At 38.6% G+C, this 123165-nt stretch overlaps 3 protein-coding genes across 6 annotated transcripts; all 3 read left to right on the top strand.

Annotated features, from left to right (window-relative positions):
- Nucleotides 1–1523: 1523 nt before the first annotated feature.
- On the top strand, nucleotides 1524–30993 carry LOC111570708 (aggrecan core protein-like). 3 transcript variants are annotated; one of them, XM_023273611.3, is made up of 20 exons: nucleotides 1524–1672; nucleotides 8733–8827; nucleotides 8952–9043; nucleotides 10004–10295; nucleotides 10491–10665; nucleotides 11538–11665; nucleotides 11765–12058; nucleotides 12996–13574; nucleotides 13674–13848; nucleotides 13931–14058; nucleotides 14257–14550; nucleotides 14648–14746; nucleotides 14899–16497; nucleotides 17701–17775; nucleotides 19856–19969; nucleotides 24156–24314; nucleotides 24401–24483; nucleotides 26697–26841; nucleotides 28395–28577; nucleotides 28666–30993. In XM_023273611.3, exons 2-20 carry the CDS (start codon nucleotides 8740–8742, stop codon nucleotides 28713–28715), a joined length of 4752 nt encoding a protein of 1583 aa, XP_023129379.2. In that variant the 5' UTR covers nucleotides 1524–1672; nucleotides 8733–8739; the 3' UTR covers nucleotides 28716–30993. The 3 variants fall into 3 exon arrangements, with proteins under 3 accessions (XP_023129379.2, XP_035805550.2, XP_035805551.2); XM_035949657.2 differs by lacking the exon at nucleotides 19856–19969; XM_035949658.2 differs by lacking the exons at nucleotides 24401–24483; nucleotides 26697–26841; nucleotides 28395–28577; nucleotides 28666–30993 and adding an exon at nucleotides 19300–19459 and having other exon boundaries at nucleotides 24156–24296.
- A 4120-nt stretch (nucleotides 30994–35113) lies between these two features.
- Nucleotides 35114–73143, top strand: znf408 (zinc finger protein 408). 2 transcript variants are annotated; one of them, XM_023273609.3, is made up of 9 exons: nucleotides 35114–35249; nucleotides 38683–38968; nucleotides 41610–41668; nucleotides 42431–42636; nucleotides 50160–50857; nucleotides 54567–54776; nucleotides 55538–55661; nucleotides 62612–62845; nucleotides 68087–73143. In XM_023273609.3, coding segments are annotated over exons 1-9 (2439 nt in total). In that variant the 5' UTR covers nucleotides 35114–35247; the 3' UTR covers nucleotides 68707–73143. The 2 variants fall into 2 exon arrangements, with proteins under 2 accessions (XP_023129377.2, XP_023129378.1); XM_023273610.3 differs by lacking the exons at nucleotides 35114–35249; nucleotides 38683–38968 and adding an exon at nucleotides 40325–40475.
- Nucleotides 73144–87679: 14536 nt separating this feature from the next.
- On the top strand, nucleotides 87680–100307 carry LOC111570710 (alpha-2Db adrenergic receptor-like). Its single transcript, XM_023273614.3, has 2 exons — nucleotides 87680–90830; nucleotides 97349–100307. Exons 1-2 carry the CDS (start codon nucleotides 90504–90506, stop codon nucleotides 98486–98488), a joined length of 1467 nt encoding a protein of 488 aa, XP_023129382.1. The 5' UTR covers nucleotides 87680–90503; the 3' UTR covers nucleotides 98489–100307.
- Nucleotides 100308–123165: the final 22858 nt, after the last annotated feature.

The raw sequence follows: 123165 nt of genomic DNA, 5'->3' as shown, positions 1-123165 counted from the left end.
TTCACAATTCAAATGGTGTTGAACCAACAATTATCTCAGAACTTGGAGTGATCAGGCTACAAAAGGAGGCTGAGATATTTGCCAAATGAAGGACTGTTGTGGGGCTGCACAGTGGCGTAGTGGTTAGCACTTTCGCCTTGCAGCTAGAAGATCCCTGGTTCGCGTCCCGGCTTTCCCGGGATCTTTCTGCATGGAGTTTGCATGTTCTCCCTGTGCATACGTGGGTTTTCTCCAGGTACTCCGGTTCCTCCCACAGTCCAAAAATATGCTGAGGTTAATTGATCATTCTAAATTGCCCGTAGGTGTGAATGTGAGAGTGATTGTTTGTCTTTGTATGTAGCCCTGTGACAGACTGGCGACCTGTCTAGGGTGTCCCCTGCCTTCACCTGAGTCAGCTGGGATAGACTCCAGCCCCCCCCGCGACCCTAGTGAGGATTAAGCGGTGTATAGATAATGGATGGATGGATGAAGGACTGTTGTGGTGGTTTTGTTTGTTCGTCAACTCTATCTCTCGTCAACTCATAGATTGAAGATCCCTGGTTCACTTCCTGGCCTGGGACTGGGCTTAAAGTCTGCTGCAGACAACAGAACCAAAAATCAGTGAGACCTCTGTGACCCTTCAAACGATTTTCTGAAATGAGTTTTAGTGCAGACATGGAGTTCACAGCTGGAGCTGATATTGACAGTGCATCCAACACACAAACAAACAGAAAATAAAACCAGATGCTTTGACGCCATCCTGGAGGCACATATCCATCAGATCTGGGTGCTTGGTCACCACCATACCCCATCACAGGTTTGTTTTCATTAAGCTTTTTGGACATTTCTATTATTTTAACAGATGAATAAAAACTGTATGGCCATGAGTAACATTAACCCTAACATAACCTTAACAGTGCTAACCACTGTGCAGCCCCATCCACAACCATGCTCAGGTTAACTGATAATTCCTAATTGTCCGTAGGCGTGAATGTGAGTGTGATTGTTTGTCTCAATATGTAGCCCTGTGATAGACTGGTGAAATGTCCAGGTGTTCCCTGCCTTCACCCTAAATCAACTGGGATAGACTTTTTCTTCTTTTCTTTCTGGCTCTTCCCATCAGGGATCACCACAGCAAATCATCTGCTTCTGTCTAAGCCTGTCCTCTGCATCCTCTTCTCTTACACCAGCTGACTCCATGTCCTCTTTCACTATGTCCATAAACCTCCTCTTTGGTCTGCCTCTAGACCTCCTGTCAATTCAGCTGGGAAAGACTCCTTTATAGAAAAAGGAGTCTTTCCCAGATAAACTGTGTGTTTGGAGTTTCTCTAATGAGCTAAACACTCCTACAAGACATTTTCTTCTTCTTCTTCAGCATCCTGTGACCACATTGTTCCTGCTTCACTCCCTCTGCAGCCCTCCTGCCTCTCAGAGACCATTTAAAGAGACGTCTGCTTTTTATTTTGAAAGCAGTCACCTGAGCTCCTCGTGCTTCGCTGTCGGCAGCTTGACGTCGGTGTTTCCCTCTGAGGTCTGACAGTTTCACGGTTCTGGTCCAGGTTCTTTCCTCTGAACACAGCCGAGCATCCTGAGCTGCTGCTGCTGATCTCTGGGACTTTTAACCTACAGCCTGGAGACTCGAAGCTCAGCTGAACCGAAACAACACCAGAGAAGAAGAGACTCACATCCTCAGGTGAGAAATATAGTTTCTTTTATTGTTCAGGTTTGTTCTTGTATATTTTACAAAGAAATACAGAAACAATTACACGGCTAATATTCATTTTGGTCCATTTAAACCCTGCGTTTACTCGATATGAGCTTCCATAAAAGTCATATTTTCACAAGCTTCTCTGTACTTTAACATATTACAGTCACATCTGCACTAAAAACATCCCTGTAATATTATATTTAAGTATAACAGACATTCTAAACATGTATTTTATTATGAGAAAAGTGGATTTACCTCCACTTTACCCTCCTGACTCACATTCCAACTTGACTTCATTATATCTTTCATTTCTGCAAAAGGAAAATCCTTTTTTTAAAAAAATTAATTCAAGAATTTAAGAAATTTGATTTTTTTTCTTTTCTTTCTTTTGATTTTTTTAAGTTAAAACAAGACAGTTTTTTAATCTTCTGTACCTCCAATAACCTGAAAATCACCCCGACAAGTATTATAGTAAATAAAATTTCAATAAAATTCTTTTAAAAAGTTTATTAATTATTATTAAAGAGTAATAAATATAAATACAAAATAAAATTGTCAGAATTATTTAAGTTATAATTTAAAATAATTCTATGTTTCTAATTTAGAATACTAAAAACTAATTTAAAATGAAATTATCACAACTGTTTTAATTCTCATCCAAAATTATTGTATGACTTTAATCAGAAAATAATAAATAAGAATATAAAATGAAACATTCAAATACTTTAAAATCTAAAAAAAATGTAAATCAAATTGAAGAATATTAAGCACAAATATAAAACAAAATGTCAGAATTGTTTTAATTAGAATTTAAAATAATTATATATTTCTAATAAAACTATTAAATACAAATATAACACATAATGATCCAAATTATTTTAATACTAATTCAAAATAATTCTATAATTCTAAATAAAAAAATACTAAATAGAAATATAATATGAAATCATTATAATGGTGTTCATTCTAATAATGCAAATATAAAATGAAATGACCAGAATAGTTTCATAAATAATTCAAATTTAAAATTGATTAAATACAATGATATATATAAATAAAAAGGATTAGATAGTAATAGGCAACATGCTAAAATAATCTCATGAAAAGTGGATTATTTTTTATGTCTGTTGAGAAATTAAGAGGCACAAAGTATAATTAGACACTTTTATTTTAGTAGGTTATATATTAAATCAGATTTTAGTGCTGCGAATAGTGTGAAATCTATGAAATCAAAGAACATCAGGCTTCTGCTACATGCCTGAGGTTTTTAAATCCCGTCTCTTACATGAGAAATGTTCCTCGTGTGGAGAGGAATAAAAAAAAGGGCTGTCCAGGTGAGATCAAAGCCCTGCTGGCCTCCGTCCATCATGCCTCACAGTTTTCCGAGGCTGAATGTGAGCAGTGTTGGAGCGATGGACTCTGGAGCTGCTGTTTACTCAGGCCTGGGTGTCGTCAGAGCTCCATAATGCAGGCTTCAGGGGAACAGATCTGGTCTTATGGGCTCAGGTCTCTCTGGGAGTCGCCTCGCCACAGCGGCTGAATGAAGCAGTGTGGAACCGACCACCAGCTCGACTCCAACACAACTCAGCAGCTAATGAACTGTCACTCAGTCCAAACACAGCATGTCCGTCCTGCAGAGGCCCTCCCTGCTGCTTTCTAAGTGTTTAAAGAGATTTACAGCTCCTTCAATGACAGATTTTAACAGCAAAATAGCAGGAAGTGGTACGTTGTCAGCAGAAAATGCTGGAAAATTCCTACATCCAGTCAGAAATTCTGTAATTTAACCACTTCATTTACAAATGTGGTGCAAAAAAAGCAAAACACTAACAATATAAGCCATCAGCAAGCAAACTAGGAGTGGTGACAGCAGCAATATCACAGTACATTATCTGAAATATGAATGTAAAATACATGAAGTGGAGCAAAAAGTAGCATAAATGGGTAAAACTAGTGCATAATCGTACTTGAAAGATGAGGTTCAGTTCTTATTTTCAGCCTTGTTCACGGTAATTATGAATAAAATAAGTAAAAAAGTCAAACATGCGCAAATGTACATGTATAATCTACTTTTCTCAAGAAGTTTCTGTGAAAAAAATACAATAGAACATAAAATAATTTATATGAAAAGGAAAACCTGTCGTGTATAAATGAGTCCCAGTTACCCTTCAAGGTTAATTTTTTATCTGTAAGGAGACACTAAAAATACAATAAAACATGCAAAATTCAAAAATGAACCTCCATATTGTTACTGAGGCAGTACAGTGTTGGTCGTTTCACCATGTTGAATGCATCTTCCAACAGCTTGCTCCTCTGTAAACCATTTTTGAGCCATGCTGCATGTATTTATTGATCTGGTGTGTGTTATTGTTGCCTCCTCTCAGTATAAACACCCCGAGTGTTGGTCAGAGTTAAAACAATCATGGTTTCTTTGTTGAGAAGATCAGCTCAGAATCTTTTTTCTTTTCTTTCTTTTTTTTTTTTTTTAAACAGGATTTGGTACAAACTGTTAAGTTTTTTGCGATTTTTTTTTACATGAGACACATAGAATGAAGCAATTTTAATGAAATTTCATTATTTAAAACTTAGATTTGTTTTATTTTTCACAAGTAATCAAATGTCACACATGATTCGCTCAATTGGAAAATTGAAAATCTGATAATTTTTACAGTTTCTGGCTTTAATAAATGGGATCCAAATAAAAAAAATCTGCATTTTTTTAAAACAGTAATTCATTGTTTTGTAATGAATAACTGTAAAATGACACTGTTATACTGTATCAGCTAAAATAATGTATAATTTTACAGTATTTCAACATCATTTTTACAGTGTTTACAGTTTTTAAACATTACAGTATGGTATCATTTCTGATGTACACTACTGTTCAAAAGTTTAGGGTTTCTTAGAAATGTCCTTATTTTTAAAAGAAAAACAGTTTGTTTTCAATAAAAATAACATTAAATTAATCCAAAATACAGTGTAGACATTGTTAATGTGGTAAATGACTATTCTAGCTGGAAACAGCTGATTTTTAATGGAATATCTCCATAGGGGTACAGAGGAACATTTCCAGCAACCATCACTCCTGTGTTCTAATGCTACATTGTGTTAGCTAATGGTGTTGAAAGGCTCATTGATGATTAGAAAACCTTGTGCAGTTATGTTAGCACATGAATAAAAGTGTAGAGTTTTCATGGAGAACATGAAATTGCCTGGTTGACCCCAAACTTCTGAATGATAGTGTATATTTTCAGGCACACTTGGTGCCAGATTTTCACTTTTTAAATTGATTTATTTGTTTTATTTGTTTTGCACCATTATATTTGCACAATTACAAGGTGCTTAACAGAACAATACGAATTATAACGCTTTAGAAAGTGACAATAAAACATTAAAAATGACAATAAAATATCAGAAAAGCAAAAAAATGTTATAGAAAGTCTTGTCTCTAAAAGCTTTATGAACATTTCCTACATCAGTTTTGCTTCTTTCACATCACAGATTTCAGTTTTTTCTGTCTTTGCTTTTCTGACTGATTAAAGATGCTGTTTACTGATGTAACCCGGCAACCAGCAATCAAATGTGATCAAACTGCACTCACATAGCTCTGAAAATGATTACTTATTGATTGTTAAACTCTTGTGACTGATTAGTTCTGAACCTTCAGTGTCACTGAGATGCTCTTAAAGTAGAGTCTGTAATTAGAGCTGGCAGCCTTTTGGTTCCTGTGGTTTAAATCAGCTGACATTCTCCTAGACATTATTTTCTGCTGTTTCTGTGATCTAGTGCCAGTAAACAGTCACTTGTAGCTTTGTGTTTATTAACGTCACTTTAAACTCTGCATATAGTACAGTTAGTGGACACTCTGCTTCTTGGAAATTATATTTCTGTACAGATAAATTGTTTTCCCAACTTACAGTGTACTGCTGGCTGGTTTAAGTTTAGGGGAAACTTGTTTTTTGTTGTTCAATGAAGCTCCACATTTGTAATTTGTATCGGAGGCAGTGGGAGGTGGTTGGGGTGGATGGTGGACCCACAAAACACTCCATTTGCTGTGGCCGCGCTTTATTGTGTTCCTGTCACTGTAGGTTTGTTTTTCACTGCAATATAAAGTCCATCATCTCTATGGAAACAGCACAGCCATGACTGGAGGCAGATAGAACTTGTTTAGTGGAGTATACTAAAATTATATTGCCATAAATCATTAAAAAGAGAAAAACGTTAAGTTTGATTGGGTGCAACCGGTTTAGTTTTCAAAGTCATAAAGTGATTTTAATGAAATATCACAAGCTTAAGCCTCTTTTTGGGTCATTTTTCTTGACAGAAGTTAAAAATTGGATGGGTCTTTCTGGTTTTACAGCTTTTGGTTAATAAATGGTGTAATTTTGCCAGTTTTTTAAAGTAAATTCCATTTCAAACTCACCAACAGGCTTTGTGGTTAAACAAAATCTGGCTAATATAGAATGCGTGTTCTTGTATTTAGTTGTCTTAATTGTTGGTAATGTATTTGTGGAGCACTTGTTTGTAATTCTAATATCTTTACTGCTGCACTTGAATTTATATGATGGTTAAATTTCAGAAAGAACAGTAGGCTAAACTAACTAACTTACTAAGATGTAAACATGCCACTTTGAATAGTAGAAAAAACTGAAATACAGAATTCTCTCTCATCTGAAATAATAAAAACTATTCAGACAGTCATGTTTTTCTTGTTCAGGTTGGATCCTGTCAATATAATTGTACAAAAACTGATTGAGAAAATGTGTTTTCTAGACCTTTGACAGTTGAAACTTTGTTTTCTGTAAAAGTTATCACAAGGAAACAATACTGAATTGTCAATAAATGCCCTTTTACACCTATTAGCGGTAAAATACATGATGGTAATTTAAATATATTTACAACAAAGCTTGTTTTTTAAATAAAAGTGTAGCATTTTATAGTCCTCCTTCACTTGTTTAATGTATCTCATTTTGAGTAGTGGAGTGTTTGTGTTATTGCTGGGTAAATAACGGGGATATTTGATGTCTAAATGCATCCGTGTCCGTGTACATGGATGTGGTTATGAACAAATATGTAAAGTGAATTATGGAATTATTTCTCTGAGTGCAGGAGGAGGGAGGAGCAGGAACCGATGCTCTGATGTAATAACAGCAAGCATTTACCTTTGAATGAACTGGAAATACTTGTTTTCTTGTGAGCAGATAAGTCGCTTGTTTAGAAACTCTGTTGATTCTTGATCATGGAGCACCTGAATGTCACTGTGATGTGTTTCATTTAACATGAATGACTTTATTTGTTCCATGACCCTAATAAGGATTAAGCAGTGCATAGATCATGGATGGATGGAAGGATGGACTTGATTTGTGTTTGAATGTTGAAACTGAAACATGTTCCAACTCATTTTAAACGTCAGAGTTTGACGCTTCAGACAGAACAACCATTCAGAGTTCAAACAGCCTGAATCAGGATGTATTTTTAATTCTTAAACAGTTTCAAGTTTTTTCTGGCTCAGAATGAACTCTTAGGGTGAATACAACACTTTAAGCATGATCGACTGACATTAAAGTAAAGGTAATGAATCAGAAATGTATGCATTTTCCTCATATTTCTGTCATTTAAAAAAAACCTAAAATGCCTATTTTGCTGAAGTAAATTAAAGCCAAATCAATAAAACTGGTTAACAAATTGAACTGCTAATTTTAATCTCGATTCCTATCATTTTTGTGCTTTAGAATTTTCTTTGAGATGCACCAAGAATCCTCTATGCAGGGAAAGTTCAACCCACATAATATAGGGACCTATTACCACCATTTAATCAAACACAAGATAGAAATTAACATTTTCTGATTTAGATACATTTTTAAAGATGTGAACATTATTTTTAATTGATTGAGTTGACATTATAATGGTGGTAATTGCATCAACTTAATATGTTATGTAATTTAAACTCATATTTGTGTATTAGTTGATTTAAAATCAAATACAAGTTGAGGTAACATATCAAAGGTCTCCTCCTCAATCTACTTAACACTGGAGCAACTTCATTTTTCAAATTTGCTGAATAAAAACATATTAGTAATCCAGTACATAACATTTAAAGATTCCTTTTAATTAATGTGTTAATACTATAATATAATGTAGTGAGAAGCTACTTCTGCTAACTTGGTTTAGTTTGGCTGTCGATTACACATTACTTGCGTCAATACTGAAGTAGCTAAATCAATATATAATATATATTTAAATGAAGCCCAGTTCTGAACATCATGTTATGCCACACTGCTCTTAAAGGAGTCAAGGGTGTTTATTTGCAGTTGTTGTCATGATGATGACTTAAGAATATTCATTGTAAATAAAATATCAGTTGAGAATCCGACAATGACAGAATGATTGTTCATTTTAATGCCTGTAAGCTGACTGCATTTGTCTCTGGTTTAATTTGTAATTTATTTTACTAATCTTTAAGACTGTCTGAGTGCATCACATTATTTTTACACAACACAATAATAAAATCCATCAATCAAATTCAGACAACACCAATGAATAATGCAACCGCATTCATGCTGGGATTTACCATGAATCTGCAGAGAGAAAGGCACGGCTTCATGTGGGATTAGAGCATTGTTGGAAAAAGGAATGAAAAATCCATCTGGTGTTTCCACCGCTGTATATTTCATTGTTAAATTCAATATACAGAGGTGTATTTCACACTGTATTTCACACTGAAAAGGAGGTTGCTTTCAGCTGTGTTTGTCTGGAGATTTATTTTTATATTTGGCAGCAAGGTTTTATTTTCAGGGTCAGACAAGATGCATCTGGAACATTTCCATTCTTTTGTTAAGCACTCCAGCACTTACCTAAATAAAAAAAAGTGTCTTTTTTTTTTTTTTTTAAACATGTTTTACTGAATATTTAAACACATGAATGGGAAAACAGTGAATAACAGTTAAGAAATCCAACAGCCTTTGGGCATAAAGTTCAGACATCTTCATATCAGTTTGTGATGACGGGTTTGATTCATAATCTTGTTTGTGTTTTTCTAATTTTTCAGGTAAAATATGATCAGGCAGACTGTGCTGCTGTCCTTGTGTCTGAACATCATCTCAGCAACGTCTGATTACATTTATGAAGCTCATTCACTGATGGGTAAGAAAAGGCCTCCTCACTTCATCTCAGCAGCTTTGATCAAACCTTTTTTAAGTGTGTCTCTCACTCCAGAGCTCATGTGTTGCTGTGTTTCCTCCTACTTTTGTTTTTTTCTGCATCTTAGACCCAGAGGATGTTCTGAGCATCAGCATCCCTCTGGAGGAACCACAGCGCCCTCTGCTGGGAGGAACGATCGTACTACCGTGTTACTTTGAGGTGTGTAATTCTAAGCTTTAGCCTTCTTTAAACATGACCCATACTGCTGTGTGTCTGTGTAAAACTATGAAAATCTGGCAGCAAGGGTGCCAGAAAAAAACAGGCTGAACATGTAGGGAATACAGTCAAATTTCAAAGCTCTGCAAAAAAAATGGAGTCAAAAATGGTGAAAATAAGGATATATATAACTGTAAAATAAGGATATTTTAGGTGGATTTAATTGGATACAGTCAAACTATAATGTAGAAATTATTTACAGTATTGATTTGTTTTTCTTTACAGTCAACTTGAAAATTAATAGATTTTTTCTGTGATCTTACTAGATATTACCCGTAACTTACTACCTCCTAACTAATGAACATCTGTAAATCTACAATTTAAAAAAATGTACCTTTTTGTGATATACATAAATTTTCTTTCAAATAACCGCAAACTACCTGCAAAATAATGATTTTTTTTGCTCATTTAAATACAGCAAAAAGAGTGTCAAATGTTGTAATAGAGCGAATTACCATTTGTAAAATTACTTTTTTACTTTTTGATGAGAATATTATTTGCAGTTTGGGTTGTTTTTTTATAGTTTGCATGTTAATTAGTCAATTTCTTCTGTGATTTTACTGGATATTATCTGTAATTTAACAACAGAAAAACTGAAAAATTGGTAAACAATAAATGTATACTTTTAATCCAATAAAAATTGCTAATAAAAATCATCTAGTAAACATTAAATAAGTTCAACTTTGCAGCCTCCAGTAGCTATTAGGTGTAACATTTTAAAGATGGCATTGACTGCAAATAGTGCTAGTTTATTGACCCAGATCATATCGTCTTGAATTTATATTGTGAAAAGTAAAATCTGAGTTGCTTAGTAAGGTTTAGTGTCCGCATGAGTCATTATACTTTAATTTAGTAAAAACCATGAAACAAAGCTGGTATTAAATGAAGTTCTTTCCTCTGTAGGACCACACAGTTCCAGACCCTGGAGCTCCAACCATCGCTCCTCTTTCTCATCGCATCAAATGGAGCCACGTCACCAAGGAAAAGGTCACGACCGTCCTCGTGGCCTTGGAGGGGGAGGTGCTTATCGGCGACAGCTATGTGGACAGAGTTCACCTGCTGGGATACCCCAACACCCCGACCGACGCCAGCATCAAGATATCTGAGCTGAGATCCAGTGATAGCGGAGTTTATCGCTGTGAGGTTCAACACGGCATCGAAGACAACCATGACATCGTCCACATCCAGGTTCAAGGTGTGTAGATGAACCATACTGGATTCAATAGATCTGAGTATCCAGGAAACAACTTTTACATGGAAACTGATGCAAATCCAGATGAAAAGCTCTAATATTAAGAAGTTCAGAGTGCATTTTTATTTTATTTTTTTGTAATTTTATGATATGACCGTATGACTCTTGATTCACTGAAGTTCTTATTTATCTCGGTAGGCATTGTGTTCCACTACCGGGCCATTATGGGTCGCTACACTTTGACTTTTGAGAAGGCGAAGGCAGCTTGTGCTCAGAACAATGCGGTCGTGGCTTCACCTGAACAGCTCCAAGCAGCCTACGATGATGGTTTCCACCAGTGTGATGCCGGCTGGCTCTCTGACGAAACAGCCAGGTTGGTTCGTCACATCTTAACTTTTACCAACTAAATGCCAATTTACTTGGAAGAAATGCTAGCGCTAGTTAGTTTAAAAGCGCTAAACTTTGGCACATTCATTCTTCAAGGCAGGTACTTCTGAAGAAACTTCTGTGCAGGTTTTGGTGCTAACAATTAAACAGCATATACATGTGGACAAAATTGTTGGTACCCCTCGGTTGATGAAAGAAAAACCCACAATGGTCACAGAAATAACTTGAATCTGACAAAAGTAATAATAAATAAAAATTCTATGAATATTAAGCAATGAAAATCAGACATTGCTTTTGAACTGTGGTTTAACAGAATTATTTTTAAAAATAAACTCATGAAACGGGCCTGGACAAAAATGATGGTACCCCTAGAAAAGACTGAAAATAATGTGACCATAGGGACATGTTCAATCAAGGTGTGTCCTCTAATTAGCATCACAGGTGTCTACACACTTGTAATCAGTCAGTTGGCCTATTTATAGGGTTACAGTAGTCACTGCTGTTTGGTGACATGGTGTGTACCACACTAAACATGGACCAGAGGAAGACAAGGAGAGTACCAACAATTTTGTCCATGTGTGTAGCTGGTTGACTGAAAAGGAGCAACAGTTGGAAAGCACTGACAAAATGACAAGGATGTGGTGATTTGAAACATACTTGTGATACATTGCAAATAAAACCAAAACCAATAAACAAAACAAAACAAAACAAAACCAGCAGAAAATATGTTTCTGTCAAAACGTAGCTGAGGAGGCAGTTAAACTGTATGATGTTTGGGAGAGAGGGCCATCCAGTTTAGATATTGAAGACAGACAGTGTTTAATTTTAACAGTAAATCTGATTTTTATTTGACTAAAGGTATCCAATCCACGATCCTCGTATGAACTGCTACGGTGACAAAGAACAACTTCCTGGTGTCAGAACTTATGGCATCAGAGACGTCAATGAGACTTATGATGTTTACTGTTTCGCTGAGAAGATGACAGGTACACTGCTATAAACATTGCAATATTTTTATGTACTTTAAGCTCATTCTTTTGTTATTTTACTTGGTAACCATAATGAACTCATCTGATCTGAAACAGGCAAAGTTTTCCACACTACTACTGCTGAGAAGTTCACCTTCTCTGAAGCAGCGGCGGCTTGTTTAAATAAGGGAGCTCAGCTGGCCACCACCGGTCAGCTGTACCTGGCCTGGCAGGGAGGGATGGACGTCTGTAACCCCGGCTGGTTGGGAGACAGAAGCGTCCGATATCCCATCAACATTCGTCGGCCGCAGTGTGGAGGAGGCATGCTGGGGGTCCGAACGGTTTACCTCTACTCTAACCAGACAGGATTCCCTCTTCCTGAGTCCCGTTATGATGCCTTTTGCTACACCGGTAGGTCTCAAGTAGACAACAGATAGAGACACTGAAGGCAGATATAAGCCATTATTTTTACAGGTCAGAGAGTCTTACATCCATTAGTATTTGGATAGTGACACAATGTTTAGGATTTTGCCTCTGTGCACCACTACAATGGATTTTAAATGAAAAATCAAAGATGCGATTGAAGTATCAACTTTTTGTTTTATTTCAAGGGTTGCAACAAGAATAGTACATTAAATGTGAGAGTAAATTTGAGAGTCTCTCCATTTTTACAGACTCAAAAGCAATTTGACAGTTTCATGGTCAAGTTTCTTGTCAGTGGTGTTAAAAGTGTAATGCTGCACGACTGATAGGACAGCACTATAGACAGCGATCAATATTGATCTAAAACATCATGCAAAAATAACACAAAAGGAGGAGAAATGGTCGCTCACTTTACTTCAACACAACTCAACGGCTTTTCACCAACTGAAGATAAAACTGTGCCCTCACCCACAAAAGCGCAACAACTGGAAACTGCAGTGGCAGAACATTCAAAGGGATAAAAAACACAATATTTTAGAATTGCAGCTGTTTAAAAATTAAGATTATCTGATTTCTTTATTCATCTGTGACAGTAAACTATATATCTTTGGGTTGTGTATAAAACAAGACATTTGAGGACATCATATTGGGCTTTAGGAAACACTGACTGATTTTCACTATTTTATAGAACAAAAAACTAATAGTTCAATTGAAAAAATATTCCATTGATTAATCAAAGATGAAAGTAATCTTTAGTTGGATCTGTAGTCACAACATAGTTCTAAAACTGCTGCTTTTCAGGAAGAGACAGGGACTGGATTGTCCTGTGTTTTTGCTAATAACTGAGACTTGAAAAGTCTAACATACTGACTAGCATTCACGGGTATGTTTACATGTACAGTAAATAGCATCTCTTCTTCTGCAGGCTCTCCTGATGAGGAAGGTTCAGGCATCATCGAGGAGGGAAGCGGCGTGCTGAGTGTTACCACGGTGACACGAAGCCCTCAGGTGTTCTTTGTGAGGACGACCACAGAGAGCGAGGCGGTCGGGGAGGTGGAGACTCGACAGCCCACCAATGTGGACTTCATCTACACTCAGAGCCCCATCGAGAGCCCCACAGAGACCCCAACCAAGACCCCAACAGAGAGTCCCACCGAGACTCCAACAGAAAGCCCCACCGAGACCCCAACCAAGACTCCAACCGAGGGCCCCACCGAGACCCCAACCAAGACTCCAACTGAGGGCCCCACCGAGACCCCAACCAAGACTCCAACCAAGGGCCCCACCGAGACCCCAACCGAGGCCCCAACAGAGAACCCTACCGAGACCCCAACCGAGGCCCCAACAGAGAACCCTACCGAGACCCCAACCAAGACCCCAACTGAGAGCCCTGCTGAGCTACCACTGCCTCAGCCGCCCAGCATCACTGACCAGATAGAGGCTGTCACCGCCCAGCCAGACGTAGGCAGGGAGCCCAGCAAAGGCTTTGAGATGCCTCCAGCTGGTCAGTAACAGAAGAGAACACCACACAGAAATCCCAGAGAGAGTCCTTATCAGTAAAACGTTGTTCCACCTCACCTTAACTTCTTGATTCTCTGTCTAGGTGTGGTCTTCCATTATCGTTCAGGCGTCGGCCGCTACACCTTCACTTTCGTTGAGGCCCAGTTGGCCTGTCTGAGCATTGGAGGCTCTATTGCTACTCCACAGCAGCTTCAGGCAGCGTATGAGGCTGGATACCACCAGTGTGATGCAGGCTGGCTACTGGACCAGACTGTGAGGTAAAGCTGAAATTGTATTCTCAGAGCAAGGAAAAGAGATGAGAAACAGCATCTGCTAACTGATGAGTGTGTTGTTGTTCAGGTATCCTGTTGTCTTCCCAAGAGATGGATGTGCAGGAAACCTGGGATTTGAGCCTGGAGTTCGGTCCTACGGTCTGAGACCTGCAGATGAGAAATATGATGTGTACTGCTACACTGAGGGGCTCAAAGGTGATAGAAGTACACACTCAATACTCTACCAAAAAATACCACAGAACAAGCCTAACTAACAACAGCACTTGCAGAAGGTAGTGGCCAGATGTAGCCAAACATTGGGGTTTCACACAAAAACCAAATGCCATAACTGACCGTTATGACAAAGATTATTTCCTTATTTTCACTGACGTCTTGTCCTTGTCTGCGCCACAGGAGAGGTTTTCCATGTGAGGTCCGCTGAGGGTTTCACCTACGACGAAGCTGCTTCCAGCTGTCAGGAGCAGAACGCTGTGCTGGCCTCCACTGGAGATCTCTATGCAGCCTGGAAAATGGGTCTCGATAAGTGTCGTGCAGGCTGGCTGGTGGATCGTAGCGTCCGTTATCCCATCAATAACCCCCGTCCTCAGTGTGGAGCAGGAAAAGCAGGAGTACGCACAGTTTACGTTCACCCCAACCAGACTGGCTATCCCGAGCCTGATGCCAAATTTGATGCATACTGTTTCAAAGGTAAACGCTGCTTATATGTTTCTCTCTAACCAGCTTATTATGGATGTTATTAATCATGTGATTCATTCATCATTTTGTCTTCATCTAATCTTTGCAGCGAACATTCAACTTATTGCAAATGAAACTGGACTGAACATCACAGATATCCAGGAGGCTCTTGTAAACCTGACATCCATTACTGATTTGTTAAGGCCTGGTGAGTTCTAACCTGAGCACATCCTTATTTATTTCCCATGAGTAGTGTTGTGACGATACTAAATTGATGACTACAATGTAATTGTAATGCTTTTCTAGCATACAACACTACCCATGACTCTAAAACTTTTTACTTTGTCTCTTCTTTCGCAGATCCCTCCATCGCTCCTCCCATCCCTGTGGAGGCTTCAGGCTCTGGGTCTGGATCAGCAGACTTCGGCTCAGGGTCTGCAGTTGATGGTGCCTCTGGAGATCAGTCTGGTTCTGGAGATCAGTCTGGTTCTGGAGATCAGTCTGGTTCTGGAGATCTGTCTACCTCTGGAGATGGTGTTGCTTCTGGAGCTGGGTCTGGCTCTGGAGACCTATCTGGTTCAGGACAACTGTCTAGTTCTGGAGACGGGGTCATCTCAGGAGATCAGTCCAGTTCTGGAGATCAGTCTGGCTCTGGAGATGGAGTTGTCTCTGGAGTTGAGTCTGGCTCTGGAGACCTTTCTGGTTCTGGAGATCAGGTAACCTCTGGATTTGAGTCTGCTTCTGGAGGCTTGTCTGGTTCTGGAGACCTGGCTGGCAGTGGAGAATCAGGTCTCGGCAGTGCAGATGCTTCTGGATCAGGCCTCAGTGGAGAAGGATCCGGCATCTCTGTGGTTTTCTCAGGAACTGACAGCATTTTCTCGGCAGAGGGCTCAGCTTCAGGAGGAGTCCAAGAAGCCGGAGAGGGAAGCACTGAGATCCTCATCTTCCCTTCATCTGATTCAGGCTCTGGAGAGCTCAGTGGTAGCGGGGATCTGCCCTTGTCTGGTTCTGGTTCTGGTTTTGGGTCTGGGGAAAGTGGACAATCTTTCGGCATGTCGTCTGGTTTCACCACCAGCGAGGACTTTTCTGGGTTTAGCGGTTTCCCATCAGGGTTTGCCTCAGGAAGTGGTAGTGGACAGTCAGGAGACCTTTCAGGAAGTGGAGAGGCTCCGATTTTACTGATAGACTATGAACTGATCGAGGCGTCCACAGCTGTTACTCACAAGGAGTATGAGCTAGGTGGCGGTCGTCTGGCGTTCAGTGGTTCTGGAGATTTTTCAGAATCAGGGGTTGCCAGTGGCGACCTCAGTGGCTCTGGCTCTGGAAGTGGCACTGAATTACTCTCTGGTGTAACCTTAATGGGATCGGGCTTTACTGAACTCATAGGGTCGTCCTCCGGAGAGCAGGAGGCCTCCGGGTTTTTACTCTACAGCTCCGGAGAGGGTAGTGGTGAACATTTGTTTGGATTCGGAAGTTCAACATTTCTTTCAGGGTCTGGATCGGGAATGTCTGGCTCAGGAATGTCTGAATCCGAGTCCTCTGCAAGCAGAGACGAAAGCAGTGTTACATTCCTGACTGGACATATTATGACAAAGACAGTCGGAGACCCGACACGCTCTATGGAGCTTGGACAGGGGTTGGTAGAGTACCTTGGAGAAGGAAGTGGCAGCGGCAGCGGCAGCGGCAGTGGCAGTGGATTTTACTCTGGTAGTGGAGACTCCAGCACCATGTTTTCAGGAGCTACTTCTGGAGATCAAGTGGTGGTGCCCTCTCTGTCCAGCGAACCAACACCAGCAGAAAGCATTACAGAACCAGAAGAGGCCTTTAATCGAACTGAACTTCCAGAGACTCCTGATGACGTCTATGTGACCATCAGTCCTGCTCTTATCCCTGCAGGACTGGCAGCTCCTCCTGTTTCACCGACCCCAGCCTCCGTACAGTCACCAGGCAATACAGAAGGTAGGTAAACTCATTTTTACACAAGATAAAGGTGTACTTTATGTCACGGATCGTCAGACAATATGACATCTTTAATAATTTGTTGTCCTGTTGAGAAACAAGTAACTTTTAGGGACAAAAAACAAATTCCATAAGGTTTACACAAGTTGTAGATAAGGTCAAGGTTAAGGTCAGCGAATTAAATATATGTTACTTTGCAACTTTTGGCCAAAAGATGATATGATTAGCTGCATTAAACAATCAGCCAATCTGAAGACCATCTCAGTAGCCCAGTGACAGCTATGTAAATCATAAATGCAACATCCAAATTTAATCCCACCAGAAGAGATATGTTGCGTGTTTTGACCATGTTATGACGCAAACGTTCACTAATGGAAACATAAACAACAACAAATCTGATAATCTAATAAAGATTTAAGCCATTGTTTTGAGGTAAAATTACATAAAAACTTCAATGAATAAGGGCATGGATGTGAATATATCTCATTGCATATAAAACTAAACTGAAAATATTGGGATTGTGGTTGTTCATTAGACAAAAGAAACAAATTTGATTAATCAATTTATTGAGAAAATATTACAAAATTCACCAATAAATGAAAGTAAAAATGTAGCTGCTTTCCTATTTTAGCCCATTTCTTTCAAAGTAAACACATTACTTGCCAATTACCTGCACACTGGCTCCAGATTTTAAATAAATTTACATCAAATTTCACTGCAGCCACGTATAAATGGGGACACAAGTGATTTGAACTTATTATTTACCATATTGATCTTTATTTAAACACTGTGGAGCATTGAGAGGAAGTGCTCTTTTACAATTACACCCTGATCACAATGCATAAAAAAACAAATGCACATGTAAGTTAGCGTATACATCAACAAGCTGACAAAAGGCAGCAACATAATCTAGTGAGATGGAAAAATGCCTAATTTCAGTACACATAGTACAACTTTATTATATGTGCAAGAAGACTCACAACAAACACCAGCAAAACAGAATTAAAAAAATAAACATATTGTGACTTTAGGAAGAAAAGAGTAAAAATTACAGAGTCATCTTACACTACTGAAGGCACAACTTCAAGGTCAAAAAAGTAACAGTTGCTGCATAATCACTCCATTTCTTCAGGAAACTGTAAACCAACACATACTGGGAATGTCATTCCTCATGTGTGAATCCTTTACCTGTTTCTATGACAGGTGTGACCCTTTGTGAACCCAACCCTTGTGGAAACACTACATGCACAGTACAGGATGGAGTTGCTGTCTGTGATGGTGAGTCCAGCGAATGACGTGCTTTTGTTTTACTTTTCCCACTTTCTTCTCTGATTGCAATTTAATTCAGTATTATGTGACAATATCCTGGTTTACAGACTTTCCCTGTGATGCTTTTCTGTGTATGTTTGTTGTTGTTTGCACATTTTATATTGGAGTTTTGCAATCTGTAAATTAACCCACTGAACCCCAAAATCAACCAGTGGGGTTGAAATACATGTTTGAAAAAAAAAAACAAAAACAACAACAATATTACACTATTTATCAGTCAGAAAATGTAAAAATGGGAAGAATTGTTACTTTCGATGGTCTTTGAATGAATCACTTGTGATTCCATTAGGGGAAAAAAATTAAAATCAAAGCCTAAAATGATGCTGTTCCATCAAAATCTATTTATTCTACATGACCTGTTTAAAATTTTATCAAAATTAAAACATTTGCACCAGATCTTGAAAATAAACAGCAATTCTGCACACATCAGTGCCACAAAAAGTCATGATTTACTCAGCTATGACCACCGTTCATGTGACAAAAATTCAGTGAGTGAGAGACAAATTGAGACAAATTAGAGAGACAAAGAGCAAAAGAACATACTTGATGAACAAAATAAATGCAGCATGGCTCAAAAAAGATAAACATAGGAGTAAGTCGTCAGCCAATATCTTTGTCAGGATGATGTACAGAGTAGAGTGAAAAACACCTAATTCATAGAGGTTGTAAAAATGTACAGTATCAGTCAAAATTTTGGAGACACTTTCTCTTTCAGTGGTTTTTATTTAAATATTTTATACATTATTAATACTTAAGACATCAAAACTATAAAAGAATACATATGGAATTATGTTGTAAACAAAAAAGTGTTAACATTCAGTATTAATCTACAATGTAGAAAATAATACAAATTAATAAAAACTATTGAAAGAGAAGTTGTGTCCAAACTTTTGACTGGTAGTGTAAATAGTTAAATATCTCAGGAGTGTGGAGACAGTTTTTTTCAGTATTAGTAACACTTGTAGTCACTTGGGAAAATGTTGTACATATTGATAACACTTTTTTCTTTACAGTTTTTGTAAAAGAAATAATTAAAGAAATTCCACTTTTTTCTTTTTTTTTTAAATAACTGATGCCAATATAACTGTGTCAAACTGCACAGAAGACATTTCTGAGTTCTTTCTACTTCTAGTCATGTTTGTTCTGTTTCCATAGAGGTGCAGGACTTTATATTGCAGTAAAAAATGAGCCCATGATAAGGAAAAAATGTGACATGAGCAGAGAAACATCCAGAAACTGGTTTGGGTTCAGAGGGTTAATCAGCCTGTTACCTGATGTTACATTTTCAGATAAGAATTTAACTGATTATATTCACTGTCATTATGAATCAGATGTATTGCACTTACAAAAATCTCTTTTCTCTCTCTACTGTTCTATCCTGGTTTGTTTTGCATCGTGTTTTTGCTTTGTTTCGTGTTCGTTATTGTCATTGTGTCTGCGTCTGGTTCTCGGTCTTTTGTGTTTTTGTGGCAGATTTGAATGTTATGTTGTTTGTCGAATATGCACCGGCTCTGCTCCGAGCATCCATCGCCTCCGTGTTTATCTCCAAGTATCTTCAGCCTATGTGTTGTTTTTGGTGTGCTGTGCCGACACGCCGCCTCCGCTCTGCTGTGGCAACATATGTGCTTCATATGTGAGCTGTCATCCTGCTGGAGTCTGAATACTGACCTTCTGCTACAACTGAGCATGGATCCAAACATAAACTTACTGCTAATAGTACCTATAGTACCTATAGTACCTATAGTACCTAATAGTAATTATTGGTGTTTTCTGTGCAAAAATAATCAAATTTAGTGCGCATTGCAATACATCCTCATTTGACGACTTGGAAGATCTCAGATAAAAAGCATAGTTGAGGTGCAGTAAGTCTACGTTGGATCAGAAGTTGCAGCAGCTGCAGTATTGTTCACTAACAGTCCTGAGGTGTGATAGTTCTGCTATCACAGCTCATCCTCCCTCACCCTGCTGGCCTCCCTCCCTCCTTACCCCTCGCTCAAACAGTAGTGTCACCCGCCCCCCTTTTTTGCAGAGGTAGAAGTGTGCGATTCCAACCCTTGTGCCAATGGAGCCACCTGTGTGGAGAACGCAGACTCTTTCAAATGCTTATGCCTGCCGAGCTACGGAGGGAAACGCTGTGAGATCGGTACGAGATCAGCTTCAGCTCATAATTACTAACAACAGCCTCAAAAACAACTCGAGGGAGATGCTAAACTCCACCAGCAGACAGCATCGATGCTCGCTGTGGCTCTGTCAAAATACAAAGTCATGGAAGATGCATGAAATGCATCTGTGAACCTGCTTCCCTGTAGCTACAGGTATCTAAAGGGTCAGTTCACTCAAATTACAAAAACTTTTCCAAGCAATACAGGAATGGTTCAGTGTTTTACTGCGCAAAACACTGAACACTTGAATCTTTGTTAACCTTTTTTCTTGAACAGCATCTGAAGCTGAAGCGAGGTGAAAGGTGCAAGTTTCTAGGGTCCTGTGATTATCTTTCTTTGCAAAATCAAAAAAACAACAGGATAAGTATAAGGAAAAAAGCTCTGTGGTTGACTGCTTAAATAAAAGTTGGATTCATTAGGTTTCCATTAAAGTTCAATGGCCTACATATTAAAAAGTAAATGCATTATTTTGTGCAATTTCTGGTTATACTCCAAGTCTTTTAACGTTGTTAACAAAGTTATGATTATTTATAAAGCGCATCTAACTCAACAGATGTGGGAAAAAAACTTCTTTCAAGTAGAGAAATAAGATCAACATTTGAAATTTACCTATTAACTTTGAAACTCTCCTCTCAGTTTTTTAAAGTTGAACTAGAAAAGCATGCAGAGTGCAGTACTCCACCAAGGCTGCTCATTCCCCCATATGGTATTGTCAGAAATGCAGCATTTTTTTTTTTTTTTTTTTTAAAGAAATGCAGCATTTGTTAATTAGTTATTGATGGTCAGAAATCACAGCAGCATGTGGCCCTTTAAAATAGATGTACCCACAAACAAAATGACCTTGCGCTGATCACAGGCATGTGTTATGTATGTGTACGTTATGTATGGATACCAGATCTCATGACCTAAATATGTAGTGGGCGGCGGGAATTGATGGGACTCAGATACACCCCCACAATTTAATCAGCTGTTCCTTGTATGATTTCTGATGGATTTCTGATGGATAAGTCCTGCAGCAGTCGATTTGTAGTAGCATCACAATCATGTGATCGTCAGCAGGCAGCTGATGTAGTGTTCACTTGTTGTCATAGTTACAGGGACGCCGTGTTGCTATCTCACAACAATACAGAAATGTTTAACAAATCCGTGGATCCAGACTATAAGCTGCATCACTGCCAAAATCTAATATGTTGGTCCTTGTGTCATTTCTGACCTTCCCTGAAAATTTCATCCAAATCTATTAGTCCATATTTGAGTAATGTTATGCACAGACAGACAGACAAACGTACGCTGATCGTCACATAACTCCGCCGTGTTACTTGGTGGAGTAATAAGAGAAGCAGATCATCTTGACCTGCTCGATCTTTCTTCTAAGGTTGAAGAGAAGAGGTACACTATTGTACAAGATGTACAGGTCGAGAACTTCCTGATACAGATGAGTTGCTTGAATAATTACAGCAACATCTATAATGATGCATGAACAGTATTTCAGAATTAGATCATGTATTAGAATGTCGACTGCTCTTGAAGTTCTTTTCATTTCTCCTCTCCAGTCTTTTTCTTTTTCTGCAGCTTCATGAGGCAGATTCCTAAAGTCCACTCAGCGCAATCTAAAATTAGCTTTGCACAGGACAAAATAATCAAAAGTCAGTGTTCCATAACAAGATCAAGGCTTTCAGCTGCCTCCCACCATCTCACCTTCATCATCAAACTGATCTGCAGTAGGTTCAGCTTGTGACTTTAAGTACTGGAAGTCTCAGTTTAAAGATGACCTTTAGCACCAGATGTGAGAAACCTCCTCTGGTTGTTCTGCTTTGATGAGCTTTGGCTGCTTTCCAGTCGATGCTGGAAGCAGTTACAGAGAGAGGAAGTTGTCTTTTTGTAGTTTCTGGAGTTTTCTACTGTTGTTGCATCTCATATCATTACTACAGGTCTTCATGGGTGCAACATGTTGGCGTGTGGAAGATCTTACCAAACTCAACATGCATGAATTTATTTATTTTTTTAAAGAAGACATCATCCAAAAGAGAGTAGAGCGAGCAGAGTTGACTGGCACAGACCCATGAATTGTTAGGTCAGATTCTAAATGTAGAACAGAGGGAAAAGATCAACGTGAGGAGCTGTTCAACATGCTTTTTAAATGTACTAGTAATGTACTGGCAAAGAGTGCAAAGACATTAAAAATTATTGCAAAGTATTTTACAGGGGGTCCTCGGTTTATGATGTCCTCAACCTACGGTGTTTCGCTGTTATGTCAGTTATGTTTATGGGCGGGTCCTCGGTTTATGACATACAGAGTTTCATCGTTACATCAGAACTGGTTATGTTGAACTAGGTGGCGACCAGAGCGGATGAATACACGCCGAGCTATGTTTACATTTGCCGATTGTACGCCACCAAAGTCATTATTCATGACTTTTCCGAAGAACTGATCGATATCATGATGCACGTAACGGTTTTGTTGACATTTTCACTGGAGTTCTGACTTATGGTGAAAATCAGCTTACGTCGGCCAGTAGGAAAGGAACTCGAGGACTCCCTGTATATATGGTTAAAAAAATAATTTAAAGAAATAATTCAAAGTCTTATTTTCACATTAACACTGAAACATTCTGCAGTCAACTGGATCCCAGAAATATACTCAATAACACAGAAATCTTTAATCATAAAATACTGAAACTCTATCGTGTGAACATAACATTAAGGATATGAATTGAACAAGTTCTTTTGACGTTAAAATTCTTGCTAGATATCCTGACAGTCCAGCTACATCAGGAAATTCTCCTTTTAGTCTGGAAGAAAGGCAGCGCTGCACAATAAACCATCAGAGAATAGAAATACCTCAAGTATTGACTTTTTAACTGAATCATTTAGAATCAACAGGAAGACAAATCAGGATTTCACCACACAATCAAACGTGTGAGACAAAAAGCCAGACATAAAACTGCCACGGAAGCAGAAAATGCAGTTCCTGCGTATCCATCCAAAAACATGACTAAAGAAAATCATTCCACTCCTTCCTCTGTACAGTCTGTTGGCCTTGGACAGGAGTTAGTGGTTTATGGTGGAGAGCTGCACGAAGTTCTGCTTCAAAGAGAAATGTTCTGAACAGACAAACTAAACATCCCATTAAAAAGAGATGAGTTTGTTCTAAATAGACAAACAGTAAGTTCCTGATAGAGTGTTTTTGGATCTTGTTATCAGTGCAGAAGCAGATGTTCTGTTCTGTGTAGGCGGTTTTTCAATGCTGAGTTTTTATGATGAGTGGTGCAGCTGAAGGCTAATTAATGGATTTTGAGAGCATTGAGTTCATATACTGCCGGTTAAAAGTTTGGGGTCACCCAGACAATTTCATGTTTTCCATGAAAACTCACACTTTTATCCATGTGCTAACATAACTGCACAAGGGTTTTCTAATCATCAATTAGCCTTTCAACACCATTAGCTAACACAATGTAGCATTAGAACACAGGAGTGATGGTTGCTGGAAATGTTCCTCTGTACCTCTATGGAGATATTCCATTAAAAATCTGCCGTTTCCAGCTAGAATAGTCATTTACCACATTAACAATGTCTAGACTGTATTTCTGATCAATTTAATGTTATTTTTTTGAAAACAAACAGTTTTTCTTATGAAAATAAGGACATTTATAGGTGACCCCAAACTTTCGAACAGTACTGTGTGTACAAAAACCCAGAGTACATTTCTGTGGTCAGGACATGTTATGAAAGACGCGTTGTTCTCAGTTGTTGATTTTTTTAAATACAGAAACTAGGGGTAAGTAGAGACATATGTGAGCTTTTTGTAATTTGTCTAAACTGACCCTTTAAATGAAGTAATCAAGGTGGAGCAAAAGAGTGAATGAAGCCTTTGAATGGTACAGTAAAAGGGAAAAAATGGACATTTGGCAGAACTCTGTCAATTGAAGTGGAGTTTTATTAGTAATTTTCCATTTTTCTGAATTGTAGGATGGAAACGCTCTCCATCATCAAAACACTACATGGTTTTTGAACAATATAAAGAGAAGACAATAGAATCTTCTCTTCACCAGATGCTGTGTTATAAGATTTTTTAATGCCTGAGCCCTGAAAACATACACTTAGAAAGCCTGACATTGATGTAAATGAGCTCTTTCGCACTATTGACTGTTGGTGTTGCGGCTGCAGAGGAGCTGCAGTGTGAAGACGGCTGGACTCAGTTTCAGGGAAGCTGCTACCTTCATTTTGCCAACAGAGAGACGTGGTTGGACGCTGAGCAGCGCTGCAGAGACCTGAACGCTCACCTGGTCAGCATCGTCACACCTGAGGAGCAGGACTTTGTCAACTGTGAGTGTTTCAGTGCGCCATCAGTGTGACTGTGTGCAGAGAGGAAAAGGAAAATAGCATCCTCTCAACTGGTTTTGTTTCCACAGCTAATGCTCAGGACTACCAGTGGATCGGACTGAATGACAAGACAGTAGAAAATGACTTCAGGTGGACAGACGGGACTCCGATGGTGAGTGAAATTGTTTCATGACAGAGGATAGTTTTTATACTCTTCAGGTATCAATCAGTTCCTGAACGAGCAGAACTGGACTGCAAAGACACACAAAACTGGTCCAAATAGATGCAAAATGACCACAAAGACACTAAAAAAGGTTAAAAACAACTAAAAACAGATGCAAACTGCAAAGCCAGCAAAGTCACAAGTCTTCTATTAATCAGGAAAAAACAATAAACTAACGGACATGAAGACACAAAACAGCCACAAAGATGAGTTGAAAAAAAAAAAAAAAGGTCACAAAACAACTACAGAGAGACAGAAAAGCCAATTTTTTTCACCACAAAGGGATGCAAGACAACAGAGACCCACAAAACCGCCATAAATTCATACAAAACAGACACAAAGAGACAGGAAATGACCAAAAAGACACAAAACAGACACTAAAACCACATGTCCACTAGATGCGTTTTCCCCGCATCAAAACGCATCTGAAAATCGCACACATGGTGGGCGGTCACTAGCCGGCCACAACATTGTCACATGACTGCACACCTAGTGAAAAACGCATGTAGTGGACGCGTACCTTCAGAGGCAGAAAACAACTGCAAAACGCAACAAATATACATAAAGACAAGCAACAAATACACAAAGGGATTTACAACAACAAAACACACACAAGAAATGCAAAAAAGACATGCGAAAGAGACACAAATAGACAGAAAACAATCACAGAGACACACACAACATCCCTTAGGACAAGTAAAAGAACACAAAGGGCTGTTAAACAACAACAAACAGTCCAGAAAGGCTAAATTTTTTACTACAAAGGGATGCAAAACAACCACAAAGAAACACAACATAACCAAAAATGTGCAAATCACAGTCATAAAGACACGCAACATGATCAGTTAGACCCACAAAATAACACAAAGGGATGCAAAACAACCACAAAAAGGTATAGAATGCCCCCACAAAGCTGCACAATACAATAAAAAAGACGCACGAAACCTACAAAATGAGCGTAAAATCCAGACACTTCAGCTTCCTGGGTTTTCTCTGTGTTAGAGTCAGCAGAAAGTCAGTCTTGGTGTCAGTTTTTCTCAGAGATCAACGACAAAAACATCACACACTCACTGCGTCTCAGTAGCAAGCACTTATAACTAAACTAACTTTATTATTAATAATCCTTCAGATAGCGAGGGTGTTTTCTAATTTGCATTTAACTTCCTCATAGATCAACAGTGAAGTTCAACGCACATGAAAAGGCTTTTTGTGATTCTGTAGAGTCTGTTCATGTGTTCTGGCAGCTTTTTGCACTTCATGATAAGAGTTTGTCTCAGAAGGTGAGAACATGAATTAAATTTCTCGCCAAAGCAAGCACCAAACCAGCGCTGCCTAATCTGCATGAACACATCCTCAGCTGCAGCACAAGTGGAATTATTTACAGGCACAAAAAAAAAGCAAGTGCAATAACAAAAATCTGGCTTCATAAGCAGGATGGAAAACAGCCTCTTTCTTCAGCTGAAAGAGAAGAGCAGCTTCAGATACACAACCATGAGCTTTATGTGGTTATGTGCATCTTTTAGCTTTCAGCTTTAAATATGAATGAAACTGGTTACATTTTAAGACATTTAGCCATTTATTTAGATTAATATTTTTTGATATACCTGGTGTTCAATTGGAAATAGGGCCAGATGCAGCCCAATTTGATCTCCAGTGGCCTGAACCAGTAAAATCACAGCATAATAACCTGTAAGGATCGACAACTCCACATTCTTCCCTTTGTTTTAACGCAAAATAGTACATTCTGAAAATGTTCCCATATATTTGCACAAGACATTAATGAACAACCTGATTTTTTCAAAAGAAATTTAAGTGCAATTTCAACAACATTATGCCTCAGTTTATCATTTACACATTACAACTTACAGATCACAGCGTATCTGTAAAGGCAAAGGATAAATCTAAAATAGCAGATGCTTTTATTGAAAAATTGCAGTTAAGGTCTTCTCTATATGTTTGTCACCCCTGTTTTAGTTGATTAAAGATCTACTGTAGTTGGAGGCTGTCAAACAGACATAGAAGCAGATAAAACGATTAGTAATATGAAGCAAAGCAACATAAACAACACTGTAGCACAATAAATACTCTGTCCAGATCCATAATTACTTGTTCTATAGTTTTACCTGCTGAAATCAAAGTTTTTCTTTCCTCCTTTTCTTCAGCAATATGACAACTGGAGGCCAAACCAGCCGGACAACTACTTTAACTCCGGAGAGGACTGTGTGGTGATGATCTGGCATGAGAACGGCCAGTGGAACGACGTCCCCTGCAACTACCACCTTCCATTCACATGCAAGAAAGGCCCAGGTAAGCCGGTTCACATTTCACATCTGCAGCAACACCTGAAGAAAAAACATTTTAAAAACCAGCAGCAGACTCACAGTTCTGACCAGCATCACCTTGTTAAAGCCACTGTGATTCCTTGTAACGCTTCCAGCAGATGTGTTTGTTTTCACCTGTTGAATTTAAGTCAAACATTCAGCCTCTTTTAAAGTTTGGTTTCCAATAACTCCTGAGGAAAATATTTGTCTCTTAAGCTGCTTAATGTTTGATTTTCTTCACCAGCGACTAAAATTTGTTCATTTTGATGTGAGGAAGGCAGTTTAAGCTGAAGTGTTGCATGACAATTATCCACAGCTTCCTCAAAGCTTGTTTACAAAGCTGTCACATTGATATCCATATAAAAAAAACACCAACTAATGTAGGTTTGATTGACATTATAGATTTCAACTAGAAGAGTGTGTCAATGCAGCTTTTGCCAGTTGTGTCCTGTTATAATTATACATAAGGTATAAGTATATTTTATTTTGAAAAGCAAGCATGTTTCACAACCCCTGATCAGCTTTTTACATCTTTGAGCTTTTACTTTGAAAGTGTATCAATCAGCCAATCAGCTATGAGTCACCAGTGACTAGCAGTGAGCAGAGCAGGCCGGCTGAGGATCAGAGCCTTGAACAAACGATCACAGCTCAAAAACTATATGTCGTATTGAAAAAATTCTTTCACCGTGTGAAGCACAATGTGTTTGTGAACAAGTTGATGTATTTTTATGTCCATACTGTGTTTTATACAGATTTATTGGCAGGTTAGAGAGACTTCACACGAAATTTTGGAGTTGGAGAGTTTTGGTCGGCACACTAAGAGGTGATATATAAAAAAATATATAAATCCCATGGTAATGAGACTCACACTGGGTGACAGGACAAAAATACCTTCATTTTAGGTATAAATTGTTCAAGTAGAGGAGAAATTGTAAAGAGAAGACAATATTAACTGTGCATTTTTCAAAAAATATGCTTACTTAAACTGCTACTGCATAAAAAACGTAAAAGATGTCAAAACACACATTTAGATGAATAACATCCAAAGCCTTGTGATCTGTTTAAACTTTGAATGAAGCTACTACTGTAAAATATGTCAGAGCGACAGGGTTCCAAAGATGGTTGGTTTTTGGCTGTTGTCTGGCTGACTTCCCATTCATTTCAATGGGGATTTTTAGGCCAATTTTTTACAAATTTTGTAAAAACTGTATGATGAATTGTTACCAAAAGTCACAGCACACCATTCCTGATTGAGCTGCCCGTTTTGATATAAAGTTTATATGGGTTTTCTCAAGTTAGGCGCAGAAAATTGAGTTTGAAGAATCTATATGGATAAGCCTGAGGAATAACAATAAATTTGCTTCAGTGCTTATTTATTGGTACACTTAATAATCTCAGCATGTTCAATAATCTCATCCAGTCTCCAGAGAGAGATGAGTGTCTATTTACTAAAAACACTTAATGCAAGTGGACGCACACGTGGCAAATGGATGTTAGTGGTTTAATTTGATGTCCTGTGTCTTCCTGTTCCTTCCTCAGCATCTTGCGGAGCCCCTCCGGAGGTGGAAAATGCCCGTATGTTTGGTAAGAAGAAGCTGGATTATCCCGTCAACGCCATCATCCGCTACCAGTGTAACCCAGGGTTCAGACAGCGTTTTCCGCCGGTTGTTCGCTGTCGAGCAGACGGACTGTGGGAGAAACCTCAGGTGGAATGTACTGATGGTGAGTAGCAGTGTTCACAAACACCATGTATGCCGACGATTGAGCTATTTTCTGTTACTATATTAATTCCTTTTTTGTTGTGTTTTAGTGAAATCCAGAAAAAGAATAAAGCCTGCAACAAGCATCACTAAGAAGTGAAAGAAAAAGGAATTTATTGTTTGAAAAGAACATTCATAGCACACAGAAATCCATTTTCTATATTAGTGATTTGCTGGAAGGCCCGTCTGAAGGGTGCTACGTCCTTCCTGTCCCCTGAACCTTCTAATATATTTTAAATATATATAATAATTTTATTGCTCTGAGTTTGTTTTGTGTGTTGTAATGTGTATTTTGTTTGGTGAAATCATTGCCGGCACTCTTTGTTTTACGTTTATAACATCTGTCTGGTTCGCTGGAGTCAATGGAGGCTTGTGGGAGTTGTAGAAACTGGTTCATGAAGTCGGGAACCACACAGTCAGTTTGCTGTTTCTTTTTGGGGATTAGAGATCATCCTCTGGCAAAGTTAAAGGGAAAACGTCTCTCTGAAAGTTCACATCAATCATCCGGGTTCCCTCCAATGTTTTCTTTCCTTTCTGCTGGTTTCTGCTCTGTCAGATTAGTTGAAGGATTCATATTTCCTCCTTTAGAAGAAGCACTTTGATGCCGTTTGTTCCTTTAATGCAGCGTGAAAACTGACAATCCAACACAGGAAACTTGGTGTAACTTTCTGCAGGATTGTTTCTAGCTTTCTAGGGGCCCAATTTCCAATTACTACGCTAAGATATATCAAATCTGCATCACATTCCATACAAGAGAGACCAAATGCTGCAGTTTGGACATAAGAACTAAGATCTAGTTTGTCTGTGATGTACATTGCGAGATGATTAAGCAACAGCAATTTTCACTAAAAATGTGAATTAATTACAGACAGAATTAATTATTGCATAATGATTAAAGTGATTTTGAAGGGAAATTAATAAAAAATACACATTACCGTTCAAAAATTTGGGATCACTTAGAAATGTCCGTATTTTTGAAAAAAAGCTTTTTTTTTCAGTGAAGATAACATTAAATTAATCAGAAATCCAGTCTAGACATTGTTAATGTGGTAAATGACTATTGTAGCTGTAAACAGCTGATTTTTAATGGAATATCTCCATAGGGGTACAGAGGAACATTTCCAGCAACCATCACTCCTGCGTTCTAATGCTACATTGTGTTAGCTAATCATGTTGAAAGGCTAATTGATGATTAGAAAACCCTTGTGCAGTTATGTTAGCACATGAATAAAAGTGTGAGCTTTCATGGAAAACATGAAATTGTCTGGGTGACAGCAAATTTTTGAACGGTAGTGTCCATATTTCTTCTAAAAAAGCTAAAAACAAGCTATTAATTTATTTTTAGACCATTTTTGGAAATAGGAATCTAATTTCCCTTTACATAAAAGACATTTTTGTTTGACAAATAGTGAGAAATAACAGGAAAAAGCAAGACTTTCTGTCCAATAAGGAAACACAGACTCAATTCTTTTACCGTCCCACAAAATGCCCATCCTGAACACATATTGATTTATGTAGTAAACAAAAGTGTTTGATTCTAGTTAACAGGTTAGCTTTGTTGAAAGTTTACAGGTGGAATTGTTTTGCCTTTTTAGTAATTGTTTCAGAATGAGGTCGTACTGGTATACTGCAAATAGCCTCATTCAACTGCTGTAGTAACCCTTATTATGGCAAAAATTGCTCAAAAATGTTGCTTTTTCAAACTTTTTTTGTTTACTACATAAATTCATATGTGTTATTTTAAACTTTTCATGTCTTCAGTTTTGTTTTACACAGTAGGAACCTGTAGAAGTAAGGAAAATGTCTTGTACTGTGACTATTTTGTGCATTTAAATGACTCCACAGCTCTAAAGTGGTTGTTTCTGGTTTGATAAATGGTTAAAGTTAATTCCCTCAATGAGCAGAAAGAAGAAAAAAATGATCAAGAGGTCACATTTAAGTGAAACGAGAACAATGTTGTGAGGATGAAACCTTTTCTGCTGATTTTTAACTAGCTTCAGGACTGTTCTGTCCTCTGAGACCACAGCAGCATCAGCAACACACTTCTACTGACTTCCTGTTTCGTATTTAGATGATAATAATAATAAGTTTGTTGTTTTCTGTGATCAGTCGCTGATCGTCGTCCACTGAAGCTGTGCAGTGCGGAGTTCATCCGTGGACGAAGCTCAGCGACTCTGTTTCGTGTTTCAGAAGAAATAACTCTGCTGTAAACATTGCAGTGTTTTTGTTTTTGTTTTTGTTTGTTTCTCCGACTTTGATTGCTTCCATTTGTGCACTTGTTTTATGTGGTTGTTGCTGTATGTGGGGGCTGTGCCTCTGTCAGACATGATGTCACCTGATGCTGCATAATAAACCAAAGACCCACAAATTCACTCTCAGTCTGTGTCTGCTGTCCAGCCGTTTTATTCACTGGTTTATCACTGGAAGGAAGCCCATATGCTGCAGTTTTTAAAATATTAATTATCATGAAATGTCTCCTACACACATGTTGCTATTTACTTTGACTCACACAAACATCCTGCTGCTGTAAATACTCACTGAAGCACTAAATGTGGATTCAGCTGCTGAAAATAGTCCCAACTGCTGCACTCTGTCCTGCTGTTTGAGTAAATACACCACCGACCAGCCTGTTTTCTACATGAAGGCTGCAACTACTCATTATTTTTTACTTCTGATTAACATGCTGAATATTTTCAAAATCATTCCATTACTTCTTTGGTCTGTAAAATGGCAGAAAATGGTGAAAAACACCTTGTTTTGTCCACAAACCCAAAGCTATTCAGTTTACTGTTATACAAAAAGAAAGAAACCAGAAAATGTTCACATTTAAAAAGCTGCAATCAGAGAATTTAAGCTTGTATTTTTCTTAAAAGGTGCTCAAAATCAATTAATCAGTTATCAAAATAGTTGGTAATTAATTTCATTAATCTATTAATTGTTACAGCCCTCCATATTATTATTATTATTATTATTATTATTATTATTATTATTATTATTATTATTATTATTATTATTATTATTATTATTATTATTATTATTATTATTATTATTATTATTATTATTATTATTATTGGTGTTGTTATTAAGTATTCAGACCCTCCACTTTTTGTTTAATTAAAAGTGTCAAATTTTAATTTTAAACTGATAAATTCACAATTTTTATCCATGAAAATAAAAAGTAAATATTTTAATAATGATTAATAATAAATAATAAATAAAAATTATTTGACAGTTAATTGATAATTTGTTTTGGCTCTACACTTTATACACTTTATACGTTCACTTCAGAAAGCATTTAGACTTCACCACTTGTTGCTCACTGAATAGTGTCAATAGTGTTTCATTTTAAATGGATAAATTTGCCATTTTTATGCATAGAAACTAAAATATATTCACAATTATGAAGCTGGAAGATAATTCTGACTTTCTTCTTAAAAATGACTCAAAACAATTAATCAATTATCAAAATCGCTGCTAATTAATTTAAAGTTGATAGTTGCCTGATAAATTGTTGCAGGTCAGTACAGAAAGGATTCAGATCCCTCTATTTTTTGCTCACTTAACAGTGTTGGAAATGAAATTTTAAATGGACAAATTTGCCATTTTTATGGATAGAAACTAAAAATATTCACAATAAATATGCTGGGATGAGAAAATTCTGACTTTTATTGCTAAAGAAATGTCTCAAACCAATTAATCAATCATGGAATTAGTTAGCAATTGATTTTAAAGTAGACAATTATTATTTTTGTATTGATAAATTTGACATTTTTATTAGAAGAAAATATGCCAAAATGAGAGAATTCTGACACCACCACCCCCCCCCCCCCCCCCCACCCCCGCAAAAAAAAAAAAATGACTGGAAACAATTTAATGAATATGAAAATGTAATGTTTGACAACTTCAGAGGGAATCAGTGGAGTTTGTGTTGATAGCTACAGACAGGGTAAAAAATAATAATCAAGTACTGAATGACAGACTAAAGAGTTGTTGAGTTCTTGACAAAAATATGGATCAAAAGCAGCTTTAAAAGTGTCAGTTCAAGTGTAAGTTACAACACAAGCATGTCACTTTGATGGATTTATCTACAAAACACTGCTTCTTTAAAGAGATAAATAAAAGCGATGAATACAATAACAGGTTTAAATGACACACGCTGGCTGTAGTTGCTTCATTCTTGCATCATACTGTCTTTTGATTTGTCTTATCTCATGTTTTATGGCATCAGAACAACACAGAATAAACTCCACGTCTCGGTGTTCGTAATAAAGACGCTCTGGTTGTTGCTTCTCTCATGGATTCGTGTTTCTCTTCTGACTCCCACCTTAAACTGAGTGGAGATCAGTCGGACCTCCGTCATTCCAGCAGGACCTCCACCCAGATGTTCCAGCTGCAGACTACAAACAGGTCTTTCACCTTTCCACCGCCTCTCAGTGAGCTCAGTGTTTCTGTCCAGGTAAATATCACACAGCACTGACTCACAGCAATAATAAAATTAGGGTAAATTTGTATTTGCCCAGCAGGGTGGGTTGAACATGGCGTCAGCGTTGCCTGAATGGAGCCTTCAGAGGATCCCCTGGACTCCACCCTGCTCACACAGAAATGCTTTGTGAATACGTGTTGCTGTTAGCCAGTTTTACCCTGTTAAGGTTACAGAAAATTGGAAACTTGGCAGCATTCTGATGTCCACACCTTTGTAAGCAACAAACCTCTTTAGAGTCAACCTCTCCAATATTATCTCACTGAACATCAAACACATGACTTCCTTCGGATTTGGTCTGTTTCATAGGTGCTCTGTGTCTCGTCTGTATTAACTATTTTTAACTAACTCCTCTGCCGACACAATTCAACATATGGAATGAATTTGTACTCATGAGTAATGTTGTAATGTTGCACATAAATCTGAGCCAAAATATTCATAAGAAAAGACTTTTATCCTGATTATTCATCCTTGGAATACAAAGAAAATGGATCACAATCTATATGAAACTTGAAATAAAAGAATTGAATAGTGGTAGGCCTATTATTCAAGATGTTTGTGGTTTGAAAGTTATGTTATCTCTAAAAAAAAAGTCACCAAAAATGACACTATTTATCAGAGGCAGAAACTGTAAAAAGTGAAAAAATCATTCCATTTTCAGCTTTCTAGTGGTTCTTGAACATATTATGTCTGGAATACGGTTCCATCAGGAAAGATAACCAAACTTAAAATTAAGACATTTCATCAAAATCACTTTATTCTATGTTTCCTTTTTTAATGCCAAAAAATTAACAAAAAATCTGCACCGCTTAGCGCAAATGAAAAGCCAAGACCAAAATTTAGAAATTTTTCAGCTGAACTGCAGACAGTGTTTCCACAGAGCAGAGAGGAAACAAAAACAGAGACTGAGAGGAAAATAAAACATAGTTGATCAATAAAATAAAAGCAGTGTGGCTCAATAAGAGTAAACAGAGGAGTAAGCTGTCGGAAGAAGCATTCAGCATGGTGAAATATCTTTCTAGTCTGTATGTGCAGAGTATTGTATGAAAATGTCTAGCTTGTAGAAGTCGTAAGAATATAAACAGTAAAATATCTACAGCATGCAGAGCTGCCATTTCATCCAGTATTGTGAACACGTGTACTTCGTGCAATTTTGTACATATTGATTCCAAATTTGATCGGTATTTAATTATGATTTATGCAATTTTAATTGTATCATACCACACAGAATACATTTCTAAGGTCTCTCTACTTCTAGCCATGGTTGTTCTGTTTCCATAGAGGTGCAGGATTTTATATTGCAGAGAAAAATGAACCTACAGTGAGTATAAATGTGACAGCAGTGAAAAAAAAATAGCCCCCAAACTGCTTGGAGTTCAGAGGGTTACTAAGAACCATCTCCAGAAATAAATTGATGTTCTCATACTCAGACCTGGAAAAAGTCATTCACATAGTTTACTGTAACTCTGTTCTTCCTGGCATAAATCAAAAGTCACGTTTGTCGTCTCCAACTAGTTCAGAACGCAGCAGCTCGACTTCTTCCAGGTTTCCCCAAACTACATAGCAGGAAAGTTATTTTAATCATGTGAGCCAGTTTACAGCTGTAGGTCCTGAGGTGGAGTCCTCTTCATGAAGGGCTCTTCTGGCCGCTCAGGCTTACATAATATGCTTCAGTACAGTTATTCTATTGTGCGATAAATAACCCATGAAACTCTATTTCCCCTCCTGGTGATGTTTACTGAAACAACCACTAGATGTCGCTGCTGCTGCAGTTATTGCATCGGCACAACAATAAATGAAAAGCTGCATAGTTTTGACCTTATGGCCAGATGAAGTACACCAGGAAAAAATCTCTTGATTCATATAATGTGATACCACACTCACGAATAAATTGTTGAATGTCTGTTTTTATGATCGTTCCTCATTTTAATGTTTCTGTTATCATTAATTAGTGACAAAACTGCAGTATTTTTAGAGCTGTCTGTTTGCGGAACCAAATACACCCACACTCGTTTTCAGGTCGGAGCACAGACGGAAGGACTTCCTGTGATGCTTATTCTAGCTGGATAACGATGGCTTTCCCAGAGTTTACAGCGGGATACATTAAGTGATTTAATACAAAATAATTAAACCAAGACATCCACAACGTCCCATGTATGTACACAGTTATTTTAATTATCAAAATGACTCCTAAAATCGCGTGCGAGTCGCGGACTTTTGCTGGTTTGTTAGCTAACCGAGTCTAACACACCGTAAAAATTGAGTCGACTAAAACTGTCACTGCTGCCTCTGACAAGTCTTTAAAACGAAGGTACATTTAGTTAACACGTATATTCCTAAAATGTAAGAAATGAACAAGAGGAAAAACGCCCATTGTCCAATAAATGAGACCAACCTCTGTTTAAATGGACCCAAACAGCTGAAAGCTAACATGCTAATAGCCCTGTGTTGATTGTTGTTGGCCAGAAATGCATTTTCCCTGCGTTAGCTGCAAACCTTCCAGACTAGAGACAGATCCTTATATCATAGCTTATATATACTGGTGTAATTTAATGTTATTAGGCAAGGGAAGAGTGCTACAATAGTATACATTATTGAAACTGCTGTTTGTTTGTTTGTTTTTAAATGTGGTAAACCTTTAAAAACAAGTAATATTAACTACCATAATCTATATAACAGGTCAATTTTTTAGCACTGAGAATAGGATCAATGTGCATCCCAAAGTAGTCCTTATTATAATATATTCAGTAGGTTGGCAGTTAACTAATTGCAAACAAATTATTGTCATTGTAGGTCAATTTGTTGATTCTTTTCTGGATTAACTGATTGGCTGTTTGCTCTATAAAATGTCAGCATACAGTGTCAATCAGTGGTTCCCAAAGCTTTTGTCCAGAACCCAAAGATATTCAGTTTACTATCATAGAGGAGAGAAGAAAGCACAGAATGTAATTTCCATTCAAGAAGCTAGAACCAGTTAATTGATGATCAAAATAGTTTGGTTATTAATTCAGTAGTTGACAACTAATCGATTAATTGTTGCACCTCCAACATTACAGGGTTTCTGCAGGGCATTAAAAAGCATTAATAGTCATTAAATTGATTTTGCAAAAATTAAGGCCTTAAATGGCATTAAAAATCATTAAATTTGATTCTTGGTGGCATTAAAAATTATTTTTGCGGTTTACAAGAAAATATTTGACAATAATAATATAATAACATATAATTGTAGACTGCAATTCATCAGATATGTGCATCTGCATTAACATTGTTCCGGCCAGTCGGGTACAATTGCCAAAAACTGCATGTTTTTAAAGTGGCTGGCAGGCTGGACAGGTGGAGGAGAGCTGGGAAATGGGGAAACGCAAGTTCCAGCAAAAATGGCTAGAAAACATGGATTTCAGAGAATGACTGCAGCCCATGGGTGGTCATGGGTGGTTTCCGGATTCAGAAATAGTGAAACGTAGGGACAGTTTTCATATAAAAATCATCTTTTACAAAAAAAACAAACCCGTGTAATTTGTTGAGTTCACAGTCGTGGCATTAAAATTTTACAGTATAGCATTAAAATGGCATTAAAAAGCATTAAATTTGACTGGCTGATTTCTGCGGAAACCCTGCATTAAGTAAGGCTGAACAATTAATCAGTTTTCAAATTGAAACAGCAATTCACAAAGCCTGTAAATTAGGATATACATTATGCAGCGTGTCTGCCCCAGGGTTTGTTCTTTAATATTTGTCACTTTAGTTTGATTGCAGGATGTTAAATACGTAGATGCTGCTTCTGATCCATTAATAACTCACATATTTCAGCATCAGAGACCATTTACAGAAGGTTCTTGTTATTTTTTGATTGGAATCAATACATATTTTTATTGTTATTACTTTATTTAACTTAAGACAGTAACAGCTTTTGTAATGATTGTTTTATCTTTCCTTGACATTTAAAAATGGAATAAAAGGATTTTTTTTATTTCTCAACCTTGCATTAGAATATGGAGCAGTTGATATGTTGATGGTGTCTTCTAGTCAAATATTTAAAATCTGTTGCACAAAAAATATTGAAGTGATGCTTTAAAATTATATTTCAAATCATAATAATTCTTAAAAAAATCGTAATTAGATATTTTGGCAAATTGTTCTGCCCAAATATTCAGAATAAACACACCCTGAAGACCAAGTCCAAAGTTTTGTACATATATATTGTTTAATTCTTTAATAATTTGTGTTGCAAAACAGCTTTATTAATTCCTTTGCATTGTAGCAACCATTTCCATGTTTTGCATTTACATGGAACACACATGATTGTGTAAGGTTTCTGTACATTACACTTAGTTGCAGATAATCTTAATTAACACCTCCACATTTTGCATTAGTGAAAGAAGATTGTGAAATGTATTTTTAGCTGTGTTATTAGAGTACAACAGAAAACACCAGTCAGTATCAGTACCTGGGGCATAGAGAGCTTTACCACTATCATTAGCAACTCCACTGAAGTGTCACAGTAAGAATGCAGCCCGGAGCAGGGAAAAACTGTATTACAGTTATTATCACGGTTGTGCTTTATCTGCTATAAGTCAGAATGTGTGCCGTGAAAAAGGTCTGTTTCCTCCCTTGATGTTATTGTTCACATTAGGATGATCTGCAACGAAGACTATCTGCTACAATGCAGAGGAACTAAAAAGGGCATTTGGTAATAGAAATTATTAAAGAAGAGAACAATATACATGTTCAGAACTTTGGACCTGCTCTTTACCTGCTAGAAGTCGGAATGCTTGCTGTGAAAGATGTCTGTTTCGATTGACAGAATCCCTCTCAGTGTGTAACAAAAGACTAAAAACCCACCTCTTTGCACTTTGCACTTTTAAACTTTATTTTTATTTTTATTTTTTCTGTTAAAAAATTTTGCCACCCTTGTATATATTGTAAATAAAGCTGCTGTAACAATGTAAATTTCCCCTGGAGTGGGGAGAAATAAAGAACTTTATCTTATCTTATCTTATCTTGACAGACTGCAAAAAACCCCGATCCTATTACGTCTGCACTGCTTATAGACACCAAGGTCCTATTATCACACTTGAACTTGTTTTATGGCACTTATCCATGTCGTTTTGTTCTGACTAGATCCTCGCTTGTGTTGTATCTACTCTCAGATGTACGTCACTTTGGATAAAAGCATCTGCTAAATGAAAGTGTCGAATTGTTTCCTCCCTTGATGTTGCTGCTTATTAGAAATGGAAAAAAAGGTCTGGAGTATTAGCATCATCTTGTTTTTTCTCTTACATTTTGGGCAAAAACTGCACTCAAGGTTATAAATTTCATTCCCTGGACAATATAATTAAATAAACAAACCACTGAAACTACAATAAAAATACACAGTAGATAAAAAAAACGGAGGAAGCAGTAATAAAACATTGAGCAAGTTGAATACAGCAGGGAAGAATTTTTAGATCGCAACTGTAAAAGCAAGTCAATGTTGTGGCAAACAAATTTTATGAATGATTCAGAATCATATGCTGAATATGCGTTGCACATCATCATGTCTGCTTCTGTTCCTGCCTGTAACCTGCTTTTATTTTTCCTTCTGCAGGATGACGGCCTGCCTCGTTCCTCCCGCCCCGTCAGCTCTCGCCTCATTTCTCTCCTTGCTGCTTCCCCGTGGCTTCGCTGTAGGTCCATCGCGGCTCTGTGAGGGCAGGTTGGGTCTGTGGTGGGTCGGAGGCTCGCTGGAGGCCGGAGCCCTGCTGGGGAGGGGCGGGGAAACTGACTGGGTCTCCAAGTATCACGCTGACCCGGTGATTCACAGGCCAGACGGTGAATTCATGACACACTACGAGTCCAAAACAGGTCAGACCAGCAGCTCCGAGGAAGAAAAGGTAATATTCAGCGCTGATAGCATTCAGACAAAACCTGCTGTGATCACTGTGAGTGTCGATCACATTTTAAATTGCTAAACTCCAGTGAACATCAAGTTTTTCTGCCTTATTGACATGTCTATATGGTGTATCTTGTAGAAGACACACATCATAAGTAAAACAAGCAGTCAGCACCATGGCTGAATATTTCCATTTTGAAAGTGCAGCATAACAATAACAGCCTGAAAAACACAGATTCAGACTTCTGGGGTTTCATACATAACAAATCTAAGGAACCAATCCTGTCAACTTGTAGTGTGGGACCTTTTTATCATTATTCTTCTGTGGAATTGGTTTCTGGTTCAAACACAAATGGCAGAATTACTCCAATATTACCATTTGCTATTGTGTAGCTTTCAGTAGTTTGAGAGGGAGAGCTAGTTCCTGAGAGGCAGGAACTTCATAGATCTACACATTCTACAGGAAGCAACAGCACAGAGTTACATCAAAGACAAAACAACTTCTAAAAATGCAATTTTTGTGCACACACAAATGTTCACAGCCTTTTTGCAAGGAGTGCTACAAGGTCGGGAAACACAATGACATGGAAGCTAAGAAGAATAGTTTTGTTTTCCCAAAGAGAAGAAAACAATAATCAAACAATGAATTGTGTAGTTATCTTCATGTCAGTAATGTAGAGCATACAGCGCTTATATTACAAACCTAACAATAGAAACCATGCTGTTGTTGTGTCTGCCATGGAAGAGGGAAGCTCCTGTCATTATTGGAAAAATCTGATAGTTTGAGATGGAATGTGGAATGTTGATCTGATCAGAAACTGTTTGCTTTGTTGCCACGTGTCTATAAATCTCGTTTTGTCAGTGCTTTTATTTAGGCCGGATCTTACAAATAAACAATAAGAATGCGGCGTTTACTCATGGAATACAATATAAAGTAGGTATTGACTGATTGTCACATGTAATATTTAGCATTTTTCCGTAATCTTCTTACTCAATTGCTAATAAGATTCTTTAAAAATGTGCTAGTTTGCCTCTAGTGCGGCCACTTTTCTCTGTCTGTAGTCGCTCTGTGGTCTTTAGCAATGTCCCGCCCACAGTGATATCTGATTGGGTAAACATTACCAAGAATATCCAATCACCACTGAAGGATACATTTTCAAATGTTTTCTTCTAATTGAATGTTAAACTGAATTTAAAAAAAAAAAAAAAAAAACCCTGTAAATTAAGTTTTGTGTCGGAGTTTGTGTCTTTTTTTTTTATTGCAAACATACACTGATCAGGCATAACATTCTGACCACTGACAGGTGAAGAGAATAACACTGATTATCTCTTCATCATGGCACCTGTTAGTGGATATTAGGCAGCAAGTGAACATTTTGTCCTCAAAGTTGATGTCTTAGAAGGAGGAAAAATGAGCAAGCACAAGGATTTGAATGAGTTTGTGTAGACGACTGAGTGAGAGCCTCTCCAAAACTGCAGCTATTATGGGGTGTTCCTGGTCTGCAGTGGTAAGTATCTATCAAGATATCAAGAGATACATGAAAGCTCGAACCTGTTACCTGCTTTTTTTCAAACCTGTTTCTCTGAGCAGAACATACGATGGTCTGGATTTGGGAAGATGAATTCTGCTTTTTGTGTGATTTGACAGCTTTTTCTTACCTTGAAAATGTAATCCGTTTGATTGATGTTTCACATGCTTGCAGCAAATTCCCACATTGAGAAGGTCAGGAGTGATTCTGTGATGAAGCTGCAGCTTCATGTCAACAGCAGTTGTCTTCAGAAAACAGTCTTTTCTCTCCTCATCATTCACCTCATAACTTCGGTTGTTAAAGTTTGAGCGTCTCTGAAACTCATAACTCAGATCTTTGTTCCTGTATGATGCAGCTGACACTCATTTAGCTCCAGCACTTGGAAGAAAATGTGTCGTTTGTGGATGCTGCCGTCATGAATGCATATGATAATGGAGTTTTTCTCTCTCTGCTTAATTTAACTGATTTTCTTTATCTCGAGTGCCCGCACTTGTGCCGAGATGGAACAAATTAGCAGTCGTCAAATTTAGCTCGTACAGAAACCTGCAATTAGCGCAATAGTTGGGACCTGAGTCTGGGCTGCACCTGAACAAGTACGAGCTCTTCAAAGTCGGCTCACAAAAAAAAACACAAGGCGGTGAGCGCTCTGCTGCACAGATGCAGCTCTTATAAAAGCAGAAACTTATATTCCACTTGTTAAATATGTAGATATGAGTCCTACACCTGAATGATGCAAAGACACCCGACTCAGCCTTGAGATGTTCATAAGGATTGTCTGACACCTCGTTGTGCCCTTTACAGAAAGAAGCGGTGCACTAAGTGTGACCCGTTCTGTTAATTAAGTGGAACATATGGAGAAGCAGATAGAAAAGATGCATCGTTGATAATTCACAAGGCTGCTGCAATCAATGCACATTCAAAGCACAAGCTGCCCTTCTATGTCAGACACGACTGTAATCATTTCCATTAAGAGCGTTAATATAAAAGTGCATATTTTATCCAGGTACTGAATAATGTGGAAAATGCTGGCAGCAGATGGATGGTGAGCGTCTGATTATTTCGACAGCAGTGAAATAAACTGCGTATAAATAATGTAAATGTTGTGTTTTGTAGGCGCTGACGGGGGAAGCGGCAAATCAAGAAAGTTTCGTACAAAGAGCCATCTGGATCAAGTAAGTCAATAACACACAAAAGTAGCAGAAACTTTAGTTCTCTTATTGCATTTAGATTTTATTCAACTTTTTTAGGGCAAATAAAAACTTTACCTGGTTTGATTTTTTTTTTTTTTGTCAATATTCTCAGTTTCTAAAGGTCTTGAGTAAATGGCAACAGACAGTTGAACACTTTCGTGCAGCCAGGTGAACTCTCATGTATTTGATGCTGACGGTGACTCAGTGATTACCTGGTGAAGCCCAGGATTCCAGCAGGCCGTGTCTAGCTGTGTGCATAAAATCATGCTCTAGATTACAGAATAATTACAAAATGTCACATTGGATTTCATAATCATATTTTCTTGGCTCACCACGCCATGTTTGTCAACACTGCAGTTTGTGTGTCATCTGCACTTTCTTCGACTGCCGACTGTGTGTGCGATGCCAACATTTCCTGCTGCTCCAGGCTCTGTGCTGCTGACTGTGTGGTGTCCTGATTAAAAACTGGCCTATTTCTCTCCCCCACGGAGTAAAACTGGGGGAAAATATGTAGCATCACACTCCTGTGACGGGCCAACGGGGACGGCAGTCACACAAACTCACAGGATATCGTGTTAATTAGCACATAGCCCACATTTCCACATTATATTCAGCCTTACATGCTTTATATGGGCTTTATCCTGTCTATGTTTCTTACATACAAGATGCTTATACACACGTGGAAACCTGAGGTGCAGATTTCGGCACATTTGGACTCGGCATGTTTTGTTTATTTGCCCACAGCTTTGCCTGCCAGGCGCAAAGCCGAGCCCAGCAGAACGTGGCAGTGAAGTGTGTGTGTGCTGAGGTGTGCGTGGGCGAGTGTGCAGATGTGTGCCTCAGTGTGTGTCGAGACATCCTGCCGGGAACTGAGCTGCTGTTGTATGATGACACTGTGGGGAAAAGTCAGACAACAGACAAACCACAAGCCAACTCCATTGAACACACAGGTAAGAGCTGCAAATATACACATACAGACAGATGGTTCTGAGTTAGGTGTAGCTTCATCAGGTTTGTAGTCACATTAAAATATTATCATTAAGTACATTTGAGCATCCAATTCTGTTGTGCAGTTTTTATTCAAAGTCAAACACAAATCTTGTACATCTTTGAGCTTCTCTTAATAAATGAGTATGAGCCTGCACTTCTCTTTAGGTAGTGTATCTCATCAACTAAGTGACTTGCTGCTATTTAAGGTTTAATTGCAGGGTTTATGGTTCATTTTAAAATGGGAAACAACACTTTGCTTCAAGCTACTCTGCTTCTGAACTTTATTCTTTAATCTTGTGACTCACTGCGTCTAATAACAACAAGCGGATAGTTCTACTTCATTTCCACATGACCTTACAGCTAAGGGTGGCTGATAATTCAGTGTTGTCATGCAGCTTGATCTCATTTTATTCTCTGAGTATAATGCTACATAGTTACGCTGTTGATTGGGACAGTTTACAGTTAAAAAGTTAAATATTGCTTATACATACTACCGTTCAAAAGTTTGGGGTCACTTAGAAATGTCCTTATTTATGAAAGAAAAGCAATTTTTTTCAATGAAGATAACATTAAATGAATCAGAAATACAGTCTAGACATTGTTAATGTGGTAAATGACTATTCTAGCTGGAAACAGCAGATTTTTAATGGAATATCTCCATAGAGGTACAGAGGAACATTTCCATCAACCATCACTCCTGTGTTCTAATGCTACATTGTATTAGCTAATGGTGTTGAAAGACTCATTGATGATTAGAAAACCCTTGTGCAGTTATGTTAGCACATGAATAAAAGTGTGAGTTTTCATGGAAAGCATGAAATTGACTGGGCGACCCCAAACCTTTGAATGGTAGTGTAAATGGTGGTGGCCAACATGATGTCACTGTCTTTTTTTTGCATCTGGACCACATTAAACCAGATCTAAATCAAGGTCAAATCTGGAATAGATTGTCGTAAAAAAGGCTAAATACTCTTTAAAACATGACCTTAAATTTGTAAAAACCATTATATTCTGTGTTAAAATGTAAAAATAATCAATTTTAATATGTTTATTTGCATCTGGATAACTTTAGACCAGGTTCAGAACAAATACTTCTATGCTTAGATGGTTTGAATGTGGTTGAGTAGATCATATTTTTGTCCCAGTGCAGTTTTTACTGGTACAAACCTGATCCATAAAGGCCCCATATAGCAGCCCAGTGGACCCAAGGAATCCACTGCTGATATCGCAGGACCAGATATAACAGGACACCCATAGAGGTTCCGTGTTTATGTAACAATGATCAGAGCTGTTTTGGCAGCAGGTACAGGTGGTTTTAATGTTGTGGTTGATCGGTTTATATTAGTGACTTGTCGATCCCCAGAGAGCCATAGACTAAATCATAACCCATTTTATTGTCTATTATCCTCTCAGTGGGGCCATAATTATCAAAACAAACACCATTCTGTACTGAAGGAGGCTTGACACCAGCAATAGAGATCATAAACTCATCAGGAAAATGTTTACTTAGGTGCCACATGAAGCGAGAACAAGGATTGTTTTCTCATAGACTTCTGTACAATCAGCATGAGACAAGTTGTCCCCTGCTGGCTGTTTGATAGAATGCAGGTTTAAAGACCACATATTCTGCACATTTACAGGTTTATGACTTTATTTGTGGAGTCTACTAGCATGTTTATATACTCTATTTTAGATTATGTCACTTTAAAACCCTCCTCCTGAAAAGTCCAGTCCTCTCTGATTGGTCAGCTGGCCTGATGAAGCCAACACTGATTACATACTGTAACCTCAGATAAGTTGGTTTAAAGATGTGGCTTTAGTGAGGAAAAATGTTGGACTGAAACTAGCCTCTGTTTTGCAAATGTATCAACCTGGTGATGTAAATAAGTTTCCATCAGGCATTTATTGACTCTGCACTGTCCAATCAAACACCGTGATTCCAGTGAAACCTGAAACCCTACTCACATTATAAGACTGACTCTTGGTGCAAATGTAAAATAAATGCAAAAAAATGTCCTCTAAAATTAAATAATAATGGCTTCCACAGGAATGTATTTTCGTTGTGTACACTCCAAGATGAATGTGTTTGATTCTGATTGAGTTAAAGCTGCAAAATCAATATTTTCTATGAGTAAAATGATAGTGTAATGTGAAAAGGCTCGGTTATAGTGGCGCCGAGAAGTAAAACTCAACTGTGCAGCTCTTTTCAGCTGAGTGATGCATTTTAAATGTTTCTCAGCTCATTATTTTTGGTTCAGTGTAAGGAGACAGACCATCTCTCTCGTGGAACACTACTGGAAAATTTTCCTCGCTGTTCGATAGTTTTAATATTTCCAGTTGGTGTTTATGAACGTCACAGTAAACAGTCGTCAGTGTTTGTTTACGCGTTTGCAGCAACACTTATAAAAGCCGGCTGGGAATATTAAGCCATTGAACAGCAGAGATAATTAGAAACATAACAACCTCATCAGCTCTCCACACACTGCTGCTTAGATTTCACCATCGTACTGAAGCTTTATATCTTCTGGAGAGAGCAGATGCCAGTAGGTAGCCTGAGGATTACTGCTTTACAAATACAGACATCAAAAACTCTTGTTTTTTGGATCCAAGAAGAGAGAGAGGTTAGATTTGTACTTTGCTTTGTGGTCAATAACCGAAAAAACATTGTTTACTTTTTGGTTATGAGTTATTGACCACAATGAAAATTACAAGTCTCACCTCCTCCTTTTTTTGATTTTCTGCTTCTTCTTTGGATTGAGTCGACTAGAAACTACAATAACTTTGCAAAAATTTTTTGTAAAAATTGCAACCATGACGTTAAAGTTGGTCTTGTTGGTCACGATTTTTATTCTGCTCCGACACAGGGCAAGGCAGTTTTATTTGTAAAAGAAATTTCATACACAGGGCAGTTCAAAGTACTTTACAACATAATTGAAACGTAGTACAAGACACAGATTTAAAATTTATCATAAACTAAAGGATTTGCAAGTTAAAATTCACGATTCTAAACGGCAACTTCAACTTGAAATTGGTCAAAGCTGGGGCTCATTGAATGTCAACTGGGAGGTTTTTCCACATCTGTGCTGCATGATGACAAAACGCTGCTTCTCCATGTTTTGTTTTAACTCTGGTACTAGCAGTAGCACTAAGAAGTTCTTGGTCGTGGACCAGGAAAGTGTTTGTTTGGAACTAGTTTTTGTAACAGACGACTGGTTCTTTAGGAAGAGCTGGTTCAAAATTATTGACTCCAAATCAGTCCTCGAACTAGCTTGGTGGAAAAGGTCTGACAGAGCAACCACAGTATTCATTTAGAGGTGTTTCTGTGTGACTGACTGGAATCCGAATATTCGGATCGCAAAATAAATATTCGGGTCCCATCGTCACGACCGAATATTCGGATATTCGGGTCCAGCCCTAGATACAATACGATAGAATCAGGTACAGTACGATGTGATACGATACAGCAGGATAAGTCAAAGTCAAGTCAAAGTCGGCTTTATTGTCAGTTCTTCAATATGTACATGACATACCAAGAATCTAAATTACGTTGCTCTCTCTTCGTGCAACAGTAGACATTAAATAAACACTTAGAAAATAAGATACTAAAGGGCAAAAAAGAACAAAGGAAGCAAAACTAGAGCCGAGCAACAACTAAGAACTAAGAAAAGCAGAACTGAGTGAAATGTAAACATGACCATGAGATAAAGTGACGGATTTAGTACAGAATACTCAGAACAGTGCAAATAAGTAACAGGCCAAGAAGTGCAAATATGCTTGACAGTTGAATGCGCTATTACAGTGCAGATCAGAGGTTATTGACCAGAGTTTGTGTATGTGGGGGAATGGGGTGGTAGAGAGGGCAGAGAGTTCAGCTTCCTGACAGCCTGGTGGATGAAGCTGTTGCTCAGTCGACTAAGGTACGATACGATAAAATTCCATACAATAAGATAAGCTACAATACGATAAGATCCGATAAGATACAAAATGAAACGACACAATACGATATGATAAAATACGATATAAGATAAGATGAGGTACGACACGATAAGATAAAATAAGATACAAAACAATATGATGCGATAAGACAGGATAAGATACAATAAACTGTATTGATCCCTCACCGGGGAAATTGACCTGTTACAGCAGCAGATACAGATGAAACATGGAAGAAGCAGGACAAGAATTATAAATTATATGGTTTACAGATTATATTGGAGGGTGCTGCTTTAGAATGGTAATGATTAGTTTATCATTTCAGCCCAAATCATTAAGAAGAGAATTATTAATTAGGTCGACTTTAGCAACAGTAACCTTTCATTTAAGTATTAGTGGTGCTACCACTAATAGAGGTGATAGAGGTGGAATTGGTTACAAAAGAGGCGTAATGGATGGATTCTTTGCTTTAGTCCGCCGCATATTAATTTAAACTTGACCTTTAACTCTGCTGTTGTTCAGTGAACTTTATCCATCGATCCCAGAAACCTAATTTTCCATCCAGTCTTAATAGTGCAGTTACAGTTTAACAGAAAGGTCTCAGTAGATGGACGACTTCACCGACCAGCTCAGTGATGAAATCTCGACATTTTTCAACATCACTGACATCTGTTGGTTTTTCAGCTCTGTGAGGATGAAACCTCTCCAGTCAGCAGAAACACAAGAAAAATGAGGATGAATAATTAGAGGATGAATCATTTCTGGCGAACACAAAACGCTTCAATTAAACAGGAACACGGGGCAGGAAAACAAAATCATTAAAGTCTATTTGTTATATTAAATAATATGCTCTCCAGCTTCGCTAATCCTTTATTATTTCTGGTTTATGCACTGTGATTGATAGGACATTACAGAGGAGCTTCATGCAGAAAATACCCAGCAGCAACAGACTGTGGATATCTTATTAAACTCCTGCTCTTGTAGTGTGCCCATTCAAACAGATTCAGCCTATAAATCTTGAATGCATCTCCAAAACAATTATGAATACTAAATGGAAGATAATAAGATAAGAGGCAATTGGTCCCTGCAGGAGAAGCTAACATGCTTGTGGTGGGAAATATTAATTGGATTTAGAGGGAGGAAAGACAACTGTAATGGAGGCAGGAATACAAAAACAGGTGGATGAAAGATTATTTTAAATGAGTGATAAATAATGGAAAAGCAAGAACAAGCAATGACGTACTGTAGAATGTAAACATCAGAAATCCCTCAGAGGAAAATGCAGCAAAGAGATGATAAAATTTAACTAAACACATGCAAATGAACATTCGATATATACAGAACATGTTTGCAAAAACAATATGTTGATGATGAATTATGGAGGGTAATTAAATGCATTTTGTTTCAACATTTCATTAGAAAGATAAACCCCTGAGGAGGAAACATTTCATTTTCATCACATAAAGCAAACTATATGAATATTATTAATGATAATGAATAAAAAGTAAGTAACGATATTTGTGCAATATTAACCCTCAGATCAATAAGCGTTTTCTGGTTGTTATTTTTACTCACTGTGGACTCTTTTTCACTGCAGTATAAAGTCCTGCACCTCTATAGAAACAACACAATGTGACTGGAAGTGGAGAGAGCTCAAACATCTCTTCTGTGCAGTCTGACACTGATATAATGTTATAAATCATGCAAAAAGACAAACATGAAAGTGGAATATCTGTATTTATTTTGCAGAAATTTAAACTACTTGTTATGAATACTGGACTAAATGTGGCTTTTTGTGCTGTAGATAATGTGCTATTTATATTTGTACAACCTCTATAAACTATCTGTTTTTCACACTACACTGGACATCAACACTAGAAAGATATTTCTCTGTGCTGGATGCATCTTCCAACAACTTGCTGCACATAATTTATTCCTCAAGTATGTTGTATACACAGAAATGCTTCAGCAATAATAACATTTGAGCTTGCTAATAGCAATTACATTATTTTAAGCAATTTTATTTATTTAGGTTTGATTTACACAAGCAAGCAAAATAAGATAAAAGAAATTTTAAAAATACAATAAAATAAAAATAACTTTAAAAAAATAGTTGCGTGCAAATGGCATAGATTTATATCATATTTGGTAACGCAAACTTGTTGTCTTTACTGTACATGGACCAGTCATGGTTACTGTGGTGTCTAGTCACCCTGCAAAGGCCCATTCTGAGCCAGAAGAAGTCCTCAGATTTCTGTATAATACCAGGGCTTCGGTATAATGTGCAAAGTAAAGATCATTTTGCCAAAAACACAAATTTCTTGTTGAGAGTCAGATGAGTAGATGGATGCTACTCTCCAGCTTGTAGAATAAGTGTGAGGCTACCGCTAGCAGGCTGTTAGCTTCGTACTCACTGTATGTTTTTCATTGGAGAGATTTGATGTAGTTCTGCTTCACTTGACTTTCATTTGTTAGTCAGGATATTGGTGAGTTTATGCATCTGTCGCATGTTGGTACTGAGAGAACCACAGATAACTTATTTCTGTACAGTTTGAATATTTTTTAGATGTTTTTTTCAGCAGCACTTGAGCAGATAACTGGGCAGAACTCCAGATGTAATAGAACAAGTGACTAAACAACATCAATCATAACAGGAGCTGGAACGTATGCAGAGCTTTACCATGAGATAGCAACGCCTTTTCCCATTTTAGAGACGAAGACAAAATCAATGCTGTCGGACCAAGATGGTAAATTATCCAACATAACACCCAATAATTCAGTTTTACTGACCTACTTTTACTTTTTTATACATTTGTTTATTTAACCTGGAAAAAGACCTACTGAATTTAAGGATGTATTTTACAAGAGCATCCTGACCAAGACAGAAAGCTGCACAACGAACAGGTCACAGGCACAACACAACGTAAATAACATTTACGTAAAGATGGATAAAGTATTATAGTAACAGAGTCATAAAAATATATGTTGTGAGTAAGGAATGTTGAAGATTATGAACATCACCCAAATGTGTCCATCTCAAAGTCATATAAAGTCACTTTGAATCCATTTATTGAGATCAGCTCTTTAAGATTCAGGCAATTTTGGAGCTGATTCAAGCGAAGGAGGCAGTGTACTTGAATGTCCCTTTTTTGTGATTTTAAAACAGGCTTTGGGAACAGATAGCACATATAAAGAAGTGATTTTCTGTACTTTTTTGGTTGATATAGTTCCACAGATATGAATAAAGCAGACCAAGAATAGCTTTATAAATAGGAACGCACCGTTCTTGGCCTGCTTCTTTCATATCTACGGAGCTATATCCCTTTACACAGTAATGGAAAAAGAGGTTTTACTGGCTCAAGTTGCAGACCAGTTACTAGTACGCTCCCTGTGCAGAGCAAGTTAATTGACAGCTAATGTGAATAATGTCAGTCACAGGCTCCCACAACGTGACAGTATTTCTTTTTTCTACATTTGAGAAGCTGAAAGAAAGAATTGTTTAGAATATTACATTATAAATGACACTGTATTTCTGTTTTTTTGGGGACAGAAAACAAAGTGGAGCAGACAAAAGGCCCAGAGACTGTAACTACCAACATGCCGATCATTCAAGAGAAGGAAGAGAGAGCTGATAAGACGGAGAATGAGGAGGAGGAACAGCTTAGAAATCCCCCCAAAAGCATCAAAAGGAGTCACCTGACTGCACCCAAGAAGAAGAGGAGAGTCAATGAAAACCTGTCTGAGCCGAGTCCAGGTGGAGACAGACATCAGGACAGCAGCACCGACAGTCCAACAGCTGATAAAGACCCAGCACAAAGCGTCCCGGCTGCTGTGGACTCTGAAACCAGCCTCCCTGAACCTCCTCCTGTCCGCTGCAGCTCCCGTCTGGCTGCTAAACCACGACGGGTTCACTGCCTGACCAACCGGACGAAGAGACCTCCATTCAGCCCCGATTTACCCAAACAGACCGAAGGAGAAACCCGGAGCTCCACGGAATCCGCCAGGGTTTCCACAAAGACACTAAGCCCTGTTCCTGAGGTGATCACAGCACCGGGTTCTGCCAGAGCGACGTCCACGTGGCATCCAGAGGTCCGAGAGAGACGCTACAGATGTTCCAGCTGTGGGAAGAAGTTCTACCAGATCGGACACTTGAAGAAACACCAGTTCAGCCACATGGACGAGAAACCCTTCAGCTGTCAGGAGTGTGGGAAAAGCTACACCTCGGCCGAAAGCTTCAGAGCCCATCAGGTAGAGGATGTGATTAGATTATTAAAACAAGTCACTTTAATTTCCTTCATTTCTTTTTACTTCTTTCTTTCTTTGTTTCTTCTTCTTTATGTCTTGAGTATAAACATAATGTCGTGGCAGGTATGTTGAAGATTTAAATAAGGATCCCTCTAAATTCAGAGTTGCAACCGAGGTTTATACTGAATTGAATGTTTTACAAGTGAAAAATAAATTAGTCAGCAACATTAACACTAACAGCAACAGTGACTGTGAAGTTAAATTATGGTTTGTTTCTCAATAATGTGAGACATTGTGCATTTACGATTAGAGCCGCAGTAAACCTGGATTTTTGTTGCTAGAAGAAATACCTCCTTACTTTTTGTTTTCTTCTTGGTGCAAGAACTGAGGTCTTTTTTTAGTAGGGCTTTCAGTAAACAGAGTAAAGTCTTGGTCTTTAATTGACTGATGGTAGGGAAAAACAAAGTGTGCATGTTGTTTCTAGATTAGCTAAATCAGCCACTGTGCAGTGAGGGCGCTCTATCTGCTTGCGTTATTAGCTGAAATGAACAATTTATCAACATAAAAAGCTAGTATTTGCAGCATCTTTAAAGCATTTGAGCCTTATTAAACAACGGACTGGGAGCTGAACAAACTCATATGATTTCTGACAGTAGAACTACATCAACTGGTGATCCAGCACAAGAACTGTTGAGGAATAAAACATAGACAAGTTAGCTGCTGTTTGTAGTAGGGCTGGGGACGCGTTAATTTCAATTAATTAATTACAGAAAAAATAATGCATTTAAAAAAAAAAAAGTAACGCATTTAATCACATCTTTCTCAGTTCCCTAATTTCTGTCACACCGGTAACACTGATGCACACTCCAGCCCAGTAGGTGGCGGCAGTAAACCCAAGGTCTGTTTGCCATCTGTGAAGAAGATGCACTGAGTGATGTCAGTGCACAAGAAAGTTTGGTGAACAGTGAAAGAAGATGAGACCACATTGAGCTTGTTGGGTGGAAAGTTTTCTTTTAAAAATCTTCCCGATGGCAGCTTGGATAAAAACGTGGTGTTGTGCAAATTGTGCACATTGCGCAGCACTTCAAGCCGACGGTATCACCTCAATGTTAATGTTGCTGTTAGCACCAGAGCTAACATTAGCTGCAACAGTCCTGGTCCAGGCAAACGGTGTAGCCATCCCATAATAGACCACTTTTCAAGACTATGAAAGTGCTTAAGTTTACAAAAACTCTTAAAATGTTGAATATAATCACTATAATTGGACTTTGAGTTTGCAGTAATCTGTGAATGGAGTGGACAGATGAAAAATGCAGATAAATATAAATGAAACATAAATATTTTTGTTGTTTAAGTTCATGTATATGTCTATTCATTGATTCAGTCACCAAATTTTATTTTATTTGAAGCCTCTAATTAATTAGATTCATTTTTTGAATGGCATCCCACCACTAGTTTTTAGATGATCTGACAACTTATTTACTAAGTTTACACTCAACAACAACAACTTCTTTGACATATTAAACATTCAGTAAACTAGGGCTGGCCTGAATAGCAATATCTGGGCTCCGGATGTTTGGCCCCAATTAATGACAAATATCCGAATATTCTGATCGTCCGACCGGGGGGTGGGAGATCCGAATATTCAGATCTCAAAATTAATATTCGGATACTACCGTAACGACCAAATATTCTGATATTTGGGTCCACGCTATAGTACACATTGAAAAAGAGTAAGGCCTGCAATCTCTGTTAGGTTGGGACAGTTCAAAGTAGTGAAAACGTGGAGGTGTTCACAGGACAAAAGAAAACGATAAAATTAAAGTTACATTTCTTCAACTAATATTTATTATACAAAAATTGAAAAAAAAATCAACATAAACGGCGTTTTTCAAAGTGCTCCCAGGTGGTACAAATACATGAACATGTCTTTCAAACACACTGGCAGCTTTTAAGGTTCAGAGAGTTGAGCAAATGTTTTCTTCCTTATTATAATGTTTTTGGTAAAGATGTACAGATCACTACATCTTACAGCTGAAACGCTTGTCAGTACTCACAGCGGGACAAAATATTTTTATCATGTAACTGTTTCATCACATATTCATGGCATCTAAGTGGTGCATTTTTTTTATTACAAATGACATTTACAGAAAAGCGATTTATTTGCGATAAGCTAAAATCCTCCTTCCTTCTATCTTTGCTGCTCTCTCTCTTTTTTTTTTTTTAAGCTGATGTCTCTGTGTTTGGTTTTTCATCCGTAGCGCAAAATCCACAAAGAGGCCTTTGATTCTGAGTGACTGACACCAAAAGCTGATGTTTACTGCTGATGTTTCTGCTGAAACATTCTCTGCGATCATTATCCTCTTTGCACAGCTCTCCACAGGAAAATAAAAAGGCACTAGACGACAAAAATGGGCTCAGAAATGCACATCAGTGGTGTTTTTGTTTCATCGAGTGCTCCCTTGATGTCCAGGAGATTAGCAGTCGTGCAGGATAGAAATTTAGCTCCAACAATAGCTGGAGTACCAACAGATATTATATGAAATATTAATCATATTATTTGTAGATGTGTCACCACAGGAAGAGGCTGTTCTCTCCACTTTGTTTCCTTACTTGTCTTCTCTCAGTGTAAACACAACCTGCAGTTCAGCCAAATAATTCCTAAATTCTTGTCATGTGACTTAGTCAATCAGAATTTTTTATTTGCTTATTTTTATTTACAGGCCCACTGGCAGGTTTCATTGCTCAGTGTTGAGCAAACATTTAGTTTTACAGTAATAAAGTGTATTTGCTACCAAGATGTGCATACAGTACATCTTTACAATACAATAGCTGCAGCACGAATACATTTTATGAAATAATAATGATAATTTTTGCCAGTAAATCACCACAGGAGCATCTGTTTTCTCAAATTTGTTTCCATACTGCAAGCCTCTCTGCTTTTTTATTTTTTATTTACAAGATCTAATTTAAACTGTATTTTTTTTTTTTGGCAGATTTTTTAATGAGATGAGATTTCAGTGTACAAGACTGATTTTGATTAAAAAAAATCACCATTTTAAGTTTACTTTTGGTTAATTGTTGTAAAGGAATCGATGATATGTTCAAGTATTGTCAGGAAGTTGGTTGAAGCTGAGTCAGTGGTGGTTTCTCAGTTGCGATGTGAAGCACATCATTTTTTATTTATGGTTTTGATGAAATGTCAGAGTTTAAGGCTCAGAGTTGTCTAATTTTCCCAATGGAAATGCATGTCATGGATGATAAGTTTGAAGACTCAAAATAAGTATGGGAGTGGGGTACTGAGTGACTGATGGTCGAGTTGGAAAAGGGGTAGGAGTAAATGAGCTTATGCTTCGTCCTGCTCCTTTTCGGATATGTTGGGTTATTATTATTTGCTTTGTTTTGTTATTTTGGTTGTTTAATTTTACTTTTTGTTGTTTTGAATGTTTTGATTTGTTTTGTGGCTTTTTTTTCTCACATGTCCTTCAGAAAGATGAAAATCTGCAGATTTTTTCTGTTTTATCATTTTGTGGTTCTAGTATATGGTGTAATTCTGGCCATTTTTTTAAATAACATGCCTTGTATACCCACAGACAGGTTTCAGGGAGCACAGCATTGAGCAAACATTAAATGTATTTGTCCAAATGTATTAGCTGCAGATAGCTTCACTACTAACGCATATTATATGAACTAAAAATGGTATTATTTATAGATGAGTCACCGCGGGGAGCGTCCATTCTCCTGTCCTCACTGTGAGAAGTCGTATGGCCTGAAGCGGGACCTGAAGGAGCACATGGTCCTCCACACCGGGGAGAAACCATTTACCTGTGAACACTGTGGGAAAGCCTTCGCTCGCCGCCCCTCCCTGCGCATCCACCGCATGCTTCACTGCAGCAGAATGATTTACACACAGCCACCCAAGGTAAGGAGGACTTTTCTTCGGCGCTGCTAAGTGCTTGTTCGCTCATCTGTGGTTACATTTCAATATTACAGCTGTTTTAATGAGGAGGACGGGGGGCAGCTAAATGGACTCATTTTTCACCAGGAGTAGCTCTCCTGAAATCTGAACTGACCAACGGGAATAATTTAAATTGCTGCTGCTGCCTCACATTCCTCCCCCCCGCGGCTATTACAGACTTTCTAAAAAAAAAAGTTTCTGTCTCTGCACCAAATTTTAGAATCCTTCACATCTTTAAATTTGCATGCCAGTCTCATTTTTCCTGCTTGAACATCAGTTTTAACTTTAAGTATTTATAAAGAAAGAAAGAAAGAAGAAGTGCTGTACTTGTTGTAAAGATGGAAGAAAGGGAGCAGGGGAATGACATGCAGTTAAGGTTTTGGCCCAGTTTGTTTGTCCATGGGCTGCACAGGGCATGCATGGGTTTTCTCTGGATTCTCTGGCTTTCTCCCACAGTCTAAAAACACACTGAGGTTAATTGGTGAGTCTAAATTGTCTGTAGGTGTGAATGTGAGAGTGATTGTTTGTCTGTATGTGTTGCCCTGTGATAGACTGGTGACCTGTCCCGGGTGTTTTCAGCTGGGATATATTCCAGCCCCTCTGTGACCTTAATGAGAATTAAGTGATGTATAGATGATGGATGGATGTTTGTCCCTGTCAGTGTGCACCTTAACAACTCAGCTTCACCCCAAGACATGCTGTATGATTTTAAATCTCTCTTCCAGGTGCAGTGCACAGTGTGCCCCAAGCTGCTGGCCAACTCCGGCTCCCTCAGGAACCACATGAGGCTCCACACCGGGGAGAAACCTCACATATGTCAGCACTGTGGGAAGAGCTTCAGGCAGAAAGGTAAAGTCAGAGGTCCAGGTGTGATCCAGGTGCTGCAGATGCTCCCTCAGCAGTCAAGAGTGCTTAGTTTGCAAACGCTGCTCAGCCAGATGTTGCCAACACATCCACTTTTGACCTCAAAACCTGTTATCTTTTATAATATGACCCAACAACACCATTTGTCAGAGCTACAAACTGTAAAAACAGAGAGAATCATCACATTTGGAACTTTCCGGCAGTCCGTGAAATTGGACAACTATTATCATGCTCGATCATTGTCCTGCCCCGTAGGAAGTACAAGTGTCGGGTACCAAGACTGCACATCACCACTCTTTACCACAATCTAACAACAGAAAAGGGCCGACTCAATGAATTAAAAGACCTGAACAGTATCTGAGGAGAATCTGAAAGACTCAAACAAGTTCTGAAAGCTGCAAACTGGTTTGATCAATATACATAAAACATGGAAACACCAACACAGTCCCGAGTGTTAAAATAACCCAATATTGGAAAATAATTTGACGATCCTGGTATCAAAATGTAGGTTAAAAGGAGGCCTTTCATTTGCTGTAACATGTTCTGATCAACCACCTATCACATGCTGATTTGACCCCTGAAAGTTCACCCAAAATGCACTTTTTCCTGTTTTTTCCAGTGAATTATCAGAAAACAGGAAACACATCCAGGGTACCAGTGCTCATGTGCTCACAGACAATAAACTGCTGCAGTTTTGCTGTTTAGCCTGTGATATATCCCATAATATTGATGCTCAAAGTTGCTCAGAAAAACAAGAAGTTGTCTGAAGTTGTAAATTTGATTTGAGTTGTGATGTGTTTTTGGGCCTTGAAAACTAGATAACTCCTGCACTTCATGAAGTTAGGAGGGATCATAAAAGTTTAAAAAAAATAGTTTAAAAAGGCCAAATTTCAGCCCACCCCTGTGTACTTGAAGGGCCTGTAACTCTGAAATTATTCATAGTATGAAGGTAAAAATCATTGCGTTGCATCATTAAATATATCAAAGTTATTGTAGATAAAAGGAGGAGATCAGGTTGGAGGTACTGATGGATTTTTTTATGGATTAAATCTAGTATAGTCATATATTGTAGAGGTTGTTAAAAAGTAAATGAATATTATTAGCATTTAGAGCCACAAACAATTGTTGTAAAATGAATAATCAGAAAAACTGAAGATTTATATTTTAATTTTTTATGAATTACGGAATTCTAACTGTCTCATAATGCAGAGAAGACATTTCTAAAGGCTGTGCTGTTTCCATAGAGGTGCAGGACTTTATATTGTAGGGGAAATAAGCCAACTGTGCATGAAAATGTGACAGGAGCAAAAAAAAACCCACTCAGAAACTACTTAGAATTCAGAGGATTAAAGTTGCTGCTCCTGAAACCACTCAACCACTTTTTTCAAGTATTTGATGAGAGAAAAAAATATTAAAAATTGATTATCAGCAGCTGCTTTTACCCAAATTTGCATTAATCTGGAGTTCATTAAATGTCAGGCATCGATCAGCTGCTGATTATCAAACTATCCTCAGTGCAGCAGTGAGTTTCTCCTCCTGAGTGTGATTTATTGAGCTGCTTCCTCGACTTTTCTCAGCTTGTAGAAAGTCTGAAATCGTGACGATCTGATCAGTTTCTGCGATTTCAAACGTACATTGTGACGGATCCGCCTGCTCATGCTGGAGCTCCTCATATTGTACAATAATGCTCCAAACAGTCGCGTCTCTGCTTAAATAAATGCTTTTCACATTATTTAACTCTCATAAAAATATAATAACTTCATCTGACATTACTGGAGGCACTTTTTATTCCAGTCAAGGTGAATCGCCTCCTCTTTAATAAGCTGCAGCCAACTCTAAAGAACATGAACTGACCTTGTGGATACTTATTTAGTTCTTTGAGTCTTACATAAACTGGAAACTAAATGTTTATAGCCTTAAACATGGTCAAAATGTGTTTACTTAAGTGCCCGGCCTTGATTTGTTTGCAATATGCGTCAATATAATTATGTCATCTGCACTTAAATTCTAATTTCCTGGACTCAGTCACATTAACATCAGTAATTAATTGACATTTGAACCAAAAACAACACAAACTCCCTCTTACAAATGAATGTATTAGCAGCTGAAGGTGGCTCGCGTTAGCTCACTTTGAATAGCTTTCCTCTGATGTTACTGTCATTTTGTTGGCTTTATCTGCTTGTGTTAATGATTATTAGGGCTGGGAACGATAACACGTCATTAATGTTACGTATTATTGTTTAAAGTCCGTTACTCACTGGCTCTGAATACACAGACAGACAAACCATGGATCACAGGAGGACTGGATGTTGATCAGTACTGGGGATGAGCGTCATCATCATGTCTCACCCAAACTAGCAGTGAAGAGAGGCTTCGGCAGACTGCTTGGATGCAACGTGTGGGAGAAGTAGAGATAAACTAAAGCAAGACGAGCTAGCAAATGCTGCAGCGAAGTAGTTGGCTATAGACTGCATTCTGATTAGTAATGTGGAAGATGTTGGTCTGAGGAACGTTTTTGGAATCGCAACGAATGACGGCACGTATGAACCTCAAACTGCATCACTAGTGGGAGACTCATACACAGGAGCTATAGTCCCCAACACATGGACTGTTTCTGCTGCTCCCTGATGAAAGAAAAATGTTTCTGCTGGTACCTCTTCAGAAAAAAATAAGAATACAGATGTATAAATGTTAGCTTGCTGTTACTGAGAAGGTTCCTGTTGTAATGTAATGATCATGGCTCTGGACTCTGAGGGTAACTTGCTTTTCTATAACAAACCAGATAAAACATTAATGCTCTTTCCGTGGCAAATAGCTTTGATTTGATTTGATTACATTAATGTTTAAGTTGAGATTTACAAGAAATATGTTAACTACTACTGTGTAAAGGGAACACTGCCGTTAAAACACTTTATTTGTTTAAAGCGTTTTTTTGTTTTGTTCGTATAGCAGTACAGGGTTATTCAAAAAGAATGAACCGATTTCATTACGCAATGTTTGAAAAAGGAAAAGCAATGGAAAACTCCAGCCAAGCCACAAATATTCTACTCACAATCAACTTTTATTTCCTGTCTTACAAGTGTTCAACGTGGGCACCACCTGCAGCAGGGCAACATCAATGCGATAAAAGAATTCCTCCCAGACGCATATCAGCATATCACCATCCACTGAGTTGATTACTGTTGTTATTCGATGTCATTCCATGACCTTGAACATCAAATAAAAGTTGATTGTGAGTAGAATACTTGTGACTTGGCTGTAGTTTTCTATTGCTTTTCCTTATTAAAATATTGCGTAATGAAATCGGTTGATTATTTTTGAGTAACCTTGTACTTTAAAAATGAAAGTGTGGAAAACACTACTTTTAAATTCACTATTAAATTTTATATATAACAGTGTGATTAATTGCAATCAACCACAGAACATCATACAGTCAGTCGCAATTAAAATTTTTTATCGTTGCCCAGCACTACTGATAATTTATCATGTCACAGATAAACATTTCAAATCGTGCTTCACAAAGAGACGTTTTTCTTTCTCCTCCTGAGACGATGTGTTTAAATTTTAAAGCACTGTGATGTTGTGAACTTGTATAAAATGCATTTCTTTGCTGTCTTTTTGTGATATGCATAAGAAGACTGATTTCTGCCTCTGCTCGGGGCTTTCAGAGACATCAGTGTTTAGTTTGGTTTACTGCCAGTTTTAACAACTTTCTTCAACACTTTAACAACTTTTACAACTTCTTCAATCTTTTTTTTTTTGAAATGGCAGCCAAACAGAAATGTGGATCAATGACTAAAGTTCAAGACCAATCAATAATAATGTAGCACACTGAGGAACTCCTGTTGCTTTGTTTTTGTTCCACATGATTTAATTTGACCATTACAAAGCCTGTATTCTGCTATTTAGGTTTCCTAATCTCCCTCAGTCTGTTATATAGCTGCATTTTTGTGCACGTAAAAGTTGTAAGTTAAAGACACAGGAGCTGAAATGAAGTGAAGAGGTGCTGCAGCAACGCATTTTATGAGAAAAATAATGTGATTTTTGAACATTGAAAGATGTAAAAATATTGTAATAGACACTCAAAATGAAACTGATAAACAATAAAGGTGCAGAATATGAACGCTTCAACACTTAGAGGCTGATGGATGCAGTTGGTGTCCAAATTCACATCCTTTCTTCTCAGTTAAATTGTTCTTAGAGTATTATTGCAGTGAGGTGGAGCATATATCAAATGAAACAGCATGACTTGACCTTTTCAACAATCCTAGATGCTTGTCTGTGTGACCAAGTATCAGTGAAAGAAGAAAAAAACTGAACTCACATCAAATGTTACCATAGTAACAACCTGCATCCATCTCCATACCCATAACTCTGGTTCTAATTACTCATTAACTTGTCATTGCACAGATATGTTATTATCTCGAGACGTTAATACATTTACCTGGTTTGACATATTTGCATTGAGCTACTGTCTGTAAACATTCCAGTGAATAAAATGATGACTTTCAGTTCTGTTAGACACCAAGTACATTTTTAACAGTTTTTAAGTCATGCTCTATCCCAACATCATGATTCTAGACAGTCTCCCTTATACAAGCATGACAAGATGTTACTGCTGCCAACTTTTTATGGCGCCAAACACGTAAAAACATAATCATTTTTCTTGATATGAAAACTAATATAAAAAAATTTAAAAATATTATCATGTCAAGTGATGGAAGATCTTCAAAAACTCCAACAAAAAACATGATACAACATGTTTAACTACATCTTATAATGACAAAGATAAGAGCTTAAAAGTAAATGTAGTTAAATCACCCTAAAAATAGCATTGGGCTCAAAGAAAAGAAAATGTGCAAAGTTTACGATAGTAAAAGCATGTTTGAAAGTTTACTGTGCAAAGCCTCGCTTAAAAGACTTCTGAAATTAGAAGTAGACAATGAATATACTCTAAGGTCCTATTATCACACTTGAACTTGTTTTGTGACTCTTGTCCAGGTTGTTTTCTCCTGACTAGATCCTTGCTTGTGTTGTAACTAGTCCCAGATGTACACTACCAGTCAAAAGTTTGGACACACCTCATTCAGTGCGTTTTATTTATATGTATTGTTTTCTACATGGTAGATTAATACTGAAGAATAATGCTTTTTTGTTGTCAACATAATTCCATAAGTGTTCTTTTATAGTTTGAATGTCTTCAGTATTAATCTACAATATACAAAATAATTTAAAAAAAAAAAAAAAAAAACCATTGAAAGAGAAGGTGTGTCCAAACTTTTGACTGGTAGTGTATGTCGCTTTGGATAAAAACTGAAGTTGTAGAATTGTAAATAAAATTACAGCAGCTTAGATAACAAGAAAAGCACTCAGAGAGTGCAGTACTCAGCCAAGGCTGCTCAGTCGTATCATTTCCAAGGGCTGAAATCTTGAAAAAATTTGTGGCAGAAATCATGGCACCATATAATGTGTCCATTTAATATAGATGTATCCACAAACAAAATGAACTTGCGCTGAGCACAGGCATGTGTTATGCATGTGTACGCGATGTACAGATACCAATTCACGTGACCTAAATGTGTAGCGGGCGGCGGGAATTGATAGAACTCGGAAACACCCCACAATTTAATCAATTGTTCCTTGTATCATTTCCGATGGATAAGTCCCAATAAGTCTGCAGCGATTGATTTGTAGTAGGATCACAATCATGTGATCATCAGCAGGCCACTGATGTAGTGTTCACTTGTTGTCATAGTTACAGTGACGCTGTGCTGCTATCTCGCGATGATACAGAAACCTTCAAAAAATCCATGTATCCAGACTATAAGCCTCTTCACTGCCAAAATCTAATCACTTGGTCCTTGTGTCATTTCTGACCTTCCCTGAAAATTTCATCCAAATCTGTTAGTCTGTTTTTGAGTAACGTTGCTAACACAGACAGACAGACAGACAGACGTATGCCAAAAAACTTACATTTACCTTCAGTATGTCAGTATTACAAACAGGGTTTAGAAACTTTGTGTCAGAAGAAGGAGTCCACAGCTTTGGGAAAATGGTTCCATACTTCATGAGGACACCAGCTCAGGGAAGCAGTTTTTGACCAAGAAAGATGCAAACATCCTCCTTATTTTACTTTTTTCCTCTTCCTTAAAGTCCAGTTTGCACTTGAGGGACCTTATTTCAAATGTGAGTGAAGTGAAGAGGAAGTAACTTCTGAGACTACTAGCTAAAAAAGACCTGCGGGACCAGAAAGCAGCAATGTGTCGCTGCAGAAGGAGAATTTATTGAAGCTGTCTTCATTCATTAACAGTCACACCGATACCCCCGAGAATCACCTGAGTTCTTTAAATTACAAGAATCCAGCAGCTTCACCACAAAGATAGGACTTCTGAGAGGATGAATATCAGACATCAAAGCTTTAAAATATGAACAGAATACAGAACCCTCTGTCCTTGATCCACTATTTGGATCGAGGTCTGGGAATACAAAAAAATTATAAATCTATTGGTTCTGAAGCCACATTTCAAAGACAGTGAATAACCAAGGCAGATTTATTAAACTAAAAGAAATAGTTTTGGGTTTCCCAAGTGCAAATTACATCCCGTAAGCTCCTTTATCGAACAGACAGAGATTAAACTGATGTTGATCTTCTCATCTGAGCTCCAGTATGAAAAAAAAGTATTCCTTTAATTGTGAATTTGTTATGGTCACACTGATGAGTGAACTCAACATGATTATTTTCAACAAGAGACTATTACACAGCTGAGAGGAGGTGCCCGGCCGTGATCAATCCCTGCAATTTGCAGTTTCATCCGTCAAAGTGACATCAATTCTGAGAGACAAACTGAGCTTTCACACATTATTTGAAAGCTGAATATTCACTCTGCCTGGTCCATTAACTCGTATCCGACTGTTTCTGTCTGTGTTCGTCTCAGGGAACCTCGAGTGTCATCTGAGAATCCACAACGGGGAGAAACCGTTTTCCTGCGCCGAGTGTGACCAGACGTTCTCTCAGAAACCAGAGCTCAGCCGTCACATGTTCACCCACACCGGAGGAGGTTTCCTCTGTAGCTACTGTGGAAAATCGCTGAGGGATCCGCACAGCCTGAAGTCCCACGAGAGGCTGCACACTGGAGAAAGACCCCATCGCTGCCCTGTCTGTGGGAAAGGTTAGAACACGATATTGACACTTAAAAGTCAAATTAAAATGGATGAAACAGCCAGAGTTAAGTAATTCTAGGAGGACTTTTGGCCTCATTTTCTCCCAGTTGGGAAAGTTTGGGTCCCTCTGCACATCAGTTCCTAACACAGAGTCTGAAATTTTTCAGGAGTCTTCACAAAGTGGATTTAAACTTATGATAAATGGTCACTCCCTCTGATATAGGAGGGCCTTCGTTTCACTCGGTGTCTAAGTTCATGCTTCGGGAAATATTTATATACATTTGGAGCTGTAACTGTGTTATTCTGTTGAAACTGAGAAGAGTCTCAGATTGGAAAAAGGCAGAGAACATAAATTGCTGAACAATGAGTCGATGAAAAAGCCGGTCGGAGGCGTGAGGCTCTCACTAGCCAATTCTCCACCAACTGGCCTCATTTATTTTGCTCAGCAGGCTGCAGAAGCTCCGTCCTGCATCCTCAAGCAGAAAACACAAACTACTGATTACGAAGATGTTCACTTTTTTTTCTGAAGCACAAAAACTTGTGTGGTGAGCTTGCTGGTTTCATTATTGATGAACTCTAAGACGGTTCCATTTCATCCCTCACGCACAAACAGCAGCATTTTCTCTTCGTTTTTTTTTATTATTGACGGTTTCATACAAGATAATCTTTTAGTACTGTACAATTCATGTACTGAGACGGTTTTTAATGGTTTTACATGCAGTTTAACTTACAGTAACTTGCAATATTTGACATCTTTCTTGTTGTCAAACAGCCGTTTACAGTAAAGTCTGTTGCAGCTCACTGGATTGATTCAGATTGGCACAAAAATATTTTAGCCAAAGCTGAGGCAGCGAATTGTTGCTTATCAAATATATTGAATCAAGAACAGGACAGAATCACAGGAGAAAGTACAATCTGTTTTACTTTGTAATTAAGTGGAAATCACACAGTAGAAAACCAAAGCTGTGTTCGGATCATCCGCTCACTCACTCGCCCGCTATATAGTGTTTGTCTAGGAAATAAAGCCAGACGGCTGCTGATACGTTTCCAACAAATAAACATCAGAACATCTGCCATAACACTGATATTTTTGGATAAGTAATCAACATCTCTCTCCACAGTATTGAAATAAAGCTTTATGAACACAGATCTGTGCATATGCAGCTTTATAGAGAACACAAGCATGACAGGGACTGCAGCTCTAACTATGTGGTTATAAACTTCTGTATAGTGATTGAGTGACCCATGAAAAACAGCCAAATACATTAAAATAACCATTCATTTGTAAGGCAGCAGCAGGGCCATTGTTAGTATAGCTCGTGTTACAAGTGAGCGAGGTAACGTATTTCTCAGACACTGGTTCCTTGATGTCTATATGAACATCCTGCTCATGTTTCTGTAAAAGTTGCGATGGAAATCTTACTAGGTTAGACTAAGTAACATTTCTGTATCGCTGCCAACACGGACAAGTCTGAACTGCATGTGGTCAAATAAACAAATAGGCAGGTACAGTGCTTAACAAATTTACCAGATCACCTATCTAAAAAACGAGAAAACATACACTACCGTTCAAAGGTTTGGGGTCACCCAGACAATTTCATGTTTTCCACACTCTTATTCATGTGCTAACATAACTGCACAAGGGTTTTCTAATCATCAATGAGCCTTTCAACACCATTAGCTAACACAATGTAGCATTAGAACACAGGAGTGATGGTTGCTGGAAATGTTCCTCTGTACCTCTATGGAGATATTCCATTAAAAATCAGCCGTTTCCAGCTAGAATAGTCATTTACCACATTAACAATGTCTAGACTGGATTTCTGATTAATTTAATGTTGTCTTCACTGAAAAAAATGCTTTTCTGTCAAAAATAAGGACATTTCTAAGTGACCCCAAACTTTTGAACAGCAGTGTAAATATTTTAGAAATCTATCAAAAATCTGTTTCAAACTAAAAATTGTATTGTAATTTATTAGGCAAATAACAAACTAGAACAACTAAATAGTCCTTATTCACATATATTAACCAAAAATCTTAATATTTTGAACTTGAATTTCAACTGAATTTTGAACAGGAGTGAGGAACAATCCTGTGCTTTTATCTGGCATGCATTTTATTTATTTTGTTGTGTGAGTTGGTGTTGTCTGTTTTTAATTGTTGCAATTTTAAGGTTTCTCAGGCTGCTGTCTTGACCAGGCTTCCCTGGAAACAGAGGTCAGTGTATCTCAACAGGACCCAACCGGTTAAATAAAGGCTAAATTTTAAAAAAAAATAATAATTTTTTAATTTCAAACTGAATTCACATTTTTTTAGCCAAATTTCAATTAGCACACTGGAATCCTCTGAAAAGTTAGAAATGAATCCTGAAAAACTTACAGCCACGACAACAATTTTTTTCTATTCACGAATGCAAGAAAATAACTAATTTTCATCTCAATCAAAAAACAATGTGCTCTACTATTTATTTTTTTGCTTTTTTGTAAAACAACAAATTTGAAAATTCATGGATAACAACAATAATTATGTTTTAGCATTAAATATATCATTTTTATTAAAGAGCTTGCACATACTGGCGGATTAACCATTACAGAAACATAAGAAGAATATTTTGACAATCAGCAATACTGTTAATTTGGGGCAGCGGTGGCAAACACCTTACACTGAGTGGTGATCTAGTCAATTTGTTCAGCACTGAATGTACTGAAATGTCCATAAAATTAAATATTTACTGCGAAGAAGACAATTAGTAACAGCTCGGATAAATGGGACTTACTAATAATAACTGTAAACCAGATCTTAGTTCAGTTTGTTGCTTCCAACTGTATGTAGGAGTCTTTCCTCTAAGTTCGTTAATTACTTGCAGCAGGATCCATATAAGCATCTTCAAAGAGAGAGTTATGTGCATGTAGCAACAATAGAGGTAACTTTAGTAATTAAAGTTCTAAATTATTCCCACCATGGAGACGTGATCGATCAGGATGTAACAGTAGATCACATTGTAAACTTTACTTCACCTCAGACAGGCGAGCTTTTCCCAGCTATCCTCAGACTGCGTCTTGAGCTCTGTTGCAGTTGTTGGAACATTTTTATTTTACTTTACTGTTTTTTAAAAATTTCTTATCAACAAACATGGACAGAATATTCTGTGTTTAGGAAAATCTAAATAAAGTATTCTGTTTTTTATTTGGGCAGTTTGATAAGCTGATTTTGTTTACTAGCGCAATATTATGTTTTATACATCGCTTGTACTGTACCAACTCCTGTGAATGACAAATACAGTACTCTCTTGTGACCGGTGTGTTGGAATAAAGCTGTGAGTAGAATTTAAAGTGCCTGAATGACTGAATGCTGCCATTTTAACAGATATATGAAGCAGCAATATTACTCTGCCATGTCTGAAAAGGGCTTAACTTTACGCCATCTCTCTGTTGAAAGGACGTTTTCTCCTGCTCAAAGAGCTGCTCAAAGGGAATAATTTGTTTGGTCTTCACCTTATGTTGTGAAGAGCACTGAGACGGAGTATGTTGTGAATCAGTGCTATATAAATGTGGTTAAGTCACTTTCATGTTGGCTTTACTTTTCATCTTTACAGCTGTCTTTTATATACAGGCGCTGGTTGCAAATTGATGCAAATTTTAAGCTGTTTTCCTAATCGATAGCCTGCCACATTAACAATCAACAGTCAATTAGTATAGTGTTAAATGAAAAAGCTCTAAGGCCATTTTTCCATACGTTAATAAAGTTGTAATTAGTCATGGGTGCTTGATATTTACTGCACGTCAGCTCACTTTCATTAGTCCCAGGATCATTGCTCTGTTTCATATAGGCTTGAAATTTACACAAGAACAGTGTCCAGAAGCCATTAACTGCTACAGAAGTCTCTGTCTTGGTGGCCTCTTACTAGCTACATTGCTCTTGGCCCAACAAACACTGAAAACCACCTATCACTGAGGCAAGTTTTAAATCATTTTCTAAGCCATTTAGTTCAATTTTCTTCACTGATGATCAACTTTGTCATCAATTATTAATCATTCCATTGTTTAAGAGAATAGAGTCTCTGGAGGCCTTTAAACAATACAGAAGCCTTTGTCATGGTGACCATTTGCTAGCCAAACCTCCACAATACTTAGTTACACAAACACTGAAAATCACCCATTAGGGATACAAATTTTGTATCAATTTCTCAGCCAGTTAAGGCAAATTTCTTCACCGATGGTCAACCTCGTCATCAGTTATTAATCATACCATTGTCGAACTGGATACAGCATCGTGCAGGTTATTCTGTATGCTAGAAAGCTATTTTTGTTGAGAAGCATCAACTTTTCGCCGTACAGCTATGGTAATGTCCCCAGTAAAATATCTTTACACTCTGGAGGCCATTAAGCGATTCAGAAGTCTCTGTCTTGGTGGCCTGTTGTTAGTTAAACTCCCCCATAATGGACTCACCCACATAAAACATATTGTAAATTGGTGCTATATAAATAAACTGAGGTCATCCTGCCTTATCGTCACACATGGATAGAACTTTCAGTGTTTGTGAAACCATAAAAATACTGGGCTGTTGGTTTTTTGGACAGTTTGATAAGCTGCTTTTGTTCACTAGTGCATTACTATGTTTTATACATCACTTGTACTGTACAAACTCCTGTGAATGACAAACGTGGTACTTTCTTGTGGCGGGTCTGTTATTCTGTATGCTAAAAAACTATTTTAGATGAGAGGCATCAGCTGTTCACCGTAGTTCATGGTGTCTTATTAGCCACATTCCTACAGTAATGCTGTCCTCAGTAAAATAATTTACATTGTCGAGGCCATTAAGCGATACAGAAGCCTTTGTCATGGTGGCCATTTGCTAGCTAAACCCCCACAATACTTACGCAAATTTTAAATCAATTTTTCAGCCAATTAGGGCAAATTTCTTCACCGATGGTCAACCTTGTCATCAGTTATTAATCATTCCACTGTTAAAAGTGAATAAAGTCTCATGGAGGTTATTCTGTATGCTAGAAGTGTTGTATTTCTAGCATACATGTCTTTTTGTTGAGAAGCATCAGCTGTTCGCCATAATTCATGGTGTCTTCATTAGCCACACAGCTGGTAATGCTGTCGTCAATAAAAATAGGTTTACACTCCGGAGGCCATTAATCAGTACAGAAGTCTTTGTCATGGTGGCCTGTTGCTAGCTAAACCCCGTTAATGCACTCAGCCACATGTTCTTATTTGATTTTTTTTCTTTTCTTCTTTAGGCTACACATTGGCCACCAAACTGAGGAGACACGTGAGGTCGTCCCACCTCAAAGAGAAACCATACAGCTGCCAGTGTGGAGCCTCTTACACTGTGAGACAAAGTCTGTTGAGACACCAAGCTCAGCACAGGACAGAAGGAGAAACTCCAAATGAGATGGAGGGAGGACAAAAAGAGGACAGCTCCAAGAAGGAGGTGGCACCAGAGTTTGGCTCCAGTCACCCAAAGCCGATTAGAGGAAGACCCAAGAAGAACTTGCTTCCTCAAGAGGAAGCAGAGAAAGAAGGAGGTGAAGTAAGGCGGAGAAGAGGGCAAGGAAAAGTTGAGAAGTTTAAGACAGTTGAGACTTCAAGAGACGGTGATGTTTCAGGTAACGTCCAACACGGTGTCATATACGTCCACACGGATGACCTGTCCACGTCAAGCTCCGCCCCTCTGCTGCTCACCTCGGAGGCCTCGCTGCCTGCAGGGTCGGGGCAGGAGCTGGTGGAGGTGGTGATATCGGAGTCTGCAGAGCAGTGCATTGTGGTCCACGGAGAGCCGGCGGTGGGAGAGCTGCTGATCCTACAGGACGAAGGACTCTGCTCGGTGGCTCAGACAGTGGAGATAAACACAGTGTAGCCTGAGATCTGGAGGACGTTTTCCTGATTAATATGTCTCAGTTAACTTGGTAATCAGCGTTTTTTATTCCTCACCTTCCTCACACAACCTCGTCTACATTTTCTTCACATTCTTATTATTTACCAAATTGCCTTTGAACAACCTCCACAGAACAGATGGAAAGTGATTACGCATGATTAGCTGCTGGTTACACATAAAGGCATGGAGAGAAATACCAATAACAGCTGCGATATGTCTCACTCAAGAACAAAAGAGGACAGACTGGTCTGTTTTCGGCTTGATCTCTGAGCCTCTTAAGGGATACATTCCTCCTGTAGTGACTGTAGCGCCGTTTGATTCTGAGCAGCCGACACACAAAACTGACATTAACTGTCGATTCAGCCACTTAAGCTGTCAGATTCCATTGAGGTTGCAACAGAAGTGCCTCAGCTTGACATCAGGTCTTCTGCATTTAGTCAGTTATTACCCGGAGATAAAAGAAACAAATGAGACAGTACAACACACTCAGACATTCAACTTACTGTATGACTCTCAGTCCACATGTGAATTCCTTGCACTCCCACGCAGGTGTTTTCATTTGATCTTTTCAGACCTTTGCTCAAGTTGAAGGTGGTAACAAGCCTCCATGGATTTATAAAAGTATAAAGTCCCACCTTAACATGATCTGTACGCTCCCACACAGTCCTGAGAGGTCTGATCAGCACAGAATAATTGAAATTGCCTGCAGGTTTACCACAGACTGCATATAAAAGATGAATGTTGCAGCCATGATGTCACCCACTGGTTTGTGGGCTACAGCTTTGAAACTTTGAAACTGAGCACATTGGTCCATTGAATCTGACTTCTTTTGTTGTTTATTTTCCTCCAAATTGAATCATGATTTACAAATTGAGCAGCATGTTATACTGCAAGAAATTTGAAACTAGCGACCGAGACCATAAACTTATTAGAAAAAAATAGAGGTAACAATTGAGAATTTGGCTCATTTTCTCATAAACTTCTATGCGCTCTGACTTCTTTTTGCAAACAGAGGAGTCGCCTCCTGCTGGCTGTTAGAAGGAATGCAGATTTGAGTTCCTTCCATTCTGGCTTCACTTTTCAGACCCAGTGGGTACATCTGTCTTTTATATACAGGCTCTGGTTGCAAGTACGGATGCAAAGACAGTTTTCTTACGCGATAGCCTGCCACGTTAACAATCAACAATCAATTAGTGTAGGATATAATGAAAAAAGCACAATGTCCATTTTTCCATGCGTTAGTAAAGTTCCAATTAACCATGGATGCTTGAAATTTACCGCGTCAGCTCACTTTCATTAGTCCCAGGATCATTGCTCTGGTTCACGTGGGTTTGAAATTTACCGAAGAACAGTGTCTGGAAGCCATTAACTGCTACAGAAGTCGCTGTCATGGTGGCCTGTTGCTAGCAAGCAATAGCCTGCCATGTTACCAATTAACCATCAGTTAGTATGCACTACCGTTCAAAAGTCTGGGGTCACCAAGACAATTTCATGTTTTCCATGAAAACTCACACTTTATTTTTATGTTTTTATCCCTTATTAATCCCACGAGGGGAAATTCTGATTTTCGCATATCTCCCAATTGGAGGGAGTCAGAGCGACGGGTCAGCCATGGTACAGCGCCCCTGGAGCAGGAAGGGTTAAGGGCCTTGCTCAAGGGCCCAACAGTGGCCACATCGGGGCTTGAACCTCTGACCTTCTGATCAGTAGTCCAGAGACTTAACCGTTGTGCCACCACTGCCCCAATGTGCTAACATAACTGCACAAGGGTTTTTCAATCATCAATTAACCTTTCAACACCATTAGCTAACACAATGTAGCATTAGAACACAGGAGTGATGGTTGCTGGAAATGTTCCTCTGTACATCTATCTGGATATTCCATTAAAAATCAGCCGTTTCCAGTTAGAATAGTCATTTACCACATTAACAATGTCTAGACTGTATTTATGATTAATTTAATGTTACCTTCATTGAAATAAACTGCCTTTCTATCAAAAATAAGGACATTTCTAAGTGACCCTAAACTTTTGAATGGTAGTGTATGTTAAAAAAAAAGCACAATGACTATATTTTTATGTGTTAATGAAGTCATAAATAATCATGGATGCTCGATATTTACTGTATGTTGACTCAATTTTATTAGCCACACAGTCATGGCTTCATTGTTCTTGTTTACACGGACTTGACATCCACACAACAAATGTGTCTGGAAGTCAGTAACTGCTACAGAAGTCTCTGTCATGGTGGCTCATAACTAGCTAAACCCCTACAATGCCAAAAGTCACCTATCAGGGATGCAAATTTTTAATGAATTTTTAATTATGGTGAATTTCTTCACCGATAGTCGACCTTGTCATCAAGTACTAGCTGTTACATTCTTCTGTCTTACCACCTAATATATTGTTAATTGGCTAAAGTACTATTAACAACAAATAATCGATCGTTCATTAAAATTCCTTCTTGCAAGTTGTATAAATGAAGAAAATCTGACAAATCGTTATTGCTTCACTGTTTCCCAGTTGATCAGCAACTTAAAAAAATGGCTAATCAAACTCCAGTGGGACATTTGGTCGTATTTCAAGGCAAAACTACATATTTAAGAATAAATTATACTGTAGTAAAGGTGTATTTTAAATTTTAATTCTGGCATATCAACTCGTATGTTAGCCTCATTTTGTTCTGCCTGGAAGTAAAACACACTGGCTGTGATCTAGATTGACGTTTACCATTAGCTGACTTGCTGTCTTTTCAGGCAATCGCAGATTATCGCTCAGTGTCAGTATTATGATGTGATATTATGGACTACAACACAGAAGTATGTTCTGAGAGCTTTAGCAGTGACTGATGTGAGTGACATTTAGAAGCTGAACGACCAGTACGCTTCAGTCAGGATTCCCTCTCTTCTCGAGAAATTGCTTTTGCGTTGACATAAAGCTGGTTTGACAGATGGGGATTACACTCTAGACTAGCAATTTCCTCTATGTGGAGATCTTCTTTCAAACATACAGTGATATGCAGGCATTTTCCATACTTTACATGTTTAGATTCGTAACTGAAAAGTCCCAAAGTCCTTCTGCAGCTTGACAGTAACCCCAAACATACAGAGAACTGTCTACATCTGCATGTCAGCATTAGAAACCACAGGTCTCCCCAGTCAAGAGACTTGTTTTTGCACAATAATAAAAAGGACCTGGAGAACAGTTGCTCACACAGTTTGTTTTGAAACAAATGGGGTACTGAAAGGTTGGAGAGATTTCTGGGCGCTCACGTTTTCTCGGGTTTTAAGGCACTCACCATGTAATTGCAAAGTCTTCGGTCTGAGGTTGGAAAGAGGACTAATGTTGCATGTCATTCCTCATCTCTCCCCTGACATCCTTCCTGCTGTCTGCTCTCAAAGGGAATAGAAGTGCGTCATGAAACTGCTCAGGTTAGAAAACAGTGATAAAAGACGTCAAAAAGAAGCATAATTTAGGATCATATCTGGTGCTGGCGTCATTACTAGTTAGCAAAACAAAATCTGAGTCACACGTTTTAAGACATTTTTGTGTTGTACATTGAGTTTTAAAGAGATTAAATTAATATTATTCTCATCAGTCTATCCCAGGTAACTCTTAATGACAAACTGAACACATTTGTAGAAAGCAAAACAAATTCATCAAAAATTTAATGAAATTTAAAAAGTAATCACTTTGCTGTGGCACTCAAAATATGGTCAGTTGCATTTTATTTGCTTTAATGCTCTGTTGTTGTTTTTTTAAATGGAGTCTCACCTGTGACAAATTGAATTTATTGAGTTTAGAAAGACACCCGACAGCTCCACTGTACGTCAGCGCAAAAAAACGAGTCACAATTTAAATCTAGTAAATCATAGATCAGGGTGACGGTTTAAAACCATTTCTAAAGCACTGAGTGTTCATAACTGTGAAATGGGCAAAGTTTGGAAGCACCAGAACTCTTTGTAGAATCGACCATCCGGACAAACTAAGTAACACAGAAAAAAGGACTCAACAGTCTCTGAAGCAGAGCTTCAGAAGTCCTCTGCAGAGATGGAAGGATGACTAACATCAGGCTTTAATGGTGGAGCAGCTGGATGAAGGCCACTCTGAGATGCATGACAGCATGTTTGGAGTTTTTCAAAGTGTGTTTAACTGCATTCTGAGACAGAAAATTCACTCTTTAGGCAGACACCAAGCCTCATGTTTACTGAACACTGTCCACCTCCTGCTATGACAATCCCTACAGTGAAGCACGGTGGTGGCATCATCAATTTGACATGCTATATATTATATAGGACAAACTAAATCCTTTTCCTGACATAGTATATGCACAGAATGGTTTTATGAGTGTTGATTTCACCATGCAACTGCTGCCAAACTACAAAAATTAAATGAGAGATTTCAATTTGTAACTTTCTATAGATTTGCAGTATTTTCTTTTGTTATTATTTTGTGTCACTGGGAGTAGATTAGTGGACAAAAATGGCAGATTTATCATTTCTTCATTAAAGGGGTCGGTATATTTTATGAAGTGACTGTAAAATGTCTAGAGCTGCAACAATTAATCGATTAATAGCCATCGTTTTTTTTTTAACTGAATAGCTTTGGTTTGTGGACAAAAGAAGACATTTTAGACTTTGAGAAACAGATTTTATCAATCAAACAACTAACTGATAATATGAGAAAATAATTCACAGCTTGATCGACAGTGAAAATAATTTATTTCCAGCCTTAGTAATGTGAAAAGGAGTATTTATATCTATGTTAGATTACATGTAGGTTCCTTTAATGGTTACCAACCATTAAGCAACTTAATGCCCAGTTCTGCACTGACTCTAAAAATACAACAAAACATCCATGATTGCAGCTCTGTCAATAACTACTAAAACTATACATCCAGTGAGGCTGAAGCTTTTTCCTGCTCTGTCGATTAGAGCTGTTTTGTTCTGCCTCAGCAGACACGAAGCGCTCTGACACTTAGCTGGAGATAATGTGTAGCCTTTGTCGTGTTGCTGAAAGTCGAGACGAGCCGCAGCATGTTTACATCTGTAAACAAAACAAAACAAAAAAAACACCTCCAAACAAGCAGATTTTAAAGGCTAATGGATATGTGATGCACAGAGAGAGAAGGAGAAAAAAATCGATTAATTTTTCTTTGCACCTGCAGTTACAGAACCAGGAGCAGCTCTCAGCCTGCAGGTAAAGGTTTGTTTGTGGTTAAAAATTTCTGAACTCCTTTAAAAAAAAAATAATACAAAGAACAGAAGAGTGGTGAAGTGTTTTTGTGGCTCAACACTTATTTTAAAACGTAATTGTTAAGTGTTGATGGAAAAGGTGCACTCTCGTCAAACGGTGCTGCATTTTAAAGCCACGTAGACAGACCCTTCCACGTATTTTTTTTAGTGCTTCTGGGGAACTGAGTTTTAGTTAAAGGAAATCCTGCTGCTGCACTATACACCAATGAGGCATAACATTATGACCACTGACAGGTGAAGTGAATAACATGGATCATACGGGTACTATGTGGTGTTCCACTGGAAAACCTTAGATTTTGGCGTCTGTGTTGATGAGATTTAGACACCTAAATAAACGTTGTCCCAAAACAAACACACTCCTTCACACATATGGCAATCCTAAATGTTTCTGGCCTACCCCCGCAGGAAAATGTACCACATCGCGAAGACATCAAACATGACAGTCACCCAAGATGTTGATTTTATCTCCAAACTTCCTAGACCTCATTCTGATCAAGCATCAACAGAATGCAGTGGAACAAGTTTAATTCCCAGAGGCCCCACTGCACAACCCAGAGAACCCAAAGGATCCACTGCCAGCGTCCTGGTCCAGACCCCATAGTGGCACTTTTCCACTCGCACCTACTTGGCTCGACTCAGCTCAACTCTACTCAGTTTGTGAGGTTTTCCATTAAGATGTAATACTTGGTACCAGGCACTATTTTAGTACCTACTCAGCCAGGGTTCCAAGCGAGCTGAGTGGAACCAATAATATGACGTCAACAGAGTGCAGGCCACTGATTGGACAGGGAGTGACGAAACACGAGCGACTCCTTCACAAAAACCGGTGAGTGTTTTGTGACTTCAAGAAACTTTAACATTACTTATCCCATTGGTGGCAAGCTCACTTTAAACAAACAAGTATATTTTGAAAGTAACGTCGTTATCTCCTGTATACAGACGATAAGCTAGCTATTTAGCCATCAATGCTAACTCCATGGCCGGGCCCCCATGCTATGGCGACTCCACCCACAATGAAGCGGTACTCGGTTGTAATGGGAAACAGCTAAACAGAGTCGAGCCACCTAGGTGCTAGTGGAAAAGCACCTTGGGTCACCCTAAGAGGTCCTCTGGTTCAGGCCCAGTGGTTCAGAGCATTTTTCACAACAGAAGGGGGACAGGCAGGTGGTCATAATGTTACGCCTGATCGGTGTATACATACAGTGTTGTACTATCATGTGTTCCTACTTTCTTTGTACCAACAGTTTGTGTCTCCTCCACCGCCTCCTTGCACAAAGTCAGGCCTCAAAACCATCCAACACCTTTAGGATGAACTCCGACTACAAGCAGGAAGAAATGGGTAACTAGTCACCAGAGACCAATTCACAGCTAGCGAACCCTTCATTGAATCTTTCTTATTCAGTCTCTTTTAGATTTGAAAACATCCTGTGGATTCTCACAGGAAAAGGGAGAAAAGTAAGTCACTTTGTTTTTCTATCTATCTACTGTATAGTACGTTACCTCTCTGAACCCAGAGCAGTTTCTGGGCATTTTTTTTTTTTTTGCTCTGTTTTCACTGCAACAAAAAGTCCAGTACGACTCTAGACAGCACATCTATGACTGGAAGTAGAGAAATCTCATGTTTTCTGTGCAGTATGACAAGGTTACAAGGCCAGAAATGATAAAACAACTACAAACTGGAAGATTAATTTCTTTGATTGTTTATTTTACAAAAAAATTAATTAACATCTTGAACACAGGTGTTACCAACACTGGATGAAAAGTGGCTCCACCTGCCTTTTTTACAACCTCCGCAAACTGCATTTTTCACACTACTCTGCTCATTAACTCTTAACAAGATATTTCACCATGCTGCACAGTTAAAATGTCATAAATCCATAAAAAGTAATTTGAATGTCTATGAATATGTATTTTACAGAAATTGCATAAAGCATAAAGGAATCAACATGTACAATTTCTTTTTCAGGTTTTACAGCATTTTATTGGCAAATCTTTGAATGAAACATGAGGAGTAAAGTGATTTAGATGAAATACCACGATTTGAATCTTGGATTTGGTCGATTTTCCAGTTCGAACAGCTCATCTCACATAATTAGTTCAGGGACCATTAGAAAAGCTAAAAATCCTGTTTTTACAGTTATTTTTTTGCTCTGACAAATGATTTAATTTTGACAATTTTTATAAACATAGTTTGCATTTCAAACACGCTGACAAGTTTTAGGTTTCAGAAGGTTAAACTAAGAATTTGTAGCATTTTTTTAAATGAAATGCAAACCCAGCAGCAGGATTACTTAACCCCACTGAAGACCCGCAACTGTTCAGAAGAACGCATGAAAACGTGGTGAACTGATGAGACATTTGAAAGGATTCGTATCAGAAAAACAGATTGAGAACTGCATTCAGATTTGATTAAATGCTCTCCAATGCTACGTGTCTCCTAAAACCAGTTTTAGACGTCTGCAATCACTGCACCCAGGTTCAACATCTCCACAACAGCTGGACTAAAAAAACTATGCACTGATCCGTTGACATTCCACCTTCACTGTGATCTCTCAGGACCAGTGTTAGCATTTTTTTCCTTATCTTGGTGGTGACATTGACTTGGGTGGATTATTATAATCTTGGACTACATTCCTGCTGTTTCCACCTACAAAATGTTTGCCTACATTTCAGCAGCAGCACTAGTGACGCACAGCTTGTGGAGGCAGTTACAACAGGCTATTTTAAACACTCAATTGCTGCAATTTGAATCGGAAGTCCGTCATTAGTGAGACTAATGTGGACATGACAACATGACGCACATGTAGAGACTTTTTTCTTCAGTGACTGTCTTACCAAAACTAGCTTAGAAATCACAGAAAAAGACGCTCATTCCTCCAGAACTGACCCGAGGATCATCTAGGTTTTGTTTTCTAAATTTTCAAAGTAAATTATTGAAAGTTTGTCATTATTGGGAAAAGTATATTTTTTTAATTAAGCCTGCGTTAATTTTACAACTTTCAGTTTCCATCTTCCATAAAATCAAATCCATCTCTAGAATCTTGCAGGAGCCATATGTAGATGAACCTGCAGAGATCCATTTACACTGAATGTAAAAAAAGAGCAGCAATGAACAAATCAAATCCATCTTAATACATTCAGCAAGATGCCATAAAATTTCAATCATCATTATGATTATTTTCAATATACCTATATACTGTGACAAGATTAAAATTTTATGAGAACTTGTAATGATTATGACAGATTCTGTTTCATCATCGATGCTCTTTTTCATATGTCATCTCAATCTATATCTGCAAGTTCATCTACATACAGCTCCTGCAAGAGTTGGGAGATGTGTATATATGTGGATTTTAGAAATGCACTTTGGTGCTTGAGGGTTTAGTAAAGTATAATATTTTACACATTTATTGGTAAAGTTTTGCCACACATTGAGAATTCTAATGTTTGGGGCGACTACATAGAGTGTTCTCTAACTTTGCATGTTATTGGGATTCATGTCTTCCTAAAGCATTTAAAAATGTGACTGGTTGCAGAGTTATAGTTGCTCTGTTTTGAAGATAAGTTACCAGCAATAAAATCTTGCAAACAACTGTAGATTTACAAGTACTTAGACAAAGTGTAGGAGTCCATTTTGAATATGCTTATACCTCTCCTTCATACCTGCCTCATGGAATAGATGTGAGAAGAGCTCCTTTGTCTTAACTCAGGTGGGTTTAGAATGCACACTATCTTTTTAAAAAAATTGACTAAATTACAATATTTATCACAGCCAGAAACTGTAAAACAGAGAAAATCACCCAGATTACATTATCACAGCCAGAAACTATAAAAACTGAAAAACAGTCACCAAAATTACATAATTTATGACAGCAAGAAACTGTAAAAACAGAAAAACACTGTAAAAACACTTTGATTGTCCTAGAAGTACTAATCTTTGATGTACAGTTACATCAGAAAACAAATCTCAGCTTAAAATGGTCATATTTGAGCAAAAACACTTCATTCTACATCTCACTTAAAAATTCCCTCAAATTGTCTACAAATTCAATTCAATTTCAATCTCAACTGTGAAGCCGTGACTGACTCAGCTGCATCCATCAATCATTTGACAAAACTTCTGAGACTTTTCAGTTGAACTGCAGGCAGTGTTTTCACATAGCAGACAGGAGGCAAGTCTAGAAACAAATAGAAATATAAGTAGTAATAATCTATTAGATGTAGAGTCACAATTTTTTCCAGTATTAGTAACAGTTTTGGGCAATTGGAATAATGTTCTACATTTTGATTCTTTTTTTATTTTCTAGTTTTGTAAAAAAAAAAAAAAAAAAAAGAAATTCAACGGTCTTTTTAAAAAAAATGATTTATAGCATTATAGCTTCCTGTGTCACACTGCACAACAGACATTTCTAAGTTTTCTCTGCTTCTAGCCATAGTTGTTTCTGCAGAGGTGCCGGACTTTATAATGAAATGAGAAAGGAGGCCACAAGAGCAAATCAAAATGCACAGGAAGTGTTTGGGGTTCAGAGAGTTAGTGTGATGAATGGCTCTGGTGCTGGGAGAAGAACCTCCTGCTGAACATCAAGAACTGATAGTGGACGTTGGAAGGAAGCAGCAGAGGAACAACTCAGGATCAGTGGAGCTCAGGTGGAGAAAGAGGAAATATCTCAGTGTCCAGACCACTCAGATTCTGACACATCAATGTCCAGGTGAAGAAAACCCTCTCAGCATCTTTAGTACCTCTGAGAGACTTTAAGCTCCCAGTCAGATTGAACAGGAACTTTAACACCTGCACCATCAGGCTGTTTTAGGTTAACCTGAACCTTTGTAAACATTCCAACTGCAAGATGTGCCCCCTATGGAACTTTTTAGGAATGCTTTCAGGGGATTAAAAATGCACTTACCCCATGTCCCTCAAAAACATCTCTGTGGATCCCAATGGTAATTGGTGAAACCCAGAGAAGACGATGAACGCCATTTTCCTACAGTAGCCATCATCTGTAAAACTCAATAGAGCTGCCACTAATGACTATTTTTTCTATTAGTTAATCTGTCTTGTATTTTACCAAATAATCTAAACTTTTAATTTTCCTTCAAAAAAGCAAAATGATCATTTCATTTATACTCATTTTTTTCTGACAACCTGTATGTTATTTTTATAGTTAGTGGTTATTGTATAATGCAATACAGTATGAAATATAAACAGTTTACATACTAAAGTGCAAAACTGTAGCCTTAAATCAGAAACTTCAACATATTAAAATTTATATACTTAAAAAGACAGCCTGTTATTCAAATCAGTGGTGCAACTCAAAAAAAAAAAAAAAAATCTGTCAGACCCCTGAAGTGAAACAGATTAATCAGTATATTAAACAATGTTCAACATGGACACAGTGAATATTTTACAAGCACAAAAGAGCAACTAAAGACAAGGTAAAACTTTGTTGATCCCAAAAGTAAATTCTTTTGCCAGATGTTGCTCAGGAAAGAAAGTTATAGAAAATTAGGAGATGCAGTGCAGAGTGGGAAAGCAATAAGATACAAGTACTTCTTCTGAGTGATTGCACAAAGAATAAAATGTGCTTCAGCCAGGATCGAACACAGACCACTGGAGGAAATGCTGCATTGTTTGGAGCTCAGTGCCACATTCACAATTCAGATCTTGATTATCATTCAAATATATGATATTATCACCATTTGTGGAGAGACACCTTGCCGGTCCTCAGACATTTCCACTTCGTCCATCTTTGCGCTGCTCCAGCTGGAAGCTCTTCACTAAGGTAGAGAGTCATCGATGTAACTGGTGAGAGACTTGAAACTTCCCTCCCACACAGAGGCTCTCGTACTCTCTAGAGTGGATGTTTGAAGAGGTTCGACACTTTTGAGGAATCTCGCCCTGGATGCTAGACGCTTAGCTGTATGCACTTGGTAGAAGAGAGGGTTTTGTTTGTCTTCAACTTGATGCTTACAATTCTTCTGCTGTTACTCCTAGATCATCTGTGTAGATAAAGCGATGGGTACCTTCAGTTTTTGGTGGTTCATTGGTGTAGATGTTAAAGAAGACAGGAGCAACAACATTTCCCCGGAGGAGGCCATCTTTCAGACATCGCCATCTGCTCTTCTTTTTGCCCAACTCTACAAAGAATAACTCAGTACTATATATTACTGAAAAAATAAGCAGGATAAATAAGGCTATAGAATAGAAAAGTAAGAAGTAACACTGGCAAGGATACTGAGGTAGTAAAGTAGTATGACACATGATAATGAAACATCACTCCTAAAAATTGGAACATGGCATGTAACTCTCTTCATGACAGACGCAGGTAGTTCTTTGGAACAGTCACTCGATTTCATCCTTACATGCCAGGTTCGTGCCAAGCTCACTTCAGGCTCACGCCGTGAGAACTCGTTGCACTGCCAGTCATGAGAGTGTCCATAAAGTCCGTGAAGTCAAATAAATCCAGATCAGCTGGGGAAGCGAACCTGTCCTCCGATCATGCTGTCCCTGTCTCACTCTGTGCCAGAACCAAAATGTGCAACTTTAGTTCCTACATGGAACGCTAACCCCCTTTTGCTGTTTTTAACTAATTCATCAAATTACAAGCTATGAAATACTATTTATAATATTAAATTAAAACCATATGAACCTGTTTATTATGTGAACTCAAACCTTGAATAATTACATTTACATGGCATATTGTATCAAGCAGCAAGAACAGTTGTAGCAGGATGTGTTGAAGTTAGTTTACTTCACAATGCAATGCAATGTCTGCTGAAATGATATATAATGCAGACCTTTTTTTATTTTATTCAAGGCTATATGCAATTTCTTTTGTTAACTTTTATCTTTTAATTGCAGTTTTGATTTATGTTCTTATACTTGTAGCTGGACAGGTACCCAACTGTGCAGTTTTATTTATTGTTTTTGAATTTTACGATGAGACAATCAAAAGCTGATGCTGATGCTGTTTCTAATTGGGTAATAAGAGATAGACACTCAAAATGTGGAAAAAACTAGTCTAAACACATCCCTTCTTGTTATTTTTTTTTCCCAGTTTTATGGCCTTTTTATGCCTTTATTCATGAGATACAAAGTTCAACATAGTTCCCCAGGCTGCAGTTCACGTTAGGTGACGTCCACCAGGCCTGTTTCACTGATGTGTATTATTTTTATCCTTCGGTTTAATGGGATCTCAGCCAACAAATGAAGCAGCCTCAGTGGACCAAACTGTTAGAAATCTAAAGCTGTGTACACCTTCAGTCCCGCAGGATGCCGAGCTGCTCTCAGGTTCTGCCACTCACTGCTAACACTGTTTGTTGTGCACAGCCTCAAGATGCTACCAAAAGTTTGTAGCTAAAAAGCCTCACAAAGATGAGCTGAACTTTTCGCTCTTTACTGAGCTTCTGCATTCAGAACAACACAGCTCCTGAAATGTTGTAATTAGCTTTGTTCCCTTTGCAGGATTAGTTTCCCTCTCTGGCTTTAAAAAGCGGATTTAAAATTCTTCCTGCAAGGTGTTGCACATTTTATAAACTGATAGCTTTGCAGAAATTGCATTGGCTTGTCGTCAGAAGGTCTCTCTGCTTGGATGTGTCTGTTGTGTCTTTGTGGTAATCTCCTCTATATATTGTCTCTCTCTGTGCTGACCTGCCTCGCTTTTTCCTCTCCTCTCCATCAGAGTCGGAGATATGAGTCACCAGAGGGTCCAAACACGTCACCCCTTGCTTCTCTCTCCCGGCTATTAGGTGAAAAACAGAATAGACAGGTTTTTTTTTTTTTAAATACAGGTTCTGAGCTCCATATTAAGTAGCTGCCGCAGAGCTGTCATACAGGATTCAGGCTGTTTTGCTGCAGCAGTGAAACTTCAGAGTGATTTAGCGCTGCAGTGGGCTACAGACTTCCCACCATAAAGCATCGCCACAGACCGAGGGTCTCATTTCTGACTGAAGCCGAACACCCACCTGCAGAGGTGACGCAAAATGGACTTGCCTCGACAGTTTCTGTGCCTGTTCATACTCCACTGTGCTCAGAAATAACCCACCGCCGTATTTTGCTGCATCAGGAGTTGCCTTCACTTTATTCCCACACGACTTTTGTATAATTCATGTAATCTTAATGTCATTTCACTCTACACACACCGAAAAAAATCAAGCTGGAGGTAATAAATATACATATCGCTGCACTGTTTTTGGATCGGGAGTTTCGTTGTACAGCGAATAACAAATATGTGAAAGGGAGAAGTAGCTGAACCCTCTGGGGTGTTTCCAGCTTTTTCCTGAGACTACAAGTTTACATACTGAAAAAAGCAAACCTACATAACTTCAGTCCATCCATCCACTGATTATCTATACACCACTTAATCCTCATTAGGGTCATGGGGGGATGGAGTCTATCCCAGCTGACTTAGGGTGAAGACAGAGGACACCCTGGACAGGTCACCAGTCTATCATAGGACTGCATATAAAGACAAACAATCACACTCACATTCGACCTTGTATATATTGTAAATATTATTACTATTGTTCTATTATTATTTTATTCTTATCACTATGTCTACTTTTACATAAGCTGCTGTAGCAATGTAAATTTCCCCTGGCGTGGGGAGAAATAAAGAACTTTATCTTATCTTATCTTACATATTTAGGTCATGCGATTCGGCATCTGTACATAACATACACATGCATAACACACACCTGTGCTCAGCACAAGGTCATGGAGGAAATGATATGACTGAGCAGCCTTAGCGGAGTACTGCGCTCTCTGAGTGCTTTTCTTGTTATTTTATTGTTTTACTCTGACAGTGAATCAAATCACTCTGTCAGATGTCAGATTGGTGAGTTGTTTTGATAATCTTATAGTTACTGTCATTGCTGATAAAACCACCTGTCCAGCATTAAACAGTAAAAGTGTGACGCGTGCAGCAGCCAAAGATTCAGATATTTTCAGAGTCCAGAGTCTGTGCACATCAAAATAGGGGAGAAAATATTGGAAGATTGATCAGGTGGCCAGAAACACGCCTCTAAATGGATGCTTGTGTTGTCTGCTGACAGGCAGTACGTTTGCCAACACATGCATCACGATCAGGTAATTATGAGCAATCAGTCAGACCTGTGTGTCAGTGAGAAGCTGTGAAAACAACACGACATACACTGCACACAGGGATAGTCTGGAAATGATCAACAAAGGTTTTTAAAACACAAAAACTCACAATAATACATTTATATTAACGTGTGGGGGGGGTTCAAAAAGCTTAAGATGCCCATTCTTGTCCAAAAATGATTAGAAATACTCACATTAGTAACCAATAGATTCATCACAAAATTTCTTTCAGTCGTGATTGCTGAAAACTACAGCTTTTTCTGTTTTATATAGTTTCAAAACAGATAGTGATTAAAAAAAACAGCAGTCAGTGGTACAAATACCTGTTTTAAATTAGTTCTGTCAAGCTCAGACTGCTTTTCAAAACTCTATATTGACTTAAGTGTGCCATTCAAACTACAAAATAGTCATTAAACAGTACACGGACATTTAAAAATGTACATACAGTTTGAGTTTAAATGTTACTATAATTTTTTTTCTGCAAAGTCTGATAATGTTTTAATAAAATAGAATGTTTTTTGAAGATAAATCATTTAAATGTAACCTTGTGTCAAACAGAGGTAGAAGTACTCAGTCCTTGTGCTGAAGTAAAACACAGATATCACAGTGTAGAAGTACAGTTACAAGTTAAAATCCTGCATTTAAATTGTTATTTTAGTAGAAGTGCAAAAGTTTTAGCATCACAACATACTTCAAGTACCAAAACTTAAAGTACTTTTCATGCAGAATGGCATATTCCAGAATATTGTGTGTTATTGGAGTGTCGATTTTTATTATTTCACTAAATCTGCAACTAAAGTTAAAAAAATATATATATTTATCTATTAAATCAATTGCCAACTCTTCTGATAATCAATTAATAGGTTTGAGTAACTTTTATCATGAAAAAATCTAAATCCTCTGATTCCAGCTTCTTAAATATGAATACTTTTTTTGTTTTCTTCGCTTCTCTATGACAGTAAACTGAATATCTTTGGGTTGTGGACAAAACAAAACATTTCAGGATGTAATCTCAGGCTGTGGGACACATTTTCTGACACTTCATAAACCAAACAATCCCTGGTTGAACTCCCAGCCAGTCAGACTTGTCAATGATTTACTCTGTCAATGTCTGCTGTACTACTACTACTACTACTACTACTACTAATAATAATAATAATAATAATAATAATAATAATAATAATAATAATAATAATAATAATAATAATAATAATAATAATCAAAAGAAGGCAAACATCCCACCCAAAAAAGCCTTTAAAAGAGACTTAGATTACAACAACCCACCCACATCAACGTTAGGTGAAAACCTCCTAGTCTGGCAGCTTATGTTGCTCTGTGGTTTGACTGAGAATAAAGGGCAACAGAAGAAGATGCAAAGACACCCCTATGTATTGTTACTTCTATGAAATCTAAGAATTTTGCTGCTATTTCTGATAATTTCATACACCAAAATGGTTATTATACTTAATTAAATGAAAGTCTTAATTAACAAAACTGGGTAGAAAATATGTATAGATATTTTTTTCTCAATTTTTATACTTTTGGAGCTGAATTAAACCTGTTTAGGAGGTGCCAAAAAGTCCACTATGCAGAAAAGAACCTGATATGTATATATGGAGCTGTAAAATTGTATATTACATTATAACTGTAATATTAAATACTACAGCATCATTCTTTGACCTTATCAGACTTAAGTTTCGTTTGGCTGCAGGGCTTTATGCTGTTGCAGATGCCGATTTCAACCTGGCGACCACTTGCTGGTCCACTTTGATCAGCAGTAAAACATTTAGACAACTTGGATGCCATGACATTATGTGCAGACAATATACTCGAGTCAATATGACTTTAATGATCCTAGTTTTGTTTTTTCCTCTCACACCACCATTACAAAACTCCTGCAAATTGAGGACAATAGTCGGATTTGACAAGATAAACCTTTGGACAGCTCTAAACTTTGTTGAAATTCATGTTAGTTTCTTGTCCACAGTGCAGAGGTCTCACTTTACAAGTCAGTCTCAAAATAGAACTAAACTGTTTGGACTGGATGGATGGATGGATGGATGGATGGATGGATGGATGGATAAACATATAAGTTTCTGAGACGAGAGCAAGTTGTCGTGGTGTGCAGGCTGTAACTCTGCACCTGTGCTCTGAGCATTCTGTTTTTAGTGCCCACTTGATTTGATTTAGACGCGATCAGCCCATTTAATAGCCAGTTATGATTGCAGACCATTTCTCATATATGTATATAGGCCATTAGAGACCTCCTCCAGTTTCTAGTCGGCTCAGAAGGTGCATTATCATCCATTTTGATCAACAATAAACAGAAAATAACTCCAACAACATCAGCAACCTCTTGTGGTCATGTGAAGAACTGCATGTACAATCTGGAGAGGAGTCTTCACCCTGGGAAACCTACAAAATGGAGATTTACTGCATCTAATACACATGGCAACAGGGTTTATTTTAACCCAAACCATGATCCCTTTTATAGACCTAACAAAGTAGTTTTGTTGCCTAAACTAAACTAAGTACCTCCAATGCCAGAACTTAACCAATTAGTCGTGGTTCCTCAAGTTAACCACATAGTCTGGTTGCTGAAACCTAATCTAGACGGTTTGTTGTCCAAACTTAAGCAACTACCTTTGATGCCTCAACTTAACCAAGTAGTTTTAGTGCCTAAACTTAGCCAAATAGTTGTAGTACTTAAACTTAACCAAGTAGTTTGGTTGTTTAAACTTGACCAAGTAGTCTTGGTACCTAAACCTTACAAGTCTGCTCTGGTGCCTGAACTCAACCAAGTAGTTTGTAACTTGCCTAAACCTAACCAAGTAGTTTTGGTGTTGAAACTTTAACCACAGTCTTATTACCAAAACCTAACCTAGAAGTTTTGTTGCCTGAACTTAATCAACTACATTTGATGCCTCAACAAAACCAAGTAGTTTTTGTCCCCAAACTTAAGCAAGTAGTTTTGGTGCCTAAACTCAACCAAGTAGAGTTGGTGGCTAAACTTAACCAAATAGTTTTAGTGCCTAAACTTAGCTAAGTGGTTTGGGTGAATATACTTTACCAGTACTTTTTAGGTTTGATGCCTAAACTCAAGCAACTACCTTTGGTGCTTAAATCTAACTTAGTAGTTTTGGTGCCTAAGCTTTACCAGAAGTTTTGGTGCCTAAAAATAACCGAGTGCTTTTGTTACCTGAACTTAACCCAGTAATGTTGTTGCCTAAACTTAACCAACTACCTTTGGTTCCTTAACCTGAATGAGTAGTTTTGTTGCCTGAACTTAGCCAAGTGATTTTGGTGCCTAAACTTACCCGAACACCCTCTGAAAACTGGCCGACTTACTCCACCACCACCAACCTCTCCAAGCTCCAAATGTGGACTTTGTTCCACTTTGTCAATGCCAATATTGGAGCCCCATCTCCAGTAAATGAGATGACAGTGGAGCTCCATTATGGGCTGAAAACGGCCTACTGGGACCACTAGAAGTAGAGATGGTCCCTACTGACTAGTATGTACTGAATGATCTGCTATAATAACGTCCATTTAATGTGCTGGTAACATGAGGAAGGAGTGCTGTGATGATCCTATTAGCATAAATGTTGTGATGTTTCTGAGAACGGTTGATGTTCAGCTCATAGCGTAGACAGAAACAAGCCTCCACTGGCCTCAGGTCCATCTGAACAGCCCTCTGGGGATCTCATTTCGGTTGCATCTTTTGCCCATTATGTACTCCATAACACAACTGGTGGTGATGTGTGAATTTTCCAGCATTGAGGGACTTTTTTCCTTCTGACCTGATTTCCTGGAGGCTCTTTAGGTGGAAGAAATGGCTGGTCCAGTGAAAATACGAGCTGTGTTGCCGTCCCTGATCTGCTGCTAAGTCTGCCCAACGGTTGCAGCATCACACCATTACCTCCCCGCTGGATTCACGGCACGCCGAGCCTTGTGAGGCCCGACTGAGGAGGCTGTCCACCTCTGGAGCCGGTATGAAAGGCGAGCGAGTGCCACAATGTTGTTTGCCGCTTTCAGATTTAGGAGGAATGAATCCAGGCTGCCGGCTGATCTGCCTACATGTGAGCGCTCAGAGCCAGGCGGCTAAATTAAGAGCATCGGCGAGTGATTAAATAAAAGGCTCCTCGCTTTTCGCTCATCTCGGGATAAATGGGAATTGATTGATGACTGCTCAAAAGTTGACGCCGTTGTCGAGCTAACTGGCCTTTCTTTCATTTCTCACCCTCATTTATGCTCTCTTTCTTCCTCTCCCTCTCTTCTTTTAACAGCTTTCTTTTATTTCCTCTCAGTCTAATCCCCTCTCTTCTCTTTATTCTCCTGTCATTCTGTATTTTCTTTTTCATCATCTCCTTTATCCTCAGTTCATCTTCTCCTTACTCGTACTCTCTCTTCCTTCCTCACTCATCTTTCTTTCGTCCTTTTCCCTTTTCCTTTTTCTCCTCCTCTCATCTTTTTCCTCTTCATATCTCCTCTCTCCTTCTCCTCATTCATGCTTTCTTCTTCCCTCTCTGGTTGTTTTCCTTTTTTTACCTCTCACCTCTTTTGCTCTTTTCTCTCCTTTTCCTGTGAAACTCTTTTTTTTTGTTTAATAATCTCTCCTCTATCCTTGATTTTCTCCTTGTTCGTCCTTTCTTTCTATCTCTCCTCCTCATCTTAACCTTTTCTTTTATTCCTTTTCTTGCTCTTTCTTCTCTTCCACTTTCCTCTTGTTGATCATCTGTCTTTCTGCTCTTTTCTCTTTCTTTCCTTTTCTATTAGGGTTCTTGATCTCCTCATTTGTTTTATTTTTCCCCTCCTCTCATCTCCTTTCCTGTTTTCTCTTGTTTCTACTCCTCTTCCCTACAGATCTCCTCTTTTCCACATCCTGTCTCCTTCACTCCTCTATCCTTGATCTTCCCCCATCTTTCTTTTATTCCCTCTCTTTTTTCCATTTTCTATCCTCCCTTTCTTCCTCTTCTCTCATTTTTCTTTAATTCCTTCTCTCATCTCCTCTCATCTCTTCTTACTTCTTTCCTCTCCTCATCCTTGTGAATCTCCTCTTTTTCTCTTTATCTCTCTTCTGTCCTTGATCTTCTCCTCCTCCTTCCCTCTCCTCTCTCTCTTCTTTTTTCTTTCCTCTCCCATCTTTCATTCCTCTCCTCCGTCTACATACCTCATCTTGTTTTTTGTCATCCTTCCTTTGCTCTTTCTTTCCTCTTTTCTCCTCCTCTCCTTGACTCACCCCTTTTCATGTCTCCTCTATCCTTTCTTCTCATTCATCTTTTCCTCATCTCTTCTCACTTTTTCTGCCCTTTTGTTTGTCTTCCCTCGTCTCCTTTCGTCTCTTCTCTCTTCTCCTCACCCCTATAAATATTCTTTCTTTTTCATTTCCTCGTCTCTCCTCGAACATCGATCTTCCCATTTGTCCTTTTCTTCATTTACTCTTCATTATCTCCTTTCCTTCCTCCCCTACCCTCTGTCTTTGTTTCCTCCCGTCTTCTTTCTTTTCCATCCTCCCCTCTGAATCACTTCTTTCATTCTTCCCACCTTCCTCATCTCTCTATCTTTAACTTTCCTTACCTCTTTCCTTCTTTCTTTCCTCACATTTTTTTCTTTTCCTGCTCACTTTCTTCAAATCTTGTCTCTCTTTTTCTTCTTCACATTCATCCTCTTCCTTTCCTTTCGTCTTTCCTGTCTCTCCTCACTTCTGCGAATCTCCTCTTTTTCCTCATCTTTCCTCTGTCCTTGATCTTCTCCTCCTTCCTTACTCTCGATCCTTCCTTTCTGTTTTCTTTCCTCTCCTGTCTTTCATTCTTCTCGTCCTCCTTCTTCTTTTTCTTCCTCCTGTCCCCTGCCCTTTTCCTCATCTCCTTTCTCTTCCCATTTTTTCCTTTTTCCTCTCCTTATTTCACTCCTTTTCATTTCTCCTCTATCTTCTCCTCATTCGTCCTGTCTTTCTTTCTGTCCCCTCTAATTTTCTGCCCGTTCTCTCGTCTCTTCGGCATTTCTCTCTTTCCTCGTATCTTTCTTTCCTCTCCTCCTCTGTCCATGTTTCTCCTGTCTTCTTTTTCATTTTTCTCACCTGTGTCTCTTTTCCTTTCCCTTGCAAATCTCCTCTGTTTTAATCTCTCTTCTGTCCTTGATGTTCTCCTCCTCCTTCCTTACTCCTTCCTTACTCCTTCCTTACATCCTTCCTTTCTTTTTCATTCCTCTTCTTTTCTGTCCACATATCTCCTATCTTCTTTTTCATCCTTGTCTGTCTCCTTTTCCTCATCTCATTTCTTTTTATCTTTACCTTTCCTCCTCTCTTTCCTTCCATCTTTTCCCCTCACCCTCTTTCTTTCATTTTTCTCATCTCCTATTTTCTTCTAATCATCTCTCCTCTTCTCTCGTCTTTCCTATCTCCTCTCGTCTTCTTTCATCTTCTTGTATTCATTTTCCTCTCATCTCTCCTTCCTGCCTTCCTTTTCTCCTCCTCCCTCTCCATTTCTTTCTCCTTCTTCTATGTAAAACCTTCCTCCCTTTTCTTTCTCCTCTTTTCTTTCTCCTTCCTCATTTCCTGACCTTTATCTATACTCTCCAATCCCACTTGTCGTCCTCTCCTACAAAGATCTCTCTCCTCTCCACGCATCTCTTACTCTTTCCTTTCATCTCTCCTCCTCCTCCTCCTCTTCCTCCTCCTCCTCTTCTCTCTTCCAGCGGTAGAGTCAGCGAACAGCGAGCGGCAGCAGCAGTGTCACTCAGCTCGGCAGCAACTCGCATGAAAGTCGGGAGCTCTGCTTTTCTTTCTTCTGCATCTTTGCTTTTTTTTTCTTCTTTCTTTTTAAATCACCTCCTTTTTAAAAAAATCTCTTCTTCCCATTTTCTCATCTCTTCTCTACCTTTTTCTTTTCCTCCTGCCACACTGATCTTTTTCTCAGTGCAGCAGTATGAGGGTACCGTGCATAACAAATGGGGTTTCCGTCCTTGCTCCAACTAGATCTTGTAGCCATATGCATTTCTTTTTTTCTTGTTGTTGCATCTCATTGGAATAAGTAGGCCAGTCTCGTAGCTTTTACACAGTATGTCAACCTGTGGGTTCCGATGTGCTTGTGAGTGGATATTTTAAGGTGTGACTTTTAAAAAATCCTACCTTAAATCATGCAAATCCCTCATGCGGAGGCAAGATGTGTTGCAGCACATTGAGGAGTGTGTTTTGGAGGTGTAATGTTATGAAGTGTTTACTGTAGCTGAGAGGACTGGAGACATGCATGTGTAATTTTTGTTCTGTTTGCTTTTAAAAAATCTAATATTTGGAAGCTGGTTGCTTCTTTCCTTTTTTTCCTCATTCTCTTTGCCAGTTTTGCACTTTATTTCCTCACTGGCTGCCTCTTAGTGCGCCAAATGCACAGGAGTTTTGAAAAATGTGGATCATAACCGTTTAACCAGGATGGACTTATCGGATGTATTCACGCCTGTAATGGCCACGATGCCGGCCACTTTGCTGCCAAACTCTTCTTTGGAGAATGTCAGCCAGGCGTCGCCTTCCTCGTCCCGACCTCCTCCTCTACCTCCTCACTCGCAGGTGGCGTCGGTGCTCATCGTGCTGGTGGTCACCGTCATCATCCTGGGCACCGTGGTGGGCAACGTCCTGGTAGTGGTGGCAGTGTTCACCAGCCGAGCCCTCAGGGCGCCTCAGAACCTCTTCCTGGTGTCTCTGGCTTCGGCGGACATTCTGGTGGCGACGCTGGTCATCCCCTTCTCTCTGGCCAATGAGGTGAGGTTTGTCAGATGTTTGTGCTCTAGAACAGATGGTTTTCACACACAACCTACAGCTGGAACTTATCTTTTTAAGGAAAGACACATGTTAACGTGGGAATAAGTGCAGATGGATGTATTCAGGTTGGTTCCTCTAAAGGTTAATTAACTGGAGATGTTGGTAAAAGTTCCTCAAAGACTCTTCTAACCATCTGTGTGAAAGAATGCTGTACTCAGTCTACCAAATGATGAATATTTTAACCTTGTTCAGTCAGCTATGGTCACCACTATGGCTGCATAATATTTAGCTCTCAAACTCAGAGTTTCATGCCGTCAGATTGAAGCAGATGCTCTGACATCATTCAATATGGCGCCATTCCCAATAAGTGAACATGAAGCTGCTGGATCACATTAGTAAATGACAAAGGCTGTATGAGCATGTAGCGTTAATGATATGTGGTAACTTGTTGTGCCATTCTGACAAAACTGATTTAAGTTAATTATTACACATAAACATTGGGCTGGGCGATATAGCTCAGAAACCTAGAAAAAAACATGCTTAAGTAGATATCAATGATTTATCGATGATGTAATTAGCCTTCCCCAATAAAGACCAGGAAAAACATTTTAATTTGAAATGATCTACTTTATCCTGTATGGCAAGACATACATAGAAAACAATAATGAAAAATACACAAGTAAAAGATGATAAAGGAATGATCTCACTTTATATAGACATGATTGGCAAAGACCCAAACATTGTGTTTTCATCGTGTGTTTTCATGCATTTGATGACACTAATCAATATTCTATCAGAAAATGTACCTATACCTATTGATTACGTGTCTCGTGGCATTGTAATGCTATTGTTTCATCAGCCAGGAATACTTAGAAAGCTAATTGTGTTGAATATTCTGACTAAGCTGATCTAGCTAAAATATTATGTCATTGCCCCTTATTTTGACCATTGTTAATCCACCTCTATTCCATTGATATATCCAATGAAGCTGAAGTTTATTATGTTCAGCCATTTTCATTTTACATTTGGCATTGTGAATCATTGAACGCCTCAAGATGGGAATTAAAGACTTAAAGGATCATTTCGGTTTATTTCACTGTGGCCTATTTCCAATGATTGAGGCTTTTGTGGTTCGATTAGTCACGCTGCAAGAATCCCTAAAGCATTTACCAAAATTATATTTTATGTTTTTAATTTTAAGTCCAACTGAAGTGAAGATTTAAAGACCCATACTAGTGAAAATCTAGTTTTTGATCTTGTTAGCTTGTCCACGTAGCTTTATAAGCTGGAAGACACATGAGTGAAATAAAGAGTCAACACCGTGGATGAATATTTCCACTTTGACACTGCAGCGTACTGATGACAACCTCAAAAACAGTAATTCAGTCTTCTGAAGTTTCATACATAACAAACCTAAAGAAGTGATCCTGTCAGCTTACAGGGTTAGACTTTCTGTATTATTATGCTTCTCAGCATGTATGGCTGAAATACTCCAGTACTTTGCTAGCCATTGTGTAATGTTGAGTAGTTTTACAGTGTTTGAGCAGAGTCGTAAGTGAGCTGGTGTGCTTGGACTGCAGCAAATGATGGAGGGGTAAATACAACTATACTACTGGAGGCATCGGTGTAGAGTTACATTTAATCCCTTTTAAGGCACAACGGGAATATTTTAAGGCAAAAAAATCTAAATATGTAACTTTGATACACAGAGATGAGTTTTTAGTGGTTTAAACACAAACGAGTTGGGACTTCAAAACGATCCACGTGAAAGTCAGGTTTCTTGGAAAGCTGCAAAGAGCTACGATTTTATTGTCGCGATAAATACTTCTCGTTTCCCTGAATCTCAACAACAGATGTCATCGTCTTGGGTTTTATTCAGTTTATTTCCTGTTTTAATATGTAAAGATCCCTGTCCTTGTGTGTTTTCTTCCTCCCTTTGTCACCGTTTCCTTTCTTTTTATTGCCCTGATTAGTTTTATCTGTCGTGTCTCCCCATTAGTTACCTGTGTATAGAGTTCTTTTGTTCCCTTGTCTTGTGCCAGTTCATCTTGTTTGCTACCCTCCTGTTTTTGTTCCTCTCTGCCTGCACTTGAGTCCTTACCTGAATACCCACCTTGACAGCAGAAGTGAAGAGATCAAAGTCAGCGTGACCCAGTCAATTCAGTTTAATTCAGTTGTATTTGTAAAACTCCAGTTCACTACATTTGTCATCTCACAGCACTTCACGTTGTAAGGTCAAGACCTTATAAAATTCTAAAGAGAAACCAAACAAGTCTCAAGATTCCTTTGGATTCCCTTTGAGCAACACTTGGAAGGAAAAACTCCCCTTTACCAGGAAGAAACCTCTGGCAGAACCAGGCTCAGAGAGAGCAGCCATCTGACTCGACCAGTTAGGGGGAGAGAGAACAGGATAGCAGAAAGAAAAGAAAACAAAAAGACAAGCAACCCATAATCAAAGACGTGTACCTCCAGATCTAGCGATACCTGTAGAAAGGGCTAAACATGAACTACAGGAGAGAGAACACTCAAAGTTAATACATCAAACTTCGTGTTGTGTGTAGGATGGTCATTTTCAAACATAGATGACTCAGAATTTTTCTTTTTTTTAAGTATTGCTGTCAAATATGGTTTCACATCTGCAACAAGTTTCTCCTCGGTGAGTTCTGCCCATCAAAAAGAAAGCACAAAGACAACCATACCACCAAAGGGACTTTACATGCACTTATTCATATCAAGAGGATATCTGTTTAAACACATTAATCAATTTAAACAGTTAAACAGTGTTATAGTTTTTCTGGCCTTTTCCAGCTGGTGGCCTGATTGAAGAACAACCCGTGGACAGTCTGGAACAACAGATGTAGCCAAATGATTGTACATTCATAAAGGAAAGAATTGGAGAGTCCCCAGCCACAGTAGCATCTGTATGAGCCTGTCAACCTCAATATCATTTCCATTCTTTGTGCAGAAATGCAAATATTCAAAAGCCTGGTTGTTTTTAATTTTAAATTTGAGATTATGTTGGTGTAAGACAAGTCAGAGAACAATCACAGTTCACAAATTACATACCGTAAATGTTTGTGCCACATTCTGCACAGAACAGTTGTGGGGGCATTTAACCCAAAAACCAAAACTATCAACCATTGGTGGCACCAGAGGGAACGTCAATGGGCTCAGCAAAGTTCTTCATCTTGTGAGAGCTCTAAACGTCTGTAGAAAATTTCACTATAATCAATCAAATATCTATGAAAATATTTCAGTCTGGACTGAAATTGTGAACCAACTGACTGAAAATCCATTCAACTAGTCAAAATCTCCGAACGTTCCCTTTCCTGCTGTCTCAACAGTCTGCAGATGAGCCCTCCCAAATTTTAAATGGCACTTCTTCCGAACAAATACAAATATTAAGAACTTGATCATAATGCAGTCAGAATCAAGTTAAGTCTGCAACAAGGTGGAAAAGCAGATGTTGCAGCTAAATCTTGTGCCCAGATAAAGATTGCGTGATGAAATCAGGTGTAAATGGGCTTTGCGTTATGCATGAGGTTCGCTGTTGGAAACCTGTATTTATCCGGGATTGTGGATCAATAGGAGCATTCCATTTTCCAACTTTTATGCACATTTTCAATCTGCGCATAAAACACCCCGAGGGGAAATGCTGAGAATTGGAAAAAAAAAAAAGAATGAAGCATGCAGTGGAAACAGATAAGTGATGAATAATACATGATAACAGACCTGATGCTTCTGCTTCACCAGAGAGATGACAAATTCTTCTAAATATAAGCTCCGTCTGGACATTAGTACATGAAGAAAACATAAATGCCACTGTTTCATCTACATTTTTTCCCTTTTCCGCCTCAACTTGAATGATATTATTTCCTCCCCTTGTCTTCTTCTGCACCTTCTTCTACTGTTTCTATACTGAAGCAACTTCAACTCCTAATATTTGCATAAAGGTTGTGGATAGAATCGAACATTTATCGGCATTTTCTCTTGCCAATTTTCTCAAAAGTTGGTCAAAATTGCTGCTACATATGCATTTGAAATGTAAAGCTATGCAATGTAGTGACCCCTAGTGGCAAGAAGTAAAAACACTTCATTTTCCAAAAGTCTCTTGCGACAAAATTTGTTTTCTTTAGACCTAAAATCATTTGCAGAACAACTTGAAACACAGAAAAAACATTTAAAAGCAACACTTCCTCTCTATCAGTCTTCTCTTTGGTGGGGGTGATGTTGACGTTCAAGTACCTGATTATTATGAATGTCCCTACACTGATCCTAAGATTGGGATTTCGGTCGATCAAGAAATTTTTAACTCATTAATATTGCTACAAACTTAAGCCCGATCCCTTCTTTACATCAGCTTTAACACAGATGTTGAAAACTTACACAATTTGCCCAATAAATGCAGCATAGTCAATCAATAATTGATTCATTTTAATATAATTTAAGCATGCTAGGCATTTGCCCTGTGCTAATTTAAGTCATTAACACATGATGCAAGGCACAAAATTGGCTGTTAAATATGCTACTGATAAACAGCAACACTATCTCAATTGATTGTGGCTTGACTTAACAGAAGTGCACTTTTTGGAGGTCATTAATCATCATAGGACTTTGTCATGGTGCCCCTTTACTAGCTAAACCCTCACAATGCTATGTGCCAGCACAGAAATTGCCACCTCCTCCAGTCACGACTGTATTTAACAGAAAAAAAAAATTGATCAGGTCATTCCTACTCATTATAAAAATACAAAGTAGTAACTTCTTGAACATTTCCATGTCCAACCTCTGAGGTATCTGAAAAACTGGAAGGGAAACATGATCAGCACTGATATGGAGAAATGTTCATATTTTACTTTGAAGTGTTGTTTGTCCCTTTGCTGTGACTTGACCACTTCAAATTAATTTGATCATGTTATCTAGCAGTGACGAGACTCTGCTCTGCATTAAAATGTGTGAGACGTTCTCACATAATTCTTTATTTCCTTTAAGATGAACTTTGGGCTTCTCAGTGTTTCTTTGTTGGAAAGTTGCTTATTGACTCTTTCTTTTTTCCCTCGAAGCACAATCAGTCTGGTACTTTGGGTCATGCTGGTCATTTTGTCTGGTTTACTTATCGTCTTATTCCTTAACTGCTTTTTATTACAGCCTGTTTGCTTCCCTTGTTTTACGTTTGAGTGACTGTTGAAATTATAATGAGGCGAGAATATGAGACTGGAGAGAAAACAAAGGAAATGCAGACCCACTATAATTGTATCAATATATGGCTGAATATATCACTTCTGTTGATGTTTTCTCACGTCTAAGGTTACCTTCCTAAATAATGAGTTTATATTCTTTCTTGAAAAACAGATGACTTTTTAATGTAGAAAATGTCATCACGCCTCACTGAACTGCCTATTGGAGGCTTGAACAGCTTTGAAAACCTTGTGTTTCTTCCTGATAGAGGTGCCGACTGTGTCGAAGCATCTCTGTAATTTTTCAGAATCAACAATCAGAAATTCACTCTAGCTCTGTGTTTTTTTCTTTGTTTGACAAGCATCTGTGGCACATTGTGATATTGAATGACCTTCCAAGAGAGAGTAAGACAGTCTGTTCTTCAGTATGCTTTCAGATTTATTGTTTTGGAGATATAAACACTTTCGATTCCCCTTGTAGTTGTTGTATAAACTACTCATTTTCTAATATGACTCAACCCAAAGACTTTAATAGTGCTGCCCTCTGAAGGTTAAAGCCTCAAACCATCAGGTTAAGATCCCTGATTTGACTTTTTCAGCAAAACGTTCCCATTGTGATCCACTGGAGGAGGCAGGGCTTTGCCTTTTTGTTTCATGAAAATCCGTACAATAGTCCCGGTCAAAGTGGTGGATCGATATTACGTCCTTGGAGCAAAAAGAAGAGATATTTAGTTTACAGTCACGTTAAATCTTCACATTTGATGAGCTCTTACCGGAGAATATTTGTCATTCTTGGTTAAAAGATTCATACATCTATTGACTACACTGAAGACGACAGATCCATCTCATCCTTTCTCTGAACTTCAGCCTCATTTCACCCCTTTATGAACATAAACTGCGAGTAAAACTCCTCAGAAACGCTAAAGCTGCATAATATAGGTGATTTGTAACCAAACTGTGCTGCAATGCAATAGTTACTTCTTTATCGTCTGCCAGACAGAAAAATACAGACGATGAAGCGGTATGTCTTTACCTCTTCAGACAGACATTTTATCCCTGCAGGGGAGTCTGTTTGGAAGCACAAGCTGTGCAGGAATGTGATGGATATTTTACAGTTTCTTGCAGCTGTGAAAAGACTGTAAATAATTTTTGAGGTGTTTGGTGTGAAACTAGCAAACTGACTGCAAGTATTTCCTCCAAAGTAAATACAGCAGCAGCCAGCAGTGAGATATTGAGTGAATTGTTATTTTGAGGCAAAATAATCCTCATCAATGCCTCTCTGAGTGACTGAAGCCCACTTCTTTAAATGACTTATTAACATATCTTAATTGCTTTTTCCAGGTCATGGGCTACTGGTACTTTGGTTCCACCTGGTGCTCCTTCTACCTGGCTCTGGACGTCCTGTTTTGCACTTCCTCCATTGTCCACCTCTGCGCTATCAGCCTCGACCGCTACTGGTCCGTCACTAAAGCCGTCAGCTACAACCGCAAACGGACACCCAAGCGGATTAAAGCGATGATCAGCATCGTGTGGCTCATTTCTATCGTCATCTCGTCCCCGCCGCTCCTCATGACCCAGAAGGAGAAGGACGTGGAGTCTGAGGACGAGAGCGACGCTCCGATGCAGGAGTGTCTCCTCATGAACCAGACGTGGTACATCCTCTCTTCCTGCCTCGTGTCCTTCTTTGCACCGGGAGTCATCATGATACTCGTTTACTGTAAGATCTACCGCGTCGCCAAGCAGCGAGCCTCCACCGTGTTCGTGGCGAAGAACGTGATGGAGCGGCAGCCGTCACAGTCCGAGACCTGCTTTGTGGGCGCCGCCAGGACTTGCCAGTTAAAAGGAGCCCAGTACGAGCTGGACAGTCCGCGGCCTACGAACCGACACAGCTCCTCCAACGTGGACAGCAACAGCAGCGGCCACCGGAGAGGAGAGCTGGATGACATCGACTTAGAGGAGAAGAGCTGCGAGGCCGACGTGAAAACATCCTCCTCGTTTTCCTCGTCTCTGCGCTTCCCCAGGAGGGCCGCCGTTAGAGTGAAAACAGAGGAGGGGAAGGAGGCCGAGGGAACAGCAAACAGGTTGAAACCTCCTCCTCCTCCTCCGTCCTGCGCCTCCATATCCTGGGCCTCCTCCGAACACTGCTCCCACCACTATCTCCTCCCCTCTCCGGTGCCGTTCCGCAGCCGGCAGATGTCTCTTTCCAAAAACAAAGTGGCACAAATGAGGGAGAAGCGCTTCACATTTGTTCTGGCTGTGGTGATGGGCGTTTTTGTGCTCTGCTGGTTCCCATTTTTCTTCACTTACAGCCTCCACGCTGTCTGCAGGGAGAACTGTGTCATCCCCGACACGCTCTTCAACCTGTTTTTCTGGATCGGATACTGCAACAGCTGCCTGAACCCCATCATATACACGATTTTTAACCGAGACTTCAGGAGGGCCTTTAAGAAGATTTTGTTCCAGACTCATAAACGGACTTAAGATAAAAATGTACAACCCTGTCACCCAAATATTACATTCCCACACAACTTAACTGCGCTCTCATTTACATTTTTTAAAAGAAACATATTTTCTCTCAGAAATGTAAGACTGCAATGTTGTCACAAAACCGACCATACCTGCCTAAATAAATCGATGGCTAGATGATACCACAGCCAAAATCTGAAACATCAGGAAAAGTAATGGAATAATAGATGACAGAAGATGGAACTTTACAATAACATAAACATTTACAGTAATTATAATGCCATTTCAAGGCAGTGAACGATGAGAAACAGCTGCATTGCAACAGATGTAAATTATTGTACTACAGTGTGTTCAAATATTGTAACTCTTCGCCAAAATCAGCTCTTGATGAAGGTTCAATCCTTGCAGAAATAAGTGCAGCAACAATTGAGTGCACATTTTAATCTTTAACTTTCACTCTTTTAGCAGGTATTCAGTTGGTATTTGCTGACAGCACACTGTGAACACCTGATTTAAAAGTTTGCAAGCTATGGAAAAGTTGGTGTTGCAAGTACAAAAGCTGCGTTTGCATATAGATGTTGACAGAAATATGTTGCCACATTGCTAAGTTACCTTAAACATTAAACCATATGAAACATTTATCGCTGGTCTTTACAAATGGCCTCTTTAAACTTGGATGGTGAAAAAATGTTTGTTTCAAAACGAATCTCACGCACATTTGACTTATATTTGAGGGCAAGATGTGCTTATGTTATCTATCATGTTCACTAACCTGTCGCTCTTTGAATTCTTTGTTAAAGTCAGCATGTCTGTCGGCGAGATGCTTTACTAAGCTGGACCTGTCAGCTCCAACAGTCTTCATAGATAAAACATCTTTTGCAGACAGGCTTTGCAGTGTCTCACCCTCACTTTCAGCTATGTAAGCGATAATTCCATATTTCTTTTTGTCCGTTTGCCTTATGGTGGCAGGAATGTCTCACCACAACTACAATCACACTGTCCTGCTGTGGCACATTGACATTAATCATCGGAAACGCTGCTCTCAGCAAAACACTGCTGTTCAAATAAAGTAATGGTACCATTAAAATGGGATCCAGTATCACTTTTAATGGCAGAATATTGCAGTACTTTTCTAGTAGCGGCATATTGTACTAGTGTGTTAACATAAGCAGAGAAAGGCTTCCAGTTTGAAGGAGCCAGAAAGGGAAGGAGGATGAAGGCATAAGGGGGTGCAAGTATGAAAGAGTCCACGTGACATAATTCATCTTCTCCTGAAGTGTGCAAGAGTCAATGAATTGCTCCACATGCATTCGAATGAAGTCCAAAATCTGCGTAGAGTGATTTCATTATAAAAGCAATAATGCACATGGTCTGCAGTAGTGTGCATGGATGAATACGTAGGTGTGACCTACTGTGCACGTGTGCAATGGAGTCTTCCAAGCAGGCTACCACAGACCAGAAAAGCAGTAAAATTCCAGCAACTTTAAATCCATGGTGTCTACACCGGAATATAATCAAGGCTTAACCCTCCTGTTGTCCTCATTTATGGCACCAAAAAATATTGTTCCCTTGTCTGAAAAAAAATCCAAAAATTCAGGAAAAATTCCCCAAATTTATAAAAATTTGCAAAATCTTCAGGAAGAAAATTCATTGAAAGTTTCCCTTGAAAGTTTATTTTTAAAAGAAAAAAATCCCCAAATTTGGCAAGAAAAATGTAAAAAATTAAAAAAAATTAAAAATTGTAAATATTTTCAAAAAATGAATAAAAATCTTCCAAAAAAATCCTAAAAATATCTAAAGTGATTCCATATATATCAGTAAAAGTTCTAATATTTTCTTTAATAACATTCGGAAAAAAATCAACCAAAATCCAGCGAAGTTCGCTGGATTTTGGTTGATTTTTTTCCGAATGTTCTTAAAGAAACATTTTTTTTTTACATTTCTTTTTTTAAACCAAAAAAAATTTTCAAAAATTTACCAGAAATGTTGAAAATGTGTAAGTTTTCACTGTGAAAATATGTATTTTTTTCCACATTTTCAAACTTTAGAACAGGTCAATTTGACCTACAGGATGACATGAGGGTTAAGACAGCAATAGCACCCAGGAGGCCGGGGTTTGTGCATCTTGTAAGTTTTCCCTCACTGTTTGGTTAGATTTATGCGCCAAATTTATGTGGTTAAGTCCAGAAAAACATCACCCTTTGGCTGACACTTTAACATAACTACATGGTAGAAGCTTGGGTAAGTTTTAAAATCAAAAGTATGTGGTTACGTTTGGGTAAGTATCATGGTTTCTGACTCTTCCTCAACATGTATGAAGCCTCTTTTACATTTTCTGGGTTACCACAGTCACATCTAATATATGGTTGGTTAAAAATGAGTGGCAATAATGCAATGAAATTAATGGCAAAGGTGTTAAATTTTAAATGTATTCCTAGTAGAAAACGCGTTTTTCATGAAGTGTAATTGCAGCTTAGCTGTGTGGGAATGTGATTTTTGGGCAGACGAGGCTGGAATGTATGTGTTTGTGTGACACAGAATCAAACACAAATGTGCAGTTTTAACCCTGTTTTCCACTGTGCTGTCAAATCGACATTAAAGGGCTTGTCATACAGGCGGAGTATTGATTTATTATTCAACCGCCCACTAATTTATTAAATAATTACTCCCAATTCCTGTGTAAACACACCAGAGGACGGTGATTATGACACATCGATGGTGTGGAGGCAGGTGTTTCAAACTCCTGCCCCCTTGATGCAATAACACATCGACATTACAACTCGGCTTGGGCCTGAACTTGAATGTTAATTAGAGGAAAACGGCCGCAGGGCTGCGAACTACGTCCCCATGGAGCTTCAAGATGTCTGTGCACTGTAACAGGCAGACTGATTCTGCAATGCTTATACTGAAGTAGAGAGAACACAAAAAGGCTGTAAGGAACTGAGGAAAAACAAATGCACCTAGAATAACACACAAAGTGTTTTAAAAGGTTTCCGTGCCCGAGAGTAATTAAACACCGGCAGCACACAAAGTTTAAACTTGGAGTATAAGACTTAGAGAAGAGAGAGCAGAGTGAACGTTAGCAGCAACGATGTTCTGTTGACACTGCACAGCTCGGGGGCAAAGGCATGAAAAATTCATGTGCAGCTAGCAGATGGGCTGAGCTGCTGCAAACAGAAAGAGAGAGGACAAAAGAGAAAGAAAGGCAGAGGGAAGAAAAGCCGGAGCCTAACTATGCCCGAGCCTCTGAATAATTATAATCAACCTCGGGCTCGTACAGCGATGGATAATTATCCTCTGAGGCTCGGGCTGAAATAGCTGGGCGGGTGGCTGTGGGCTGCATGACTCAAAGCTCACGTCTCTGCTGTTTCTGTGGAGCAGTAAAGAGTCTGAACTCTAACCTGACCTGGAAATAACTGGACGCAGAGCACCAGTCATCACTGAGTTCATCAGTCACTTCCTGCAGACTGCATACTTAGTGTTGGATTGACATTCCCAGGTCAATGATCTATGTTCCTCAGCTACTGACAAGTACCTCTAGTCACTAGCGTCCCTTAGCAAGCTATGGCAATAATTTAATGATGTAAAAACAAAGTGTGACTTCTCATTATTGTGATTACATATTGTTTACATTTACTTTAGATTCATCATCTCAATGCAATAATGTACACATCTAAAGAAACCTCTGGTGTCCCTGGCCAGCAGCATTCCCAGGCTAATAACTAGCATCCATAAGCTAGCGACTGGTACTCCCATGCTTGTGACCTGCATTACTAGACTAGTAACTAGCATTTCTTGGCTCCAAGACTAACAACTAGCATTCCTCGGCCAGTGGCCTGCATCCCTAGCCAGTGATTATCTCTCCTAGTCCCTTAGCCTAATGACTAGCATCCCTAGGCTAGCCACAAGGACCCAAAGGCCAAGGCCTAGCACCCCTAGGTGAAATACAATCATCCCAAGGCAACTGATTGTCACTCCTAGTCTCCTAGCCTAATGACTAGCATTCATAGGCGAATGATCTGCATATTTAGTCTAGCAACTAAGATCCCTCAACTCATGACCTCCATCCCTAGGCTAGTCACTAGCATTCTTACACTCCTAGACTAGTGAATAGTGTTTCTAATGTAGCAACTTGCATTCCTATGCCACTAGTGTCCCCAAGATGTCCATTAGCATTCCTAGGCTTTTGACCTGCATCCCTAGTCTAGTGACTAGCATCTTTAAACTAGCCAGACACATACCTGAACTAGCTGCTAGCCTCCTTATGGTAGTGATCTGCACTTTTAGACCAGCAACTAACATTCCTAGCCTTGTGACTAGCATGCTTAGACCAGTGGTTAGCATTTCTAGGCTAGTGACCAGCCTTCTCAGACTAGTGGTTTGCATCCCTAGGTGAATGACAAGCATCCCTAGGCAAGTGATAGTCACTCATAGTCTTCTAGCCTAATGACTAGCATTCCTAGGCTAGTGCCAACCTTCCCTCAGCTAGTGACCTGCATGTCTAGACTAGCAACTAAGATCCCTCAGCATCCCTAGATTAGTGATCTGCATTCCTGGGCATGTAACTAGCCTCCCTTAGCTAATAACTAGCATCCCCTGGCAAGTGGCTAGCATTCCTAGACAAGCTAAAGATAATTTTATGGTGCAACAGAGAGATCTCTTACTTTTCTACCCATTCAACCGCAGCTTTTATTTTTCTAAGTGCACCTTGTTTTATGCCTTTGGTACATTTTAATTATGGTTGTGATGAATGAGGATTTTATTGACATTATTTCGTAAAATTTGTTTGAAAAGGTTAAAGTGGTCATACTTCATTGAATTTAACATTAATGAATATGACCTTGATTTTTTTTTTCTTTTTTTTTTTTGTTAAACCAAAGTAGTTTAGAAAGTGTCACATTAAAAGTCTTCATTTGTGTCAGTAGATAAATCACTCACTGGCTTTTCTGACTTCTCAGTAGTTCATTAAAAAAAAAAAATTAAATTCAGCACAACCCTGCACCACAACAAGAGGGTGAACAAGGCTGCTATAGACTGAATTACAATGCAAATATCATAATATGTTAGTATTTTAATTTCACTTTTGCTGTAAACACCATCCAATAAAAAGATCCAAGCCATGTTAAACTGAAGTGTCCTTTAACAGGCACTTCTTTTACTCCCACTATTTTAACACTTCTTTGAACTTCCAATTAACATAAAACACTTTTCTAGACATCTGTCTCATTAGTTGTATTCGCTCCTATAAATCTGTTTTCAGTCCAGAGAGCTCAGGCATCCTCTTCTCTGAATGGATGCAGGAGATTGTTTTAAAACCTGGCAGCACGTTGGTTTGGAGGCTCGCCGTCCACAATGAGAAACACAATGACTCTCCTGCTGCCAGGTGGAACGACGAAGACGAGGTCTTGGACCAGCCGAAGCTACAAATCCTCAACACATTTCATCCCAAGCTGTCAGCGATTGTGTGGGCGTCAGTGAGCAGCTGCACACCAGAACCAGAATAATTTACTGTTCAGATGTTTTAAAAAAACGAGTAGTAATTGAAATATATGCAGAGAGTTTGTGTGCATAGTTGCAGTACATAGAAGTTCTGCAGCTCATTTTTGTTAAGCAATTGTTTAATTTTGAACCTTCATATGCAATGTGACTCGAATAAGGTGGATTGTCAGTTGAAGTGATCCTTCATCTCTCAATAATAATGATGTAACTAAACACACAAAAAGATCTATAAAAGCTGGACTGATGCTACAGCAAGTAAAATGTATTTCAGCAAGTAAAATAATTGGATGGAACACAAATGAAGAGAAATGAAAAGAGGTGTTTCTTTCAGTAGTTACCATGTTCAACAGCTTTGTCTAGTTTAACAGAAATACTGGCAGGCTTACACCTTTCTGACAGGGTTTTCTCTGTATTGATAAAGTACAGCTAACACTGGTGGGAATTCCAGTTTTGCAGCTATTTTGATCAACAACATTATTGCAATTTATCCAGTGAGTCTGAATTTCCTTGGTGATTAATAAAGTTTGATCTTATCTGAACCAAATCTCACAGCAAAGCATATATTAGCTGTTGGTTGCATTTTACGAAAAGTCATCTCTATTGGCTGAAAATTTACTTGTACTTTTGAGTATTTCCTTTTTATGCTACTTTATACTTTTACTTCACTGCAGTTCATTGAAATATTACATGTACCCGGGTATTCACAAAGGTTCAGGACGAACTTAAGCAGCCAGTAAGTTCCTGCAGTGACAAAGAGCCTCGTGATGATCGTCTTTAGATTTGAGGAAATTGAAGATTAATTGGAATTCTTCTGACATACACTCACCAGCCACTTTATTAGGTACACCTGTTCAATTGCTTGCTAACACAAATAGATAATCAGCCAATCACATGGCCTCAACTTCGTGCATTTAGGCATGTAGATGTGGTCAACAGACCTTGCTAAAGTTCAAACTGAGCATCACAATGGAGAAGAAAGGGGATTGAAGTGACTTTGCATGTGTCGTGGTTGTTGGTGTCAGACAGACTGGTCTGAGTATTTCAGAAACTGCTGATCTATTAGGATTTTCACACACAACCATCTCTAGGGTTTACAGAGAATGATCTGAAAAAGAGAACATATCCAGTGAGCAGCGGTTGTGTGGACCAAAATGCCTTGTTGATGTGAGAGGTCAGAGTAGAATGGGCAGACTGGTTGAAGATGATAGAAAGGCAACAGTAACACAAGTAACTACTGGTTACAACCAAGGAATGCAAAATACCATCTCTGAACGCACAACACGTCCAATCTTGAAGAAGATGGACTACAACAGCAGAAGACCACACCAGGTGCCACTCCTGTCAGCTAAGAACAGTAAACTGAAGCTACAATTGGAACAGACTCAACAAAACTGGACAATAGAAGACTGGACAAAGCCTGGTCTGATGAGTCTCCATTTCAGCTGCGACATTCAGATGGTCAGAATTTGGCGTACTCTTGACCTATATGCAGCATATTTTGATTTTAAGCTCTTTGCATTCTCATTAGAGAAATAAATCCTGTTCACATGCTGTGTGATGTTGCAGCTGTTTTCATACAGCAGAGAGTCTGAACGTGTCGCAACAACAACTTACATATCATTGTTTGATTAAAATTATCAATCTGTCACCAAACTACATTATTGCTGCTGTTACTGTGACATTTTGACATTTGATTATAAGATCATCCATCAAAACAAGCAGCAGGATGTTTGCTTTCTGCTTTGTGCTCAAATGAAAGATGAAGCCGTCATCAGGAGGACAAACAACACTGCTTTATGCACATACAAATAAGTATCCAGCGGGAAAGCAGCTGTGGAGCTTCACAGTGCAAAAGCAAAGAAAGCATCAACTCCCAGCGGCATGTTTTGTCCACAAACGCCGACTCTCCGTCCGTCCTCGGCCCTCTGATGGAAAAAAATCAAACAGATAAAGGAAAATGTTTCCCAGAGAGAGAGAGCGGCTTGATGCTGTGCACCTTAACAACAGGCCATAAGTGCATAGACCAGAGGAGCGCAGGGGGCAAAGAGAATATTAACTGGTGTTTTGGATGTGGAGAGAAAGCCGCTGAGAGTCCAGGACAATGGACATGCAGCAAATGTTTAAACAGAGAGGGAAGTACAGCGAGTCCCAGCAACTGCTGAACACTTTGTTTTACAAAATGACATAAAGTCCAGCAGATCTGACTACTCTGCAAAAAACAGAAAATCAGGAAAGTCGTAATATGATTAAATTGTATCTTTTCACAGCAAAAACAAATAATCTTGTGAAGCACTCAGATATTGTTTTAACCTGTTTGTTTTTTTGTCTCAGTGACGTTTTAATTCTATTTTTCAGTTTGAACTGTCGAAAAACGGTCGAACTGAGTGTGGTGTTGCAGTTTTAATCATTTTTAAATTGAATTTCTGGCAGTTTGTAGGATGTAAAGCTGCACAGCTGGAAATCTGAGACATATTTTTGAGTTAAAATCATACATGAGTTAAGAATTCTGTTTCCAAATATGGAGAACTTTCTTTGCAGTTTTCAGAGATATGAGGTGCGATCAAAAAGTTCTGAGACTGTGCCTTGACCACCACCATAGACTGTATAGAAGAAATGAACATAGCTGTTGTTGATTTTGTTGAAATCAACCACAGCGATTACTATCATTATTAAAAGTATCATTGAAAGTCTTCTCGTGCAGGTCTAGTTTGCTAGATTTAACACTGCTGTAGGAGAAGATGGAGGTTCAACGCTGATGTCACACAGTCTGAGTCATTATCAGCTGTTTGCAGCTCAGCTGGTGGAGCAGCAGGAAAGATGTTCAGATGAAGACCTGACAGAGGTGCAAACTAAAAGGCACAAGACAAAAAGGTGGGAATCAATTCATAGAACTACAGGTTTGTCATAAAACTATAACTGTTAAATATAGCAAAAGTTGAAATGAATTGTAGTTAAAGTACCCAAACCTCAAAAATGTATTTAAATAAATACATCTATCTATTTTCTTCCACTTGCCTACATTAACATAAGAGTGAGCAAGGCTGGAAGTGAAGCAGAATTTTACATGGAGAATCCAGAGTCCAGATCTGCAGATAAAGGTGAGTAAAGCCTGTTCAGTTCAAAACAATATAAATAATGCCCTAATAGAGACAGGCAGACCCAGTCCTACAGGGGTGCAAAAGCATGCATTGTATCTTCTGTTGAAACTTGAATAATAAGTGTGGTGCCATGAAAATAAAATGCAACATACTCAGCAAAATGGACAAATTCAGTCTGCAGTGTTTGCTAATTGGGCTGCACAGTGGCGTGGTGGTTAGCACTGTTGCATCACAGCTAGAAGATTCCTGGTTCACATCCCAGCCTGGGCCTGGGATCTTTGTGCATGGAGTCTCCATGTTCTCCCTGTGCATGTGTGGGTTTCCTACAGATTCTCCAGCTTCCTCCCACAGTCCAAAAACATGCTGAGGTTAATTTTTAACTCTAAATTGTCCTTAAGCATGATTGTTTGTCTGTTTATGTAGCCTTTTGATAGACTGGTAAGGAAAACAACAGTTTTTCTACCAGCAGTATAAATGTTATAAAGACTCCAGAGGTCAAAGTAAAGAAGTTGACTCTGGTTTTAGAACCTGCTACCAGCTGAATCACCTGCTGGCTAGACGACCTCGGTACAGTAGATCCTGTGTAGGTGTCTAATAAAAGTCCAAACTCATCCATACAGTGGGGTAGGGTGTTGATTTTGTGGCTAAAAAATAGAATATTTCTACAGAATGGATGCTATTTTTTGCCATGTTTGTGTGTCATACATCAGGCTGTGGACCGAAGTCTGAAGTGTCGTTCTGACTCATGAAACAAACTGTTGCTGAAAAGGAGCAGCGTGCTGCATTCACTGACTGCTGTTTAATGTTTAAAGCTTTCTCCTGCATCATCTTTCCGTCATAGCACACTATTTTTCATTGTGTTATTTTGGTGGTGTTATTTTGTATATATAAGTCATTGCAATGGAGTTAATTCCAGTCTACTGTCTAAATAGAGGCAGTTTAAACAAGGATGCTAAAACATATCAAACACGTTTGGACATATGCTAAACTGGGAGAAGACAAACCATGGAAGAATAATTAAAACACATATATTTTGAATATAATATGTACACAAGAAGCATACATGAAAAGGATAAAAATAATGTTGAAAAGTCAAACAAAGACTGTATTTTTAGTGGGAAATATGGATACATCCACATATATCTACACTCAGGGGAAGTTTCTGGGACTGCAGTACCACCCATAGACTGTATACAGTCTATGGTAGCACCTTTGGTTTTCTTTTGGGGGGGTGGGGGGGTGGGGTTTCCCATTTTCTCAGGTCAATTGTTAAAAATTTGGTCTCTACTGGAGCCATCTGATCTCACCAAATTTCAGTTGTAGGAATTTCATACCTGGAGAAACTGAACTCATAAAATAGCTTCCCAAGTAAGATCTAAACATTTGAAATTTTCTCTCAGACAAAATATTTCACAGAACTTGGTTTTGGGTCCGACATAAAGAACAAGTGAACTCTAACTGATTTAATCTACGATGGTGCAGCAACACCACTATTTGAAACAACATAAACGGACTCAATTGTGTCTTCAACGTGATTTATTGTTGAACTGTCTTTTTTTTTTTGTTTTGTTTGTTTGTTTAGGAAGGTTTCTAACTGATTGAAATTATCTGGAAGCTTTTCAGTGCAAAGAAAACATGCTTTAACTCTTCCTTTCTTATCTTCTTTCACATAGAATACACCGGTCCAGCCTTTAGAAAAGGAAAGGAAAGGCACCCAGATAGCTCACCGGGTTAAATAGGCAACCTGGGTTCGATTCCTGCTCACGGCCCTTTGCTGCATGTCTTCCCCCACTGCACCTATCCATTAAAGCAGACCTGGGCATCCTACGGCCCGCGGGCCACATCTGGCCCACCGGATGACCCTGACTGGCCCGTATGAGGTCATTGGAAAATACTAAAAGTCAATGCAAATATGTATCATCACAATACATGCAAGCAACACACCTGCACTGCTTTTATTTTGAAAGATCTGCTAAATTAACGTTTTTTCGCGCGTGCTTTCCGTACTTAGCATAAGGTTTATGCGCTGATTGGTTTGTTTGTTAGCTTCAACCCAGGAAGATGTCAGCTAACGGCAAAAAAGAAAGATTGATTCCGAATGCAGAGTTTTTAACAAAGCATGGACTTCCAACTATTTCTTCACTGAAGTCAGAGGTAAACCTGTGTGTCTAGTTTGTGGTGAACAGCTCGCGGTGCTCAAGGATTATAATCTGAATCGACACTACGAGACCAAACATGGCGGAGAAGTACAAACATTTGACTGATGCAGAGCGGGGAGGATGTCTGAAGGTTTGCTAGCTAAACTGCTAAAGCAGCAATGACTTTGTTTTACCAAAGCTCACATCAAGGGATGCAGCAGTCAAGACGAGTTTTCTAATATCCTACAAAGTCGCCAAAAACAGTAAACCATTCTCTGATGGAGAGTTTATAAAAGAATGTCTGGTGGACTCTGCAGCGTTTATATGCCCGGAGAAGAAAGGAGCGTTCGTTAATGTGGCCCTTAGGAGGCGAACTGTAACGAGGCGGGTGGAGAGCAGCACCGAAAATCTGGAGCTTCAGCTGCACAACAAAGTGGACAATTTTGACGTTTTGTCCTTGGCTCTGGACGAGAGCTGTGATGTCCGTGACACAGCCCAGTTACTCATCTTTGTACGTGGACTAACAAAAACCTTTGAGATCACGGAGGAGCTGGCAGCTGTGCAGCCAATGAAGGAACCACGACGGTGAGTGATTTGTTCACTGAGGTAAATACACGCATGAACAAGCTGGGACTAAAATGGGAGAATTTGGTTGGTGTTACAACTGATGGCTGTCCAAATTTGACAGGGAAAGATGTTGGACTTTTGAAACGGATGCAAGATAAAGTGACTGAAATAGACCCAGAACAGAAACTGATATTTTTGCATTGTATTATACATCAGGAGGTGTTGTGTAAGTCAGTGCTAAAAATCAACCACGTGACTGATGTTGTAGCTAAAGTAGTTCACTTCATCAGGGCAAGAGCATTGAATTACAGACAGTTTGTTGTCTTTTTGGAGGAGATGATAGTGAACATGGTAACCTTGGTTACCAGACAGCTGTCAGATGGATCAGCCTGGACAAGGTGCTTAAACGAGTTTGGGATCTGAGAGCAGAGATTCAAGAGTTGGGCATTGTACATCATTGTGTTGTGTAATTTACTGTTTTTATTGAGATATATTGAACATTGCTCTAAGTGTAGTGGGGAGCTGTTGTCTTTCTTTATGCTTCACAGTCATCTGTAGATTTAGAAAAACTGACAACACCTCATAGCGTTCATGATGAACAAAAACTGACATGATGTAAGGCAAGTTTCAAATCTCTGCCAGCTGATGGTCATATTGTTGTAGAATAAATTCTGAGTGATGGCTTACTTACTCCGTTTGTAAAAACAGTGACTGCTGAAAAGTAATTAAAGCAATTGGAAAATCAGTTTCACATTTTAAGTATGTCTTTATGATAGTAAATATCTACAACTCAATAGGCAGCAATCATAGTTTGAATGAAAAAACAAAATCTTTCATTAAATAGTTGTGTTCTGTGTTCCACATTTTCATTATATCATTGTATTGTTTCATTTACTGTTTTTATTGATATATATATTGAGCAGAGCTTTTACGTGTACTGGTCTGGCCCTTAACAACCGTCAAAGTTTCTCATGTGGCCCCATATGAAAATTAATTGCCCACCCCTGCGTTAGATTGTCTTAGCACAGTGTTTGTCTTTTCATCTGTCCTCATGATTTCTCCTTCACATCCTTCCTTCACCATACGATGTTTTCCATTGAGGCCAAGGAGAAGTATCGATTTACAGCCATGCCAAAGGGTTTGTTGAAATATTTATGCAAGTGTAGAGCTAGGACATCATCTCCAAGGAATTTTCTGCACCATTTTACAATTTCTGCATCAGTTTTTGTTGGAAATGTCGTAATTTATGTAAAGGAAAACACAAATATCAACATTCTGTTCTAATTGAAAGTCTTAGTTTCTCTGTCATTCCGTGCTGCTTTCAAACATTTATTCTCTTGTACATCAACTTGTCTCATTTAATATTATTGTGATTTCTGGCCCTATTTTGACAAATGTTGAGGCTTTAAATATTGATGGAGATGTTTCCCCTGCATCCCCCCTGAAACCTCCAGCTCTGAATACATTTTATGTGACACACAAATAGTACACGGCTGTCAGGTTGCAGACAAGCTGGGTGGAAAATCTGCCACATTTTTCCAAAATCTCTCTTCAGGGGGAACTTCTCCTCCTCGGCTGTCTGCGGCGCTGATGAAATCACAGAAGTGGGGAGAGAAACGCGAGCGGACTGATTAGAAATCTGCTTAAAATTCTGATTAATTAATCTGTAGATATCTCATCGTGCTCATCCTCCTGAAGCACAATGAAAAACTGGAGACTTTTTCTATTAAAAACAATCTAATTCAGAGGATTCTGCAGTGACGTCCACACAGAACACTTGAGAGTAATTAGTGTGGATGTGATAACGCTCATTAAGCTCCTCTGGATAAGCAACCTGACATGTCTTTTCTCCTGCGGCATTAAAAGTATTGCTAAATTTCATTCCAGCAAACAAAGTATGTTTTTAATTCAAACTGGTATTAAATTGGTTTTAAATTGGTTTCGGTCCTGTGACTGCTGGAAAAAACTGTCCCCATTAAAAACCAAACTTTGCAGCGGCGTGTTTGGTTCATATGAACATATGCTGGATCCTGCAGCTCTCATTAACCCCCCATGTAGACACCATTAGCTCCAGTCTTTCATTCTGAGGCATGTTCTGGAGTTTTTGACCAGATGCTGAAATAATTAGGCTCATAGACACATTTGGTAATTCTGTCACTTTTACCATCAATATCTGTCTTTCTTTTATTTGGGAGAACATTGCACTTAAGGTTTGCAAACTGCACCTCCCACAATGCTTTGCAGGACACATATAGAAAGTGCCTCATTCCTTGGTGGAGTGATAAATAATGTCATATTTTTAGTGGTGGTACAACTTATAATTGATGTAGTTGACAAAAATCTTTGCCCAAATTAGTTGCCAATGAATTTGTTTTTGGACCATTGTGTGTGTCCTTTGCATTGACTTGTAGGCATCTCAATGCTTCCTGCAATAAAACGTGTAACTTCTTGAAGTGGATAGACTTCTCACAGTTACGGAACATCCACTGCAAGTGGACCAGTTTCATTGCTGACTTCACTGTAGGAGAACTGGATGAAACAGAAATAAGCTGCCATAGGAGAGATGTTGTTAACCTACAGTTACAGACGAGCCGCTGGGCTGAAAACAGAAAAGCTGTAAGGGTTGAAAGCTCAGCTGCTACAGCTAAAGTCTGTTAATCTTAACGTGTCGGTTTCATGTCTGAAGCAGTATCCTGCTCACTTTTCAATAAAAGTTGTGATCTTACTGGGTTGGAACTAGTAACTTTTCTGTGCAATTTTCAACACAGAAAAAGTCTGAACTGCATGTAGTCGAATTAATGAACAGACACACACTAGTGCTGTACTCTGAGTTGTGTGAAGGGATTTGGGGAAGGGTTTTTTTTTCCACATTGCAGTACCAACGGTGGTCCAAAAACATAACACAGAGAGAACGATACAATTTGAGTGCCAAAATCGCAAAACACATTTTTCATCCACTCTGCTCCACAGTTTCTCATCCCTCACAGACTGAAATGGCCAAAAAAATAAAAGTTTACAGCTATGAAGGCAGAGTCTATAACAGGTCAGATTAACAAGACTCACCATTTATTTATGTAATCCAGTAATTCGTTTTTTCCGGTTGTTCCTCTTGAGTTTATTGAGTTTATACCTGAACCAGGATCCATATTAGCGTCTTCAAAGAGACAAAGCTAAGTGACACAACTTCATTAATTGAAGATGGTTTCTGGAAATGTTCCTCTGTACCCCTATGTAGATATTCCATTAAAAATCAGCCATGCCCAGCTAGAATAGTCATTTAGCACATTAACAATGTCTAGACTGTATTTCTGATTCATTTAATGTTATTTTCATTTAAAAAAAAACAACTTTTCTTTCAAAAATAAGTACATTTCTAAGTGACCCTGAACTTTTGAACGGTAGTGTATTTACCTCCAAAATTCCAAATTTCATTGCAAGTTTGAACACTGTTTATTTTACATTGCAAAGATACCAAGTTAAAGAAGATTTCCGGACAGAGAAAACACATTTCAAGGTGCAGATCAACTGTTGTTTGACCTTTTTGCCATTTTGTCCACAAGACAGCCATCTGAGGCAGGAACCTCAATCTCATTTCATTTTTGAGATGAATAAACTGCTGCTGGTGACATCTGTGTGATTCCCTCTGACAGTGAAACTCAGGAGTCACAGAAGTCATTACAGCCGATGTGCACGACGGCGCAGAACGAGCTGCTCTGAAAGTTCAGTGTCACTGTGGGACAAAAAGCCTCCACGTCTGTGTTCAGTCGGTTCACGGCTCACTTGATGTTTTCATAGAAATTTTGCAGAAGAACCTTTGACCAATGGTGTGTTTGGGGTCAAACCTGATGGTCCGTTTAAAAATAACTGCCACCATACTGTACACTGTATTCCACATCAGCTACAGTAGAAAACATCTTAAAAGTAAACCCACATTTTACTTACAAAAACGTCTTAAAAGGATAAGCACAATTAAAAGTCGTGCATTCTCTAAAACATCAAATGTTTTTAGACTGTGTAGCGCTACGGGAATTAGATTAGTTCTACACTGAATACCAGAGTATTGGTTTGTATGCAAAATTTAAAACAATCAGTTTAGATTTGCTATATTAGAATTTCAGCCTCCACAGCAGGAACTTGGTGCAAAAGTCAATCATTACTGAGGTGAAAATCTTTTTTTCAATACTACTTTCTAACAAACTCAGTGGAGGACACCATTTTTTTTCAGCTGTTCTTTGCCGGAGGGTTTGTGTTGCTCCTATTTTTTCTTTAAAATACCCTAAAGGTGTTTCTATTGGAGTCAAGTCAGGCAACACACTCACTTAGGTCATATTTTTCACATCTTTCTTATCATTAGGTGTGTGATTTTGTGTTTTGGATTATAATCATGTTGGAGTTTTTCTTTTCTGTCAAGTTTCTGCAGACCGAGAGTCGTCTTGTCAGCCAGTATTTTTGGTATATCCACAGTGCAATCTGTAAATGTCATCTTTCCAACAGTTTTTGCACTCATGCAGCCCCATATTTACCCCTTTTCCACCAAGAAGAACCAGGTGATAGGTCAGTGCTTAGTTGAGTCAAACCTCGCACCTCCAAAGAACCTGTTTGCTTTTCCATTGGCAACGAGCCAAATTAGAGCCACGTCAATGTGTCACTGTAAAAGTGCATCATTGCATGTGTAGCCATTCAACAATGTTCCCGCATCGTAACCACACAAGTGCTGTTCCTGACCATTCCTGACTTTGCCTTAATCAAACTGTTAGTAGCTACCTGTCTTCGTCACAGGCAACAGCGACTACGCTTGAGAAGTCAGGTAATTGTCAAAGATGTTTTGATTCTTAACAGTCACATCTGTGCTTCACTGTCAGGACTATGCATTCACTGAGGTAGTCATAAACAGGCTCATGGCAAACATGCTGAGCTAAACACATTTATCTTGTTTCCATCTGAGCAAAGAATGTGCTCCCAATATTCATCAGGCCTCTTTTTATGTTTGTTAAAAAAAACTTTCATCCTCCAGTTTTGTACCAAGGACCAAACAACAGTTTTGTTCTTGGACGCCGTTCCATAAAGGTTGATATTGTGCAGTATCCTCCACAGTATCTGAGCTGTCAGAAACTCTGATTTCTAATGATAGCCCTTTCCCATCACCCATCAAGCTTGATTGTCCAAGTAGGGCACTCAGCATGGCAACACTTTAGGACATCCATGGCATCTCTGATTAGTGGTACTATGGCTCCTTCTATACCTCCTGACTACTCCTGCAAATGCAGCAAATGTGTTTCTACTGATTTTTTGTTGTTGTTCACTGATCTTCCTTAAAGTGTGACAGATTTTTCAGTTTTTATGCCTTTTACATGTGGAGCCATGATGCAGACAGACAGATAGACACAGTCCTTTTAGAAGGATGCTAACTGTGACTCTGATTAGTGGTACTATGATCTCTTTTATACCTCCTGATTACTGCTGCATCTGTTTTTCTTCAGATTTTTTAGTTGGTCACTGATCTTTCTGTATCATTTAATATCATTGTGAAGTCAGATTTTTTTTTAGCTTCTCTGATGTTATTAGATAATTTTCTATGTGGAGGCATGATGTAGACATGCAGACGGACACTGCTGTGTTTACAGCTCATTTTAGAACCATGTTCGTGAATTTAGACTAATTAGAAATCACAGCTGTACTTAGACGTGTTGCACAAGTTTCCATTTTGGGGCACGTGTTCTTAATAAAGTTTTTTGTTTTTGATTGTTCATAAGAGCAAATATCCAACTGTTAAATATAATGTAGATATTGAGATGTGGCACTGTTTTGAATCATTTGACGTTTAGTGATATTAAAAACTCACTTCTGTTGTGTAATGTTTGTATAACAGTTTGTCGTATTTCATATGCATATTGTCAGGGTGTAAAACAATTTTTTTTCTCCCTTTTTTGAGCAGTGTAGAAAAATTTGTATAAAACAGCCAAGTAAAGTATAAATGCCTTGGAATTATACTACAGTAAGTGGCGAAGCAGCATGACTTCAGGACTCAGTAGCATTCCTCCTGTTTATGTTTACCATCCTACCATGGGAGTTGGTTAATTTTATTGAGCCCGGGGTGTCGGTTTGCATTTGGACAGCGGGGACCGTTGTTTTTCCCTCCTGTTTTCCCAAAGTTTGGACCTCTACGATTCTCCAGGCTCTCTGGTGACTATCATTACCTTCTGCTTCTTTTTAGCTGGCGGCAAAAAGACCTCAACGTATGCGCCAAGAAGCTGTAGCTCAATTATATAGTTCATATTTGTCCTGTATGACTGCTAGGACTCCAAAGCATTTCCATTTTATTTACACAAGCTTCCTGCCAAATAATTCAAAACCTTCTAATGACTTCCATAAATTGGCTCCAATGTTTTGTCAATGGTTTGCTGATACCATAAGGTGTTGGTCCATATTTATGCAAATTCCTTTTACCATAGCTGACCTTTACTCAATTATGACGCAGTCTCGGTGCGTTTCATCGTCTATCCAGTCATTATCAGAGTTCAGGTTGGCAGCAGGTTGAGCAAAGTCTCCCAGAGATTCTTCTCTCAGCTGCATCCTTCAGGTCTTCAGGGGAACTGAGGTGTTCTCCGGCCAGAGTAGATAATAAGTAATCCCCCCCAGCATTTTCTGGTGCTCCTCCCAGCTGGATATGCCTCAGTGGAGAGATGCTCAAATCACCTTGGCCAACTGCTCTCAGCATGAAGGCACATCAGTTCCACCCTGAGCTCCTTCCAGACACCTGAGCTCCCTAATGGTGAGCTCAGAAACCTCCGAAGGAAGCTCAATTTGGCTGTTTGTCGACGGCAGAACCTTTGGAGACTTGCTGTAAAGGTGCTCGCATTTGGAAAACAGCTAAATTTAAACGTATGTGTCTGCTGAAGTACAGTAATGTAACACTGGAGTGGCATTCAGTAAAAAATGCTAAATACATAGCTATGTCTTGACACAATTACAGGAAATAGTCTGGAGCAAAACCAGACTAAAAATGGCAGCTTGTTACTCTTTAGAAGATCTATGTACACGAAATGTAAAGATGTAAAAACAACTGTAATTAGAGCAGCATGATACTGGTAAAGACTGGTATTGCAATATTTTTGCTTTTTTCTGCAATATACACTACCAGTCGAAAGTTTGGACACACCTTCTCATTCAGTGGCTTTTATTTAATTATTTTATACATTGTAGATTAATACTGAAGACATTAAAACTATAAAAGAACACATCTGGAATAATGTTGTTAACAAAAGATGTTAATCTGCAGTATTAATCTACAATGTATAAAATAATTAAATAAATAAAAAGCATTGAATGGGAAGGTGTGTCCAAACTTTTGACTGGTAGTGTATATGCTTCACTGTAAAACAAAATAAATATGTGCGGATGTGTATGTATACGTGTGTGTGTGTGTGTGTGTGTGTGTGTGTGTGTGTGTGTGTGTGTGTGTGTGTGTGTGTGTGTGTATATATACATTTTTTTTTTAACATGCACATATTCAAATTGTTTTTTATTTAGAATTTTTTTTGTTTTTGTTTTTATATTTATCAGTCCGATGATGAGCTTGTTGCATTGGAATTTCAGTCATAATGTGCACCAGCTAGTGTATGTTCTGGTTGACAATAAAGTGGTTATTCTATTCTATGCTATTCTATTCTATCCTATCCTATTCTATTCTATTCTATTCTATTCTATGTTACAAAAAATGACACAGCTCAGTAAATGGGAATGGGTGTAACTTACCACATGTGGTCCACTTGTTTAGGGATTGATTGTCTGTTGTTATACAGATGTCGTAGTTTCTCAGACATCCATGATGTGCAGGTGAAGAAGAAACGTCCGTTGACACTGACTTGCTTAATAATAAGTGTATCATAAAGAAGAACAGCATCGGTCAGACAGAGACTGCCTGGAAGGATTCAGCCAACATGAACCTCCCAGAACAACAGTATGCGCTTACTTATGGAGGTTTGGTCACGTATGAAGTCATGACGTGGTTTCTGCTAAAAGACCAAAGTAGAAAACAGAGGGCCCCTTCAGTCAACCTCCTAGACATAGGGATCCCTATCCAAGCACAGCATTGAGTTACTCCAATCGACCAAGAACAGGCAAAACGCTTTCCATTCTGATAAGCAACCATGTCTCAGGTCAGATACTACACAGACTTGAGATTTTTCATTGAAACCCCAAGCAGCAATGACTTCTGTCGCTGTTTTGATGTCCTCCTTGTAAGAGCATCCAGGAAAGATGCTGTCTGCAAACGGTTCAGTCATCATTAATCACCTGAACCCCAAAACCATACATTTAAATTTAAAAGGCATGTCATCTTTAGTAAATTACCATAATTAAGCCATTTATCAGTGTCAGAAACTGTAAAACAGGAATAATGGTCAAATGTGTAATTCCTTCAACTACTTATCTGACACGAGATTTCATTGAGAAATTTAACAAAATTTTAATCTGAGCTGAAAGTCTGCAGGATTTTATTCAAGAACTTGCTAAATCAAAAAATAAATAAATAAATAAATTCTGTACGGGCACAGTTGTGGCCGTACAGAATTTTTGCCCCTCAGGCACAACTGTGAAGCCAACAGTCACTAATTTCATGGACATTTCAACTGAACTGCATGCTGTGTTTTTCCAGCAAGTATAGAAATTAGTTTTTAGTAAATGTAAGTAGTGAAATACCTGATTAGTGCGTCCAGATAGCTCAAGTGGTTGAGCGGGCAACTTGTGAACAGGAGCTATAGTCCCCGATGCAGCAGCCTGAGTTCGATTCCAGCTCACGGCCCTTTACTGCAGGTCTTCCTCCATTCTTCTCAATACTTTCCTGTCTGCCTCTCTACTAACCTAGCCAACAAAAAACCTTTTGAGTTGCCATTGTTTTCCTGTATAAGTAGCAACTTGTTGTACGTGCTGATTCAAGGTCTTTTTTCAATTCAAAGAAAGAAAGAAATTAAACATTTTTTTAAATGATTTCTGGCAATAAATAGTTTCATACATCTCACAAGAAATTTTTGGGTTCTGTTTACTTATAGCCATGGTTGTTCTGTTTTCGTAGAGGTGCAGGAATTTATATTACAATGAAAATGAGCCCACAGTGAGTAAAATTGACCACAAGTCTGCTGTATCTGCATAATATTCATCTCAACAGCTGTTTCAGCTTCTGTCTTGCATTTTTTCTACAGCTAAAAGACGTATGATGTGTTACATGCTGCTTGTCATGTTTATAAAACCGTCTTTGGCGTCTATGCTAATCGGTGTCATGTATTATGAAGTGAAGTTATTGCATCAGTGCTTCTCCCTGCTGTTTAGAGTCTCTCTCATATGGTGCAACACCTGCAGCTGCATCTGAAATAGTTTATAGCTTTGGATGGCATTCAGATCTGTCTTTGTGGTGTTGATTTAAATGGTGACAAACAAATTAATTCTGTTGCTTTGACAGTGCTCACAGAGAACCTGTACCTGGAGCTGAAATGATTCAATACACCCGATGCCGCATTTACTTTGGCAAACAAATCATCCTTTTCTGTGATTCCTTCCTGTTCCTCGCTCATTTTGCTGGAGCCTGCATGTTAGCAAACTCTTAAATCAAAGTAAATTATGTCCTATGCGATGCAGATTAGTCACAGAAAATGAGAAACACATAGTTTTTTTGGTGTTAAGCAGAAAAAAAGCTGTATCATGATGTGTTCATTTACTGTCCTTCACATCACACTTTATCCGAAGTGACTATTTTGCACATCACAATGTCGATGCTGTGACTATACACATCATTCATCTGTGTTTATTATGACCTGTTCATGCAGAAACAGTTCATTTTACACCTTTGGACACAAAGACCCGGGCATTCATCAGAGACGGGATTATGTTGTGGGGAATGAATCGATCAGTTCTGCACCCTGACGAGAGGCGAGATTGAAAACAAGGCTGTAGGTTTTCGGGGCGCTGGTCTGTCAGGAGAATAAAAGGCTAATGAGCTCGGCTTCTGGCTGGAGACAGATGAAGGATCAGCTGGAGAAACATCCATCAGCGAGAGCTTCAGAGGAAGAATCGGGCTGAAAGGGTGAATAAAGACCAGGAGGAGTCCAGTGAAGCAGCAGATGGAGGACCTGGGAGTGGAGAAACAAACCTCATCCTACCTAGAGCTGAGAAAAACCCTTCAGAGAGGAGATACCAAACTCAAGAAGGAGCAGAAGCAACAGGAAACAAGCCAGAAGAATAAGTGTAGAAATGAAGCTCCAGAAAGAAAGAGGCAGCAGAAAGACTATCAGCTACTGTAAACTGAAAATTTGTGAGTTCTTGGCTGTTGCTCCGACAATACAAGGCATTTTTTTTTTGCTGTTTTCTAACATTTTATGGACCAAAAACTGCATGGATTAATCACCAGCTGGCAAAATAATTGATAATGAAAATAGTCTTCGGTTGCAGGACGGTGTGTTTTATCCGTGCAGTGGCTGAATGCTTCTCTCTGAGTTTGCGTGGGTTTCCTCCGAGTGCCTGGTTTTCCTCCCACACGCTAAAAAACACGAAGCTCAGGCGATGCTTTAAATTGCCCCCAAATCAATCAGCTGAAAATAAAACTTCAGTGAAAACATTTCCAAATGCAACTCCTGCCTGTGTAGTTGCTAAAGTTGCTCCGTTAAGGACCGTTGAAGATGAAACTGTCAGGCCTGCTGCTGCTGGGCCCAGATAGTACTCTCTCCCCTTCCCTCATTCCTCTCTTTTCCTATAGGTGTATACTGATTGAGGCTGCAGCAACAGGTGTGTCTAATCGTCCATAATCATCAGCTGGCAGGAGCAGGTGGATAACAGCCAATCAAACGGCAGCCTCATCACAATATCACCTGACGTCACTCACCTCTCAGTCCCCGATCGTGACACAAGCCAGTAATCCTCTCGTTGCATGTTCACTCTAGCCTCTGCCTTCTCTACCTTGAACTACTGGTAATTTTGGCTTTGTCTCCGTTTGTTCTATTAACCGGTCCATCCGCTGCTGCTCTGTACCTCCTGGTTATCACGGCGTTCCGTTCTAGTCCAGGGCAGAGTCTCCTCGGACGTGTACATCAGTTGTCAAGGATCTACTTACCTCTACCACCTCTGGCGTCCTCCTCCACCAGACCTGCCGCTGCAGCCTCTCTGTTCTACATTCTGAGTTAACCGAGCCATCCTCCTCCACCTGGGCTGGCTTTTCTGGAGAGACTGCTGCTTCACTACCAACAGCTAAGCCCCAGTCCGAGCATCTGTTCCTTTCTGTAGTTTGTTTCTTGAACACTTACAGTATCCTCGTTTTTGCTCCGTTAAAGTAAGCATTTTTGCAGTTCGAAGTAATTGAGTCCCTTCGTTTATGAAGATTTCTGTTTTCAAGTAGTTAAGAGTTTTGCTTAAGTTTGTATTTATCCAGAGTACTGAGTTATGTGATTTTCAGTAAATCTTTCTTGCCTAGGTGTTCCCACCCCTGAGTTAGTTTTGAGTTTTTTTGTAATTATTCCGCCTCGCCTTTAGGAGTCCTCTAGCATCATGAGTTCTTTCTGTTCCATGGTATTTAGAGTTCTGGTTGTAGTCTTCCAGTTTGGATTTGTAGTTCTATTCTTTTCACATTGTAAATAAATCACTCTTTATCATTGAAAATTGTCTGCTTATTTCCTGTGCCTGAGCCTCCAGAAATCATAACAGAAACAGCTGATGGTTGAGATGTTGTTTAAAGTAGGTGGATGGAAGGACAGTTTGAAGTTGACCATAATGTTCATTTAACAGCATGTTGATGCCACACAGAGACCAAGTGGCACCATTCTTTTCATACTTTAAAGGCTAAATCAGGTTGATTTCAGCTTGGCATGTTTCCCATTAATGAGCTGTTGTTGCTACACTACCGCTAAAAAGTTTGGAGTCACTTATAAATGTCTGTAATGTTGAAAGAAGATCTTTGATAATGAAGATAACATTAAATGAATCATAAATCCAGTCTAGACATTGTTAATGTGGTCAATGACTATTCTAGCTGGAAACAGCTGATTTTTAATGGAATATCTCCATAGGGGTACAGAGGAACATTTCCAGCAACCATCACTCCTGTGTTCTAATGCTACATTGTGTTAGCTAATGGTGTTGAAAGACTAATCGATGATGAGGAAAACCCTTGTGCAGTTATGTTAGCACATGGATAAAAGTGTGAGGTTTTCATGGAAAACAAGAAATTGTCTGGGTGACCCCAAACTTTTGAACGGTAGTGTGTACCTGTCGTGCTAACTTTGCACTTTCTATTTCGGCTGCATGTTGAAATTAGTCTGACTTCCTGGATGTTGATGAGGAGTTAGTCTAGATTTCCACCTAACATTTCAGACTATTTTCAAAATCCCTCTGATTACAAGAAACAACAGCCTCCAAACAGCAACCTAGAAACTGAAATTGTAGGTTTTGCTGAGGATTTGGATCATGCAGGCCTGCTTGGTTCTTTAGGGGAATTAGCATTTTAATGACGGAGCCCCATCCAGGGATGTAGTGTTATTTGTTTAAATGATAGAGTGCCTCTTGTATTCATGCTCCGAATTCATTTTTGGCTTATTTCTAGGGCAAGTATGCCCATACTGTTGTAGTATTTTGTTCAGGCATTAATTCAACAGTAATTCAGTTAAATTACTGTTAGACTGCGAGCCAACAGCTTAATGAGGGCATTTTTGTAAATAATTGTGGTGAGACCCGACTTTAGACCTTGATAAATGAGATATTGAGCTTAATTGATTTTAAGTTATTTGATTTGATTATTTTAGCTATTCAAATAGAAAAAGAAACATTTTTCATATTTATTAGTTCACACATAGACTGGAGAATAAAAATGGTGTAATTAACTTTGCCATTGTAAGACAACCAGCAGCTACCGACAACTTTTAAGGTGGATTATTTTCTTGTTTCAGTGCAACAGCCGACATGACTCCATCAACACACCATAAATGTCAATACGACAACCTTAAGAATTTTTGTTGGCTCTTTTGCTTAACGTACGCTTCACTGATGACTGGATAATCTAGCGTTCAAGAAAAGTAAATGAATTTCAACCGGATTGTGCAAATATTTGTGTTTCAAGGCATCATTCTGCTGCGTTTTGCAGGAGCACCACTGCTGCATCCTGGGCTCAGTGCAACCAAAGATGACTGTTTTTGGTTTAAAGAAATAAAAACAAAACAGTGTTTTTCCCCCTCATAACAGATTCATAATTAGGTGCAGTCAGACCATTCTCTAGTGCTGACACAAATGTTTAGATTGGTGTGGTGATGCAGTTCTAGGTCAAAATAAAACAAATTATGCAAATATTCATGTGGCAGAGTGTCGTTTTTACAGTTGTGCAGGGGCACCATCACTGCATCCTGGGCTTAGTGCT

Source organism: Amphiprion ocellaris, chromosome 1 (assembly GCF_022539595.1).
Source record: "Amphiprion ocellaris isolate individual 3 ecotype Okinawa chromosome 1, ASM2253959v1, whole genome shotgun sequence".
NCBI lineage: Eukaryota > Metazoa > Chordata > Actinopteri > Pomacentridae > Amphiprion > Amphiprion ocellaris.
Note: the sequence above shows the minus strand (reverse complement) of the source record. Positions and strands in the feature narration are given on the sequence as shown.

What these genes read in the sequence shown, in the direction of transcription:
- LOC111570710 (XM_023273614.3), top strand. Translation starts at nt 90,504, where the DNA reads ATGGACTTATCGGATGTATTCACGCCTGTAATGGCCACGATGCCGGCC. An exon ending in CCTTCTCTCTGGCCAATGAG is followed by an intron (nt 90,831 to 97,348) that starts GTGAGGTTTGTC and finishes TGCTTTTTCCAG; the next exon opens with GTCATGGGCTACTGGTACTT.
- LOC111570708 (XM_023273611.3), top strand. Translation starts at nt 8,740, where the DNA reads ATGATCAGGCAGACTGTGCTGCTGTCCTTGTGTCTGAACATCATCTCA. An exon ending in CGTCCACATCCAGGTTCAAG is followed by an intron (nt 10,296 to 10,490) that starts GTGTGTAGATGA and finishes TTATCTCGGTAG; the next exon opens with GCATTGTGTTCCACTACCGG. An exon ending in GTCACCAGGCAATACAGAAG is followed by an intron (nt 16,498 to 17,700) that starts GTAGGTAAACTC and finishes TTTCTATGACAG; the next exon opens with GTGTGACCCTTTGTGAACCC.
- znf408 (XM_023273609.3), top strand. An exon ending in GCAGCTCCGAGGAAGAAAAG is followed by an intron (nt 38,969 to 41,609) that starts GTAATATTCAGC and finishes TGTGTTTTGTAG; the next exon opens with GCGCTGACGGGGGAAGCGGC. An exon ending in CTGCCCTGTCTGTGGGAAAG is followed by an intron (nt 62,846 to 68,086) that starts GTTAGAACACGA and finishes TTTCTTCTTTAG; the next exon opens with GCTACACATTGGCCACCAAA.